Here is a 127138-nt window from a genome sequence, read left to right as displayed (position 1 = left end):
TACAAACCGACGTCATGTAGCTACAATACTGCGGAGTGCTGCGTTAAGCAACAAACAAACTTTAACTTCGGTTTCTATGGCCGTGAATGATGATAGGGATTTTACGATCGCTTCCTCTATTCCGCCGAATTCATGGGGTGTTCGCGAGCCGAGACTACACTAAGCCACGCAAAATCTACATAAATCCGGTGTATGAATTGTATTATTTAAAACCTTTTTTGAAATGGCTTTTAATAGGTTTCCTACATGTTATATCTCTGAATTTTTTAATGCGGTTTAATTTTTTTTATTTCTCACTCCACTAACAGAAAAGGCGAAAATATTTTATGCAGTGAATGAGTTACCTCCCTTTAAACGGCAACAGAATTCCAAAATTGCGAAAAGTGGATATAATAATTTTCTGATTAAGTATGACCCCATCAGCTGATATGAAACTTATTTTTCAACATACATACCGCTGGGTTTTTAAAAATATTTTTAACCAATATTACTGAAAATATTGTTTCAAGTATATTTGTTTGTTGTGCTGCATTCAGCAATATTCCAACTGCATTACGGCGGTCTGTAAAAAATCTACAATATCCACATACAATTATATATCAGCCCAAAGTAACGCAGATCTCAGACGTTTACCACTTCGGTGACCCCCCCCCCCCCCCTCTCAGTGGGGTGGATGGATGTCAGCGCAAGGATGTTCACGAAACATTGTATGCCGAATGCACCACTGAGCGTGTGGTAAATGAGAAATCTGTCAACACGCACTGAAGAATTATGGAGCACACTTGCGATTGTAATTTACACCTTCAGTCAGTCGTGTCATGTCCCCTGAGCAGTACCACAATTTCACTGAGAGAGGTTACTTTACCATTCCGGGGCACGGGTGGCCCAGTCGTCTAAGGCGCCGCGATTCGCTGTGCAGAGTTGCGTTCCTTGGGCACGCCAGAAACTTATGATTGTGGGTTCGAATAACAGTTCGCCCCGATTATGTTTCTAGGTTTGTCAGCACCATACCCGTGCTCGTTAGTTCCACCGAAGTGGTAAACGTCTAAGACCTGCATCACTTCGGGCTTTCCTCCCAAATTAAGCTGACACGCCGCGATGTAAATTGATTACTGTTAAAAGCGGCGTTAAACCCAACTCACTCACCCACTCACTCACTACTTTACCATTCGAAGAAAAGAGAAATTCTAGAGTGGAAACTTCAGTGATCAGGCAGTAGAACAAGATTTAATGCGATTGCTGAAGATCTCTGTAGGTATGGCCTATGGTCGCGGAATCACAGACAGCCCAATCGCCAAATAGGTGCAAGCATTCCAATCTGTGATTCCTTCGAAAAAGTTCAGTGGAGCACACTGTCATCGGACCAACATGTGGACTTAAAAGCAAGTAGAGCAACCAAGGATACCAAAGACTCTGAGGCATTCCTACCTTTTTTCCATGTGCACTTTTCTTTCTGATAAGGAGAGCATGACTCACTGGTATGTATAACAAGTGGCATTGTGCAGATAAATGTGTTAATGCGAATCAAGCGACATGGTAGGTGTGGAGTGAACTTTCCTATTGCAAAGGCTCTATCAGTTACAATTGTAAAAAGGCTTTTGGCATCGAGATACAAAATGATGTCATTGCTGAAACTTCCACTTCACTTCAATGACGTGCTGATTCTACTTAATAGTGTTTCCTGACTATTTCTGGGTATTCCGCCAAAAAACGTGTATAATAATTCTTCAATTCTTTATAAACCAAATCCTAACTATAGCTGAGTGAGTGAAGTATTGTTAAAAACTTATGAAAAGTGCTTCACTTGATATTTTGTATGATATCATGTATGCAAATCTACAAATTTTCATATCATTTCCAAAAATAATGGTGGCCATCTTCGAAATGCCACCAGAGGGAACCTTGGGAACTAAGTGCCAGGGGCATCAGTATGACTTTCTGAAGGTCCCCAGAAAATATATCAGCATTTTACTATTTATTTGCAGGCTACCTAATGTTCTTGGCCTAGCAACAATATTCCAGCTTTATGACGGCGGTCTGTAAATAATCGAGTCTGAACCAGACAATCCAGTGATTGACATCATGAGCATCGATCCACGCAATTCGGATATGATGACATGCATCAACCATGTCGGCGAGCCTTGCCACCCGATCCAGTTAGTCGCTTTTCACGTCAAGCATGGGTTGCTGAAAACCCATTCTACCCCGGATCTTCACGGGTCGCTAATATGAACGAGCATCGAAATTACCGCATAACTGGCGACTCGTGTTCTGGGTTAGAATAGGTCTTCAGAAACCCATAGAGGCGATCGATTAACAAGATCGGGTGGTCAGTCTCGCTGACTTTGACGCATCAGGGACAAAAAAGATGTCCAATGCAATTCCCGATTTTGACTTATAACGTATAACGTTGACCTGTGAAGATCCGGGGTAGAATAGGTCATCAGGAATCCATGCTGGTCCGGACTCGATTATTAACAGACCGCCGCCATATTGCTGGACTATTGCTGAGAATTCTTATAAATATGGAAAGAGTTTTGTCGCAGTTATTTACATCAAAGAATGCTTCAGACTTTGTCATGTTTATGAAGAACCCGTGTGCTATTGGAGAATGCATTTGAACCTCACTTCCATGGTGGTGAGTTTGTTTACGACCTGGAATAGTGTTTTCTGTGTTCTGTACGGCCATTTAGTTTGTACTTTACTATAAAGAAAATTGTAATCCCAAATATAGTCCAGAAATGTTCGTCAAAACAAATTACCTGCAGAGCAAACACAGGGACTCGGAAAGCCCTCTCATTTTATTTGTTTTGTTTGTTGTTAAACGCTGCACTCAGCAATATTCAAGCTATATGACGGCGGTCTGTTAATAATCAAGTCTTGATTTCAATCCAGTGATTGGCATTTGAACACGTTTATATTATTTGGTGAATTCAAAGGGCTTTAATTATTTAATTTTCATTTTAAGAAAAGGGACCAATGTTATATTTCTACGACTATCAGAGCCCCTCCTCCGTGACACTAATCAAACCCTCACACACACACACACACACGACTAAATACAGGCGACAAGAGCCTTTTCCATATTCATACAAATTCTCTTCTAAAACCAGTCGTTTGTACCACTCATGACTATATCATGAGCATGTGCCTATGAATCGCTATTGATTTGTTTGTCACATAGCTGGAATATTGCTGAGTGCGGCGTTGAACCAACCAACCAACAAACCATATTCAGGCCGCCAGATCTACAAAACAAATTTATGGAAATTCAAAATGTCACCGTGGGAGAATAACCTCCAATATCATTCTGTCGAAACAAATACCATGAAAACTGGATTATACGAAATTGAGTTCAAATTCAGCCTAACATGCATTAGCATGTGGCAAGTGATGCCCATTTCAGTTAATGAAAATGCACTTTCCCTTAACCCCTATGATTGTATATTAGTGCTGTGTCAGTTTGTAACATACGTGGCCGATACGTATTCACAGGCCTTCAGGGCGGATGACTGTCGTGATTAAGGGAATGACCTAGGATGTCCTGAAGACATCAAGTACTAAGTTAAATCGAAGCATAAACAAGATAAATATATTTTTTTAAAGTGTCTCTTATCTTCTAATTTCTCCCGAAGGGAAATATCGGCAGATAACGCCACGACTGTGAGGCCTCTATTTCAACGTTTTAACTCTTTGTCGTTCTATTAAGTGCTGAGAACAGATGCCATGGCACCATCTCTGATGCTCGTTCTGCTGGCCGTTGCGGTAGCAAGGGCTGAGCTTAATACTGATGATGATGTGGTTCAGTTTGTACAGTCGAACTGTGTGTCTATCGGGGCTGTGGCCCAAGAAACCTGCAATTACTGTGAACTTGCCTGTCGTCCATCTCTAGAACTTGGGGAATATTGTGAAGACTTCTGCGAAGGTGACAGAACTGACAAGTGTGATGTCCTTGGGAAGTTCCGACCTGGGGATGCTGCTCGCTACAATGACACTGCTGAAGTTTACTGCGGCTCGAACGAATTCACCGATATCTGCAGAATCCTCCGATCTCTCCGTGACGCAGCTCTGCTTTTGGAGAGTGGTATGTACCCATACAGTAGTTTCCTGCCCTTAAGACCATGAGGTGATATTGCGTAAATTAGTAACTTCGATGTATCTCAGCTTTGATCGGCTATTCAGTTAAATCACAGCTTGACAGCTTTAGGTGCTAGGAAAAGCCCTAGGTAAATGAAATCAGAGGTTTACAACTTTGGTGAAACTCACGGCATGGTTATGATGCTAACAAACCAAGAATCATAATCTTTGCGAATCCGGGAGTCGAACCGACATGATTCTGGCTCGCATAGGTGCTATCCCCTTAACTCGATTATTTTAAGGCCGCCGTAATATAGTTGAAATATTGCTCTTTGCGGGACTAAACAAATAACGAATCTATTATCACTCACATTGATACGTTTGTTTATCATAGGTCTACATAAGCAATAATAAACGGTTCAAGCCCATTTTTATCACTCTCATTGATACGTTTGTTTATCATAGGTCTGAATAAGCAATAATAAACGGTTCAAGCCCATTTTTATCACTCTCATTGATACGTTTGTGTATCAAAGGTCTGAATAAGCAATTATAAACGGTTCAAGCCCATTTTCAGTCCATGTTTTTATTAACCCGTATGGATTGAGATAATAATAAATCGTGAATCAAACCTTAATCATTTCGACCACAGTGCATGGCGGGAAACGGTAAGCTAAATGATTTTGAGCGCTGCTTGTTTGCAACGCTTAGCAGAACCAGGATCTAATTTTGGAGGATTCGAATCAAAATTTGACCCCGATTATGATCCTTGGTGTATCATCACATACCTTGATTTACTTAAGTGGTAAACGTTCAAACTGTGCAGGGGCGGTCGGGTAGCCTGGTGGTTAAAGCGTTCGCTCGTCACGCTGAAGACCCGGGTTCGATTCCCGACATGGGTACAATGTGTGAAGCCCATTTCTGGTGTCCTCCGCCGTGATATTGCTGGAATATTGCTAAAGGCGGCGTTAAATCAAACTCACTCACTCACATAAAGTATGCATCATTTGGGGGATACCCGCCACATTAAGGAACTGAAATTACCGATATAATATACGCGTCATTGAACCAAAATCACCCACTCAATTACAGACCATTACCACTGATTTGGATGCATGTACAGTATTGGTATTTATGTCTGTTAATGCAGTTTAAATGGAAATAAAACATGTTTCTTAGTCGTCTCCAATGTAAAATTAAGTGATATCTTAATGAATCTGCATACGAGATAAGGGTGATCACTTCTACGTATACTGCCACTGATCGAAAAGTTTAAGAAATAAATGAGGGAGTGGGGTGTTTTTCGTACAATAAAACGCTGCAGGGAAAATAAAACATGAGGGTGATGTCACGATAGAACATCACGCCTCTTCCATGTTCTGGGCGGTCGGGTAGCCTGGTGGTTAAAGCGTTCGCTCGTCACGCCGAAGACCCGGGTTCGATTCCCGACAAGAGTACAATGTGTGAAGCCCATTTCTGGTGTCCCTCGCCGTGATATTGCTGGCGTAAAACCAAACTCACTCACTCACTCACTCACTCACTCACTCACTGTTCCATGTTCTCGCTATCTCATATTATTGAATACAACCTTGACCCTAGCCTGTCCTGGGTTCCATCGCACTTCACAGACGATACATATAAGTGATTAGTACCGTTTTACGTTTTAGCAAATAACATATTCAATACAAAAAACATCTTAAAATAATTGCAATAATCACCCCAGCAGGCGTCTATCGACCGAGAGCACATTTACTTACAGTTTGATTTCATAACCGGTCATTGTATTGTTCCCTTTTTCTCAGTATTTCAGAGAACTGGTATGGTTTTATGAATCTAGTGAGATAGTATTTTAATACATTATCGTTTTGATTCATTAGGTATCAGTACAGTTTTTGCATTAACTATAACTACCCCTTGAATATATTATTCGCCATTAACAATAACGACATCTGTTGTTATCAAAGTGATATTTTGGAGAAAGAAAAAAAATTCAATGTATTTTCTTTTAGAAATGCTACGGCACTTTACACCTCAAAATGCTTTTTCATTTTGTACAGTTGCACCATAATGCACAGTAATAAAGGTGTTTTTTTGTAATTTTATACTATAACTCCATGTTGGTATGAGCCCTTTATGAATACCATTAATATACATGTATTGAAAAATAAGTTAACAATCATGCATATTTTGGGGTATGTTTTTATGAGAACGGGTACTCAGTATCCACTACAAAAATACACAAAAACTATTCATGATGCCTTACTTAATTTTTCAGTATGTACAAATGTACGTAAATACTGTTTAAAATATCAAATAGAACTATTGCGTGACAGTGACGATGTTTTAATGCTGGTTCTATCTTTGTTTCAGATAATCCCTGTAAGTATACATTCTGATTCACCATTAGTAACATATACATTTTCTGAATAGCCAGCTTGTGATGCTTTGGAGCACACAAGCAGAACTTCATGCAGGACAGGCCCGTAGATATCATCCATTGCATCTGTGTCTAAGTGCACATACACGACAGTTCCTGCACTTCATCGTTACCCTCTGTATCAACCGGATGTTTGTTTGTTTGTTGTTAAACGCCACATTCAGCAGATTTACATTACAGGGATAAGATGACATGTGTCAACATAGCCAGCGAGCGGCTAACGGGATCGGGTGGACAGTCTCGCTGACTTGGTTGATGCATGTCATCGGTTCCCAATTGCGTGGATCGATGCTAATGATATCAGTCACTGAATTGTCTGGTCTAGACTCGATAATTTACAGAACGCCGTCAGGTAGCTGGAATATTGCTGAGCGCGGCCTTAACCAAAAAAAAACAAACGAAACAAAATGTTTGTTCGTGATAGGCCGGTCAACATGGCCAAGAAATATTTGGGTGATTGAGAAATGTGCTCGATTTCGTCCTGTGTGGATTATATGGTTGACCTAGGAAACGCATTTCATAACCCCAGGCGTCAAAGAGCGCGATGCACATGCGAAAGTTACAGTGAACATGCATTTCCATGCATCACGCAGAGCTATGGGTTAGACCAACCATTTCAACGACTAAACGTTTGATCCTGTTTTAGCCTATTTACTTATAACACCTTGTGTTTCATGAAGATAAAATATGGTTACCCATTTGCCACAGACCATAGCATTCTGTGTCACACATGTAGGGTATATTTATAAAGCGTTCAATGTCAACCTATTCTGTAAACAGTAAAAAATTCGTTTTACCCATTTGGCACAGACCATAGCATTCTGTGTCACACATGTAGGATATATTTATAAAGCGTACAATGTCACTATTCTGTAAACAGTAAAATTTGTTTATTAACATGCTTAATAGCTGTTCTGAGATGTATTATTATAATGACAAGTGTTTGCATCTTATCACGTTGTACAAGTTTAGTGAATAAGAATAGTTTAGAGATCCAAAGGACGTCGTTGATCGTGGACCTTGCTAGAGAGAGATTAGGCGTAAGGGAAATGATTACGAAACTCGCGCAGAGCGATATATTAACTCCTATATGTATGACGTTGTGAAATAGATCGCTTTGCTCAAGTGCGTCAAATGCTTAGTCCCGATGACAAACAAGTCTTTACGTTGTGACTTAATGCCCGTTATCAAATTGCCCAAATTATAGTGTCCAACGTTATACCTAATATGATATATGTATGTTCATTCTCTTCTCTGTCCTAGGTGTATCCGCTGCTGCCCCCGCTGAGGAAGGTAACGTACCGTATATGTATTTGGTGATAATTGGAAGGAGTAGCTATATGTGTTTATTTGTTAAACTGTTCCATTTCGCAAAATACAGTTTTAGTGTGTGAACCAGTTATATAAATATTTGCGTCAAAGACAAACGTAGATAGATAGATTTTACGTCACGTCGGCAATATTTCAGCCATAGTGTGACTTGAACAAGTTATACAATATTTATACTTCGACAAAGGACAGTACAATAACTAGTAGTAGATGAAAGTTTACCTTAAAACTATTTGTAGAACATTATAAGATATAAAAATGGGGCTATTGGTCGCCAGCAACAAAGGTAAGGTGGACGGAGTTTATAAAAATATATTTGCGTTTGTTTGCAGATGACACCACGAAGGACAAGGATGTGTGTTCAGAATTACTGGAAGACAGTAAAAACCTTGTCCTTTGCAAACCGTCAGGTATGAACAAAGACACAAGGAATGAAACTTGTAATTTGGGTTATTTGTCATTTTGTGACGGGTGCCACTGGTTGGGTAGGATAGACGCACCTGGTATCTTCATTGTCAGATAGTGCTTCATTACCACATGCTTGTGATCCCTGCTAAAATCAGAGTCCATTGTACGAGTCCGACTCCATCATGAGCATGTATTTATGAATCACTGTCCAAAGTGATGAAACAGATGGTCGCAAGAAATGTGAACATGTCCAGCCACATCGGTGGAACCCGTCACATGCAACACAGTTGTTCGCCTGAAAATTGCGGCGATGGGGAATACTGGTGGTTTAGGCGTTCGCTCGTCACACCGAAGGCCCGGGTTCGATTCCATGTGGATACATTTTTTTTAAAGCTCATTTCTGATGTCCACCACCGTGACATTGCTTGAATATTGCTTATAGTGGCGTACATCATACTCACTCACCTGAAAAAAACACACGGGAACCTAGGCATATCAGTTTGAAGTAAAGAGTCCTGTAACCTTGACAGGATCTTCTCATAGTTGGTTCTAATCCAATGGTGGTCCTGGTTATGATCCGTGGTGCATACTTTCGGATTTAGTGCAAGCGGTAAACGCCGATGACCTCCGTCACTTTCGGCTTTCCAACCCGTGAAGATCCGGGGTTTTCAGCAACCCATGCTTGACGTAAAAAGCGATTATGCTTGTCGTAAGAGGCGACTAACTGGATCGGGTGACAAGGCTCGCTGACATGGTTGAAGCATGTCATTGATCCCAATTGCGTGGATCGATGCTCCTGATATCAATCACTGGATTGTCTGGTCCAGACTCGATTATTTAAAAGACCGCCGTCATATAGCTGGAATATTGCTGAGCGCGGCGTTAAACAACAAACAAAACTTTCGGCTTTCCACTTATATTGAACACGCAGTGATGTATGTACATGTAACTAAAATACTGTTCACAACAGCATTTAAACCTAGCCTGCACGTAAGTCCTACATCACTCTCGTCCTACATGAAGCTGACACGCCGTAATATACCATGAAAACTGTTTATAGGGGCGTTAAACAAAACCACTCCCCCACAATCTTCTGTTATATCCACATGTATGATTCATATTCAGACATAACAAATGAGAAGGAAGAAGCTCCCCGTGGTGCAGCGGCAGTCAATGGTATGTCATCTTGTGTCACGCTTTGTCAAAACAACCTAAAACTTGCAATATGCAAATCCAAACCGTGTTGCATAAATCTAACTTGACATGTCATTCCATACTCTCAAGATCCGTGAAAATCCGGTATAGAATATAGGTCTTCAGCAACCCATGCTTGTCGTAAAAGGCGACTATGCCTGTCGTAAAAGGCGACGAACGGGATCGGGTGGTCAGGCTCGCTGACTTGGTTGGTGTATGTCATCGATCCCAATTGCGTGGATCGATGCTCGTGATATTTATCACTGGATTGTCTGGTCCAGACTCGATTATTTACAGACCGCCGTCATAAAGCTGGGATATTGCTGAGCGCGGCGTTAAACAACAAACCAACCAACCATAGTCTCAAAGGAGCTGAAATCCAACCTATATCAAAATGCATATATATTCATTGTTGTAAGTAAACATACCGTAAGTTATATGCAAATGATGTCATTGATATTTTGCATCTAATTGGATGACGGATTCTATCGAGCCTCAAAATATGAAAAGTGAAGCAAACTTTGAAAAGCACAGATTGTTTTCCTCGCCGTGCTAACCAATGTGTTCTTGACAAAATGAATACGTCATGAATACACCCGACTAGCTTTACTATTAATGAACACGTGGCACGACAGTGAGATAACGTTTTCCCACCAATCACAAACAAATGTGTTAACTAGAAAAGGGCTGGCTTTGCAGAGTGTTAGTGTCTCCCAATCCAGATATATCCAGTGTGTGGCTAAATACTTTCACATACTTCGATCACTTTTGTTCCAGGTCACTTGCCGCTTTCGCGTGACGATCACAAAGGACCAGGTATGCAGCTACTATTACTAGTAATAATAATAATAATGATAATAATAATAATATGAATCTCTTTGTATTGCGCTTATTGCATGCCGAATATGCCCAAAACGCTCTATTATTAAGTCGATGAAAATTCTCAGCTCCCTGACTGTACAACCCAAATTGCCTGTGAGGCATAAAAAGGTTAACAGTCGCGTAACTATCTCATCTTACACTGCGATCTTGATCTATAACCATCAGCAATATTGTGGCTATCAGGGTTATTTTAACATCTAGTACTATCCACCATATCAGCTTGTATTTGGACGGCAAAAAAAGTTGTTAATGGAATATTCATCTATGATAGAGACAGGGTTAACATTATCGAGTAGTCGTAAAAAAACTTTTGTGTTTCGTTTATGTTCTTTTCTTAGAACTGTTCCATTGTTATGAATTAGTGGGGCTCTGTTTTGCCCTGTATGTATCATTTGCAATGAAGGCTTTGATAGGCATTTTAAAGTTGGAAGAACATGAATACATGACACTTTTTTAAATATGACAACTCCTAATAGTATTTGTGATGTGAGTGTTACTTCTTGCTCCTTCATTGGATTGTCTGGTCCAGACTCGATTATTTAAAAGACCGCCGTCATATAGCTGGAATATTGCTGAGCGTGGCGTTAAACAACAAACAAAACTTTCGGCTTTCCACTTATATTGAACACGCAGTGATGTATGTACATGTAACTAAAATACTGTTCACAACAGCATTTAAACCTAGCCTGCACGTAAGTCCTACATCACTCTCGTCCCACATGAAGCTGACACGCCGTAATATACCATGAAAACTGTTTATAGGGGCTTAAACAAAACCACTCCCCCACAATCTTCTGTTATATCCACATGTATGATTCATATTCAGACATAACAAATGAGAAGGAAGAAGCTCCCCGTGGTGCAGCGGCAGCCGATGGTATGTCATCTTGTGTCACGCTTTGTCAAAACAACCTAAAACTTGATATGCAAATCCAAACCGTGTTGCATAAATCTAACTTGACATGTCATTCCATACTCTCAAGATCCGTGAAGATCCGGGATAGAATATAGGTCTTCAGCAACCCATGCTTATCGTAAAAGGCGACTATGCTTGTCGTTAAAGGCGACTAACGGGATCGGGTGGTCAGGCTCGCTGACTTGGTTGGTGTATGTCATCGATCCCATTTGCGTTGATCGATGCTCGTGATATTAATCACTGGATTGTCTGGTCCAGACTCGATTATTTACAGACCGCCGTCATAAAGCTGGGATATTGCTGAGCGCGGCGTTAAACAACAAACCAACCAACCATAGTCTCAAAGGAGCTGAAATCCAACCTATATCAAATGCATATATATTCACTGTTGTAAGTAAACAGACCGTAAGTTATATGCAAATGATGTCATTGATATTTTGCATCTAATTGGATGACAGATTCTATCGAGCCTCAAAATATGAAAAGTGAAGCAAACTTTGAAAAGCACAGATTGTTTTCCTCGCCGTGCTAACCAATGTGTTCGTGACAAAATGAATACGTCATGAATACACCCGACTAGCTTTACTATTAATGAACACGTGGCACGACAGTGAGATAACGTTTTCACACCAATCACAAACAAATGCGTTAACTAGAAAAGGGCTGGCTTTGCAGAGTGTTAGTGTCTCCCAATCCAGATATATCCAGTGTGTGGCTAAATACTTTCACATACTTCGATCACTTTTGTTCCAGGTCACTTGCCGCTTTCGCGTGACGACCACAAAGGACCAGGTATGCAGCTACTATTACTAGTAATAATAATGATAATAATAATATGAATCTCTTTGTATTGCGCTCATAGCATGCCGAATATGCCCAAAACGCTCTATTATTAAGCCGATGAATAAAATTCTCAGCTCCTTGACTGTACAACCCAAATTGCCTGTGAGGCATAAGAAGGTTAACAGTCGCATAACTATCTCCTCATACACTGCGATCTTGATCTATAACCATCAGCAATATTGTGGCTATCAGGGTTATTTTAACATTTAGTACTATCCACCATATCAGCTTGTATTTGGACGGCAAAAAAAGTTGTTAATGGAATATTCATCTATGATAGAGACAGGGTTAACATTATCGAGTAGTCGTAAAAAAACTTTTGTGTTTCGTTTATGTTCTTTTCTTAGAACTGTTCCATTGTTATGAATTAGTGGGGCTCTGTTTTGCCCTGTATGTATCATTTGCAATGAAGGCTTTGATAGGCATTTTAAAGTTGGAAGAACATGAATACATGACACTTTTTTAAATATGACAACTCCTAATAGTATTTGTAATGTGAGTGTTACTTCTTGCTCCTTCATCAGGACGTGGTAGATGTTTATGATGTGTTATTTCTTTTTGTCTTGTTAGCAAATACAATATCACAATTTAGGTGTTGATGGGTGCTCTGACAGGCACCCCTCCTACTGCGTTGAGTCTGCATACATGATATGACTGTTGTGCATGTGCTTCAGGTGGACCCCTGCGCCCACGACGAGCGGCTACAAGAGGCACCGCTGTACAAGTGCTAGGTTCGATCAATTACTAGTGTCCTTCCATGTAATATTTTTTAGTAAACAAAAATGTCATTAACAAATGTCAAAGGTGACGAAATACAAATGTCTTCTCCTTCTACTATACTGATCAATCACCAAGTCAATCTAGAGATTGACAGCGTATAAAGAATAATGCAGAATGATAATTTGTCATTGTAAACGAGGACGTTGACATTCTCACAATATTAACAACGGGTTTGTCTGACAAAATGCGATTATTAATAGGCCGCCGTGATATATCTGAAATATTGATGACTGCTGTGTAAGGCAACAAGGCAAAGCATCTCCTGCTGACAAGTTTTGAGAATACAATATTTCTGACATGTCAAACCCCAAAGTTTATCTTTACAGCTCCCGCCGGCGCCTTCCCTAACACAGGTTTGTACCAAAGAATACGTAGATCCACATAGTACTAGAGGATGCCCAATTTTCTTATTTAAGTTAATCTTTAATTAACACTCTTTTAAAGGGAACGTATTCAAAACTACTTGTAAAATGTAATATATCGTCAGTTTTGATATACATACGGCGGAAAGCCAAAATGAAATAACTTGAACCCAATATATATTCAGTTATGTTGCCACGTTTAACCAACATATGGGACATGTTTGCTATGTTCGCGCTTTGTTTTCTGGCGTCTATACGAACATAGCATCCTCTGCAACCATGATAAATCTTAGGGCGAAGATCAGAGTATGAACCTTAAGTTTGCAAACTGCAATTTTTCAATTTATCAGATTCGAAATAGTATTGAAAATGTTTTGTAATCTAATCAGTTATATATAAATAAACAGCACGCACGCCTTGAACATTCTTAAACAAATTCAAGAAATGAGGGAAGCTTCATAAAGATAAACACACACATATATATATATATATATATATATATATATATATATATATATATATATATATATATATGAATGTATGGCTTTTCTTTTAACTGCTCCTTTATTGAAACCAGGTCTAAAACCGTGTTTCCGAGAGAACGAGATTAGGGATCACATTATTAAAAAGGAATGAATATATGCGTCAACTTCCTTATTATATCCTTAAAACACATCTTCGACCTATCCCGCTATGCTACATACATGTAAGTGTCATTTTACATGATGATGGAAAATGAACAGTGCCAACAACATATTGAAATGTGTTCTAAGTAAATATTCAAATGCAGATACAATTCTTCAACATGTGTCTCCTGAACATACCTAACCAAAAGATGAAACTTATCGCGTGGTCAGTACTTAGCAAAGAAGGAATAGTGTTTTACTCGTTCGCCAAAGCTTCATCTCTGAGACGAAAGCAATATGAAAGGGCTTGGAAGTGACTGATGCACAAGGATGTTACGTTGCGGAGTTTTGTAATACACGGGTTGTATTTACATTAAACATCCATGTAAGTATTCACACCCGGCTCCTTCATCTCTGTATATATATATATATATGCCCTGCGTGTGTATGTATGCGTGTGTACCAGTGTTACCATAACAATATCACTGTGCGTGAAAACTAACGCTTTAGTGTTCATATTGATATTATAACGATGCAGATCAGGAACTCTAACCTAAAATATAGCTTCCTCTATACACATTATCAAGTGGGAACGTCCTATATTTGTTAGTTTAAAAGAGACTCAGCAATATTGATTCTATTCATTCAACTGCCATTCCTTTGGTTTACCCGCCGTGGGGGGCACGGGTGGCCCAGTCGTCTAATGCGCCGCGATTCGCTGTGCACAGTTGCACACCAGAAACCTATTATTGTGGGTTCGAATCCCGGTTCGCCCCGATTATGTTTCTAGGTATGTCAGCACCATACCCGTGCTCGTGGGTTTCAACGAAGTAGTAAACGTCTGAGACCCGCATCACTTCGGGCTTTCCTCCCACATTAAGCTGACACGCCGTGATAAAATGTGGAATACTGTTAAAAGCGGCGTTAAACCCAACTCACTCACTCACTCAATTACCCGCCGTGATATTGCTGGAATATTGCTAAAACCGGCTAAAATGAAACAAACAGGAAATGGTTATTCGATGGTGATAGAATTGCTACGGGTATCATACTTGGGGTTGGCACCTTGCGTTAAGCTGTTTTAAGCCGAGTAATATTTTGAAAACGTTTGGAATTTTTCGGTCAAATCCAATTTTCAAGAGTATACTTTCTGTTGCCCGGCTGTTTATATCAACCAAGAAGTTAATATTGCCTAAATACACACATTACTCAGTCTGTTTCACACAGATATGGTCGGGCGAATGTTGGAAGTTTTCAGAAAACAAACTTCTTTCTTCTTTTTTAAATGTAACAGACAATAAAATGGACAGAGTAGCTATGTTCGTTTTTCCGACGCGCTAAGCAGTGCTTGTGTTAATAATGTTCAGTTTTATTGAGTCATAACATTTTGCAATGAAGCGTTTTATGACACGCTTAAACCCATTAGATATCAGTGGTTCAATTGACGCCAGCCTGATAGAGTAGCGGACAAACATCATTGAATAGCAAATGTTCCGCTTGCGCCTCTGATATCAACCGTAAAAGTATCGTCAAACATAGTCAAATTCGCTATGTTTTCGTAACACAATGCTATTTAGAAAGTGGTCAAATGTAACAAATATTATATTTGGGATAACACTTTCTTAGTATTGGCATGGGAGCCGTGCCAATTTACACTTGTCAAAGGGGTACTCAAAGTACGTGATCTAAACTACCAGTTGTCGGACTTTCATTTTTTGGAAGCCTCGGTGGCTGAATGGGTTAGATCGCTGACTTTGAGTGCTGGCGATTAGGTGCCTCACTCTGGCAAGTGTGGGTTCGAATCCCGGACGGGACTCAACCCCAAAAAGTACGAGAATCTGTACTTTACTAAGAAAGTATTATCCCAAATATAACATTTGTTACATTACCAGTAGCTTGGTAATATTGTAAATGTCTTCTTTCACCAGCTCAATGCTTGTCAAAGCGTCATTAAACTGACGCGAAGAGTGTTGTGGTGAATTGTCTTGTAAACCTTTGTTTAGATCGGAGCTGCGATGGACAGTGCAAAGAAAGCTGTGCTGATGATGAAAGGTCGACTTGGCACACTTGTGAGTCGGGATTGTCCTGCTGTTTTCCATGTGAGTATCTCACAGTCAGTATGTTTTTTAGCAGTGTCTATCTGTGGTTTCCTGTCTTGTCGTCTTGCACCTTTAGAAGATAGACCGCCTCTGTGGTGTATTGGAGAGCGTTATACGTCAAAGAGGTTAAATGTTTTTACCTTGCCTGACCGTCGGCATTAAAGCAGGCAAACAACGACTGTTGGCCTCGGTGTCAGTATAATTTGTCTCGAGTGGGCTATCTATTTTAAACTGCGGCATGGAATCTCAGTGAGCTAGCACTATAAAAACGGCATGGGTTCAGACTAGTTCAAACATACACACTCTCACACAAATGCCCATGCGCGTCGCTATGTGAGTGCAATAATCTTGAACGTGACGTTAAACCCCCAAAAGACCCAAGGAAAATAAACCCAACAAAATATCAGTATCCAAGGGCAAAAACCAAACACGTCGGAAATTAACATTCAAGGAACAGTTTGAACACTGCGCACTAACTAACTCTGTGGTTCTATTTCAGTCGAGGAACATCCGAGACTATTTGGTACGTATATAAGGATAGTGTACCTTTTACGTATATCATATAATCAATGACAAAATAAACTGCTGAACATTTTAAGAAAACCATTTTAGTACTGTACATAAATATATATTTTGGTGACATTACTCGCAAGTTCCTGGTCTCCTGAATTCTTTGGGGAAACAATGGTCATATGTATTGCGTTGGGGTTATCAATTTCTATTTCTTTGCTTATTGACCTCCGCGGATTTCAATGTTTTCCCATATGTTAAACATTTGATTTTTTCCGTAAAATGTTCAATATTTGTCTATTCTGACATTGTGACATCTGACTGCATTTCGTAACATTATAACAATGTGATGCAACTTCCCTCTTAACGAGAGCGATTGCTCTAGCGGGCTGGCCATTTTTTGACATTGTTGTGCTTAAAAACATCACCTTGAAAGACTATGTGTAGGTAATTGCCTTTTTGACTGTAGGTACAATCTGTTTGACTCCAACGATGAATTGCAAAATAACTCAAAATCGGGAATAATCTATTTCATGTCAATGGGGAACACGGCAATGAATACCAATAATATCTGCTGTTTGTTATGTTAATTCCCATCAGTGGAAAAGGTTGTTCAAGAAACTATCATGTTTTTATGTGTCCAACATTTTTTCACCTTGTTAGGAGACGTGCCAAGAGCTTCAGATGCTCGTTTCAAGTATTTATTGGTTTTCCTCTTTCTGCTTCACATTGAAAGACATCATACACCTTAACATCACTACGTGTACCATGTAGCACGTGCAATATGTGTTTGCGCTGTTCCTCCTACCGTTGTGTCCCCCTCCGTTCAAGATGTCAATTTGTACACATGACAACATGATGGTTTCTTATAAACCTCCGGTGACGTCATCCTATTGTTCTCCAGTCGGGTTAAATCTCATAAACAGGGACGTTGTAATGTCCCTGGCATTTTGAATAATATCCCCGGTATTTTATAGGATATTCAAGTCATATTTGCTGTATAATGTGTTATAATATCCCAGGGATTTTATATAATGTCCAGGGTATTTTATTGAGATAACTTCCGTTCAGATTGTAAAATGTAATGAAATGACAAACATTTTCTTTATATTGCCGAGGATCGAACTCGCAACCTTCATATATGTAGCCCAGTGAGTGTACCACAAGGCTACAGAGGTGTTGATACGCCGTACTGCTTTTTAGAATGTCCTTTTTCATGATCCGTACGCCAGCAACAGATATTTTACGCCCGTTTCCTAAGGTTCATGGAAAGTTCGAAACATAAAATGGTGATAAATGTTGCATTAAGGTTCAAAATCGCTTTATAAGTAGGACCCTCGGGTTGTTATGATATTTAAAACCCTTTCCCTCGGAAAATCCCTCGGGATGCGGGTTTTAAATATCATAACAACCCTCGGACGTGTTTTATCCTATACTTAAACAACCTTTTTTCCACTGGTGTAATAAACATAACAGCAAATATTGATGGGTATAGGGTAATCCTTGCAGTAATGGCAATAGAAGCTTTTCCCGATTTTGAGTTGTTTTGCATTCAAGAAGCATGAGACTCCTCGTCTCCACGCGGTGTGATGTAATGTGCAATATTGTATAGATGGGTATTTAACCACAGCTCACTGACTCTTTTTTAGAATCGACCGAAAATGGCACATCCGATGCAGTGGCAGATCCCTTGTCGCTCCTACAGTTTCGACCGGTTTTTAATACAAGTGGGTTTATCAAACAATATTCTCGACGTGTAGACCCGGTTAACCAGCTTTTTGGCTCTAGTCACAATACAAGCCTAGTGCCTTTTATAAACTGTAGTTTTTGTTTTGTTGTGACAATTCTGAGATGCCAGAATGCAGAATGGGCTGACGTAATAACGCTGCTTCTCGTGATTTAACTATTGTCCTACCTATGAAGATGACTCATCCCACATCGGTGAAAAATATTTTCTTTAACGAGGGACCATTGAACCTAAGTCCCTGGGAATATCTATGACAAACATATCCCATTCCGCGGGGTTATCCCAAACATACACAGCCACAAAGTTGGTGTCCCATGAGTAATGTCTGTCTCAAGCCACAGGAGTGGGCAATCCTTGAGAAGTTCATTGCCACATGTACATCTGTTCCTCAGCGTAGGACATTTAGCAACATACAGTAGTCTATATTAGCCCCACAATATACTTGTTGAACATTTCGAGTCGCTGAACTAAACAGAACCAGATGAATTTAGAAACATAAAATATAATCCTACCTATCGCTGCATGGAATTTGGGATAATCACACACTGAACAGTAAGTACAATGCGCCTTATTTAACCATAAATAACCTATATTAGGGGGAGTGTTTTTATGTTTAAAACACAGAATGTCTCTTGTCGTAAGGGTGCAGAGAACTAGGTGGAAATCCTATCCGTGGTGAATTTCTTCACAATGCAAGGAATAACATAAAACGTACGGCATAAAACACACATTTCACTGTTCATAAACGGATAAAGTCATAGTAAGTATATATTTAGCTGTCAACTTTACAATTTGCCGTGGCAAATTAGTACTTTCGTCAGACTTCCTCTGTGGACTTGGCGCGTTCACATCCCGCTGTTTCGTGAAAATTGTTCTATGATCAAGTTCCGTCCGGTTTTTCTCTGGCATACTAATTTACCCCCACACCCTCATCTTTGAGTGTAGGCACGGGGCATCTAAGGCGCTGCCATACGCTGTGCAGAGTTGCGTCTTTTTGGCACGCCTGAAACCTATGATTGTGGGCTCGAATCCCGGTTCGCCCCGATTATGTTTCTAGGTTTGTCAGCTCTATACCTGTACTCGTGGGTTTCACCGAGGTGGTAAACGTCTGAGACCTGCATCACTTCGGGCTTTCCTCCCACATTAAGCTGACACGCCGCGATATAACTGGAATACTGTTAAACCCACTCACTCACTCACTGACTCATCATTGAGTATTCGCAATAGAGTTAATACACCACGTTACAAAGCCAATACATACATAACACTCTTGATATTGAAATGGAAATAGTTTACCCCTTCTCTCCACGGCTACCGCGTACAATCTACCAGGCAGTTTACCCCTTCTCTCCACGGCTACCGCGTACAATCTACCAAGCAGTTTACCCCTTCTCTCCACGGCTACCGCGTACAATCTACCAGGCAGTTTACCCCTTCTCTCCACGGCTACCGCGTACAATCTACCAGGCAGTTTACCCCTTCTCTCCACGGCTACCGCGTACAATCTACCAAGCAGTTTACCCCTTCTCTCCACGGCTACCGCGTACAATCTACCAGGCAGTTTACCCCTTCTCTCCACGGCTACCGCGTACAATCTACCAGGCAGATTACCCCTTCTCTCCACGGCTACCGCGCACAATCTACCAAGCAGTTTACCCCTTCTCTCCACGGCTACCGCGTACAATCTACCAAGCAATGTAAATTCGTTGTTTACTAACGTTCTAGCCGCTATTACTAATTAAGTTAAAATACAGCAGACTTTTTTCTCGGTGTATGTTCACTCATCCTCTATCTACGAACATTTCAAAGAGCGTCAAACGACACTTGCCTTAACGTTGTTAGATCAAGATTACAACATTCAAGACCCTAGTTAGGCTTTCAAAACGTTGTATGGTGGACATGTGGAAGACAGTGATGTCCTAGCCATTTCCTTTTTTGCTCCCGTGTTTTTTTCAGGTGAACAATTGACTTAATTTTGCATGTGTTTGCGACAAGTGCCACACGTGGGGCAGGATAAGCTCGCCTTTTCGCGAACACTTGGCATCAACACTACTTGATAGTGATTGACGATCCGTGAAGAACCGGGGTAGAATAGGTCTTCAGCAACCCATGCTTGCCGTAAAAGGTGACTATGCTTGTCGTGAAAGGTGACTAACGGGATCGGGTGGTCAGGCTCGCTGACTTGGTTGATCTCAATTGCGTTGATCGATGCTCATGATGTCAATCACTGGATTGTCTGGTCCAGACTCGATTATTTACAGACCGCCGTCATATAGCTGGAATATTGCTGAGTGCGGCGTTAAACAACCAACCGACCAAACAACCATGATAGTGATTGACAAATACATGCTCATGACAAAGTCGGCATGATAACATCGACTCTTCACATAGCAGTCGCTGTATGGCTGAAATCATGCCGATGCGACGTTACATTTCAACTCACTCACACGTTAATAGCATTGTTGTGGCTATGGAAAGAGTTTTGTCACGTATATTTGCATACAGTTGCATGCCAGTTATGGTTAACGGCAGCATATGGCGACCAGCCGAACGTTCTGTTTATCTCACCAGTGACCCAACTGTTTCCAGATTTAATTATTGGATATCTCTGTTGCTAGATAAACGCAGGGATTGCGAGCCAATAGGCACCTGCATGGATGCCTGTGTCGAAGACGTATCAGTGGAGGTATCCTGGTATATTTGTGAAGATGGACAGACATGTTGCGTCGAGGGTTTGTATCTTTACCAAAAATATATAGAAGAGGGCATGCACTGAACAAATAGACCCGTGTAGATCCGGGGTAGAATAGTTCTTCAGCAACCCATGCTTGCCTTTAAATGCGACTTTGCTTGTCGTAAGAAGCGACCAAAGGGATCGGGTGGTCAGGCTCGCTGACTTGGTCGATGCATGTCATCGTTTCCCAATTGCGTGGATCGATGCTCATGATGTCAATCACTTGATTGTCTGGTCAAGACTCGATTATTTACTGACAGCCGTCATATAGCTGGGATATTGCTGAGTGCGGCATAAACAACAAACACACACTGAAATGAATAAATAAGTTATGATGACGTTGAAAGATGCCGGCTGCTAAAATGCCGTATAGCTGATACGTGTCACACTAATGGAATTTGTAGCTTAAGCGTTCGCTCGTCATCCCGGCGACCCGGGCGCGATTCCCCACATGGGTACGATGTATGAAGCCCAATTATGGTGGTGATATTGCTAAAAGTGGCGCTCACTCACTCACTCAAATAAGCACCGGGATCCTATTGATTGAAACCTCTAACACAAACCATACTATCAAATGATTTGCAACCATATTTGTCTTCACGCGAGCACAGGGAAACCTATACTCATTGGGAAAATGGCTAAGCCGGATTTGGGTATCACCGTTGGTAGGATTGAGTGAGTTTGGTTTTACGCCGCTCTTAGCAATTCCAGCAATATCACGGCGGGGGACGCTTTAACCACTAGGCTACCCGACCGCCTTCGTCACCACGGGCGGCCCAGTCTTCAAAGGCGCCAGAAGCCTATAAGAGTTTGCACCATATCCGTGCTCGTGGGTTTCACCTAAGTGGTAAAGCTGTCAGACCTGCATCACTTCCGGCGTTTCTCCCACATTAAGCTGACACTTCGTTAAATAACCGACTGTTCAAAGCAGCATAAATCCTATTCACTTTCTTTAATGGTCCCGAGGGCATAACACTCCTGCCCTTTCTCCAGTCACTGCTTTTGTCTAATCAATGCATATTGTTCTATTTTCTTTTGGTCAAGTTTGACGTGTTTCTTGCAGAACGTTCATCTTTTGGAGATACAGAGAGAACGAATCCCGTTGCTTGAGGGTGAGTAAGTAAAAGTTGTTTCATACCACCCCCAGGTGTGTTCTAACCATATTGGTTAAGCCTGTGAACAGTGAGTGTGGAACAGTAACTGAAAACACCAGCAGCGATCCACACCACTGGGGCACAATGACTCGAAATCAGCTCAATTTCCCAACCTGACGTTAGTTGCCTCTAACGACAAACATCTTGAGAGATTCATTATCGTGTCGAGTAAGTGAGTGAGTGAGCAAGCAGAGTTTGAGGTTTACAATACAATACTTAGGGTCAGATAAATAGCTTCAGCCGGTATCCCGTCCTACAATTAATATAAGAGCATTCGCAATTTCAGAATTGTATAAGTGTTAAATGTTTTGATACAGTACTGTCTGTGGTGTTAAAACTGGTTTGGTTTGTTTGTTGTTTACCGCCGCACTCAGCAATATTCCAGCTTTATGACGGCGGTCTGTAAATAATCGAGTCTGGACCAGACAATCCAGTGATTAAGACAAGCATTGTCACCTTTTACGGCAAGTATGGGTTGCTGAAGACCTATTCTACCCCGGAGTCTTCACGGGTGGTGTTTAAACTGGAAAATGTTGAAAGTTGCAGGACTTTGGGGTTTTCAGTAACCATGCCGCACTTGGTTTAAAATGGCCTCGAATCGCCCTTTTCTCAGCCTTCCAGAAACTTCTCGAGTGAGTGAGTGAGATTTTACGCCGCTTTTAGCAATATTCCAGCAATATCATACTGGGGACACCAGAAATGGGCTTCACACATAGAACCCATGTCGGGAATCGAACCCGGGTCTTCGACGTGACGAGCGACCGCTTTAACCACTAGGCTACCCGACCGCCCCAGAAACTTCTCGAACGATGAATCCTGTAATGTTCATGTTTACACAGAGGCACTCGCCGCTGACAGCCCCCGACGTTTTACAAGCGTGTTGATCAATCGGTGCCATCACTTGAATTACACCATTCTCTACTGCCACATAACAATCGGTTGGTTGGTTGGTTGGTTGTTTGACCGCCTCCGTGGTCTTGTGGTAGAGCGTCCGCCCGGAGAGCGGAAGGTCCAGGGTTCGATCCCCTGCCGCGTCATACAAAAAGACGTTAAAAGATTGTACTTGTTGTTACCCTGTCTGGCGCTCGGCATTAAGGGGCTAAAACAAGGACTGGTCGGCTCAGAGTCAGTATACTGTGTCTGAGTGGGGTATTCATGTTAAACTGTGGCATGGTATCTCAGTGTGCTAGCACTATAAATCGGCATCAGTCCGGACTAGTACAAGCAGCCACACACACACATACACGTGCATGCACGTCGCTATATAAGCGCAATAATCTTGGACGCGACGTTAAACCCAATTTCACCTCACCTCACCTGGTTTGTTGTTTAAAGCCGCGCTCAGCAATATTCCAGCATCAAGAATCTGGACCAGACAATCCAGTAATTTATATGAGCTCAATCTACGCAATTGGGATCGATGACATGCATCGACCAAGTCAGCGAGCAAGACCACCCGATCCCGTTAGTCGCCTTATACGACAAGCATAGTCGCCTTTTACGGCAAGCACGGGTTGCTGAAGACCTATTCTACCCCGGATTTTCACGGGTAGCCACATAACAATAACAAGATCATCAAAGCAAACGTTATATGCATACTGAATTAAAAACTTCAATGCAATGTGTTTGTCATGAAATACCGCGTGAAAAACATTTACAGATGTGCGATGTATGACAGAGGAAAAGATATATGTGCGTTTACATCTCCTTTGTGTACAAAAACACCAGTAGTTGCATCGAAACTATATTCAAATCATTGGATGTTATATAATTGTCTCTATGTGTTTTGAGAGTCAAATACCAAAAGATTGTAAGATTTCAGTGCAATTTACTGATGTGCTGCACAGATTTTAGGGACTTTCGTCAGCTTCCGTGTACATATGGGGCGGTCGGGCGGTCGGGTAGCCTAGTGGTTAAAGCATTCGCTCGTCTCGCCGAAGACCCGGGTTCGATTCCCGACGAGGGTACATTGAGTGAAGCCCATTTCTGGTGTCCCCCGCCGTGATATTGCTGGAATATTGCTAAAAGCGGCGTAAAAGCATACTCACTACCCACTGACCAATCCATGTACATATTGTTTACAGTTGATATCCTGAAAGCACTGTGGAAAAGCCGTACATCTTGATGAAGTATTTGGGTAATGAGTGCGGCATTAAATAACAAACATACAAACAAACTACTCATGACAGTTTGTGTTGAGTAAAAGCACAGTTCCTTGTGCATGTATTGCCTTCCCGATTTCAGTGTCTGTTTATTATTCTTTTCTCCTTTCAGTTGCTCGATAACTACGTGCACACTATACACGCAGGTGGACCTCCGTGTGAGGGGAAATGAGGGAAGATAAATATTCTGATGTATCCAACAACTGTTTCTCTCAATAAAAATGTTTGCAATCACGTATAAGTTCATTACTTTTGGCGACCATGGAGTAAGTAAGCGCATAGGTGTGCATACTCTTCGCCGCATTCAGCAACAGTATTTGTTTGCCTGCAGCCCAAACACCGATAGTAATTGGAACATGCAAGACGGGTATGAGTCCAGAAATAATATAACAGCTCTATGTTATGCCTTGGGGTTTACCCGTTACCCGTTTGTTTATGAAATCAATGTCCTCACAACAAGAGGTTCACATCTCGGTATACATCCTACCTTCACACTCGTTCTGCATCGGTTTTCTGTCGATAGAGGTGCCATAATGCCCAGAGATTCATAGAATCATATGTAGAAGAACTGCCTTGTAGAAAGGCTCGTTGCATATAGTTTTATTTCTGTTTTTCTCCTTCATATGTATGTATATTTTTGGTATATATATTTATGGATATTGATTAATAAAATGATCCTGATGACTGTTTGTCTGTCATATTGGACCTTATGTACATAACCTTGCTCAAAATGTAGTGATTTATTTGTTTCAATGTACGAATCATCATTAATAGGTACATTGTGCATAAACAAATGAACAACACGACAGTTTCTTTCGAAAAACACGACCCCATTTTATTAGATCAGATATGTGTAAATCAGCATGTGTTTTGACTTCATTCAAACGACACAAGACTAGGAGGCTGAAACTTTATGTGAATAACAAGCACTTATCTACAAAAAATGTTTGTTTGTTTTAAGGCATCGTAGCATTGACGACCTTTAATGTTGTAAAATTATAAAATGTTGTACCATTCACATGTTTAAGAATGAGAAAGCATATATGATTTGGGATTTTGTGTGATGGAAATTAAACAACTTTACACCTTGCTTCTCATCAAGTAATGAATTTTGCCATAAGTACTCACGAAAATATTTGGTGATCTAGTTCGTAGTCTAATTGTCAATTATTGTTAACTGTTTACCTTTTTTGACTACAGATTATCTATAAAACCAAGGTCTTTGCTTAGCAATGTATGTTTCCTTCCCTCAACGGCCAAGATCACATTCATCTTGTACCCTGTTCTGAGGACTATTTCAGAGCAAGACTGCAAGCTTCAACGAGGGGAATGTAAAGGTCAATGTGGACATGGCGAGATTGAAGTCTGGTACACTTGTGTCTCCGGGCAGGCCTGCTGCTTCCAGAGTGAGTTTACCAGTAACCCGAGAACTGTTGTCGGGCTTGGTTCATGGTGTCATCGTTCTCAGGCTTTGCTCATGCTATCAACCAACTGTTTACCCGGTCCAGACACTTATGAAGATTCCGGGTAGAATAGGTCTTCAGCAACCCATGCTTGCCGTGAAAGGTGACTATGCTTGTCGTAAAAGGCGACTAAGGGGATCGGGTGGTCAGGCTCGCTGACTGGGTTGATGCATGTCATCGATCCCAATTGCGTGGAGACCCGTGAAGCTTCTGGGTTAGAATAGGTCTTCAGCAACCCATGCTTGCCGTAAAAGGTGACTATGCTTGTAAAAGGCGACTAACGGGATCGGGTGGTCAGGCTCGCTGACTTGGTTGATGCATGTCATCGATCTCAATTGCGTGGATGGATACTCATGATATTAATCACTGGATTGTCTGGTCCAAACTCGATTATTTACAGACCGCCGTCATATAGCTGGAATATTGATGAGTGCAGCGTTGAACAATAATCCAACCAACCACTTATTGTGAATGAGAGAGTTGTATTTTATACCGTTTTTAGCGACATTATAACAATATCGCACCGAGGCTTTCGGCGTGACCAGTGAAACGCTTAATCTACTAGTCTACAACACACCCTGCATAGATTTACAGGATAACGTAATATATTTGGATAAATACTGACAATGGCATATTACAATATACACTCAATCAGGCAATTATAAAGTACGTGGCAATGTTATGTAAAAGAGGCGAAACGAATATCACAATATGTATCTTGTGTAAATCGAGTGTATCAGTTATGTATATGATAGACTGATCACTTGATATACGGGGCGGGTAGGGGTGGGTATTTTAAAAACGATAATTTACTCCAGAAAGTACTTGAAAAACATATTTCTGTCTCAGGTTTGACAACTTGAAACGCTTGCTAGACAAGCAGGATGTCAAGAAACAATGTGGTGTGAAACACCCACGCCCACCCATCGCAAGAATATTGACTAATCAGTCCTGAACCTAAACATTCCGAGAGTAAAGGATTGATGTATTGTTGTGATGATTGACACATGTTATAGCTAACAGTTGGCCCGATATGAACACATTAACCCTCTTTTACTGATGATAATTTCAGACAAGTGCGATATCGAGCACATGCAGTCAATTTGGTTGATATCTGGTGTCACAGGATCATAAAAAACAAAATAAATTTCAGCAACTAACTTTTTTTCGTTCTATTACAGTGATATCTACCATATTTACAGAACGTCAACCAGGTGTGTATATTTCTACTGATGAAGCCATGTCCAGCTGATACGAAGACATGTGTTTGACAGAAATAAAGCATATACATATAATCATGCGGACGTTTCATCAATTACTTTTTCAGTAGTTTCAGTTTTCACGATTAAATTGTTTTTGATTATTAAGTTTGTTTTATTATATATGATATTTTCATCTCTCATCCAAGCATAGATCAGTTGGACAAAAGGTTAAACATAAACATGATTTGTTAAACCAAATGGTGATTAAACAACTGGAACTATAATGATGTAGCATGTTACTGTTTATATAAAAAGCCCATGTATTTAGAAACCGACTGTAATGCTGGAATGAACCTGTTACGATGGGTGGCTGAATAGGTCTTCGGCAACCCCCGCTTGCCGTAAGAGGTGACTAACGGGATGGGGTGGTCAGGCTCGCTGACTGGGTTGATGCATGTCATCGATCCCAATTGCGTGAATCGATGCTCATGACATTAATCACTGGATTGTCTGGTCCAAACAGACCGCCGTCATATAGCTGGAATATTGCTGTGTGCGGCGTTAAACAACAAACCAACCAACCAACCAACATTTGACATGGAGGGCTGTTGGAGATGCTTGATAACACAGAATACCAATCACTTAGATGTCTGCAGAAATATGCTGCCTGGTGGTGTCAATGGTTCGAGGGCAGCCTGTTACGGGAAATATTGCACTTAATACATGCGACTTGTCATGGGCGTACGAATCATCCTTCTTTGGCTCAGAGGTTTTCAGAGTTTTCAGCTACCACACGTAGAATTTGACATACAGGTATTACATATTGATCTTTTTTTTTATTACCATAGTCATTGGTCAGAGTGGTGGTACGCTGACATCGGACGAAGCAGCCCCTTTCCAAGAAATACCCATGCTGGACGTTTTTGGCGCAGGTTATGTTTTTTCTGATATTTGTCTTTTTTTCATTGATAATGTAAACGTTAACGGTCATTAATGTTTATATGTGACTCAATTCAGTTCTCAAAATAGCTCATTTAAACGACTTCTAATCAAAGAAAGTATTCATCTCACATGTGTGTATCATATAAATATGTTGTTGGATATTACTGGCTGTTATTTACAGGGTATCAAACAATTCACTAGGCCATACTCTTACCCTGGCCTGCACGGGTTTTGTTATAGTAGCAGCTGATCTGGGGATCCCCACGATAAAGCAATATCGCTACTAAAGACACGTGAAGATTCCGGGATAGAACAGGTCTACAGCAAACCATGCTTGTCGTAAGAGGCGACTAACGGGATCGGGTGGTCAGGCTCTCTGACTTGGTTGATGCATGTTATCGATCTCAATTGCGTGGATCGATGCTCATGGTATTAATAACTGGATTGTCTGGTCCAGACTCGATTATTTACAGACCGCCGTCATAATATTGCTGAGTGCGGCTTTAAACAACAAACACAACTTAAACGAGAGGTCATTTAGAGATAAGTTCTAATGATGCACCGATATGAGAAGTAATAAACGAAACAAGTTGTGAGGATAACAATGAATATTTTTAAATGAAATAAATCCCAACAAACGTTTCAACAAGAATACTATTTGATTGTGATACACACTCAAATAGTTGCAACTCCGAGCAACACCCAACTCTGTGTACGCCAACTCTTCCACAATTACACATAAGCTGCTGTGAACATAAAAGTCACCGAGTATACGATACACATTGTACCTTGTCCTCATAAAGTTTTGGCCCGTGAAAATCCGGGGTAGAATAGGTCTTCAGCAACCCATGCTTGACGTAAAAGGCAACTAAGCTTGTCGTACGAGGCGACTATCGGGATCGGGTGGTAAGGCTCGCTGACTTGGTTGATGCATGTCATTCTATCCCAATTGTGTGGATCGATGCTCATGATGTTAGCCACTGGATTGTCTGGTCAAGACTCGATTATTTCCAGGCCGCCGTCGTACAGCTGGAATATTGCTGCCTGTGGCGTTAAACAACAAAGCAACCAACCATAAAGTTTTTCTTTACCATGATCATAAGGCTGTCTCGTGAAGATGGTGTTCCTGCTGTGGCATTGTGCACGAAGCAGGGGAACCCCATACGAACACCGGTCGTTTGATCGCGTAAATATCAGCGACAGAAAACATTCAATTATCATCAGAAATCCCATTGCCGAAGCCCGAAAATTGAAAAGTAATTACCAAACTATTTTATTTTGTGTACACAACAGTGTATTTCTTAGGTGTGTATTAAACTGTAGTTTGTTCTTCCGATGCGTCTCTAAATAGTACCTCACTCACTTGTGGCACCTGACACGTTTTTTCATCTCGTGAATGTTAAAATTTCCATATTTTGGCATATTTGTTGATAGATGACCGCAATATTTGCGAGCCAACGGGTACCTGCAAGGGAAAGTGTGAAGACGTAATGGAGGTGGAGTTATCTTGGTATCAGTGTGACGCAACTGACGAGACATGCTGCTTTGTTGGTTTGTATCTATTCAGACACCTACAAACCTAATTGGATCCAGCTAGTGTTATATTAATGGTGCTCGTATTACGAGACACCTGTCGGCGATAGCTGAACGTAAACATTGGTGCAGCTGGTTTGGATTTTGGTTTGTTGTTTAACACCGCACTCAGCAATATTCCAGCTATGTGACGGCAGTCTGTACATAATCGAGTCTGGATCAGACAATCCAGTGATTGATATCATGAACATCGAACCATGCAATTGGGATATGATGACACGTATCAACTACCAGCGAGCCTTGTGAAGCTGGTGGAAGACTGGATTCAAATGTTGGATATAATGAGAATCTCAAGTTCTCAAAACAAATGAAAAAAGGCGTTTCCACTATTATTACCCTTTAGTGTGTGGAGAAACACGGTGCTTACCAGAAGTGAGTGAGTTTCGTTTAACGCCGCACTTAGCAATGTTCCAGCAATATCATGACAGGGGACACCAGGAATGGGCTTTACGCATTGTACCCATGTCGGGTGCTTTCATAATTGATTTAATTCGTCTACGTGATTTGTAGAAGACATATAGAACCAAATATGGAAAAGGAAAATGTTCGGTGAAATATGTTTGTATAACAATAACATCTATCTTGTAACCGTCAAGTGAGTGCGAACAGGTTCAATTGTGACGTAACAAGCAACTGAGTGAGTGAGTATGGTTTTACGCAATATTCCAGTAATATCACGGCGGGGGACACCAGAAACGGGCTTCACACATTGTACCAACGTCGGGATTCGAACGTGGGTCCTCGACGTGAGCCAACGCTTTAACCACTAAGCTAGCCCACCGTCCCTACCAGTAGTGAAGTTATATCTATTGTTTCATTGAAAGAACCCCGGGACCCTTCCAAGAAACAACTCGCTAAAGGTTTTATTTATCACTCCTCTCATGCCTTTTTTTTGTTTCAGCGGGTTAGTAAAGACATCATGATGCTGTTTTAGCAAGACACATTAACTGGTATGTTTGGAGGTGACCAACCCATCGGACGACCATGTAACAGGTGTTCTGGCTCAATAAAAACTGCATCACCACTAACTGTCACACATTTATGAGTATTTTCAATGATTCTCCCTGTATCTGACAGTGATTTTTAAACACATCCCTCCGATATAGTCGACGACTATGCTTGTCGTAAGAGGCGACTAACGGGATCGGGTGGTCAGGCTCGCTGACTTGGTTGATGCATGTCATCGATCCTAATTGCGTGGATCGATGCTTTTAATATTAATCACTGGACTATCTGTCTAGAATCGATTATCTACAGACCGCCGTCATATAGCTGGAATATTGCTGAATGCCGTCTTAAACAACGAACAAACGAACGGTATCGAACGATGGAGAGTTTCTTACCAGAATCCTATGATCGCAGGCTCAAATGACGGATTCTTCATGGTTTTTTTGTGTTCCATCACCATAGCCGCGCTCATGGATTTCGCCAAAGTGGTAAAAATCTGATTAAAGCGATGATTAAAGCAGTCCACTGTACGACCCCGACTATATCACGAGCATGCGGTAATGAATCACTATCACCTACCAGGTGTTAGCGAAAAGGTGAATTGTGTCTTGCCCCACTCATTGCACCGGTCACAAACACATGCCAAGGCAGGTCACTTCTTCATCTGAAGCCTGCATCACTTCGGGATTCCCTGACATCCCTGACAGTAGCGATCAGAGTTAAACCCAACGAGTTGCAGCAAAGTGTGACATGTTTGTGTGGCATCGTAGATGACTTAATGGATCACAATACAGGTTAGGTGACACAGCAACACCAAGATATGTCAGTAACACCTAGATATGTCAGTAACACCTAGATACATGTCCATCGTTGTCATGCTAACATGACAAAAGAAGTAATGGAGAGAGTCCTTGTGTCAGTGTGTAAATACAGTTTTACGTAATTTTAAACAATATCACGGAGATATAAACCAAACAAAGAGTTTGGGGCATTTTTCAATAAACCTCGTGATATGTATGTACGTAAACTGACTCGTTCACAAACACTTAACCACGTTTCCCACATACTTACCCATTTCGCCATCACCTGGTGTCATCTCTTATTTTCAGTGATAGATTCATATAAACTTCACCGCTATTTTGCCTTTTTGTATATGAAAACGGAAGGACTAGGGGTTACATGACAATCATGTTCGTGGTGTATTTTAAGGATGCAAACAACCAAGATAGATGACAGGGGTGTGGTGTCAAAAGAAGGAACCTTTGAGATGTATGAATAAAAAATATTCATGCCCCCGCGATTGGTGAAACATTCGTTTACACATCGTTGGATGGTCCGAATGAATCTCCCAATGGCAATTTGAGGGAGTCCCCTTGCAGCGCTTGGCCTAGCTCAGTTCACGTTGCAGCTGGCCTTTGACGTCGGCGTACACTACCAATAATGCACAAGAAGTGCTCTGTGTGGGCAGTGCGTGAGTTAACATTTAACGTCGCATCGGAATTATTTCACCCATATAGCGACGAAACCAAGTTTATATCAATGCAAAGTTATATATAAAGACACATTTTATCAAACATACATAACAATATCATTAATAAAGTTTTAAAATACGGGCTAAAGGTCCCCAGCAACCAGAGCTAGGGGATCATGGGGACTTACAGTGCCTCTGCTTCCAGCATGACACCTCAGTAGGATTTACGTCATCACATTAGCCATTGGTAGTTGTGCACAATACTAGGCAATATAGAAAAATACTCAGCAATGAGTTGGCTTAAAAATGCTGGTTGATGTCAGTTGATGACATCGATTATGATAGGATTACCTATCAGACGGGGGGGGGGGGGGGGGGGGAGACAATTATTTTACAGTACTCTAACCCCCTGGACAGAGCCTTCAATAAAGTCAGTTGATGATCATCACAACAAATTGAAAAACAAGCATTGCATTATTCACATACATATTTAAAATTTATTTTACAGTTAATTTCTTCAAAATAGCTGATGATAAGATGCCCGCCGACACGGGAAAAGGGATCTTGCAGATTTACGCTGTGGTAATTTGAATCCCTTGAGATTGCAAAGTCCACAAAGTCAAGCAAAAAATTCCCTTTCATCATAAGGGATACACTTAGGAGGTTCGTCCTCATCTGTCTTAAGCAGATATTCGTGTGTAAACCGACTGTGGCCAATACTCGTCAATTGATCTCGTCATTTCTTGACTGACAACCCAAGGACATGTAGGTATGACCGATTGGTGTTTTTAATTCGTGAAGTTCATTGCTTTCTACTTGGGTGTCCCACCTCTTTTGAGATCCCGAGGATAACTTTTAACAGTTTGTTTAAAGTCGCTGTACAGGATAAGTAGTGGAGAAAACGGTTTGTCAAGAGCTGCTTTAGCTGCAGCATCGGCTTTTGAGTAACCTATAATGACTACATGACTTGGCAGCAAAAGACTATGTCCCATTGGCCAGTAGAAAGATCATTGAAACGTTATAAAATCTCTAGAATATTATGGTGATATGATGAGACATTTTTAAATGCCTAAAGGCTAGACAACGAATCAGAGAAGATGAGGAATTTGTTTTTTATTGGTTTTGACGTTTGATATAGGTGAAAACTGTTAGGATAGCTTTGGTTTCAGCAGTAAAGATAGAACTAGAATCAGGGATTCTTGAGGAGACAGTTCCGGATCCATTGACGATGGCACTAGCAACGTTGCCACCATCCTTGGACACGTCTGTGAAAATGGACCTGTGAAAATTATAATGAGTTCACAATTGGTAATACGCGTGTTGAAAAAACAAAGGATTTGTTTCGAATCTTTTGAGTTGGGTTAGAGTGAGGTCTACCTCTGGCTTCACCATCTGCCAGGGAGGAGAAGACAGAAGACGGAAATGTATTATATTTAGATCAATTTTAGCCGCTGTGATGTGACGCGGAATTCTGATTCCAAGTAGGTTGAAAACACAATTGTATGCTGGATTGGATATGTTTGAGTGCAATTTAGTGATATGTTGCAATGAAAGTTTAATGTGGCGCAGTTCGAGTGAAGGTTCATCAGCCACCACATACAAACTGTCCACGGGAGAGGTCCTGAAAGCTTGAGAGCCTTGGGCCCTGATGATGAATTGTGTCTGATTTCTCTAAATTGCCTTTGCAGGCTCCACCACAGACAATGGCACCATAGTCTAGTTTGGAGCACATTAAGGCGGGTGGTCTGATCACGCCACCCCACTCGGAATTTGACTTTTAACAAGTCGAGAGCCTTCAGGCACTTTCCCTTGAGATTTTGAATGTGTGGTAAGAATGTGAGATGACGGTCAAATATGAGGCACAGGAATTTGGCCTCCTCTACTACTTAGATAGGAGTACCATCTTAAAGTAAATATGGGTCCCAGCGGAAACATGACAGTGTATAATCAACCTGAAACACTGAATACAAAGACATCAAACGGTATGTCAACCACAACAAGTCCAATTTATGGAGGCGAAACCGGCACGTATGTGGCTAGTTGACTGAAAATATGATTCAATAATTGAATTTGATTATCTGTGTGATAGTTAAGTTGGACAAACTCAGGACCACGAACAAGGCTGTAGCTTGGTCACCTTTAGGTCTTCAAGGGACCGACGTTTCATGGACCATGATCTAATAATGGGGACTTTAAGCATCAACATGGGACTGTTCAGTAATAAGATGACTATATAAGACATGATTAGATAATGGTCCATGAAACTTCGGTCCCTGGACAAGTTCATAAGAAAGTGATCATGTTGTATTCATCAGGAATTAAGGCAAGATACTGAGCAGTGAATACATATCATTGTCTGATTGATTGCAGATTGATTTATTTTTAAAAAAAATTGTTTATTCATTCATATGAACATCTGAAACATGAACGGTATGCAAAAACTGAAAAGAAGTAGAAAACTGTGAAAATATAGAAGGCTTGATTTAAGCCCCACGGGAGTGACCCGAGCCTTTTGACCCGGTAGAGGGGAATGACCCGAGCCTAGACTGAAAGCACCCCAGAATGATTTGGACACGGTTGCAAACCTCCTAAGAGAGATTTTTAAGGGACTGATGTGATCCTTCTACACGGGGTCAGAAAAGTCTCCAGCACTTCAGGACTTGTCGTAAAAGGCAGCCGATTTGGAAGGCTCTGGTTTGCTCAGGAATCGCCATGCATGGACGTGGTGCATCACACTTATCCTAAACGTTTTGGTATGGTTTTGTCTGTGTCATGATGTCATCGCTATGAGATCGTCTCGTGTAATGTGCCGGGAAACTGAGTGTGGGTTTCCAGCTATTGCTGTTGGTCAAAAGCGTACAATATTTGAATCTGATGGTCAGGCTCCGTGACGCTGCATGTGCAAGGATGCGGTGTATAACGCTTATGCTTTCAGTCAATCCTTTTCCTGGATGCAGTGATATATCAAAAATATTTCTATGGGGACTAAACGCACTTAAATCACTAACATCGTAGTTTCACAAACATGTTGATAACACATTTGCTGGAATAGCAATGAAAACAATGAGCTCTATAACTGACCGAAAACTTTTGTGCATTTATTGGCCCCAAGTAACATAAAAGTATTTCCTTTGGTATCTTCAGCTGCTACGTGTCATGTGCGTATATTTTTGTTGTTGTTGTTGTTGTTGTCAACGCCGTTTACCCTAAACAAAAAGGATGACTATTACTCAACTGTTGCATTCATTCTCTTCAATGTTTCAAGTCATTTGCATAACTATAAGCTTGTTCATGAGAACAGTGTCGGTATTGAGGTGCGACCACATCAGAATTAAATTAGGTTTACTTTCTGAAGAATTTAGTATAAAGATTAATGAAAGCATCTAGATTAACAGATTTCTGGGTAATGAATCAATGGTACCATGTGGATGGTACCATGTGGATGTGATATAGGACGTTCATAACAGTAATTATCTGTCAACCTGGATTTCAGGACACGAGGAGGCGACTGCCGGGATCGGATAACCAGACTCACTATCTTGGTTTATGCATGTCATCGTATCCCAATTGTTTGGATCGATGCTCATAATGTCAATAACTGGATTGTCTGGTGCAGACTCGATTATTTACAGACCGCCGTCATTTGCGCGAATATTGCTGAGTGCGGCAATAAACCAAGAAACCAACACAACTTCAGGACACACACGATTTCACTGTGCAGAATAGCTATGGTACATACCCGAGGTCACGAAACAGCACACTTGACCAGTAGGACAACCAAGGTTCTGCAGCTCTAGCCCACAAGTGGTAGATTGACAAGTTCCGGGGTTCCCAAGCATACCACATGCTGTAACAAAAAAGAAGAAGTTGAATGTGATGTGTACATCTTTACCTGGAACGAAAAATTAGCAATGCCTTTAACTGTCGATGTTTGTTGGTGGGTATCCCTGCCTATCTATAAAGAAACCTTGTTAAGGCCCTTCTGTTTCCTACTTACGCAAATGTACATTCCACTAGTAGTAGTAGTAGTAGTAGTAGTAGTAGTAGTAGTAGTAGTAGTAGTAGTAGTAGTAGTTGTAGTAGTAGTAGTTGCTTACGGCCACACTATCATCCAGTATTCCCTTAAAATTGAGTTATTTCCCTTTGCAACATGATACTTTTGAAACAGTAACGAAATCAACACAGTGAAAAATGTGAATGTCCTTCGCGAAATATGTTTATCATGACATTTTGCTTTCTGATAAACCCTCCTCTTCAAGGGAACTGTTTGAGTGGCATTCTAGAAGTTGACAAACGTAAAAAGGTACGAATTTATGATGAGAGGTATATATGCATGAAATGTTGTGATAAGCAGCAGATTAATATTGACAACAACGGTAGTAGATAACAAGTAGCATTAGATAACAACACGCATACAGATAATTGGATGAAGCCAAATGTACAGTAAGAATAGCAAATAGCACACAAGCACACGGGTAGCATTGCCAGATATACATCAAGAAGACAGTTGTCAACCTCAGCAGTAAAAACATCACCAAAAATCAAATCAACGTCCTAGCCAAAGCACTTACATATCTATGCCCAGCCATAATTACGATGAATTCACCAGCAACATTGAGAAATTAAAGGCCTGAAGCTGAAGCAAACCGCCCTAATGGGAAAGATTGACTACCTGCGACACCAGATCAGCCACATTCTTCAGAAGGCCCACCACAAACACCTAGCTTCAACCAAGCGGAGACGAAATCCATCAAACGCTGATCATTACTTATCTAACTTAAGTACAGACTTCCATACAATCAGCGCTAATTACTGTAAAGTGTTGGCTTTCATTACCTATTGCTAATCACCTGCCGTCTGTTGGCTTCCCTTGTTAGTTTCTATCCTTTGTTATTTTCCACCTATTGTTATCTTATTAATTCTACCGTCCTTACATGCACATAAATTTATATTATACTGTCTGCCTCATGGCATTCATTCACCTGATGAAGGAGTAAGCACATCCTCTGAAACGTTGATTTCCTCATAATGAAGAATTTGACATCCATACATTCTCTTTCCTTATGTATATCACTTCTTATTGCCTTTCAAAGGCCCGAGACGAACAACACTTATCAGACAAAGTGAAGAACGGGGAATCAGGATTGTAGTTATAAACTTATATATTCATTAATTCATTCACATTATCACTATTACAGAGACTCCTTCAAATTGGAAATAACACAAACCCTAGTTACGGAAATATTTCTCTTTGGAGCTAATATAAAATAAATCACATAAATATCATCAACCCATTTTGGAAAGGTCTTGGCTGCGCAGATATTGATCAAGTACTGTCTGAATCTCTTTGGTTAAGTCATCAATTAAAAAAGTAGTAATTTTCTCATAAGACATTGACATCTTAATGGTATTCACTCCATCAGGGACCTGTGTAATGATAAAGATTTTGTGCCATTGAAAAACTTAATCAAACCTACAAATTAGAGTTACAATTCTTGATTATTATTGGGTTCTTTCAAATATATCTAAAGAAAGGAAAGATTCTATTAGAAATAATTCTTCAATAGTACATAATTATGTTCTCAACACATCATTGGTGTGTATGCTCTGAGCACCATTAAGATTTTTATGATAAGTGTAGTAAAAAAAACTCCAGTGTGAGAAAATTGGCAACACATGTTTCACTGCAAACACGAAAACGTGTTTTTTGCGTATTTGGCCATTCAACGGAAAATCGACTAAACATTCATTACAATTGATTAATTGGTGAGCGTCCAGAAAGTGTCCGGAAAAGCGTCGAGTTTTTCGATCGTAAATTGGACGGGAAAAGGATGCTTTTTTTCCGCCTTGTACTGTTAACAGCCAATGAGATGGCGCTGGGCCCCTGGCGCACGTGATACCCAAGGCCTCCTTTTGTGAGCAGTTGTTTCGTATCACTGGCATGCCTTGATCTGGTATCCGTCGCGCGCTGTGCAGCGAGATTTACTGATAAGTCAGTTTAAGGAGATGAAACCTGTTAATGGCATTCAGACACGCGACAAGAAGTCAAACTTAACCATGTTACCAAGTTTATTGGGATAACATATCCCTCTGCTATGTACAGTTACCTCTATCGGACAATGAGTTGTGTTTTATTTGGTTATAACAGACAATCTTGTTTTAATGTGAAAATACGTTTATGAACGACACATTTTGACGTTGATACGTTTTTCAAGAGACTGTATTCTTGAAATGACGTAAACACTGACGGACTACTTCCACATTCCATGGGATTTCCCCAAGCAAGCTATGACGTTCAAACAGTTTTCTCCTCGCTCTATGAAGGTTCATACTCAAATGAACTGACACGAAGTGGAAGTAAGCTACGACGTACCCGTACACTGTTTGGCCCTCACTCAATGATGGCTCATACTTTAATGTGGAAGTGGAAGTCAATATAACTTTTTTTTTATTTAACCATCGGTCGACAATGCAGCAATGCCACAATTATCAAGGTATCGTTGTTGCATTGTCGCCAATCATAAATGTGTGAAAAAAGGCGGTATGTTCAGTTAATGTTACAGTTAGGAAGCCGTTTACAAACATAGTAGTAGTTCTACCTGAAAACACAAGTCTGACCGCGGTTTCATATCATTTTATTGTGAGGTCTTCTCTTGAGGTGCTTAGTGCTCATGTTCCAAACTGCCCCGCTCGCGCTGGTTTACATGCATATATAGCTTCTAAATGTGTTGACAATATTTTTAAAAAGTAATAAAGCCAGACTACGTAGTACCTCATTCACAATTCACATGCCTCTAGTTCAGCGGTCGTCCAGAAGATCTTACACTAGACCTTATACGACAACGGATGAGTCCACGCCTGACCTGTGACCTCGTGGCCCCCATGATGTACGTTTTTGTTTGAAGGAGGGGGAAAAGAAATGTGCCCACCACCCAGCTCGCTACACACTGGATACTGCATGTGATAAAGAGTATATTAAACTTGATATACTGTATACTGCATGTGATAAGTATTTGAGGAAAAGGTACAACTTAAGGATTTAAGATTCTAATTGCATCTATTTCTTATACAACAGACAGCCGTCATGTCACTGGAATATTGCTGAGAAGGGCATGAAACGGCACACACAATTTATTTTCAAAATAAAGCGCTGCAGTCATTCCAAATAGAACAATAACTGCTAAGTTTCTTATGTACTAGAAAACCGTTGGCCATGTTAGATGATTTTACAAAACCCCAGTTGCCAGAACGGATGGGAGCCCCAGCGGGGAGCCAGACTGGACTTGTTATTGTGTGGTAGGAGCTCTGATTTTGGCTGTCTCCCAGTCCCAAGAGGATAAAGTAAAAATGAGTCTAACTCAAGTCTAGAATGATTGGGAAAGTCTAGTTTGCCTCAGCTCTAGCCTGGAATTAAGAACTATTCTGTGTTCATTAATTTGTTTGTTAGGCGTTTCGGTATAGGTAAGGTGTTGACAACAAGGGGATAATACTGTCACAACACGATTGTTGTTACTGTTAATCCTCTTCTGTTATTCCTCCACCTACTATATATATTCTGTACTAAGTCCCTCATTTAGCCTTGCTTGGCAACGATATATGGATCTATACTACACGTAGCTTTTTACAGTATTAAAGAAGTTGTTATCCATTAAATTGTGTCTACCTTGTTCTGTGTTCCTTTTTAATTTAAATATTTTTATTTTGTAAACATTGATAGACCAACCAACCACGAAAGATATTGATGGGAAATTGATATCACATGTTACAACTGATCCAGTTAAATTCACACATTGAAATATTAGTATTTGATATTACGCAGTGCATGATCATGTACATGTTCACTGTCGTAATTTGCATACTAGTCTTTGGTTTGGTTTGTTGTTTAACGCCGCACACAGCAATATTCCAGCCATATGACGGCGGTCTGTGAATAATCTAGTCTGGACCTGACAATCCAGTGATTGACAACATGTGCATCGATCCAAGCAGTTGGGACCGATGACATGCATCAACCAAGTCAGCCAGCTTGACCACCCGATCCCGTTAGTCGCCTTTTACGACAAACGTATTCGCATTTTACGGCAAGCATGGGTTGCTGAAGACCTATTCTAACCCTGATCTTCACGGGCCCATACCAGTCAATTTGGTTATACTTTATATTAAAGTGTCGCGCGGCATCACTGATAACTATATGATATCCTCACATGTCAATGATGTATTGACATCAGACAATTGACGACAATTCGACATTCTTATTCGAGCTATAAACAGCTTCATCAGCGGCAGTACCGGTGTCAGAAGACAAATACAATTTTTGTAGTTCAAAATATTTATCTACAAAATAAAATGCAAAGGACCCCAGAACAATGCTTAATTTCAGCACGAGAAGTAAGGTAATTTAGACTTGCCAAATCGTTCTAGACTTGAGTAGGATATCTTTTAAATTTATTCTCTATGGGCGAGAAGAAAACTAGGGCGTCAGTATCGCATGAAAAACTGACTTGCAGGGAGAATTCCGCTAGGGCCTGCCTGGGTCAGTGTAATCGGATATGTTGCTGAGTCTCCTGTTAACATCTACCTGGTACTACAGTACTACTGAAGCGCATATCTGATAAATGCGACTAATCAACTAATATTCCCATCTTCCCATTCCCGTTACAGGCATTCTAATTATTATATTATGCGATGTATAATAAGTTTAAACGTTGATAAAAATTGCATTTCAAATGACGGCAAATTAATGTCTAGTACAATGTTTCCTACATTTTGAATTCATTATAATTTCTGCAATAAAAGCGTAACATCAGATAGTGATATAAACGGATATGATCAATACTGTGATACGTAAATTATTAATTTCTTATTATGTGCATAGGTAGCCAACGATAGAGGCAACTCACTAACCAAACCGTTTGTGAAAAGTCAATTATTCAAAGTTAAGGGGTTTGGTCATGTGCATTGAATGACAGACATGAAATTAACACAAGTGATTAAATTATTAATAAATTTATCATAAATAAAACTTAATATGAACAAAATAAGACTTTACTTTAATTTCTCATTTTTGGAGGGTGTTTTGATAATAGTTTGTGTTTGATTGTTTGTTGTTTTACGCCGCACTCAGCAATATTCCAGCTATATGACGGCAGTCTGTAAATAGTTGAGTATGGAGCAGATAATCCAGTGATTGATATCATGAGCATCGATCCAATTTGGATCGATGACATGCATCAACAAAGTCAGCGAGCCTGACCCCTCGATCCCGTTACGTCAAGCATAGTCCCCTTTTACTACAAGCATGGGTTGCTGAAGAGCTAGTAAATCTACAAACCTCAACAGCTAATGGCAACATTCCACATCTACATTTAGCTCATATACCACGTTGGGATCTAACCATGATAGTGCGAACGTGGAGCTCTACACAGAGATAGATTGTAGTTTTAAACTGCATGTATGTCCTAGGCTAATTACCGTAAACTGAGCCTCTGTCATCCCTAAAACCCATTTCATTATCAATCTTAATTATGTTTTTTTAAATCAGAAAATTATCAATAATGCATAATATCATGTAGTATTTGTAGAATGTTAAGCAATTTGAAAACACCGTTCTCCCAAGATATACCGTATCTTTATAATAAGGACCAAGTTTTAATATAACTAATGATATGATAGAACGGAACACAATGTACTCTCCTCCAAAAGACGATTTTAGTCTTGACATTTTTGCTTAAACGCCTGTCTTTGCACCAGTTCTCTGCACAATTAAGCATACGCAGCCACCAATGCGATGTCATCATCACATATCAGCATACTCAGCATAGATCCATCAATAATGATACCACAGTTAAGGTCATTAATATCATTAACCAAGTCATTAATAAAAACTGAGAATATCGTCGGCGACAACACGCAACCTTGCTTTCGAAGCATAAGTAATTCATCGGTTAAATGACCCTTTAATACCAGTTTTGTAATGTAGTAACGATGTAATGACGTAGTCGACCACGTGAATTTTTGTGAACCAATGCGGCCGTTTAATATACACAGGGTGCGGTTCACCAAAAAGTCAATGAAAACATGACCATATGTATTTTCGTTACGGGGGCACGGGTGGCCCAGTCGTCTAAGGCGCCGCGCTTCGCTGTGCAGAGTTGCGTCCCTTGGGCACGCCAGAAACCTATGATTGTGGGTTCGAATCCCGGTTCGCCCCGATTATGTTTCTAGGTTTGTCAGCACCATACCCGTGCTCGTGGGTTTCACCGAAGTGGTAAACGTCTGAGACCTGCATCACTTCGGGCTTTCCTCCCACATTAAGCTGACACGCCGCGATATAACTGGAATACTGTTAAAAGCGGCGTTAATCCCAACTCACTCACTCACTCACTATTTTCGTTACAGAAGCTCACTTCTCTCTGTGTTACTCTGTCTACACTCCTGTGTAATTCTTTTCAGAACCGATTCGAGAATTAAAATCATCACAGATACGAACAGAACCTAAGTTTTGGTAGAAGTAGACCTGTTCTAGAATCACTTAAAAAAACTTCTCGTCTTCGTCCTACTGGAACAAGCAGGCGGAAGATAGCAAACACAGATAACAAGTACAAAATCTGAATCTACGCACGATGCTACCTTGAACCAAATAATGTCATCTGTGTCATTGTCTAAAATGTGAACATTAAAATTCGTTAAAAAAGGATAAAAAAACAACACCCACCATACCCCACCCGAGTGAGTCAGTGGTATTCCTATTATTGCCCATCCAAGTAAAACCGTCAACATTAAAGGCGTCGTTCTTTCATAGAAGCGTTTCACACACACCGAATATGTCGCATCCAAGACCTTTCAAAACATATTCTATAATTGTTTTGTTAGAGTATTCCCGATGTGACTATCCACCCGCATTCCAGTATCCAAGAAGCACTAACCCTTATTCCTTGGTTTCTATGTGACGTTTTTCGCGGATAGGCAATTTTTCACTATGTCCAAGTTCGTTGATTATTGTTTGCATATTCAATCTTCCTCTCTTGAGAGTGTGTGATCCAGATACACCCTTGAAAAGCCTTTCTGACGTAGAGATTCATATTCTACATCATCGTTCTCTTGTGTTCGATTGACTCCAGTGTCACCAGTGTTATCCTTATGTATCATCCGTTTTACACTTGCCGTCCGCACATCGGCAAAAATCAAGGCGTCCCGAAATAGTTTGTTGACAACTGTAGATTGATGTTCATGATGTCAATCACAGGATTGTATGGTCCAGACTTGTTGATGTACATATTGGTTATGACTGCGTACCAGACAATCAAATGATTGATATCATGAGCAACGATCAACGCAATTGGGATCGATGACATGCTTCAACCAAGTCAGCGAGCCTGGTCAACCGATCCCGTTAGTCGCCTCTTACGGCAAGCATGGGTTGCTGGAGACCTTATCTACCCGGATCTTCACGGGGTTGAAACAAGACATAGGTGTGTCCTGTTTAAACCTTTCCGGAGACAAAATGATACCCTGAAGACACCAACTGACATAATATTGACATAATATTGATTAATAGACTCGTATGTCCTGATTCTTGATTTAACTTACGTGCCAAAGTCGTTGTCATTGGTAATATAGTAAAGGCACCTGAAAGGAAAGAATGAGAGTTATGAACATAAAAATAATTTTTTAAACTGGTGCGGCATAATAAAGACGATGGCGTGTATCTTTTAAAATATTTGTCAATAATAGACTGAGATAATAGGACGAACAATGTGACAATGCAGGAAACAGGACTGCTTTATTTTTATAAATTTGTTAAATACTACTATGGTATTTGAATGTGTTTCTATGGCCTTCTTCCACATGTCTCTCTTTGGAAATGTCCTGACACTTGCCATAAGAAAGTCAAAACTCACCCAAAAAAAGTGTGTAATTAGCGTTCACATCAAAATTTAACACATAGTTATCACTGTGGGGTGATCTCAGAGGTCGTATAATTACTTACTTGAACAGCACACCTGACCACTAGGACATTGTCGAGCCTGAACGATTCCAGCAGGATCACAGGAACTCGAGGCAATACATGAAAGGACTCCGGGTAAATTGCATGCTGAAATTTGAGATTTGTCAACCGAATTTAATCATGTCTAATGCATGCACTACAGGTTCTATTTTCAAACACGAAATTCCAACCCATTGCAATGCATGCTAACCATAATGTTAATCGCCTGTTGTGGCCAAATTTGGAGACACCATGATCGCATTAACTGGATCCGGATTGAGGAGGTCAATGCATTTCTATTCAAAATCGGAAATCATGTCTTTCCCCCTACATAGACATAAATGAATTAATCACTATGGATTTTGCATTTAACAATGGACTATTTTATTTACCAAGATCGTCTGTAGCTGAGAGTTGAATACCTAACAGTGTCATTGCGGATCGACAAAATGTAAAGGTGCCAACCTAATGTATTGCTTTATAACCCTAAATGTACATATTCTTGTAACTTACGTTGCAACGTTGTCGTGAAACGATAAAAAATACATCCTTTTTCTTTGGTTGGTTGGCTTATTTTTTAACGCCGCACTTGGCAATATTCAAGCCATATGACGGCGGTCTGTAAATAATTGAGTCTGGACCAGACAATCCAGTGATTCATTCATGAGCATCGATCCACGCAGTTGGGATCGATGCCTGACCGCCATCCCGTTAGTCCCATTAGTCGCCTCTTACGACAAGCATAGTCGCTTTTAACGGCAGGCATGGGTTGCTGGAGACCTATTGTACCCCGGGTCTTTTACTGGTCTTTTTTTAGTAGCGCATACAGCTAGCCATGCTTCTGGTAAAAGGGGACTATGCTCGGCGCAAGAGGCTATCAGTGTCGTCAGGCTCGCTGAACCGGTTGATCCATGTCAATGTATCCCATTTGCGTGGATCGATGCTCATGATATCAATCCTCGGATAGTAATGGTCCAGACTCTATTATTTACAGGACGCCGTCCTATGTGAACTGGTAATAAGGGTGTCATCTATAAAATCAATATATAATCAACAATTAAGCCTTGGAGCCATCATGGGCTTTCGCCGAATACCTGATAGTGTCTTTAGTATTGATAGCTTGCTGACAGGGTTAAGCTCGACCTTGAAAATAACCGTGGACTTGATTTATGATATTTAAGAAGATTGTGATCCCTCTGAATCTTGTATATGATTCAGAAGAAGCAACATATATGCTCCTGCAAAAGAACTTTTGGAACGACTTAAGAGGTCACATCGGTTAACGTGTACATTTAGTTGGTTAAAACGTATAATTACGATATAACTGGAAAATATACAAATGTTTAATATGACCAACGCAAGATATTTGGTATTGCAATTCCATGGGTACATATTTTAAGCAATATAGAACATTACAAAAGATACTAAGTTTATTGATTTCAAATTTCAATTCATCCATAAAATGTGCCCTGTGGTACACCTGCCAAGACAGCTTTTGGGTCAGAGCTATAGCCATTTATAACTACCTTTGCATATCGATTTTCCAAGTAACTAGTCCGGCCATTCTCACGCGGGTATTAAGTGAACACGAAAGGTTCGACACTTGTTATAGTTAATATATTGTAAGTAACAATTAGTAAAGAGCTCAGTACGACAAGTGTTATCCTGAACACGCCACTAAAATCTGCCGATTAAAATGTTAAAGTATTCGACGAAACTTGTTTGATCCAACCATGGAGTTATACCAAAACATTAAAGCAGTCATTTTACTCTCTAGAAAGTATATAAGTATATAAGAAGATACCATGCTCACTGATGTGATAATAGCCTGCTGAAGCCTCTGTGGTACAATATAAATATAGCAATATGTACAAACATTAAAGCTAAAAAAAATTAAATGCTAAAATATTACTAGACAATGTCGTCGCTATAAACTGAAAGATTGCGGATGCGATGTCAAACTTGGACACATTCACTGTACACTCCCAAGGTGTCGGAATGATTGACACTTAGCATCATCTATCTACGTTGTACAAGTAACTCTCCAGCGAAATCTAAGTTCAAAAGGAATTACAGGCTTTTAACCTGAATATTTAAGTCTCAGTTGATAAATGTTTAAACTTCGTATGATTCGAAAACGAGGATGTCTGGATGATGTCATTGTATGGAGGATAGAATGATTGAGGTAACTCAGTAGTTTATACCTTGAATAAAATATATATAGCGTCAACACCAGAGAAAACTCAATCTCTGTAAACTGCTGAAACCGATTACATTGGTTTTGTGATACCTGACGAGGCAATAACAATGATATCCTTAGTAGGGGCTTCGTGTAAAATTCTGTTGACTCAAAAGCAAAAGCACAAGTTTCAAACTAAATGTTAACGTACAGTGCCTGCCAAAGCAAATATGTCTTCATCTACTCAAAACAGATATTACGCTTCATTTTGTCAGGAATCCTTATGTAACAGCTTTATGTCGTCATTATATCACAGTATAACCCTATCACCTGTGGTCGTCTAATTCCCCTGGTCATCAGTGTGGCACTTCAGTGTGGTACCACCCCTCTGCCACTGCCTTCAATGTGTGTGTTCGGGCGATGGCGTCTGGTATATATATAGCAATCAGTAGTTCACATGCAGCGTTTTCTCGTCTGGGTGTAATTATTTAATCAACGGTTGGGTTATTGATTTAAATGCGATCATTGATGTGTAGAATGTCTTACTGCAGTCGGGTAAGATTGAATAGATTAGAGGTGCAGTACAATACCAATGGACATTAAGTTAAGAAACCTAGAGATTACTTATTTTACATCATCAACAGTGTGTGTCAGGCTTCTTTATGCTTAATTATATTTTTCTGGAGAATGTGTTTCTTTTAGAAGTGCTATACAATAATTCAACATTAATCTATATGAATATTTATAGATAAAGCCCTACATGTAAACAGAAATGTAAATATCTTTCACTATGTAATGGCATTTAGAAAATGATTTACTCGTAACAGATTAATATTTGTCGATTTTTATTAATATTCAAGACCCCTATTTCCATTCAGTTGCTTCACCACTACACAGTCACTGTATTGTTCGAACCGTGTATAATTTCCCACGAACAATTTTGTCCAAATACATGTAGCTGACATCTTTGACATAGACAGACAAACATTTTTTTTTATATGCACAGATGTTTATCCTCACTTTGCCACCAGACAGCAGAGGATTAACAGTGAGCCGAAAACGCTCACAGTAGTCAGTGAGTGAACTCAACTGAGGAATTTACGAGTAACCGTTCAAAACCTATGAAAGCTTACTCACTTCGTTGACATTTAAATAATAAAGGCACTGGCAGTTAACAAGTAATCAACGAAATAGTTCCGGCAACTTCATTGTAAAATGGCAAATGCACCTGTCATTGTCTAGTTCATTCCCAACTATCGTGGTGGCCATAGTCCTTTATATCAAGGCTTTAGGTATGGAGTGAAACGAAGACGAGGTGCCCACATACACTGGAAAAGCTGTATGCTGCATGTCCAGGCACCGCCAACACTTCTAATGATCTCACGACCAAGAACCTTGCGCATAACCATTGTCATGATATTTCCATTATATATGATAGTTCTATGTAAATGTAAAGTCAATAAGACAAATGAGACGACAACTTCTGTCTGTCTCCTGAATCAGCAGGAGAAGCGACTCCGTCAAAGAATGCGTGAACCTGTTCAGTGACGCCCTTCCATCAGCGTGACAGGAGTACCCAGAGAAAAAGAAAGAATTACAAACTCTAAATGTACATGGTATAAGTATTCACAAGCAATTTCCTCTAATAGTAAACTCTTTCCTTTGTTATCCCCAAGTCGCAATGCACAGAAATGGCACTTGACTATTGTAAAATCTCACCGGGTGATGGTTAAGATCACAAATTCTACAAACGCCCAGATAACAAAGGAGTTTATACTCATTTCCAACAGCCTCTTATAATTGATGATAAATGGTAGAGTCCCCCACAACACATTCTCTTATTAATTCTTACAGAAACAAGTTAATTGAGCGCGTGTCTCAATTCAGTACTGTTCTACGGTCATCTAGTCACAATGGCTCGACTGGACCCTAGTGGAAAGATTATAAGTCCAGCTGAAACCCGAGCCGTGTGACGCGCTTGGCACACTCGTGTTCAACGGGTGCTCAACCCATGTACAACCCGTCACGTGCGTGTTACAAGCGTTCTCAACGTGTGTAACGGGAATGAACTTCTAGGTAGTAGTGTACAATAAAAATGGATACATTACATTTGTAACTTTGGCATCACATCAATGAAACCTCATGGGTTGTGATAAATTTTCAATCCTTATAGTTATTGGCCATTTATTCTTAAATTGAAGTATTTTATTGAATCAGAAAAAAATAATATATGTACTTTTTCAACCCTTAATGTACACATAAACATTAATTACAGTCATTCAGGAAATGTAAGTGTATTCATTCTTAAATTGGCCTTTATGAAGACAATCTTGTAACTTACGTGGCAAGGTCGTTGTCGCCGGCGCTGAAGGTGTAAAATTCCTTAACATAATAATAAGAACTTTTTTTATTCCTATCATATCATAATCATTTGTTCTTGAATCAGTAGAGAATAGTGATGATACCATGTGTTTGCTAGAAGGTGAGCGTTTCAGAACCCACCGATGGTACACATCATAAATACAAGCAACGAAAAGTCAGATGTTTACCTGAACAAATACGAGAGTGAATGAGTTAAGTTTGACGACACTTTTAACAGTATTACAGTTATATCGCGGCGGGTCAGCTTACTGTGGGACGAGTTTACCACTTTGGGGAAACCAACGAGCACAGGTATGGTGCTGACAAATCTAGAAACATAATCGGGCCTAACCGGGATTCGAACCCACAAATCCACACATTTCCACCATAAAATGGTCTTCAAACCTGTCAGCTATCGGTATGACGCTCTTTGAAATCTTCCTAGAAAGGGCAAGTGTGATTCCCCTCAAAGATGTGAAATGTAGACGCCAAAGTTTGGGGCTGCAGGGATATTGATATAAGTAATTCTTTAATTAAATCAAATTCTAGTCCTCACAAACCTGGTTAATGTGCAAATATTATAAAACTACTAACAGCAAAATATATTTCTATTCTGAAAGATATTCTGTCAAAACGAAATCGCCGTTATGATTACCTATTAATTATAAAGATTATGAGCCAAATGAATGTGAGATGAGGGGCCAGTGATTCCTTTAAAAAACTTTTGTTATGTAAATTGGTCAACTATGTATCTTAGAAGTACTTACCGACGCAGCACGTCATACCAGCTGGACACTGGAGAGCGGGAATTGGGAAAGTACAGCTAGCAGGGGCACTACATGCGATGCCAGTACCAGTGCAGGCTGAAAGTGAGGAAACGTTTTATATTTGGAATATGGCTATATTGAATTAATATGGACACTATATGATTGACATTTTCTCTCTTTCATTCGTTCAGCAACCAATACAGCGATGGCCATAAATTTTACCTTTAATTTTAAATATAGTTAGTTCCACTCTTTCGTCAACAATATGCTGTAACTATCACCTACCAAAAGCCCAAAAATGACCCAACCAGCAGACTAAAACGCCAACACATTTCCACCCTGAAACCCCTTATAGGCCCCTTTGAACTCAGCAGTAGTAAAAAACATTCCGCCACACACCCACAACCTCCACGTGCCCGTGTCATCATCAAGATTCATAACGGCCATGGAAACCCGAGGCACGTTAGTTCCGTGCAAATTGAAATGCACATACGTTCCCCCATTTCTTGCCCTATGAAAGTCCACCCAGATCGGATAACAATCATTCGATATTGAATTGCTACCACATGCCAAGATTGACAAGAAATCATCAAAACCAAGCCCTTGGACGATTGCAAGCTGGACAAACCGCCCGGCAAGTAGCCAATGTATTTCAAGTCCACGTAAGGACCATATACAGGCTCCAGCAACGGTACCAGACAACCAACACTACAGATGACCAATCATGTATTGGAAGACCAGGGGTCACCACTTGACGTCAGATTGTGCGACAGCATCTTCAAGATCGCTTTATTACCGCTGCGGATACTGTTCAGCAGACCATGGAAACACACCAACGATACATTAATGCGGACCCGTGCGTCGACGATTGACGAGCAGACACATCCAGAGTCACAGGCCACACCGAGGACCCATTCTGACACCACGTCATCGCCGGGACCGTCTTCAGTGGGCAACACAGCACCAGTATTGGTGTCACCAGCAGTGGAGAAGAGTCGCGTGGGGTGGTCCGAGCATCATGGTCCGGGGGGGAATTGGTCTTGCACAGAGGGTCGGCCCTGTGGTCTTCTAGAACATCGGTTCAGGGAAAGGCAATGGTGTCACAGCAGCTCGGTACATTGATCAAGTCTTGAGACAACACGTCATACCTAATTTGGCACGTCGCCGCAACCACGAATTTCAGCATTATAACGCCTGTGCCCACAATGCAAGAGCTACAGACTTCCTCCAGCAGAAAGGCATCAGAACCATGCAGTGGCCTGTCCTCAGTCCCGATTTAAATCCCATGCACATGTTGGAAGAGGCTCAAAGACGGCTGAATGACGTCCGACCAAGGCTGACAACTGCCGTTGAACTGCGTCAGGCGTTCCTCAGGGTGTGGGCTCAAGTGCCTCTGGCCTTCATCAATCGCCTCATCAATTCCATGTGTCGCGGTTGCATGACAGTGATCAATGCACACGGAAGACACACGAGATACTGACTTGTGATGCCATTTTCTCAGGGATTAGTGTATTGTGTTTCACTTTAAGAACATTTGACACTTTAATTTCAACCTTGATAATCAGTTTTGCCAAGATTCATCTTTTAAATATGTCTCAAAGTATGTTTGCAGTGTTTGGACAAATAAGGTTTCTCATATATGTATCTATGGTGACGTTTCTTTTGCGGTTCAGTATAGGTTTTGCCTGTACACCAATCCCATTACTTTTGGGGGCAAATAAATGTTGCTAAAATCAAATCCTATATAGCAGACTCCACAGACTTTTATTACAAGGACCAGACCATCATTTAACCTGACGAGATCATCAACTTTGATGTTGTTGATCTCTTCACAAAGGTCCCTACTAATGAGGTCCTTCAAATCCTCTGTCAACGCATCTCCAACCTAGATGAAGCACTTGATACCCACCTAAATAGGCTTTATTCAGCCTCACCGAATCCTGCATCACCTCAACCTACTTTACCTGAGGAGGCGACACCTACGTGCAGATCCACGGCATTCACATTGGATCCCCTCTTTCCCCACTATCCTAACAGAAATCAACATGACCCATTTTGAAGAAACAGCCCTATCCACATCCCCAATAAAACCGGTCTGCTGGTACAGGAAGGCAGACGACACCTTTGTCATCCTCAGAAAAAGCAGGGCCCCACCTTCAACACCCAACATCCCCGAGTTAAGTTCATCATGGAGACAGAGAACAACCAATAACCCCCTTCCTTGACGGCCTTGTATCCAGAAACCCCAAACCACCGTCTTCAAGACACTGCCAATTCTGACCAGTATATTTACTTCACCTCTAACCACCCAACAAAATCTAAGCTTGGCATCATCTCCACACTGACCAAGAGATCCAAGAACATCCGCTCCAGCAAGCTTGACCTTGATCAGAAACTGAAAACATTTTCAGCACGTCTTCACGAATCTCAACCAGTACCCCACCAAGCTAGTTAAAAGGCCGATCTCCACCACATTCCATCCCAAACATAAACCAACCAGACCAGAATCCACCCCCATCACAATCACCCTACCGTTCATTGGCAAAGCCTCTCATCAAGCAGCAGAGTACGAAAGCACCATGTTGGCATCGACACCATCTTCACTGGCTCCCAAACCCTTAGAACCATCCTCCAAGTTAAAAGCCTCCTCCAACAAGCAGCCCCACCCCACCCCACCTCACCCCCCCCCCCCCCCCCCCCCCCCCACCCCCTGAAGAAGTAAGCTATAGGATTAACTGTGACTGTAGTGACTCATACATTGGTGATACCTCCAGTTCAGTAGATACCCGAATAAAAAAACACAAGACTTTAACAGCCAAAACAGACAACACATGACCACTCCCAGACCACCAGCTAAAAAGCCCTTGCCAAATTCAAGTCAAATTCCTCTCAACAAAAGCTAAAGAAATCCGCCGTCACAGAAGGGGGAACCTGAATGGTAGTTATAACCATATTCATTAACTCCTTAAAATTATCACCTTCAAAATGGAAATAACACAAACCCTAGTTACAGAAATATTTCTGTTTGGAGCTGATACAGAATATCACATAAACATTATCAACTCATTTTGTAAGGATGTTTTGGCTACACAGGGAATATTTCACAGAAAACATAAATGGAAGAATGGAAAGATATATTAGACATATTTCTTCAATAGTACATATTTTTTATGATGAACTTATTAGTGTAGTAAAACATTACTACATACTGGAGTATGAGAAAAGTGGCAAAAGATATTTGGTATTACAATTCTTTGGAACATATTTTTTTAACAATATAGAAAATGTACGAAAGATACTTTGTTGATTGATTTCCAACCTAAATTCATTCATACTATTATTTGTACACAAAAAGGAATTGTTAAGAAAAAGAGAATTATTAAGAATGAAATGAATGGATGATCAAGTTTGCGCATTTTGAAATAGAATGTCAGAAAACTTGACTCATGTTTATTGGGAATATCATTGTGTTAAAACATTCGGAATGAAATTAGGATAGAAGATATTATATTGACGACATGTACAGTTTTTAAAGGCGGAAATAATACCGACCTTATGAACCCCATTATTTTCTTGCTGGTAAAAAACATATTTCATGTATCCAGTACTAATTAAACGTCGATAAAGCACAGACATTCGTAATATATTTTGACAACAGCTGCAACTTACATGAACTAAACACTGATCTGTTCATTGTCATGTCCTGAAGTATATGTTCTGTGATTCAATGATAGAACAGTAGGAATGACCACAGATGCTTATATTGTAATGGTAAACTACTCGATAGTCCGAAGAGAGGCAGTAGAATCAGCTGATCGTTCATACCAGGCTGCTCTTTTGACGTTTTGCAATTGCGAAATGTGAAGGTATTATGCAACGTCAGGTTCGTGAATAAATGGTGTGAATTTAGACAGCAACATTTGTATACATCTGGTATATACCTGAGAAATATGAGAACTGTTTTCCAAGAAAATGCAAAAGAAACATGCACTGACAAATTTTCTTGTCAACTACATATCATAATACCATGTTCAAAATATAGAGATGGAAATCACCGAAATCCATTTAGATATTTCTTTTAAAGGGATAATTGGTGCATGGAGTATACAGAGATTTTATAGATGAATGGTGGCAGTTTGTAGCCATTTACTACTATGATTACATTTCAGTCATGCTAAATAAAGTATAGATATTATTATGACATTAAAACTAGTTGAAATTTTAGAAGTTATATGTTTTGCAGACACAATAAGGCTTTTATCATTGGAATAAATACATATTCAAAGGTACTGATACCAAATACATCTAATTATAAATTAAACACTGTATTCATACTAACTTTCAATCTCTACAATGATGATTGTATTAACATTGCAGTGTCTGCATCAGATGATTGTAATAGATAAAGTTCATTCTTAATTTCATTAGACCTCACGTTTTATGTTTCTTTATTCTAAACTGATGTTTCAAATTCCCGTCCCAACAAGCTTTTAATGTTATTCATTTTTTTCTTTAAGGAGCTCTGCATTGCACAATTATATAATGTTATTTGATACCATTGTATACTTGTGCATGGGAACAAATAACAAAAATAAATGCATTCAGGCATATCACCATGGAATGATTGTTGGGTTATAGTTGCATGTTTGTCATGGTATAACAATGTGATTATAAACTATTCAAAATCATATTCGCTATATCATAACATTTATGTAATAAATAGACTTGAAGTACTGTTCAATGAAAATCAGGTTAAAACACTATAGCTGGGTAGTCCATGGGTTTTCAGGGAAATATTTTGTCAACAAATGTTACCAAAACAAGAAGGTACAAATATCATTACATCTACTATGCAACACACACATCTTGTAGGGGAGTCAGTATGATTGCTTTCTTGTTGGGACAAATTTCTCTAATTTGCTATTTTAAGAGCACCAGTATCAGAATTATGTAAGAAAAGGTTAAATAAATAAACACATGTGATGACTCAACGCACTAAGTGATGGGACACATCTACTAAGCTGAAGAATAACATGGGTAAATCTCTATTTCTAACTATGATGAAAGGTAGATTTTCTTTTGGTATATTTCTAAACAATATTGTTAGAATAAAAATATGAACTCCGATACAAGAGGAAATGTTCATATAAAAGTAACATTTAAAACCAGTTGTATTATACTGAACGTTATTTCTTCCTCAATTATTAGTAAAGGCACGGGTGTTTAATACTAACATATACGTGGAAAAGGTTTGTCAAAGATGTACGTGTGCTAATAATGTAAGCGTATCTCGTATCTATTACATTGGCAATATGAAAACTATTTGTTACGATTCTGATGCTACGATGGTAAAGAAATTGTCTTATATAAACCATACTCACTCACTCTTGGGAAATAACACTAAAGCTGATAAATAACATTTGTTTGCATTTTTAAAAATTGATTTCATCGCTGTGATTTGTTATCCTGACAGAATGCATCGCTGTTATTTGACGTAGAAAATGACATTTTCATCTATATGACGGCCGTCTGTCTAGTAATCTAGTCTGAACCAGATAATCCAGTGATTGACATAATGAGCATCGGTCTACACAATAGGGACACGATGACATGCATCAATCATGTCAGCAAGTATGATTGGTAGAGTCGCCTCTTATGACAAGCATGGGTTGCTTGAGACCAATTCAAACCTGGGGGTAACTGTCCATGGCGACTACGTTTTGTTACAAATGGTCTCTGGAACTAGAAGTGACGCTTTGTGGTGACGAATATTGTTGAACAAAGTGGAAAAGTCAAATGTTGATTCATAATTGAACTTGGTTCTTTTCAGAGGTTGCAAAACTTCAAAAAAGTTTTTTAACTTTCGATTCAATTCATTTGTATCAATCTTAATAGGTCATGTCAAATATCCCAAGCATGTTAATATATCAATTGTTTTGCATCAATACCTAGGTATGAAAGCTTACTCGGTTCATTGACATTTAAATAATTAAGGCACTTGCAGTGACCAGTTAACAAGTAATCAATGAGATAGTATATACATCCTTGCAACTTCATTGTAAAATGGCAAATGCACCTGTCATTGTCTAGTTCATTCCCAACTATCGTGGTGGCCGTAGTCCTTTATATCAAGGCTTTAAGGCTGCATGTCCAGCCACCGCCAACACTTCTAATGATCTCATGACCAAGAACCTTCCGCATAACCATTTCCATGACATTTCCAATATACATGATAGTTCTATGTAAATGTAAAGTCATAAGACAAATGAGACGACCACTTATATCTGTATCCTAAATCAGCAGGAGAGGTGACCCTAACATGGAAAGCATGAACCTGTTCAAGGACGCCCTTCCATTAGCTTGACAGGAATAATCAGAGAAAAAGAATTCAAACCCTGAAGGTATCCTATCTACATGGTATAAGTATTCACAAGCAATTTCCTCTCATAATAAACTCTTTCCTTTGGTATCCCCAAGTCGCAATGCACAGAAATGGCACTGGACAATTGTAAAATCTCACCGGTCGATGGTTAAGATCACAAACCTATCTACGCCGAGATAACGTAGGAGTTAATATTCATTTCCAATAGCCTCTCATAAATGATGGTAAATGGCAGAGTTGTTCAAAATTGTTCCATCTGAAATGTGTTATTGACCATTTATTATTAAATTCACATATTTTATTGCATTAGAAAACAATTAATATATTTCCCTTTTCACCCCTAAATGTACACATAAATACATAATTACAGTCATTCAGGAAATGTAAGTGTATTAGTTATGAAATTGGTCTTCATGATACAATCTTGTAACTTACGTGGCATGGTCGTTGTCGGTGTCATTGTCGTTGTCGCCGGCGCTGAAGGTGTAAAATTCCTTAACATAATAATAAGAATTTTCTGATTCCTATCATATCATAATCATTTGTTCTTGAATCAGTAGAAAATAGTTATGATACCATATGTTTGCTAGAAGGTGAGCGTTTCAGAACCCACCGATGGTACACATCATAAATACAAGCAACGAAAAGTCAGATGTTTACCTGAACAAATACGAGAGTGAATGAGTTCAGTTTGACGCCGCTTTTAACAGTATTACAGTTATATCGCGGCGGGTCATCTTACTGTGGGAGAAGTTTGCCACTTTGGTGAAACCAACGAGCACAGGTATGGAGCTGACAAATCTAGAAACATAATCGGGCCTAACCGGTATTCGAACCCACAAACCCACACATGTCCACCATAAAATGGTCTTCAAACCTGTCAGCTATCGGTATGACGCTCTTTGAAATCTTCCTAGAAAGGGCAAGTGTGATTCCCCTCAAAGGTGTGAAATGTAGACGCCAAAGGTTGGGGCTGCAGGGATATTGATATAAGTAATTCTTTAATTAAATCAAATTCTAGTCCTCACAAACCTGTATAATATGCAAATATTATAAAACTACTAACAGCAAAATATATTTTTATTCTCAAAGATATTCTGTCAAAACGAAATCGCCGTTATGATGACCTATTAATTATAAAGATTATGAGCCAAATGAGGGGCCAGTGATTCCTGTAAATTGGTCAAACTATGTATCTAAGAAGTACTTACCGACGCAGCACGTCATACCAGCTGGACACTGGAGAGCGGGAATTGGGAAAGTACAGCTAGCAGGGGCACTACATGCTATGCCAGTACCAGTGCAGGCTGAAAGTGAGAAAACGTTTTATATTTGGAATATGGCTATATTGAATTGAATGACACTATATGATTGACAATTTCTCTCTTTCATTCGTTCAGCAAACAATACAGCGATGGCCATATATTTCCCTTTCATTTTATATATAGTTAGTTCCACTCTTTCTTCAATAATATGCTGTAACTATCACCTACAAAAAGCCCAAGAATGACCCAACCGGCAGACAAAAACGCCAACACATTTCCACCCTGAAACCCCTTATAGGCACCTTTGAACTCAGCAGTATTACAAACTTTCCGCCACACACCCACAACCTCCACATGCCCGTGCCATCATCAAGATCCATAAAAACAAGAAAGCTAGATTACTTGTATGTTTCAGAGAATCTGTACAGTTTACTCTTATTAACTGTTAAATGTCCTTTGTAAGGAGAGGTGTTTAAATATACTGAACCGCAAAAGAAACATTGTTGTAATTTCAATATCTGGATAATATTTGTCAAATTTTCTAAAATTTAACATTACTTTGTTCAGAAAAAATAAATTTGATAATCAAAGCAGATAACAATAAAACCGATCGCTCAAAAGTATCACGGCAACGGCCATTGAAACCCGATGCACGTGAGTTCCGTGCAAATTGAAATGCACATACGTTCCCCCATTTCTGGCCCTATAAAAATCCATCCAGATCGGACAACATTAATTCGTTATTGAATTCCTACCACATGCCAAGACTGACAAGAAATCAGCGACACCAAGCCCTTGGACGATTGCAAGCTGGACAAACCGCCCGGCGAGTAGCCAATGTATTTCAAGTCCACGTAAGGACAATATACAGGCTCCAGCAACGGGGCCAGACAACCAACACTACAGATGATCGATCATGTATTGGAAGACCAAGCGTCACCACCTGACGTCAGGATCGTCAGATTGTGCGACAGCATCTTCAAGATCGCTTTATTACCACTGCGGATACTGTTCAACAGACCATGGGGACACACCAACGACACATTAGTGCGAACCCCGTGCGTCGACGATTGACGAGCAGACACATTCAATGTCACAGGCCACACCGAGGACCCATTCTGACACCACGTCATCGCCAGGACCGTCTTCAGTGGGCAACACAGCACCAGTATTGGTGCCACCAGCAGTGGAGAGGAGTCGCGTGGGGTGGTCCGAGCATCATGGTCTGGGGGGGGAATTGGCCTTGCACAGGGGGTCGGCCCTGTGGTCTTCCAGAACATCGGTTCAGGGAGAGGCAATGGTGTCACAGCAGCTTGGTAATATTGATCAAGACTTGAGACTACACGTCATACCTCATTTGGCACGTCGCCGCAACCACGAGTTTCAGCATTATAACGCCTGTGCCCTCACTGCGAGAGCAACAAGAGACTTCCTCCAGCAGAAAGGCATCAGAACCATGCAGTGGCCTGTCCTCAGTCCCGATTTAAATCCCATGCACATGTTGGAAGAGGCTCAAAGACGGCTGAATGACGTCCGACCAAGGCTGACAACTGCCGCTGAACTGCGTCAGGCGTTCCTCAGGGTGTGGGCTCAAGTGCCTCTGGCCTTCATCAATCGCCTCATCAATTCCATGTGTCGCGGTTGCATGACAGTGATCAATGCACACGGAAGACACACGAGATACTGACTTGTGATGCCATTTTCTCAGAGATTAGTTTTGTGTTTCACTTTAAGAACTTTTGACACTTTAATTTCAACCTTGATAATCAGTTTTGCCAAGATTCATCTTTTAAATATGTCTCAAAGTATGTTTGAAGTGTTTGGACAAATAAGGTTTCTCATATATGTAATTATGGTGACGTTTCTTTTGCGGTTCAGTATAGGTTTTGCCTGTACACCAATCCCATTACTTTTGGGGGGAAATAAATGTTGTTAAAATCAAATCCTATATAGCAGACTCCACAGACTTTTCTCACAAGGACCAGACCATCATTCAATCTGACGAGATCATCAACTAATGAAGTCCTTCAAATCCTCCGTCAACACATCTCCAACTTATATCAAGCACTTGATACCCACCTTAATAGACTCCATCATCAGCCTCATCAAATCCTACTCTTACTAACCTGGATACACCATGTCCATGACACTTTGATACGTACCTGCACATTGTTTCATTGAACACAGATCTTGTTTGTGCGGCCCAACAAAAATTTCTAATGCGTTTATGCAATAGACAAAGCTGTTACATGGCACATAATACACCACGAAAACCCTCTATCAATTCGTGAGATAGCACAACTTCATTTTTACTGTTGACACAGAGAGATATACCTTCAACGGACGTATATACATGTAGCGCTTGATGGAGATCAGAGTGCACATATTTTGTGTACAGGACCCGGTTTTGCGGCCCATTTCTATTCCCCATGATTACGTGACACACAATAATGAAAATTATGGCCTTGAATTTCTTAAAAATGTGTAGGATGTGATTTTCCTCTCTTATCATGCTGAGACACCAGTGTAACTGGATTACCATTCAAATCGACGCAAAACGCATTGTTTAAAGAACTTGTAAGTCGAAAGAGGTTTTCTAAAACATATTCTGTTCTCAACTCACGTGGTCCAGTTGTGGTTGATGTCATGGTAGGCGACATCGTTGTTGTGGTCGAAGTTGTTGCTGGAAACATGACAATAAACGTTCGAGTTCAGCTCAATGATCAAATGAGTTTTCTTCGATTTCTACCCTTTCAGCATATCCGTGTAATACTAGTCATCGCCAGTTGTACAGAAACGCCATAACTGTTCCTTAGTATTATGGGTCCATTTTCTCCCTAGTTTCATAAAACACCAGGGGATAACCTGTATGGAAAATCTGCCAAACAGATTCCATTGGATATCAAGTCAAACTAGTGAAGTTTGATATACTCAGTTATATGAATGGATCTCTGGAAATCAGTGATGCCACCAGTTTTTAGTCATGGAGGGTAAAAATGTCCTGTTCTACCAGTAACACCCGCCACTCACATAATTTCTCTACGAAGGTCACAAGAACCGACTGGATCGGTGACTATTATGTATGAATTGGCTTAAATTTCACTTGTGTGAACTGGCTTAAAATATCACTTTTATTTACAAATGCCAAAAATGTTTGTTCTTTACACATTATGTTGAAGTTAAGATGAGAGTAATGGTATTAACAAAACAATCCTGCCCATGATAAATTGACACAGTTTTTCTTCACACGTATCTCAAATAATAAACTCTCCAGTGTCTCATTACATATCGATTAATTTCTCGAGACAACAAAGTAAGAGAAAATAAAAATGCCTGTGTTAAAAGTGTAACTAAAGAAATGTCTGACCTAAACATATATGACACACGTAATAAAACAGATACACTGTTAGGCGACTAAATGGCCATGGATCGTGAATTCAACATTAAACAACGGCATTCGCTTAACGTCTAGGGAACTCACTACTAATACATTCGGCAGCACCAAAAAGGAACTTGAGAATATCGCAGGTCAAGCCCATGGGATCCCTGGCGCAGTACCTGCAGAACAAAAGCAACACTTTGGATTTGTTCGACACTGGATTCACATTGTATACACTGACATGACACATATAAGTAATACATACATCCTTGTTCCTGTTAGGATGCGACGGGAAGTCTGAGTATTTCAGTATTATCATGACTTATCAGTGTAAATGTGGGGCAAGCACAAACTGAGACCAACCGAGACAGTCACCAACGTTTACCACTCTGATGAATACCACGATCACAAGTATGATGAACCGAGGATCATAATCAGAGCGGGTCCCGGAATTCTTTCATAGCAAATTAAGGGGACTTAGTCTCCATGATCACAGGAAATTAGCGATCGATGTCCCTCTTCTTGGTATCACATGAAAAAAGTATTCTAAAATCAATTCTATTTTGTATCAATGACTGATACGATTTATGAAATATATATATTTTCTTTTACAATATTTGGAATATTGCTGAGTGTGGCGTAAAACAACAAACAAACGCAAAAGAAAGGTTTTAATTCCAATATCCATTGTGACATTGCATGGGATACATGTCATGGCTTTACTCTTACTAACTTGGATACGCTATGTTTATGCCACTTTGATACGTACCTGCACATTGTTTTATTCAATCTTGGAATATTTTCTGGCACGATAGCGCTGTAGAGAAGGCTTTTATCCATGACGTGTGCCCCACAGAATCTTTCGCAGTATTCAACCAATTCAAACACTGGGAGACATGCAGCCTCTGTATTAGGACAGATGTCCTGAGCGATCCTTCCTAAAGACAAGCAGTTGCTCTCCACGAAGCGTTTATACATGTGAAAATCAATTGTTCCATGGATGGCACAGGGCATTAGGAAGAGGACAGACACCCCGACCAGGAAGGCGTGTAGTGAAGACATCTTCCCTGAAGTCTCACGACTGACGAGGGAAACGGAAGCAGCGGTGGGTCTTATAGGTATCGTTATGATGGCAGGTAGCCTATGGCACAATTTTTATTTGCGTGACTTATTGACGTTGTAGTTATTAAGACATTATTTGTGTTATTAATATCTTTATCTTATACACCTGACTCGTTCAGCAATTGTTAACCTCCAGGTTATGAGGCTATCTTTTAAAGATTTGAGTTGAAAAGAAATGCCTGGGATATATCTCAGTTTGAGTTTGGAACACTTTCTCTCATTATTTTAATTTTGTAGAATGCCTGGAATTCTTGACGCTAATATATATTTTAATCCAATATAACACGAAACAGAACATATGAGATCCATACCACAGAAGAAGGATGTTTATTTTACACTCAGCAATAAATAAAATATTTTGAATTTTGTTTTTCAAATTATGCAAACTCATCCTGAAATCCACCGTTCATTATCAGTAATAATACATAAAAGAATTCATTCTTGTGCACAAATGAAAATGTACTAATGACTTGATAGATGAGAAATGACATTACTGTCCATATAAATATGAAACGTCAACGCCAGACAATAAACCAGTCAAGCTTCAATTTGGCGTAAAGGATTAAATAGCATTGAAAAGTATAACAGGATAGGCAAGTCCTGCTCTATCCATAGCACCCGCCAGTCGAACACATTTTCAGAAGAAAATATCAATTTGTTGCCTGATGCCACACAAAATTATCGTATGTGTTTCGGATTGTACTTATGTCAACGCACTTTGGAAAGGTATTTAACACTGGATCAATGAACAAAGATGAGATCCCTTTTTCATACCTCTAAAGAAGAGTAATATATGTATTTATAGTTATCAACGATGTATTTTTATTTTCAACTGAAACAAGACCGCCTTCGTTGACAAGTGGTGGAGTTTCCGCCTGGAGAGTGGAAGGTCGGGGGCTGTATCCCCGGACGCGTCACACGGAAAGACGTTAAAAGATGGGACTTGTTGTTACCTTGTCTGGCGCTCGGAATTAAGGGGCTCAAACAATCCCTGGTCGGGACAGTTTTCTCTGTCTGAGCGGGGTATTCATGTTGAAACTGCAGCATGGGCTAGCTATCCCTGCTTTCCGTGAAGATCCGGGGTAGAATAGGTCTTCAGCAACCTTCAGCAACATGCAAAGGCGACTATGCTTGTCGTGAGAGGCGACTTACGGGATCGGGTGGTCAGGCTAGATGGCTTGGTTGATGCATGTCATCGATCCGGATTACATGGATCGATGCTCATGATGTCAATCACTGGATTGTCTGGTCCAGACTCGATTATTTACAGACCAACGTCGTATAGCTGGAATATTGCTGAGTGCGGTGTAAAATAACAAACAAACAAAACAAATCACCGAGGTTTCGCGCAAGTTGGCGTGGAGTCGTGTGATGGGGGTGGAGTCGTGTGATGGCTCTCTGATATTATGTAAACACTGTTCGAGTGTCAGTCATGTAACTATTTCATCCAATGGCTGACGAGCATGCCCCCTGAGAGGGAGGGTAATTCTGCATGGAATATTTCTGGAGCTGAGTCTAAAGAGCTGAGTCTAAATCTAGTTCAGTCTTCAAATTTCTGACATCAAGGGGCTCCAATTTGACCTCCTGACAGGACACCTGTTTCATCAGATCACACATGTTGAGTCATTCATTGAGGCAACATGTTCTACATTGTATTACTACAATGGATGCAATTAAAATTATGGTATTTCTCCCGACTTCGTTTGATGTTGTTATGTTGTCTTATATGAAGGAGACACTGTTATTGGCCAACTCCGGCTTCATTTCGTGAGTAACCAATCAGGGATACCCACAAAGTGTGGTGACACTTGAGATACAACACGTGTGACAGCGGAAATATCAGGGCTTGTTTTCGAGTATTGCCTGTATTGCAATGAAAGCATACAAGGACATTATGTCGTCTATTGGATGAAAAAGTGTGCTTCACAAAGATTCAGATTGTGCTGTATGATATTACAAAGGCAATATCTGATTTCGAATGTGCCAAGAAGAGGTTTGTAAACTTTCGGTCCAGTTGCTATTCATTTGTGCTTCAAATCGCTACCAGTAATTCGCACACATAACTTTGACACAAAATCGATATAGCATCTGTCTACGAACTTTTAATTAAGCGCCTTATTCATTGTTGGATCGTGACAGTATACTTTCGGGAGATACAAAACGCATAAAAAAGTACAAATCCTACAGGAAATGATACTGTCTTTCTATTCCAATATTTAGAGGCCAAATTCGTAAAGGATCACAAATGACTACCCCACTATCCTTCCCGTCACATTTAACGCTTTTAACCCGTGTTGAAAAGACTGATAACAGTTATTGCTATTCCAAACCGATTATCCTTCTGGTGTGAGCGGTGGTGTAGCCTTGTGGTTTAAGCTTTTACGCGCCACGCCAAAGACCCGGATTCGATTCCCTACATTGGTACAATGCGCTAAACCAATTTCTGGTGACTCCGCTGTGATATTGCTGGAATGCTAAAATCGTTGCAAAAACATACTCACTCCCTCACTCATTCCTTCTGATTAAGGTGATAAAAAACGTCTGGTCAATTCGGAGTCTGAGTGGCGTATCCATGTTATATTGGGGCATTGCACTTCAGTGGGCTAGTAAATTCAAGTGACAAAACCTTCATCATTATACGATTCTGCCTCCATGGATATCTTTAGCATGTGTGTATGTATCACTAACAAACCATGAATAAATAAATGAATGAATGTCTTTATTTCCTCCAGATAAATCCGAAGATTCTCAAAACATCACGATTATGTAATCAAATATATATATATCAATGTCCCGCATATTAACAGTGAGAAATATTAAGAAGAATGCCACACGTTGTTTAGGGTATGTTTAATTTGATATAAATACTTTGAGAATTCAATAATAGTGAAATGTCACGTTATTTCATCAATGTCATTGTTATCTGCACTTAGAAAGAATGCAAACATATAATGGTCTTCCATCATCTCTATCTTAACAATAATTTCAACATCAAGATTATCAACTGGAGCGGGAAAGAATATATATCTCTCTCTCTGAAAGCATACATTCGCAGTTTAAGATCATGTGGTGATAATAATCATGAGCAAAAGTATTACATTTTGAACATTCTTTTGATATTTAGCTTCTGGATCCAATTCTTATTACATACTGTATTTCTTCTCTCAATTCTGGATATACCATTACAATGCTGTATAACACATGAGAAGTAAGTGTTGTGTGAATTTAAGAATATCGAGATAGATCAGCTCTAAATGAGAGTTAATATTTCCATACTTCTTCCTCGTGGAAATGTAATTATTATAACTGTTTCGTCGCGATATGGCTGAAATACTGCCGATGTGACGATAATTTTCACTCACTCTTCCTCGTGGGTAGTTATTTCATTTAACACATTCTTTCTCCACTTATTCTTTGCGGGGAATTCCCCTGTGCTAACGTAGTGAAATACATGATGACGTAGCATATATTTCTTAGCTGTTGAAAGCAACATTCAACATAAACTGTGTAAATTATTGTTATGAAAGTAATAGAGTGAAGTTGATGCGCAGAATTTATTTTTTTACAAATTGATTCACATGAGTTGTTGCAGAGACGCCCTGGCAGCTGTAGTCTACATGTATCGATATAGCCAACCATGCTCCAATGTCCTAGATTAGCAATAGTGGCATCAGTGGGAGAACGTTTGTCAAAACCTTGTACAAGCCTTGCATTTGGATGCGTAATTAACAACTGTCACTAAAGCTGTGTCACTGACACTTTCTCAATTGTTCTCTATTCCTTTATTTTTTGTTTGAAACAATCATGCAATTTGTGTTGTTTGATTAGGAAATGTTCTGTTATGTTAGGCATATAATATGTGTATTTCGCAATGTCCAACCGCATGGCTCGTCATGGTTTTACAAGAATGGTAGTACTAATGGTGGGGATTTACGACCAAACTGTTTACTCAGTGTGTTGGATAAATACCCGGATGTTTCTTCTCTTGTGTTCGGTGATTTGGATAGTAGAACAGGTAGACATCGATATTACGTAAAAGATGACATTATCTGTTACATTGAAGGTGATGACACACCATTTAGCGTTCTATCGAAATTTAATAACCCAATGCTTTTGTGCGACTTTAAAAACAACTCTTTTGTTAAATCACGAGAGACGAGAGACTCAGTTTGAAGTTGAGAAAAGTGATATTTTCATTGCAGTGAACATAACACTTGATATTTCACTGCAGTGAACATAACACTTTGACGGAACTATTGTCATACAAAAGCTATCTCACCTCAAATTATCTCCCTTTGTTTTAAGTATCTAGCCCGTACACATACTGATGTCTTCCTTTTCACGTAAGTTCCATCGCTTCTAGCCGTTTGCTAATTCTCTTGAAAAAGTTTCGTTATAAACCTATAGAAAGAAGAAATTATTTCCCAGTAGACTTCTACACAAAATGTATAGAATATATAGGACATTCCATGTGTCTGGTAAAATATCATGCTTCTCTCTTCTCGTGACAGGGGAAAGGAGATATCTTCAGTCTTATCTACGCCGCAGCTACCAGAAACTTTAGTTTGTGATCAAAATGCAGACCAGAACTAACTTTCCATTGTATGACAAAGCGTGTCTCGTTAACAGATTTGAACGTTGTCATGCACTCAATACAATTGAGTGGTTGGTTGGTTTGTTGTGTAACGCCGCACTCAGCAATATTCCAGCAATATGACGGCGGTCTGTAAATAGTCGAGTCTGGACCAGGCAATCCAGTGATTGATATTATGAGCATCGATCCACGCAATTGGGATCGAAGACATGCATCAACCAAGTCAGCGAGCCTGACCACCCGATCCCGTTTGTCGCCTTTTACGACAAGCATAGTCACCTTTTACGGCAAGCATGGATTGCTGGAGACCTATTCTATCCCGGGTCCCCACAGTAAACGGTACAAGACATCCCTAGATGTTATGTCAGACTACACACATGTCAACCTACACACATCTGCATACTGTGACATTACAATAATTAAGAAAAGACTGAGGAATGGAGAAATGGGCCAAAGTGACAGTTCACATGAGGCTGGCATCGGGAGTTTAAAATCAGATGATAGTTGCAGAGGTACGTTTTAGAAACGAGTATTCGTCACTAATTCTAAGCTTCAGCACAAATGTCTCAAAAGGGTATGCTGTGAAAAATGTAAATGTTTACCAGGGATTTATAGTTTAGACTGTTACCATTGTCATTGCACTCATGGCTTAATTACACATATAGCATGATTGAAAATGAAGGAAAATTACTTGTTTACGTGATTTGCAAGACCGCCTCCGTGGTCTTGTGGTTGAGCGTGCGCACGGAAAGCAGAAGTCAGTCGCTTAATTATATGGGGAATTGAATGTTGTTCTTATTTGTGATTGATGAACAAATAATATATATTTCAGGATATATAACAGTGACATAATAGATGTAGCTATCTTGGAATGATACGGAAATATATTTTTCTATATAATCATACTTATTGTTGCTGATAAGCGGTTAAAGCCCCACACTGACAATAAATAGCCCGCAAGGTGGGGTGTTTCAGTTTCGATTTGGTTGGTTGGTTTGTTGTTTAACGCCGCACTCAGCAATATTCCAGCAATATGACGGCGGTCTGTAAAATAATCGAGTCTGGACCAGACAATCCAGTGATTTACATCATGAGCATCGATCCATGCAATTGGGATCGATGACATGTATCAACCAAGTAAGCGAGCTTGACCACCCGATCCCGTTAGTCGCCTTTTACGACAAGCATAGTCGCCTTTTTCGGGAAGTATGGGTTGCTGGAGACCTATTCTACCCCGGGAATTTCAGTTTCGAACAGTGACTGACAATGTAAACAACACTGAATGCCGAGGGCAGCTTTTTGAAAACCGTACGCAAACAAGAGCACCATTGATCGTTCAATTACGTATCAACTTGAATGACGAACCTTGGATATACAGAAATGGCTCCATATTTAGATATAAGTCAATAACATTTCTGTAGTTTTATAATAAAAAATCGAACCGGTCGTGTTTGGTGTTTCCGAAACAAGAAAACTCGATCTACATTATAAATTAATTCATAGATGAGATTCTAGTACCAAGTGTTTAAAACTTTTTTTTAAATGTCATAAAATAACTTACACAATTATTGAAAGACATTTTATAATTACATATTATATTTTATTTCGTCCGACGCTCTCTAGTAAGTTGAGGTTTGCGGTGAGAAACGCATACCAAAAATATGGATGGTCTTATGCAAATGACATTTGGCATGTCAATCAACAGGGAATCTGCGTCACTAAGACCCGCAAAGTTTCACGGATCGAGTGACTTCGGCGTAGAACTTTCGGACAAGTGTGACTTTGCCAAACACATTGCTACTGGGCTGTGAAAACATGTGATGGAAATGACAAAAAAATGTCTTCATTGAAGTTTGACATATGTACAAAATCAATTGAATCTGCACAGTAGTATCACTCTTAGTGTTGGGTGATCTAAATGATGACTTCGGCATGAACAACACAGAGTCCGTCTGAGGGTCCACAACTGTTTATTTAGTCTACGACGGATGTGTTATAGTCGCAGGCCAGGTCTAAACTGTCAAGACCTTCTGTCTGGTCACTTATATTCGCAGGGTCGTCAGCTAAAATCCTTTGTTTCATCATTCCCTGCATCTGGTCAGCATCTGGTCAGTATCTGGTCAGCATCTGGTCAGGATCTGGACAGGATCTGGTCAGCCTCTGGTCAGTGGCTTTGCCATTCAATGATAATTCTCAGTTATCGGCAACTCGTGTCCCTCCGACTCATGACCGCCGGTCAACACTTATGATAAGGATTATTGTAATTAGTGCCTTGGCGTGGCGACGACAACGCTGTCGGTCCATCTGTGGCTGTGACTAGGGGATAAAGGGGACTAAGGTTTTCCACTGACCACTGTATTACCAGGGGCAGCTGTTTACTTAATTAGTGAGAGGCCATCTGACCTCTCTTTACCCTTGATAGTAGCGTGTTCCTCACTATTTAAAATATAGTACATATACAATAAATCTTACGAACAGCTTCTGACACAACTCGGTGTACTGTTTATAACGCCACAATCTTTAGGTACATACAGGTTGTGAGCTTGACTAACGCTTAGTCTCTGAAAATATATAATTTTGATAGAAACACAAAATTACAGTTTAACTGAAAAGGTGCCTCAGCGACAAGGGAGTCTCAGACCTACGGAAAAGCTAGACTTGATTGATTGAGAACTATAGCATAAAAGTAAGGCCTGCGCGGAAGGGAAAATATTACGGTTCAGGGAGTGTGAGACATACAAGTTGCGATCATGTATATTCAGCACTCGTGTTACCCTGTCTTCGTTCTGGCTAACCGTTTCAACAAATATAGCTGTATGTACATCGTTTTCGCATCCGTCTCGGCTTAACCCCTTTGCGAAAACACATGTATATATTTTGTAGGCTAAAAGTGTGGTTACTGATATCGGTGAAACAAATATATGTGCTGTTTATTTCCAATGATTATGATAATGTCATTCGAAAAAACGGTATTATTTTCGTTACTATATATCTTGCTTGAGAATTTTTTTAATTTTATATTTGTTTCATAAATATTGATTATTTCTATGTAATGCCTCTCATGTAAAATCTATATTGTACGTTGTATCAAATTGTAATCGACAATATCAAGAGCAGCTCATAATTTGCCAGTATCTCACAAACTGACCAAGAGTTCATAGAGGATTTGCAAATATTCCATCACGATTGTTTCTGTTTTGAAGTTATGAATAACATACTCTTCAAAAAAAAGAAACTTAACACTGACTTTCAAATTGTAATATAATGCGATTGTTTCAAAATATCACACAAAAACCATAATTGAAACACTGTTTCAAGATCAATGTACACAATGTTAAAAACATAAATCGTGTCAGCTTGACAGACACACGTACACGATACAGTTAATGTCACAGGGGTACAGAAAATAGGTTGTGCCCACCACGTGCATCAATCACCGCTTGACACCGACGACCAATAGATGCAATCAAGTTGTCAATAACACGCTGTTGGATGTGCTGCCATTCATGCTGAAGTGCATCAAGAAGCGCCGGAAGTGTTTGGGGCGGTGGATTCCTTCCGCGTCGATCCAACTCGTCCCACAGATGCTCAATCGGGGACTAATCTGGTGACCGGGCTGGCCAAGGTAATGTCTGGATATTGTTGTGCTGTAAGAAGTCCTGACAAACACGTGCAATATGCGGTCGAGCGTTGGACTGCTGGAACTGTCTGCCATGAACGTTGACGTGAGGAAGAACGTAAGGCTGTTGGATCAAGTCTCTGTAACGCACACCTGCCACATGCACGAGAGGCGTCCTACCACCGCGATGAATTCCGGCCCATACCATGACACTCCCACCGCCAAATGTGACAACCTGCTGCACACAGTTGGGGGCGTAACGTTCACCCCTACGTCTGTAGACACATGCGCTCCCATCGGCACGTGTGAGTAGGAAACGGGACTCGTCAGTAAACAGTACATTTCTCCACCTTGCACGTGCCCATCTAACCCTCTGTTGGCACCAAAGCAGACGGTCTGATTGATCTGATATTCTGCGTACCCCAGGAATCTGTGTGGTTGTAGACGTAGCTGTGGTAGTGCGGTCTCGGAGGTGTCGCAGCCGGATGTATCGATCTTGTGCTTGGGTTGTCACCCTTGGGCTTCCTGACCTTAATCTGTCGTCAACTGTGTTGGGTGTTGTTGTATCGGGTCAACAGTGCCGAGATTGCCTGTCTGGATACGCCAAAGTGCCTGGTCACTTCTTGCTGAGTTGCTCCAGCTTGTAATCTCCCAATGGCGTTGTTCCGTTGAGCTGCAATCAGTCTTGGCATTCTGTCACCGCCTCTACTGCCGTTATAAGGACTGTATGAACAGCCGTTGATGTGGAGTTTTATACCCATTCAGCAGGGGGGCCTAAATGCAGGATCCTGTGCTGCACGTTTTTTACTGGCGGTTGCGTTTGGATGAAGCTGTAAAATTGATCCCCAAAGGCTATGTTTATGTGCTGTGCATGTGTTTTCGCGAATTATAGACACATCATCTATCTGTTTGACTTATTTGGTTCTCATTTAATGTAACCTTTTTAGCTATTTGGCAAAAAGTGGTTTTACATCTATGTCAAGTTTCTTTTTTTGAAGAGTATATATTGAAGTCAATTCTTTAGTACACTCACTACAAGTATCTTGTCCTTCGAACTCTGGAACAAAAAGAAATATGTTTCGCGAACACCTGTCATCATCACTATTTGATAGTGATTCGCATGATATATTCGGCATCGTACAATCGACTCTTTTTGAAAGAGATTTCTTATAAGGATGGAAAAGGTATTGTCACTTATATTTATTCCAAGCTTGGAACTGTTTTTGAACGACCATAGTTTCTTCATGTTTCGAAGCTTGGAAACTGCCATACTTTTGCTAAAGCTTCTAGTTTGGAAGGTCTTGTAAATTGTAACAGTTTCCAAACGATCCAAATTTGTTAACTCTATTAGTTTACTATTTATCACTTATGATGGATGACAAGAGTTTACAATAATGAATTCATTAAGTTTATTAAGGATCGCATATTATTGTTTATTTGCATTATGCAAGAATGAACCAAATACGAGTTCTACATTAATATCTAAAATGCATACCCCAGGACTAAACGTTTACATTAAGATAAATATTAAATACTGACACATTTCCAGAACAAAAAGAAATCTTAAGTAAAGGTATAGTCCACCAGTCGATTCCGACTATATCATAACCACGTGTTTATTTTGGCTTTTGATGCCCAAATGGAATCTGTTTCGTCAGATAATCAAGACTGGTTATTCTCTAGCATATTTATTAATCACTATCAAATAGTGATGATACGGATATTAGCGAAAAGATGAGTATCCTGCCAGACTGGTGGCACCAGCACATGCAAATGCAAGTCAATTGTTCACCTGAAAATAAAAAAGAACACGGGAAAATGTGGTACATGTGAAAACACGCCATAACATGGGACATGTCATTGATGCGTCACGTTTATGATGTCCTTCAGATGTCCGCAATAAAATGTTTTGAAAGCCTTGAATGTTGCAAAACTGATCAAATAAGATGATGCAAGAGCCGTATGACGTTGTTTGACATCTTCATTGTACCTAAAAAGTTGTGAAATGTAGAAGAAAGGATTTATGTTGCTTTGGCTTAATTTGATATGTCCCCCAGCTGTGATTGTCAGTCAGTAGTATAGCAAATAGCTCGCTCGGTTCTACCTGAATGGACGCATCAGCCTTTAATTTCTACATTAAGATCAAGCACTGATAGCATTTCGCCAATATTCATAAGAAACGTGAATGGCCGGCCTGCAAGGCAATGCAGGCTTAATTACACACATGTCATGAGTGCATTCTGCCCTGAACGACTTTTCAGCAAGAGACGTATGACGCTCGTCAAAATCTTAAATAAAACAATTCCACGTGTACTAAGTGTACGTCAGATTAAAGGGTGCCAGATTTCTCCTGGGCCAATGTGACCAATATCATTCACGTCGTTCATGTCGAGTATCTCTACCTTTTCTCACAATACCGAAAGTCATATCGCTCCCACATGGAAGTGACCGTCCGGCCATTGCATGTATCTATGTTAACCAGCTACAGCTATGGCGGACAACTCACTAGACGCTTCCCTCTAGTCATGACGTCATGATAGAACAATGTGTTATCGTGAAATAAACAACGCTTCGTGTTTCATTAATAATTGCCATTTATCACATAGCTATCTTTTATTATAAAGTATAATATATACATAGATAAATCGTTAAGATCAGAGTTAGAATAGGTATTCAGCAACCCATGCTCGTCGTAAAAGGCGATTAGCGGGATCAGGTTGTCAGGCTCTCTGACTTAGTTGAAATCACTGGATTATCTGGTCCAGACTCGATTATTTTACAGACCACCTTCATATAGCTGGAATATTGCTGAATGCGCGTTAAACAATAGACAAAGAAAACGAAAACATATTGTAATGAAATGGCGTATTAACCTTTTAGCTTCCTTCAGTTCAACTGCTATTTGCCGTGCGGTATGGTAGGTAGCTGATGTCACAGCAGTACGTGGGTCCTTTGGTTTCACTCAGCTTACACGTGATTGGCCTTGTTTACTTGTTTGCACTAACTTAACAATCATTAAGCATTTAACCAGCACACCAGTCACTAGAAGTCTGACATCAGAAGTCTGTGACATAAATTAACCCAAAATAGTTGAAGATATTTCGGAAGTTGATGTCATATGTTTCCCTGAACACATTTGATCTACGGATCCACTGCAAACACGAAAATGTCGTTTTTTTCCCATATATGGTCATTAGACTGAAAAGCGACTAAAAGTTCTTTAAAATTGATTAATTGGTGAGCGTCATGAAAGTGTCCGGAAAAGTGTGGTGTTTTTCAAGCGTAAAATGGACGGTACAACTATGCTTTTTGCTCCGCCTTGTACAACTGTTAACAGCAAATCAGATGGCGCGTCCGCTGACGCACGTGATGCCCAAGGCTTCCTTTAGGGAGCATTAGGTTTCGCATCTCTGGCATGCCTTGCTGTAGTATCTGTTGCGCTCAGTGCAGCGAGATTTGCTGATAAGTCAGACTGAGGATATGAAACCTGTTAATGGAATTCAGATACGCGCCAAGAGGTCAAACCAATCCATGTTACCAAGTTTATTGAGATAACATATCCCTCCGCTATTCACAGTTATCTCTATCGGACAATGGGTTGTGTTTTATTTGGTTATAACAGTAAATATTTATTTATGTGAAGTTTACATGATATACGGCTTTTCCTTTTGAGAGGTGGGTCACATAACAGCGAAACTGAAGTTCATAAGTGTATGAACGACACATTTTTACGTTCATACGTTTTTCCTAGAAATGAGGTAAACACTGACGGACTACTTGCATATTCCTTAGGGAAATTCCTGTGAATTCCATAGCAGGAAATACAGATAGAAGCGTCGTTTCTCATCATTTAGAACTTTGCATTTTAGCATAAACTGAGATACGTCGGAGAGTTTGATTGCATGCCCGTTCAACGATATCCTCGGTACAACCCATCCTAGAGAAGAAAACGAAGAAAAGCACATACACTTGAAACTTTTTACAAAATCTCAGGATTAAAAATGAACTTTGAAAAAACCAAAGCAATATGGATAGGTAGTATGCCTGGTAGTAAAGTCCGATTTTGTCCTAACTTAAAGCTAGATTGGCATGATGGCAACTTTGAAGTTTTGGGCATATGTTTTAATGTTGACTTAAAAGACCTTTGGGTAATCAACACCAAAAAACGCCTGGATATTATCGCGTAATTTGACTTTGGTGGGTAAATTAACAGTTGTTAAGAATCTAATTCTCTCTACGCTTGTACATATTTTTTCTGCTCTCCCAAATCCATCAAAAGCTTTTATTGATCAGTTCAATAGAATTTTTTTAACTTTATTTGGAGTGGCAAAAGAGATAAGATTAAGAGGGATTATTTGAAAAGGAATTAAATTCAAAAGGATTGAAAATGACTGATATACCCAAATTCATAGCATCTTTGCAAATTTCATGTTTAAAAAGAAATTGTGAAAAAAACATTAATTATGACCTTGCTAGTTTTCAGCTAGCACATATCTACACTTTAGGTGCCAGTTTGGACAAGAATCGGGAAATTGTAAATCCTTTCTGGAACGATACCCTTATAGCCTGGAGTGACTTTATGCATTCATATGACATTGATGACTTAGAAAAAGCAGAAATTGCTTCCCAACCCATATGGTTAAACCATTATTTTAGAGATCCAGGATTAATTTTTAATGACTGGTTTAAAAAAGGTATAATTACGATAAAAGACTTGTATGATGAAAACGGATGGATCCCATTCCCACGTTTACAACAACTTTATGATCTTAAAGGAACTTTTCTCGACTATAACCGTATGTTTTTTAATATTCCAAGAAATTGGAGACAAAACATTGATACAAATCTACATTCCTCCTCTAACCTCACAGCATCTCCTTGGATTTATGATCTTACACGTTCTATTAAAGGAACAACAGTTTTTTATAATAAACTGACAGGGAATTCCCTCCCTCTCCCTAAATCTTGTTTGAAATGGGAAAATCAGCCAGGATGTTCTTTTCAATGGAAACAAATATTCAGTGTATATTGCCATGGGTTAAGGGACACAAAACTCAGGGACTGCCTGTTTAGATTTATTCATAAAGTAATATTTAATAAACGTGAGTTATTAAGAATGAAACTCATTGATAACGATGAGTGTTCTATGTGTCATACTCTCAAAGAAAATGTTTTTCATGTTTATATCGAATATCATGTTGTTAAGAATTTTTGGTCAGATTTCTGTATTTACTTGACTCATATTTTGCATAGAAAAATTCATATAACTGACAACGAGCTCCTTTTTGGTACCTCTGATGTATTAGTTAACCATTTGATTGTAGATTTATCTTTGTCCAGTGTATCAAGAATGAAAATGTTGACTTTGTTGCTTTTAAGAACACAATAAGAAGTATCTATGACGTTGAATATCATATTGCACGTAGAAATAATTACTTCTCTGCCTTTAACAGAAAATGGTCTTTGTTTACTCAAACTGTAAAATAACTTATTCACTTGATGCTTGCAACATAATTTGATGTACCATAAAACACACCTTCTTAATTGTATACATAACTATGCCTTCATCTGTACCATGCTGTGGATTATGCCTTATGCCTCCTCTGTACCACATCCTTTTGCGAATTACCTTTATACATGAATTTGTACTGATTTTCGACTGCATCTGTATCCTGTGTATATAACTGAAGAAACAAAACAAAAATTAGAAAAAGAAAAAAAAGAAAAGCACATCCAAACTATCGCTGTGACAGTCAACAGCAATCTATGAATGTACCTTAGTATCTTATTGACACATCGTTACAATCACCTTTCAGTGATCGGCCAATTGATCATCACTTACACTTGAAATAGCCGCAGGTTCATAAACAACTTTGGAAATGTTTATCGTGTCGGGCATTTCGACGTGTTGTTTTTTATGTAAATGTATTATGACGGTCTGTCGTTGTGACTGATTTACTCGGGTAGTTCTTAAGATACCTTTCTCATCTAATGGGGATATAATTGGAATACATTTCTTGAAAACGCGATTCGCTGTGCAGAGTTGCGTCCCTTGGGGGTTCGAATCCCGGTTAGCTCCAATTATGTTTTTAGGTTTGTCAGCACCAAACCCGTGCTCGTGGGTTTCATCGAAGTGGTAAACGTCTGAGACCTGCATCACTTCAGGCTTTCCTCCCACATTAAGCTGACACGCCGCGATATAACTGGAATACTGTTAAAAGCATGTTAAACCCAACTCACTCACTCTCTTTTTGGGGAAGTCACATAAATAATAAATTAATTATATTTCAATTTGTGAACGCTCTGAAGTTCAAACAGTTTTGCCCTCACTTTATGTGGGTTTAGATTCCAATAAACTCACACAAAGTGGAACTCAATTTCTAATTCTACTATGACATTGCTTGATACTGATTGGTTAAAAAAAGGTTTCCTTTTTGCTACGAAAACCCCTTTCAAATATATTAAGCCTTTTCAATAAAAACGTGCATATGACTATATAGATAGCCCATATATCAATTCATAAAAAATGGATGCCGATTGATCATCCCCATAATATGAACTGTAAGACGTATCTATATTTCCTCTAATACACGCTGGGTCTCTAATACCAGCCAGGTCTCTAATACAGGTCTCCGAGTCAAGTAATTAATCAAGTCCGAAATTAATAGAAAGCATAGCGTCAAATAGAGGAAATACGGTAGTTTGATGTCGGGCGTTCTAGGCCGCAACCGTGAATGCTTCGTTGATGACATTAAAAGATTTGTCAAAGGCATATCTTTTGCAAACAGATGAAACTGTTAGGGAAACGTTATATCGTGACCAGAATCGGAACAATTCAAGCTATTTCTCCATTTACCTGTGGCCACTTTTCGGAATGTTCTACGATTGTGACCTGTGTACTTGTGTTGTTACACTTTGCAAGAGAACACCGTTTTCAAAGTGTTGTTGGCGTCATGGTAGAATGGAGATAAACCTACTGTGCTTTGAAATTTGATGTAAAATAAAGAGGAATCAACCCTACAGTGGGACTACATCAAATTTCAAAACACAGTAGCTTTATCTATGTTTACTTTATGAAAGTAAATCGTAAAAAATGATGTTGCTTGTAGCGCTTAGGATGGACTGTTATTAATTGAGTCTTTTACCTACTTTCACTCAAAATCGACTTTGTTTTTGTTTGTAAATGTAATTACCTGTCCTCAAGATCAAATATCCCAACCACTCCAACGCCAAATGCTGCATTGATCAACCGTTCTGACCTAAAGTGTGTTATTAAAGCTTCATTTCCCTCCTGTGAAACCATACAGAGGGCGTTGTCTACTTTCGTTAACAGTGAAGTTCGCCTTCAGTGTTATCAAAACAACCTAATGAACCAGAGATTTTTGTTATAATAGTTTACCGCCTTCAGTTTCACTGTGGACGAAAATGTTAGTAAAAAATAATTCTGGAAGTGAATACACATTAAAAAGTCTTAATTCTTGCTAAAATGTTTTCCGGTGTTCCAACAAGCTCCAATGAAGTTCACAGTGCACATAAAACCATCCAAATCCAGTCGATACATTGTGGTACATTTACCTGTACAACCTGTGTTTACACATTGACTTAACGCCTATTTTCCTCTTTCGTTATCTTGAATTATGAACGTCTGTTAAATAATTAACTTTATTGTTGCGTTTGGCAATCCTAGTGTTCGGTATGATCAGTGGTTTAGTATTGTTACTGGACAACAATTCGAGTCCACTCAGGGGGCTGTGTAGTTTCTTTTATGAATCGCTTATGACTATTTGTTGTTTCAGATCAGTTGCATTTTTAATATCTTGATATTGATAACTGTAGCTAACCTATCCTCTACTCAATGTTATTACCACATATTTCATTCTTAATATTCTATTACACCACACACCACATCACTATTTATCAAAGGTGTCTGCAGACCGAATCACATTGAGCTGCAAGACATGCTTTTGTTTTGTAATAAATACATTGTAGATATAATCGAAGCAAGGAAGGTAAATGTTCAAATGCAATCAAATTTCAGAAAATTGAATAGGCTCCATTGCAGTTTGGTACCTTGAAGCTCTTATAATTACAAGATGAATCGACTTATTTGTGCTAATGTCCTTATTTCTCTCTTTTTGTGTAATCATATATGCGTCGACAGCTAGTTATCTTATGGATATTGATCATCTGCTGTCATGTGGTAAGCGTAAGGGCAGGGCATGTAAATTGAACGAACTGTTGCATGGGTAGTTCAAGATGAAAAATGAAAAGCTGCGGTTGGTGTTGTGACATTTATTCCATGATTTATAAATCACTTCCTCAATCAATCACCCTGTAATAAAATATAACATAATACACTATACATACTATAACATTCAAAGATACGGCTGCATATTAGTTATATCATAGTTTGAGCAATCACATTAATCCATAATCCACTGGAGCCAGGAACCGATGTTCCTTTTACCCAACACACCCAATAACTTTACTTAGACGGGTGGTAGGATGGGCCGGATCCTATCAATCGGCTGGTCATGCCAAGCCCTGTGCACGATATTGTGAAAACACATGTGTGATTTCTGCAAATGTATTTTTTGCTCTATGTATAATTTCAAATTATTGATGTTATAAATTACCAAGAGTCTTATGCCCAGAAGGCTGTGGCTCATGGGCCAATCTGGTGATGTTGACCTCCGAATAATGTATGTTTCCAATTTCTTGTCATGGGCTAAAATAGTCTGGCATTAAGCTGGTAGACAAATACAGCTGTTCGTGTCATATTCCCCGGAGTATAACATCCCTGTATCCCTGGTGTCAGCATCCTGGATATCCAGAGCAATTTGACACCATCCTTGTTGTCACTCGGTGGTGGGCGGGGAGCAGGGGTGCGGAATAAATTTCTTTCATCATGTCACTACAACCATCTGGTTCATTTCGGAATGAAAAGTAAGAGACGTATTGAGGATATAGATCACTCAAGTGGAAATAATTCACCAAACTTTTATTCTTGGGCTTGATTCCTGGTTATTGAAGCTAGTGATCAACTACCTATCAAACTGAACCCGTGTGCCATCTCCAAAACAGTTTCTGGAATTTGTGGAGAGGTGAAAAATGCCACCCGTCTTCGTTGTGGCTCACTTCTGCTTGAGTGTTTACAGAGACAGCAATCTCTCAATCTTTTGTCTATCACAACATTTGCCAATATTGAGGTTGCTGTGTCTGTGCACAGAACATTAAATTCTTGTAGAGGCATCGTTTGCGACTGGGCTCGTTGCTTGTCCGACATGCCAGAGGGGACATTGCTGTAGAGTTGGAGGAGCAAGCTGTCACCGCACTAAAACGTTTCACTATCAAGAGTGAGTGAGTGAGTGAGTATGGTTTTACGCCGCTTTTAGCATTATTCCAGCAATATCACGGCGGGGGACACCAGAAATGGGCTTCACAGCTTTAAGCACTAGGCTACCCGACCGCTCCTTCACCATCAAGAAAGATAGTGTTATCACAAATACAAACAATAACTTTACGGCTGTGCGTACATCTTTTCCACAATCAATTAAAGCAGGTTATTTCAATATCGGAGTGGAGGTGTATTTCCCAATCCATACCTATGTTACAAATGCCAACAGTTCGGACATGGATCAAAGTCTTGTAGCAACTCTGTGGTGTGCCATCATTGTTGTGGCACCCACGAAAAGCCCGACTGTAAAAATTAGTTCAATCAAGTGCTTTAACTGTCATGGCCCTCATCCTGCCTCATCAAGATCTGTGTGGCAAAGAGAATCACAAATCACGAAAATTAAAAGTGAAAAAAACATATAATTCCTAGATGCCAAGAAACTGTTCTCAGATCAGACCTCAACTCCTTCCAACATTACATACTCCGCTGCAGTCACTCGTTCTGTAACAACGTCCTCTTTTTCATGTCAGACTGACTTGACATGGGTCAAATCTGAACAACCTGTTGACACAGCTTCAATCAATAAGCCTTCTTCACTAATCACTAAGTCTAGTGCTGAATCTATGACAGAGAATCAGCCTACAAATCAATCTCCAACGTCAAATACACAACCAGCCAGTGTTAATTTAACAAGAAAATAAAAAATAAATAAATAGAAAACAAACACATACTGTCCCTACACCTTCAGAGGTTCCTCTATAGAACTTCTTTCGACCTCTGGATATGGAGGTCACTCTGTCCTCACCGGACAGGCGGAGGAGTAACTCCTCCTCACATTCACGTAAAAGATCTCTAATTGAGCCACCATGACTCAATTGCCCAATATAATACAATCGAACTGCAGAGGACTTAAACATAATTTCAGTAAGATCAAGTTATTGATACAGGATTTACAGCCGTCAGCACTGTGTCTCCAAGAAACCTATCTTAAAAGTACAGATAAGTTTACTTTAAAACAGTACAATGATGATCATTCTTTTTCTCCTCCGGGAGATAAAGCAACTATCTTGGTACGGCAGGGCATCATACATAGCCCTGTCCCTCTTAAAACAAATCTTCAAACTGTTGCTGTTCATCTGACTCTGCACATTGCTTTTACGTTGTGCTCCTTACCTATCCCTCCCTCCTCTGATCTTTGACAGTCTGATCTTCAAAATCTATACGATCAACTTCCAAAGCCCTGCATTATCATTGGTGGAACGGACACAGCATGCTGTGGGGAAGTACAAATGCTATTAATAAAGGAAAAATCATTGAGGATTTTCTTTCTGACAATAACGTATGTATCTTTAATGATGATTCATCCAGGTGGAATTTAAACATGACATTTTCCAGATTTACTGAATGACATTGCTGACTAAACCATTCCTAAGTTCTCTGCGAATCCCCATATTCGTAAACCATGGTTTACTAATGACTGCAAACAGGCCAGAAAGTGTAGGAAGAAAGCAGAAAAACATTTTCGCCGACATCCTACTGTCCATAATTTGGATAAGGTTAAAATTACAAATGGCACGACATGCTTATAAACAAAATAAGCAACAATCTTTGAGGAAATATATCTCCGAAATAAATTCCTGTACACCCATGTCCAAGGTGTGGAACGTGGTTCAGAAAATAAAAGGCAAAGGTTCAAAATCTTCTGTTCATCATCTTAACTAATAAAACTGAAATTGCAAATAAACTTGAAGAAACGTGAGCCAAACATTCTTCATCATCAAATTATGTCCCGGATTTGAGAAAATAAGAGGAACAACAGAAACACAGGAAAAGAAAAAAAGTACATTTAATTCGGACAATGGTGAAGACTGTAATGAAGAATTTTCCCGTGTTGGCTCAACCCTGTCTGACCATAATAATCAGGATCAGGGTGTCCCACAAGGCAGTATTTAGTCTGTCACACTATGCAGTATCAAGAAAAATAAAAGCTCTAAACAATTCAGTATGGATCCTTGTTTGTGCATTAATATCAATATTTCTTGTCGGAGTAAAAATATGCATGTTGTTGAGAGACAACTGCAATTGTGTCTGAAAAAAATACATGAATGGTAGCTTGCCAGTGGCTTTAACTTTTAAAAAAAAACCTATATGTATACATTTCTGTAGAAAATATAGACCGCATAAGGACCAAGAATTGTTCCTATCTGGCACTCCATCAAAGAAGTTGAGGAGGCAAGTTTCTTGGACTTATTTTTGATCGTCATCTAACATTCCTGCCACATATTACATATCTGAAAGCAAAATGCTTCAAAGCTCTTCGCTTACTGAAAGTCGTATCAAACACCACGTGTCCATTTGTACAGACCTCTTATTCGCTCAAAATTTGATTATGGTTCCATCATTTATGGTGGAGCCTGTAAAAGTATTTTACAGAAATTAGATTCAATACATCATCAGGGATTTAGGCTCTGCTTGTAGATCTAAATAATATCGCGCCATATCAGCTGCTTACCACACCCTCTTGGCAACTAGTCAAACCAGAGGTAGATCTAACACTTGCTGATTTAAAAAAATAAAAAAACCAACCCATTGCTATGATGTATATCTTAGTCAGTATAAGTATGCCTCATTCAACTACATCAGCAATTATAGAGACAGTTAAGTTGACAATGTACCCTCTAATGTTGTTTAATCGTCATCCCACATGTTCCAACTATGAGGCGATTCATTTATGACAAAACGGGATTCCATATGCATTGTTTAGCATCGTGCTGACATCCACCACTCAGAAAAACAACAAAATTACGCAATTATTCAACACTACGAATTGCCACGCCTGTCCGAAAATGAGCGTCTGCGAGCCATTGGTATGCTTGAAGCAGGATCGAGTCAACGTGATGCTGCAAGACAATTTAACATCCACAGAAACATAATTTGGTGTTTATGGCAACGTTAGCAACAGACGACTGCAGTCAGAGACCATCCTCGGGGTGGCAGGCGACGCGTAACCAATAATCGACAAGACAACTGGATTAGAACAACACACCTACGAAATTGATTCCAGCCAGCAACAGTGACTGCAAGAAGCATCCCTGGCCTTCGCGGAATATCTTCACACACCGTACGTCGTCGCCTCAGATGTGCAGGGATTGTCACCAGAAGACCCACCAGACGTTCCAATTTGACAGGAAACCACCGTCAAGCACGTCTACAGTGGTGCAGACCGCGTCTACGCTGGACGGCCATGCAGTGGGGACAAGTTCTATTCACTGACGAGTCTCGTTTTCACCTCAGCCACAGCAATGGACGGATTCGAGTGTACCGACGTAGCGGTGAACGTTACGTCGATCATTGTGTCATGGAAGAAGATAGGTTCGGGGGCGGCAGCGTTATGGTATGGGGTGGGATTACAGCAAGTCAGAGGACCCGTTTGATAGTAGTAGAGGGAAATCTCATTGGACATGATTCTCTTAAAAAAAACAACGAGAATGTCATCCCCTGGCCGGCTTGCTCCCCTGATTTCTCGCCAATCGAGCACATGTGGGATGAGATAGATCGGCGCCTTCGACGCCAACCACGTGTTCCACAGACACTCCAGGAACATCGAAACATGCTCCAGCAGATATGGGCAGATATCCCACAGGACTTTGTGCCTCGCCTGGAACATTCCATGAGACGAAGATATGTTGCTTGCATCGCAACCAGAGGTGGAAACACACGCTATTGATTTGTAAATTAACATTTTGGCATGTTCATGGTTTTTTTTATGAAATCACGCATCTTCTGAAGTCAGTATGGAAAATTAAAACATTTGAACACATACAGGAGTCTTGTATCTGTTGCAAACCGAAATTGTTTCAGATTTGGTAAAAAAACATAACTATGAATTAAATCTTATTCAATGTCACAGGAACTATTGTTGTTCAGTATATTACAAAGCATCAAATACGACGGACCTTTTTAATGGCGTGAGTTCTGTTTGAATCAGAAATATCGTTGTTGCAACATTTTTGAAGCACATGTTTTGTAATTAATTATTAAATTAATTATAAAATTGGTATGACTTAATTTGATATCTGCAATTGTCAGAAGCTATACTCTGAAGGGGGTTGACGTAGCGTAAAAGTATTGCCCCCCTACGAGAGTATGTAAGACCATATCATTCAAAGTATGTTTATTTCTACCATGCTTTTAATCGTAATATACTTGTAATGTTTATTTATTGGCTTAACTTTCTAACAATCGCCAGCAGCTATTGGGATGTTGTAAATCCTGCTGGAGTACAATGTAGGTAGCAGTAGTACCGTAAGTCCAAAGGGTACCTAGTATGGTGACCTACCTTTGGTTTTTGGTGATCTTTTGCCCATTTTTATTTTGCATTGTTAGGAATAGTTCAATTTTTATAATGAGATGCTAGTTTTGAATATACGACTGTATATAGTATCTAGTTATTTTACTGTCCTTTGTCAACAGGTTTTATGGTTCAGTTTTGTGTTTCATTAATATATAACTTGATTTAGTCACGATATGGCTGAAATATTCCGATGTGACTGTAACCATAACACACTCACTTTCATAAACTTGTGAAGTTTGACTATTTCCTCTTTGTCTCCCATTTCCCCGATTTCTGTCCTTTTCATAGACTCCATGCGAATATTCCTGAGCCACGTGACCACCAGCAACTTTCAACTCACAATCCTTTTCTGCCATCTCCATCGATGCAATTTCAGATACACGTTTAAATGTCAAAGCAGATACTCATAAAAGTTTCTTCTGAGTATTCACATTACGCAATCCACAGACAAACCTACTTCATTCAAAAACGCGCACAAATATCCGACAAACGTCTTAGCTCTGCACTATACACACTCACAGTTTCCCCTTCCCGTTATTCACGACTGTGAAAATTGAATCTCTCACCAAGAGATTTTGTAAGGTTTTGTATAATCTCATCGAAGGTTTTGTCAGCTGGCTTTTCCGAAGTTAGCAAATTCTTCAACACTCCGTACGTAGCTGCCCCAACCAGGCTGACAAATATGGCCACCCTTTTCTTCGTCGTCGATACATTATCGATGAAAAACTGACTGACGTGCTCGGCGTAGGCCTCAAAATGTTCTTTCGAACTGTCAAATTCATCAATCTTACCGACCAATGCCATTGTGAAGGTATAACGAACCACCTCGCTGCAAGTGTCGTATATTGGAGTAGGAATGAAAGGTACACCGTCTAGAAACAAAACCCATTTTAGAATTTACCAACACTCTCATCTTTGTCCTTCCTTATTCAGGCCGCAGCCGTCCCAACCCGTATAATGTGGTTATACGCAACTCACTAGGACAATAATTATTAGTTTAAAGCCTAATGTCTAGATTATATAAATGGCAAGAGCAACTTGTCCCTATAAAATAATGGCGTCCTTAGTTTGTCGGCTCGTCAGGAAGTTTTTTAACAATATATTTCTTACACATCCATGTACTTATCTTTTAGTACAGACTTGGAGCAAGGCTATGTGGCGAATGTAATTACTTCTTTTTAACGTTAGTTTCACATTGACAACGTAAAATAATGTGATATGAGCATGCAAAATGTAAAAAGGTCATATCATGCGCACCTACCTGTTGTACACAAATGACATGCATGTAGTCAATTGCACAATCAGCTACTACCTTTTCAGGTAAGATGGTAACATGAACATCTGAAACCCGAATGGTATGCCAAAACTGAATAAAAGTAGAATAGTTTGAAAATAGAGGGCCTTCATTTAAGCCCAACGGGAGTGATCCGAGCCTAGTAGAGGGGAATGACTTGAGCCTGAGGGATTCATGTCAGCCTTCTACACAGGGGCAGAAAGGTCTGCCGCACTTCATGACTTGTTGTAAAAGGAAGCTAATTTCGAAGGCTCTGGTTTGCTCAGGAGTCACTATGCTTGGACGTGGTGCATCACACTTATTCTAAACGAATTGCTACGATGTCGTCTGTGTCATGATGCCATCGCTCTAAGATCGTCTCGTGGAACGTGCCGGGAAATCGAGTATTGGGTTCCAGCTGTTGCTGCTGGTCAAAAGGGTAGAATATTCGAATCTGGTGATCAGGCTCCGTGACGCTGCATGTGCACGGATGCGGTGGATAATTATAACGCTTATGCTTTCAGTCAATCCTTTTCCTGGATGCAATGATATATCTAAAATATTTCTGACGGTATTAAACGCACTTCAATCACTAACATCGTAGGTTTACAAACTCGTTCAAAATATGTTTGCTGGAATAGCAATGAACACAGTGAGCTCTATAACTGACCGAAAACCTTTGATATGTGCATTTATTGGCCCCAAGTAACATACAAGTATTTCCTTTGGTATCTTCAGCTGCTACGCGTCATGTGTGTATATTGTTGTTGTTGTCAACGCCGGTTACCCTAAATGAAAAGGATGACAATTACTCAACTGTTGCATTTCTCCTCTACAATGTTTCATGTTATTTGCATAATTATAAGCTCGTTCATGAGAACAGGATCAGTATTGAGGTGCGACCACGTCAGAATTGAAATGACAAGTTAAGGTTTACTTTCAGAAGAAATTAGTATAAAGATTAATGAAAGTATCTAGATTAACAGATTTCTGGGTATTGAATCAGTGTTACCATGTGGAGGTCGTGTAGGATTTTCATAACAGTAATTAACTGTCAACTGGGACTTCAGGACACAAAGAGGCGACTGACGGGATCGGGTAATCAGGCTCACTGACTTGGTTAATGCATGCCATCTTATTCCCATTGCGTGAATCGATGCTGATGATGCCAATCACTGGTCTGGACTATGCACAGGCCGCCGTCATATAGCTGGAATAATGCGTTTAACAACACACAAACAAACAAACACAATCTTAGAAGTACTTACCACCGACGCAGCACACCATACTGGCTGGACACTGGAAAGCAGCCAGTTCGACAACACAGGTGCCAGTATTAACACATCCGATGCCAGTAACAGTGCAGGCTGAAAATGAGGAATCGTCGTATATATGGAATTAAGTTACCTTGGATTAACATTTTCTCCCTTTCATTCGTTTAGCAGCCAAAACAGTGATAGCCATTTAATTTTTCTTTATTTCAAATGGAGTTTGTCAGTTACCTACACGACTGCATAGAAGTTATGAATACACAATGCCATTTAGAAAGTGGTCAAATGTAACTAATGTTATATTTGGGATAACACTTTCTTAGTAAACTACAGATTCTAGTTCTTTTTTGGGTTGAGTCCCGTCCGGGATTCGAACCCACACCTGCCAGGGTGAGGCACCTAATCGCCATCACATAAAGTCAGCGATCTAACCCACTCAGCCACCGAGGCTTCCACAAAAATGAAAGTCCGACAACTGGTAGTCTAGATCACGTACTTTGAGTACCCCCCTGACAAGTGTAAATTGGCACGGCTCCCATGGCCGAAAGCTATGAATACACAATGCCATTTAGAAGTGTTATCCCAAATATAACATTAGTTACATTTGAAGTGTTATCCCAAATACAACATTAGTTACATTTGATCACTTTCTAAATGGCATTGTGTATTCATAGCTTTCGGCCATGGGAGCCGTGCAAATTTACACTTGTCAGGGGGGTACTCAAAGTACGTGATCTAGACTACCAGTTGTCGGACTTTCATTTTTGTGGAAGCCTCGGTGGCTGAGTGGGTTAGATCGCTAACTTTGTGTGCTGGCGATTAGGCGCTTCATCCTGGCAGGTGTGGGTTCGAATCCCGGTCGGGACTGAAACCAAAAAAGTACTAGAATCTGTACTTTACTAAGAAAGTGTTATCCCAAATATAACATTAGTTGCATAGAAGTTCATTCCCCTTACACGAATGCGCAACGCGTGACACACTCATTACTGAGGGAACAAAGTGTTTTTGTTCTGTTTTGTTTGTTGTTTAACGCCACACTCAGCATCTGTTCCATCTGTATTTAAAACAATCGAGTCTGGACCAGACAATCCAGTGATATCATGAGCATCGATCCACGCAATTGGGATCGATGACATGTATCTACCAAATCAGCGAGCCTAACCACCTTTTACGGCAAGTATGGGTTGCTGAATACCTGTTCTTCCCCGTAATCTTCACGGGTCGAAAACAAAGTAAAGGACTAAATGAGGACCCATGTTAAGCTGAAATTGGAAGCGGTAACAAGGAGAGCAATTTTTGATACACTAGAGAAACATTTTAAAACATAAAACTGTAAAGCAGGTAGTAAGATTGCAAATAATAATATTCAAATCGCATTTAAAAAAACAATGCAAAATCTTCAATCCTAAGGCTTATGTTCCACGTACCCAGGATGAAATAAGAGGAGAAATGTACCATTACATACATGCAAAGACATCAGCTGACTGTGATTCAATCTGTAAATGTTACGATACTCAACCTGTCTGCGCGAACTATTAAAAAATGGGCCTAAGGTCACGAGACAGAGGCTGAAGATAAAATACCAGCATGAACAATTCATGTAGTCATTATTGCTTCCTTTTACCAAGAAGGATACCCCGAAAAACATCAAACGTTGAGTAACAAACATTCACCCAGTAGAGTAGAGATATGCAAAAAATACATATCTACCGATATGCTGCAACCCATTGACAAAACACTCAAGCGAATGTAATTCTCATATTTGTGATATCAAAAACTACATTTGATTTTTTCAAATATTACAAATTCGTTTGTTTATATGCTAAAATACATGATTTGAAATGCTAAGGTTTTTTACCGATATCTAAAAATCGACTTTATGATATCAGAAAATCAAATTTGGGATATAGATTCAATCTTTGGAATCAATAAATGAATTACTGATATCATAAAATAAGGAATATATAGTTAAGCTCTGCGCCTTTTATAGTGTTCCTCTTGCGTGGTATTGAGTAGCGCGATTACATCACGGTTGTAGCTTTCACTGCTAGACCTTTTCTACACAAGTACTTCTTTCATCATATAAAGAAATGTTGAAAAATGTCAACTTCAAATAAACTATTAACTGTAACCCAGGAAGTACTACCTACCGGACCTGCGTTTATTTATCATCTCGATCGTTATCACAGTTAACATCTGTCTATTTTTAAGTGTATATGCTTAAACTAGAACATCGTACTGATTGACACATCACCTTAAAGCATTTACGCGTAGGTGCTGTCTATACAACAATACTTTGATTCTATAGCACAGAAAAAATACCCAGATAATTACTGTATAACGGTTCATTCTTTGTTTTCAGACGTGACATTCAAACAAATAATTCAGGCGTAACAGTTATCACATTGTTGCCGTTTATGGAAGAGCCTAGCCATAGTTGAGAGTTATAAGCAGAGATATAAAGCAATTGTTTTCATATAGACGCAAACGCTTTCATAATTCATAATCTAGGTATTGTGTTAGTACTATTGTATTGACAAATAAGTTTTGATAACAGACAGAAACGGCCAGTGTATGTGTGTTGGCATACAAGATGCTCGAACAGGTGTAACGTTAGATTGGTCTCCCTTCGCCAATCGGTGCCCTGTGAGACTTTAATGTCTCATATTTGACAGGCACTGTACATATCTATCCGAACAACGTCGCAACTTCTATGCTTTACTATTCGTGAGACTAAAATTAAAATCTTCCTCTTCGTATTCGTCCGGCTATTTGATTAAAACATATTTATTTTCACACAAAAAAATGTGAAAATGGATTGTAAACAAGCGAAGCGCTTATGTTAATACTGCTCCACTACACAGAAGACATGATACAATAAATACACCAATGAAGGTTAGATTAACAAATGAATTGTACATGCCAAGCTATATATGCATATTTAATAAATATATTTTCAGTTTATATTAAACAATTCATTTAATTGAAAATCTGCCAGTTTATAATTTGAAATTTTGAATAGAATGTTTGAATGTGCTTTTCCCTACTCAAATACGAATTTCCGCATTGCACTGTTTGTAAAAAATAATTATAACCGTGTTGGTAATACATTTCATTTCGAAGAACATAGTAAATTGTACACACAAAAGAAGTGTAAAGCATCTTCGATATGATATTCACAGAAACAAGTTTTTGTATCCAAACAATATCTATCATACTGATCTGCGTTAAGATCACTGCAGACAAGCCTTAAGCGACTGTGAATAATATCATATAATCTGTTGCCATAATTTAAATCGCAGTGTATACCATTATCTACCATTACGTGAAGCAAATTCTCAAAATGTGTAACAGTCTTTGCCCCAATTAGGTTTTCTATACAGACACTGTATTGTTCGAACCGTGTATAATTTCCCACGAACAATTTTGTCCAAATACATGTAGCTGACATCTTTGACACAGGCAGACAAACAGAAATTTTGTATGCACAGATGTTTACCCTGACTTTGCCACCAAACAGCAGGGGATTAACAGTGAGCCAAAAATGCTCACAGTACTTAGTGAGTGAACTCAACTGAGGATTTTACGAGTATTAATCAAAACCTTAGAGAGCTTACTCAGTTCAATAATTATTGCAATTTAAATAATTAAGGCACTTACAGTGACCAGTTAACATGTACTCAATGAGATAGTAGATACATTCTGGGAACTTCATTGTAAAATGGCAAATGCATCTGTGATTGTCTAATTCATTCCCAATAGTCGTGGTGGCCGTAGTCAACTGGAAATGCTGTATGCTGTATGCAAATGAGACAACCACCTCTGTCTGTCTCCTAAATCAGCCCGAGAGGCGACTCCAACATAGAATGCATGAACCTGTTCAGTGACACCCTTCTATCAGCGTGACAGGAATACCCAGAGAAAAAGAAAGGATTACAAACACTGAAGGTATCCTATCTTCATGGTATAAGTATTCAAAAGCAATTTCCTCTAATAATAAACTATTTCCTTTGGTAACACCAAGTCGCAATGCACAGAACTGGCACTGGACAACTGGTGATGGTTAAAATCACAAAACTAAATACGCCAAGATAACATGGTAGTTTATATTCATTTCCATTAGCCTCTTATAATTCATGGTAAATGGTAGTCCCCCAAAACACATTCTCTTATTATTTCTTACAAAATCAAAACAAAAAGGTGGGTTGGGGGAAATGGAGCATATTCATACGTGAGATAATAAAACATTCGTGGTGGTGACTGCCCTATCAAAATTGTTCCATCCGAAGCAAAAATTGGCGAACGAACATCATTATATTTGCAATCTCCTGGAATGACTTAATCAGGCAAAAATTAAACGAAAGTTTTTGCAATCCACAAACACGTGCACTTGATTCATTTACCTATATACCCGCGACAATCGTGTAAACTCAGGGCCTCCCGAAGTAAATTGCGCGCATGTCTCAATTCACTACTGTTCTACGGTCATCTTGTCACAAAGGCTAGACTGGACCCTATTGGTAAGATTCACGTCTATAAGTCCAACTGAAACCCGACTCATGTTACACGCATGGCACACGCATGTTCAACGAGTTGCACACGCGTTGCACATCCGTTACATACTCGTGTTCAACGGGTGCTCAACCCATGAACATCCCGCCACATGCGTGTTACAAGCGTTCTCAATGTGCGTAACGGGAATGAACTTCTTGGTAGTAGTGTACAATAAAAATGGATACATTACATTTGAAATCGTAACTTTGGCATCACATCAATGAAACCTCATGGATTCTGATGAATTATCAATCCTTACAGTTATTGGCCATTTATTCTGCAATTGACATATTTTATTGAATCGGATAATAACAATATTTCCCTTTTCACTCCTTGATGTACACATAAATACATTCATAACAGTCATTCGGGAAATGTAAGTGTATTAATTCTTAAATTGGCCTTTATGAAGACAATCTTGTAACTTACGTGGCAAGGTCGTTGTCGCCGGCGCTGAAGGTGTAAAATTCATTTTCATAATAATAAGAATTTTCTGATTCCCATCATATCATAATCATTTGTTCTTGAATCAGTAGAGAATAGTGATGATACCATGTGTTTGCTAGAAGCTGAGCGTTTCAGAACCCACCGGTGGTACACATCATAAATACAAGCAAAGGTAAATCAAGTTTTCACCTGAACAAATACGAGAGTGAGTGAGTTTGGTTTGACGCCGCTTTTAACAGTATTACAGTTATGTGGTGGCGTGTCAGCTTATTGTGGGAGGAAAGCCTGACGTGATGCAGGTCTCAGAAGTTTATCACTTTGGTGAAACCCACGAGCACAGGTATGGTGCTGACAAACCTAGAAACATAATCGGGGCTAACCGGGATTCGAACCCACAATTATAGGTTTCTGGCGTGCCCAAGGGACGCAACTCTGCACAGCGAATCGCAGCGCCTTAGACGACTGGGCCACCAGTGCCCCCACAAATACGGGAACATGTGGTATTGTCAAAATGGCATCGAAACAATTCACAATTTCGGCAGACATCAAATTTGTCACAAAAGCATCAATTGAGGAAATGTCCTACACATGTCCATTATAAAATGGTCTTCTAATCTGTCAGCTATCGGTATGACGCTCTTTGAAATCTTCGTAGAAAGGGCAAGTGCGATTCACCTCAAAGGTGTGAAATGTAGACGCCAAAGGTTGGGGCTGCAGGGATATTGATTTAAGTAATTCTTTAATTAAATCAAATTCTAGTCCACACCAACCTGTCTAATATGCAAATATTATGAAACTACTAACAGCAAAATATATTTTTATTCTGAAAGATATTCTGTCAAAAGGAAATCACCGTGATGATGACCTATTCATTATAAAGATTATGAGCCAAATGGATGAGAGATGATTCCTTTAAAAACTTATGTTATTTAAATTAGGTAAACTACGTATCTTAGAAGTACTTACCGACGCAGCACGTCATATCAGTTGGACACTGGAGACCGGGAATTGGGATCATGCAGGAAGCAGAGCCAACACATTCAATGCCAGAGGCGGTGCATGCTGAAAATGAGGAAACGTGTTATATTTGGAATAAGGTTATATTGGATTAATATGGACACTGTTTGATTGACATTTTCTCTTTTTTCATTCGTTTAGCAACCAATACAGTAATGGCCATATATTTTCCCTTCATTTTAAATAGAGTTTGTCAGTTAGTTACACTCCTTCGTCAACAATATGCTGACACTATCGCCTACCAAAAGCCCAAGAATGACCCAATCCGCAGACTAAACGCCAACACAAGTCCATCCTGAAACGTCTTATAGGCACCTTTGAACTCAGAAGTACTACAAACTTTCCGCCGCACACCCACAACCTCCCTATGCCCGTGCCATCATCAAGATCCATATAAAATCCAACAAAGTTGGATTATTTGTATGTTTCTGTACAGTTTGCTCTTAATAATTGTTAAATGTCCTTTGTAAGGAGAGGTGTTTAAATATACTGAACCGCAAAAGAAACGTCACCTCGAGCAACATTGCATGAAAAGTTGTCATTTAAATATCTGGGTATTTTTTGTTAAAGTTTCTAAAATTTAACATTACCTAGTTCCGGAAAAATAAAATCTAATAATAAAAACATAAAGCAGATGACAATAATCCCGATCGCCCAAACGCATCATGGCAACAGCCATGGTAACCCGATGCACGTGATTTCCGTGCAAATTAAAATGCACATACGTTCCCCCATTTCTTGCCCTATAAAAGTCCATTCAGATCGGATAACATTCATTCGTTATTGAATTGCTACCACATGCCAAGATTGACAAGAAATCAGCAAAACCAAGCCTTTGGACGATTGCAAGCTGGACAAACCGCCTGGCAAGTAGTCAATGCATTTCAAGTCCTCGTAAGGACCATATACAGGCTCCAGCAACGGTACCAGACCACCAACACTACAGATGACCGATCATGTAGTGGCAGACCAAGGGTCAGCATCTTCAAGATTGCTTTGTGACTGCTGCGGAAACTGCTCGACAGAGTATTGGGACATACCAACGACACATTAGTGCAGGAATCTCCACTGTCACAGGCCACACCGAGGACCCATTCTGACAACACGTCATATCCGGGACCGACTTCAGTGGGCAACACGCCACCAGCATTGGTGCCACCAGGAATGGAGAAGAGTCCTCTTCTTAGACTAGAGCCGTTACTGTATCTCAAAAGCAGATGACAGAGAGAGTGTCTGACAACGCCGTGGGGAACGTTATTCGGATGCTTGCGTTGTTAAGAGAGACTCGTGGGGTAGTCCGAGCATCATGGTGTGGGGTGGAATTGGTCTTGCACATGGGGTCGGCCCTGTGGTCTTCCAGAACATCGGTTCAGGGAGAGACAATAGTGTCACAGCAGCTCGGTACATTGATCAGGTCTTGAGACCAAACGTCATACCGCATTTGGCACATTGCCGCAACCACGAGTTTCAGCATGATAATGCCTGTGCCCACACTGCGAGAACGATTTTCTCCAGCAGAATGGCATCAGAACCATGCAGTGGCCTGTCCTCAGTCCCGATTTAAATCCAATTGAACACCTGTTAGACGAGATTCAAAGACGGCTGAATGACGTCCGACAAGGCAAACAACTGCAGCTGAACTGCGTCAGGCGTTGCCCAGAGCAGTGTGGGCTCAAGTACCTTTGGCCTTCATCAACTGCCACATCCATACCATGTATCGATGTTGCATGGCAGTCATAAATGCACTAAGCAGACAAATCGCATTGGAAAAAACAATGCAAAATCTGTAATCCTAAGCCTTATGTTCCACATACCAGGATAGTAAAAAATACACATCTATCGATATGCTGAAACCCATTGACAAAACACTCTAGCGAATGTAATTCTCATAATTTGTGATATCAAAAACTACATTTGATTTTTCAAATATTACAAATTCGTTTGTTTGTATGCTAAATTACATGATTTGAAATACTAAATTCTTTTAACCGATATCTAAAATTGATACCTCAAATCAAATTTGGGATATAAATTCATTCTTTGGAATCAATAAATGAATTACTGATGTCATAAAATAAGAAATATATAGTTAAACTCTGCGCCTTTTATAGTGTTCCTCTTGCGTTGTATTGAGTAATGCGATTGCATCACGGTTGTAGCGTTCACTGCTAGACTTTTTCGACACAAGTATTTCTTTAATCATATAAAGAACTGTTGAAAAATGTCAACTTCAAATAAACTATTAACTGTAACCAAGGAAATACTACCTACCGGACTTGCATTTATTTATCGTCTCGATCGTTATCACAGTTAACATCTGTCTATTTTTAAGTGTATATGCTTATACTAGAACATCGTACTGATTGACACATCACCTTAAAGCATTTGCACGTAGGTGCTGTATATACAACAAATCTTTGATTCTATAGCACAGAAAAAATACCCAGATAATTACTGTATAACGGTTCATTCTTTGTTTTCAGACGTGACATTCATACAAATAATTCAGGCGTAACAGTTATCACATTCTTGCCGTTTATGGCGGAGCCTGGCCAGAGTTGAGAGTTATAAGCAGATATATAAAGCACTTGTTTTCGTATTGACGCAAACGCTTTCATAATCCATAATCTAGGTGTTGTGTTAGTACTATTGTATTGACAAATAAGTTTGATAACAGACAGAAACGGCCAGTGTATGTATGTCGGCGTACAAGATGCTCGAACAGGTGTAACGTTAGATTGGTCTCCCTTCGCCAATCGGGCCCCTGTGAGACTTTAATGTGTCATACTTGACAGGCATTGTACATATCTATCCGAACAACGTCGCAACTTCTATGCTTTACTATCCGTGAGACAAAAATTAAAATCTTCCTCTTCGTATTCGTCCGGCTATTTGATTTAAACATATTTATTTTCACAAAAAATGTGAAGCGCTTATGTTAATACTGCTCCACTACACAGAAGACATGATACAATAAATACACCAATGAAGGTTAGATTAACAAATGAATTCTACACGCCAAGCTAGATATGCATATTTAATAAATATATTTTCAGTTAATATTAAACAATTAATTTAATTGAAAATCCACCAGTTTATAATTTGAAATTTTGAATAGAATGTTTGGATTTGCTCTTCCTTACTCAAATACGAATTTCCGCATTGCACTGTTTGTAAAGAATAATTATAACCGTGTTGGTAATACATTTCATTTCGAAGAACATAGTAATTTGTACACACAAAAGAAGTGTAAAGCATCTTCGATATGATATTCACAGAAACAAGTTTTTGTATCCAAACAATATCTATCATACTGATCTGCGTTAAGATCACTGCAGACAAGCCTTAAGCGACTGTGAATAATATAATATAATCTGTTGCCATAATTCAAATCGCAGTGTATACCATTACCTACCATTACGTGTAATCTGTAACAATCTCTGCACCAATTAGGTTTTCTATACAGTCACTGTATTGATCGAACCGTGTATAATTTCCCACGAACAATTTTGTCCAAATACATGTAGCTGACATCTTTGACACAGACAGACAAACAGAATATTTGTATGTACAGATGTTTATCCCCACTTTGCCACCAAACAGCAGGGGATTAACAGTGAGCCATAAATGCTCACAGTACTTAGTGAGTGAACTCAACTGAGGATTTAACGAGTATCAATCAAAACCTATTAAAGCTTACTCAGTTCAATGACATTTAAAAAAATAAAGCACTTGCAGTGACCAGTTAACATGTACTTAATGAGATAGTATATACATTCTGGGAACTTCATTGTAAAATGGCAAATGCATCTGTAATTGTCTAATTCATTCCCAATAGTCGTGGTGGCCGTAGTCAACTGGAAATGCTGTATACTGTATCCTAAATCAGCCCGAGAGGCGACTCCAACATAGAATGCATGAACCTGTTCAGTGACACCCTTCCATCAGCGTGACAGGAATACCCAGAGAAAAAGAAAGGATTACAAACACTGAAGGTATCCTATCTTCATGCCATAAGTATTCAAAAGCAATTCCCTCTAATAATAAACTATTTCCTTTGGTATCACCAAGTCGCAATGCACAGAACTGGCACTGGACAATTGTAAAATCTCACCGGGTGATGGTTAGAATCACAAAACTAAATACGCCAAGATAACATGGTAGTTTATATTCATTTCCATTAGCCTCTTATAATTCATGGTAAATGGTAGAGTCCCCCCACAACACATTATCTTATTATTCTTACAAAATCATAACAAAAAGGTGGGTTGGGGGAAATGGAGCATATTCATACGTGAGATAATAGGAAATTCGTGGTGGTGACTGCCCTATCAAAAGTGTACCATCCGAAGCAAAAATTGGCGAACGAACATCATTATATTTGCAATCTCCTGGAATGACTCAATCAGGCAAAAATTAAACGAAAATTTCCGCAATCCACAAACACGTGCACTTGATTCATTTACCTATATACCCGCGACAATCGTGTAAACTCAGGGCCTCCCGAAGTAAATTGCGCGCATGTCTCAATTCACTACTGTTCTACGGTCATCTTGTCACAAAGGCTAGACTGGACCCTAACCCGAGTTGCACACGCGTTGCACATCCGTTGCATACTCGTGTTGAACGGGTGCTCAACCCATGAACAACCCGTCACATGCGTGTTACAAGCGTTCTCAATGTGCGTAACGGGAATGAACTTCTTGGTAGTAGTGTACAATAAAAATGGATACATTACATTTGAAATCGTAACTTCGGCATCACATCAATGAGTGAGTGAGTGACTTAATATTTATAGTCACATTGGCAATATTTCAGCTATATCGTGACTAAAATCACATCAATGAAACCTCATGGATTCTGATGAATTATCAATCCTTACAGTTATTGGCCATTTATTCTTAAATTGACATATTTTATTGAATCGGATAATAAATATATTTCCCTTTTCACTCCTTGATGTACACATAAATACATTCATAACAGTCATTCAGGAAATGTAAGTGTATTAATTCTTAAATTGGCCTTTATGAAGACAATCTTGTAACTTACGTGGCAAGGTCGTTGTCGCCGGCGCTGAAGGTGTAAAATTCATTTTCATAATAATAAGAATTTTCTGATTCCTATCATATCATAATCATTTGTTCTTGAATCAGTAGAGAATAGTGATGATACCAAGTGTTTGCTAGAAGCTGAGCGTTTCAGAACCCACCGGTGGTACACATCATAAATACAAGCAAAGGTAAATCAAGTGTTCACCTGAACAAATACGAGAGTGAGTGAATTTGGTTTGACGCCGCTTTTAACAGTATTACAGTTATATGGTGGCGTGTCAGCTTATTGTGGGAGGAAAGCCTGACGTGATGCAGGTCTCAGAAGTTTATCACTTTGGTGAAACCAACGAGCACAGGTATGGTGCTGACAAACCTAGAAACATAATCGGGGCTAACCGGGATTCGAACCCACAATTATAGGTTTCTGGCGTGCCCAAGGGACGCAACTCTGCACAGCGAATCGCAGTGCCTTAGACGACTGGGCCACCAGTGCCCCCACAAATATGAGAACATATGGTATTGTCAAAATTGCATCAAAACAATTCAAAATTTCGGCAGACATTAAATTTGTCACAAAAGCGTCACTTGAGGAAATGTTCTACACATGTCCATCATAAAATTGTCTTGAAATCTGTCAGCTATCGATATGACGCTCTTTGAAATCTTCGTAGAAAGGGCAAGTGCGATTCACCTCAAAGGTGTGAAATGTAGACGCCAAAGGTTGGGGCTGCAGGGATATTGATTTAAATAATTCTTTAATTAAATCAAATTTTAGTCCTCACAAACCTGTATAATATTCAAATATTATGAAACTACTAACAGCAAAATATATTTCTATTCTGAAAGATATTCTGTCAAAAGGAAATCACCGTGATGATGACCTATTCATTATAAAGATTATGAGCCAAATGGATGAGAGATGAGGGGCCAATGATTCCTTGCAAAAATTATGGTATGTAAATTGGGTAAACTACGTATCTTAGAAGTACTTACCGACGCAGCACGTCATACCGGTTGGACACTGGAGACCGGGAATTGGGACTATGCAGGAGGCAGAGCCAACACATGCGATGCCAGAGGCAGTGCAGGCTGAAAATGAGGAAACGTGTTATATTTGGAATAAGGTTATATTGGATAAATATGGACACTGTATGATTGACATTTTCTCTTTTTCATTCGTTCAGCAACCAATACAGTGATGACCATATATTTTCCCTTCATTTTAAATAGAGTTTGTCAGTTAGTTACACTCCTTCGTCAACAGTATGCTGACACTATCACCTACCAAAAGCCCAAGATTGATCCAACCGGCAGACTAAAATGCCAACACAAGTCCATCCTGAAACGTCTTTTAGGCACTTATGAACTCTGAAGTACTACAAACTTTCCGCCACACACCCACAACCTCCCTATGCCCGTGCCATCATCAAGATTCACAAAAAACAAAAAAACAAAGCTAGATTACTTGTATGTTTCAGAGAATCTGTACAATTTACCCTTAATAATCGTTAAATGTCTTTTGTATGGAGAGGTGCTTAAATATACTGATCAGCAAAAGAAACGTCACTCCAAGCAACATTGCATGAAAAGTTGTCATTTAAATATTTGGATAATTTTTGTCAAAGTTTCTAAAATTTAACATTACCTTGTCCGAGGTAAATGAAATGAAATTTGATAATAAAAAAAACAAAGCAGATGACAATAAAAACGATCGCCCAAACGCATCACGGCAACGGCCATGGTAACCTAATGCACGTGAATTCCATGCAAATTAAAATGCTCATACGTTCCCCCATTTCTTGCCCTATAAAAGACCATTCAGATCGGATAACATTCATTCGTTATTGAACTCCTACCACATGCAAAGATTGACAAGAAATCAGCAACACCAAGCCCTTGGACGATTGCAAGCTGGACAAACCGCCCGGCAAATAGCCAATACATTTCAAGTCCACGTAAGAGCCATATACAGGCTCCAGCAACGGTACCAGACTACCAACGCTACAGATAACCGACGACGTAGTGGAAGACCAAGCGTCACCGCCCGACGTCAGGATCGTCAGATTGTGCGCCAGGATCTTCAGGATCGCTTGTTTCTGCTGTGGAAACTGCTCGACGGACCATGGTGACGCGTCGAAAATTGACAGGCAGACACCTCCACTGTCACAGGCCACACCGAGGACCCATTGTGACACCAAGTCATCGCCGGGACCGTCTTCAGTGAGCAGCACAGCACCAGCCTCCCCCCACCATAATGGCATCAGAACCATGCAGTGGCCTGTCCTCAGTCCCGATTTTAATCCCATTGAGCACCTGTGGGACGAGATTCAAAGACGACTGGATGACGTCCGACCAAGGCCGACAACTGCAGCTGCAGTGCCTCTGGTCTTCATCAATCGCCTCATCCATTCCATGTATCGGCGTTGCAAGGCAGTCATCAATGCACATGGCAGACATACGAGATACTGACTTGTGATGGCATTTTCTCAGAGATTAGTGTTGTGTTTCACTTTAAGAACATTTGACATTTTAATTTCAACCTTGATAATAAGTTTTGCAAAGTTTCATCTTTTAAATATGTCTGTAAGTATGTTTACAGTGTTTGGACAAATAAGGTTCCTCATATATCTACCCACGGTGACGTTTCTTTTGCGCTTCAGTATAGGTTTTGCCTGTTCTCCAATCACATTCATTTTGGGGGGAAATAAATATCGTTAAAATCAAACAGTACAACAGCTAGACGATGCTGTACGCGAAATGTGAAGGTGCTATGCAACGTTAGGTTCGTGAATAAATGTTGTGAATTTCGCAACACTTGTATATATCAGGTATATACCTGAGAAAGATGAGAGCTGTTTTCCATGAAATTGCAAAAGAATCATGCACTGAGAAATTTTCTTATCAACTACATATCATAATACAGTGTTCAAAATATAGAGATGGGAATCACCGAAATCCATTTAGATATTTCTTTTAAAGGGTTAATTGGAGCATGGTGTATACAAAGATTTCATGTACGAATGGTGGCGGTTTGTAGCCATTTACTACAACGATTACATTTCAATCATAATAAATAAACTATAGATATTATAATGATATTAAAAAAGTTGAAATATTGGAAATTATATATTTTTTAGAAACAAAACAAAGAGGACGATATCATTGGTTTAAATACATATTCAAAGGTACTAATACCGAATACAATTTTTCATCTTATGAATTAAGCACTGTATTCATACTAACTTTTAATCTCTACAATGATGATTGTATTAACATTGCAGTGTCTACATCCAGTTTGCTTTGACAGTAATCAGATGAATAAAGCTCGTTCTTAAGAACCTCACCGTTTATGTTTCTTTATTCGAAACTGATGTTTCAAATTCCCGTCCAAACAAATTAATAATGTTACAGTAAACTACGGTTATAACGAACTGAAAGGGACCACAAACTTTAGTTCGTTATAACCATAGTTCGTTATAACCATATATATATAGCATTTATACAGTATATATACAGCAAATGGACGGGACCAAAAAACAGTTCGTTACACCCGCCAGTTCGTTATAAGCGTGTTCGATATAAACGTAGTTTTCTGTATTTATTTTTTTCTTTACATCAAAAGAGCTCTGCAATGCACAATTATATGATGTTATTTGATACCATTGTATACTTGTGCATGTGTACTGGTATTAGATTATACATGCATGATTATACATAACAGCCATTATATGTACGTATCAATTGTTGTATGTAGGAACAAATAACAAAAATAAATGCATTCAGGCATATCTCCATGTAATGATTGTGGAATAAAATTTGCATGTTTCTCACGGTATAACACTATGATTACAAACTATTTAAGATCACATTCGCCATATCATAACATCATTTAATAAATAGACTTAATGCCATATGTGTCTTGAAGTATTGTTGAATGAAAATCAGGATATTTCGCCATAGCAGGGTAGTGCATGGGTTGTGAGGGAAATAATTTGTCAACATATGTTACCAAAACAAAAAGGTACAAATCATTAATATCTATTGTGCATCATGCACATCTTGTAGGGTAGTCAGTATGATTGGTTTCTTGTTGGAAATGTTCATCTAAGAGTAACATTTAAAACCAGTTATTTTCTTCTGAACGTTATTTCTTCTTCAATTATTATTAAAGGCACGGATGTATAATACTAATTAATGGATACGTGGAAAAGGCTTGTCAAAGATGTACGTGTGCTAATAATGTAAGCGTATTTCGCATTGATTATACTGGCAATATGAACACTATTTGTTCAGATTCTAACGCTACGATGGTTAAGAAATTGTCTTTGGAAATAACACAAAAGCTGATTGTTGAATTTATTTCATCGATGTGATATGTTATCGTGACAAAATGCATCACTGTTATCAGACGTAGAACAAAACATTTTAGCTGCATATCGGCTGTCTACTGATAATCGAGTCTGTACCAGACAATCCATTGATTGATATAACGAGTATCGATCTACACTTTTGGGACACGATGACATGCATCAAACTTGTCAGCAAGCGTGATCGTTATGGCAAGCATGGGGGTAACTATCTATGGAGACTACGTTATGTGACCAATGCTCTCTGGAACTAGAAGTGACACTTTCCCAACAGTTTTTGGCGTGGAATACTGTTGAACAAAGTGGGAAAGTGAAATATGTAATTATAATTGAACTTGGTTCTTTTCAGAGATTGCAAAAATTCATAAAATTATTTGAACTTTCTATTCGGTTAAATTGTATCAATCTTAATATGTCATGTCAAATATCACTTGCGTGTAAAAATGTCACTTGTTTTGCCCCAAATCCCTATATATATATTATAATTTGAATAAATAAGGTTCAATTAAATGACTGAATTATCTCAATCACATTAAAAGCAGATGAACTGGAACTGGAACTCTGCGTTAGCCAATAAGAAGGCAGCTGTCTTGAGCTTTGCAGCGCTAGACTTAAAGTGGCGACTACCATTACAGAATACACTCTCAAAGGCAATTACACTTAGTCATACAGCCCGTAACTGAAGGTCAGAATAGCCTGTGTTAAAACTTTCTAATGATTTTATGCAACATGTAAAGCTGTTGCATGGCACATAATACACCACGAGAACCCTTCATCCATTCGTGAGATAGCACTACTTCATTTTCACTGCGGACAGAGAGAGATACGTTCGACGGACGTATATATATGTAGCGCTTGATAGAGATCAGAGTACACATTATTTTGTTTACATGTACCGGCTTGGCGGCCCATTTCTTTCAGCCAAGAACACATGACACACAGTAATGAAAAATATGGCCCTGAATTTCTTAAAAATGTGTAGGATGTGAGTTTCCTTCCTTATCATGCTGAGACACCGGTGTACCTGGAATACTGTTCAAATCAACGTAAAATTCATCACATAAAGAATCATTCTTTTTTTGTTTTCTAAAACATATTCTGTGCTCAACTCACATGGTGCAGTTGTAGGCGGCGGCGTTGTTGTGGACGAAGTTGTTGCTGTAAATAGGACAAGAAGCGTTCGAGTTCAGGTTTCTACCATTTCAGCATATCCGTGTAATAATAGTCAATACCAGAAATTATTACTGAAAATTGGCTGAAACTTTTACTTGTGTGAACTGACTTAACAAATCACTTGTTTTGAAAAAAATCACTTTCATTTACATATACCCAAAACTGTATGTTATTCTGTAACGGTATTAACAGAACAATCCCGCCTATGAAATGTCGACACATTTTTCTTTTCGCCTATCTCAAATAATAAACTCTCCAGTGTCTCATTACATATCGATTAATTTCTCGAAACAACAAAGTAAGAGTAAATAAAGATGCCTGTATTAAAGGTGTAACTGAAAAAACTATCTGATCTAAACATATATGACCCCCGGGAGTTCTCCCCACATTACGATGACACACGTAATAAAACTGATACGCTTTTTGACGACTGAATGGATCGCGAATTCAACATAAAACGGTAGTAAAAACGGCATTCGCCTAACGTCTAGGGAACTCACTACTAATACATTCGGCAGCACCAACAAGGAACTTGAGAATATCGCAGGTCAAGCCCATGGGATCCCTGGCGCAGTACCTGCAGAACAAAAGCAACACTTTGGATTTGTTCGACACTGGATTCACATTGTATACACTGACATGACACATATAAGTAATACGTACACCCTTTTTCCTATAAGGATGAGATGGGAATTCTGTGTATTTCAGTGTCATTATGGCTTATCAGTGTAAATGCGGGGTAAGCACAAACTGGGACGCAGTCACCAACGTTTACCACTTTGATGACTACCACGATCAGTCCCGGAATTCACGATCAGGACAGAACTTTCATAGCAAATTAAGTGGACTTAGTCTCCATGATCACAGGAAATTAGAGATGTCCCTCTTTTGGTGCCATATGAATAATACATTCTCAAATCAATTATATTTTGTATCAATGGCTTATACGGTTCATGAATACTCATTGAAATATTTTGATATGATCATGGTAATTTAATTCCAATATCCTTTGTAACATTGCATGGGATACATGTCATTGCTTTACTCTTACTAACTTGGATACGCCATGTTTAAGTCACTTTGATACATACCTGCACATTGTTTCATTCAATCTTGGAATATTTCCTGGCATGATAGCGCTGTAGAGAAGGCTTTTATCCATGACGTGTGCCCCACAGAATCTTTCGCAGTATTCAACCAATTCAAACACTGGGAGACATGCAGCCTCTGTATTGGGACAGATGTCCTGAGCGATCCTTCCTAAAGACAAGCAGTTGCTCTCCACGAAGCGTTTATACATGTCAAAATCGACTGTTCCATGGATGACACAGGGCATGAAGAGGAGGAGAGACACCCCGACCAGGAAGGCGTGTAGTGAAGACATCTTCCTTGAAGTCTCACGACCGATGAGGGAAACGGAAGCAGCGGTGGGTCTTATAGGTATCGTTATGATGGAACCCAAGATAGCAGGTAGCCTATGGCACACTTTTTATTTATTTGACTTAATGACGTAGACAATATCTGTATTGGAGGTATCTTTATCTTATACACCTGACTCGTTCAGTAATTTCTAACCCCTAGGTTATGAAGTTATCTTTTAAAGATTTGAGTTGACAAAGAAATGCCCGAGATATATCTAAGTTAGAATTTGGAACACTTGTTTCATTATTTTGAGTTTGTAGAATGCCTGGAATTCTTGACACTAATGTACATTTTTCTCGAATAGCAAGAAACAGAACATATGACATCCATACCACAGAAGAAGGATTTTTTGTTTTACACTTTCCTCAGCAATAAATAAAATAATTTGATTTTTTTTTCAAATGACACAAATTAATCCTGAATACTGAAGATAGTCATCTATACACTTGTCGAATGTGACACTCAAATCTACTGTTTATTATCAGTAATAATGCATAAAAAAATCATTCTTGTGCGCAAATGAATATGTACTAATGGCTTGATAAATGAAGAAAGACATTACTGTCCATATAAATATGAAACGTCAACGCCAGACAAGCTTCAAGTTGGCGCAAAGGATAGAATAGCAGTGAAAAGTTTAACACGGTAGGCAAGTCCCGCCCTACCCATAGCACCCGCCAGTCAAAAACAATTTCAGAAGGAAATATAAATCTGTTGCCTGATGCCGCACACAACTATGTAAAGCATTAATGTCATTAATGTAAAAACTGATGTATCCATATTAAGGATTATAAACATAAAAAAGAAATTGACAAGTTATCCGCACGCTAATGACCATTTTTGTTAATATAGTCTACTTCGTATGTGTTTCGGATTGTACTTGGGAAAGGTGTTCAACACTGGATCAATGAAAAAAGATGATATTCATACCTCTAAAAACGAGTTTTATATGTTGTTATAGTTATCAACGATGTAAACAAAACCGCCCTCGTTGACAAGTGCTGCAGTTTCCGCCTGGAGAGTGGATGGTCGGCGCCTGGATCCCCACACAAAAAGACGTTAACAGATGGGACTTGTTGATACCGTGTCTGGCGCTCGGCATTATGAGGCTCAAACAATCCCTCGTCCCTTCGGAGACAGTATATTTACCCTGAGTGGGGTATTCATTTTGAAACTGCTGTATGCGTTAGCTATCTCAGTGGGCTGGCACTATATTATCGGCATTAGTCCGGACTAGGACAAGCAGCCACACACACGCGCATGCTAAATTAGTGCAACAATCTTGAAAGGACTTTAAACCCTCACCTCAATTAAGAAACATGTTGTATACTCAACAACAAAAGTTCCTGTGACACCAATATTTCAGTGTATTTTTCAAACAAGTAAAGTTTCGTTTTCAAAATTGTAGTACATGTATGGAATCAAGTTAAAAAACGCAACTGCCACAGATAAGCATGCATTCCATGCAAAAGATGACTTTTAGGAGAGCCCCATGCATTTCACTGCCCAAGAATGGGTATAAAAACATGTGCGTCAACGGGATTCCATATGCATTATTTAGCAATGTGCTGACAACAACCACTCAGAAAAACAACAAAATTACGCAATTATTCAACACTACGAAATGCCACGCCTGTCCGAAAATGAGCGTCTGCGAGCCATTGGTATGCTTGAAGCAGGATCGAGTCAACATGATGTTGCAAGACAATTTAAATTCCACAGAAACATCATTTGGTGTTTATGGCAACGTTGGCAACGGACGAATGCAGTCAGAGACCATCCCCAGAGTGGCAGGCCACGCGTAACCAATAATCGACAAGACAGCTGGATTCGAACAACACACCTACGAAATCGATTCCAGCCAACAACAGTGGTGCAGGCCGCGTCTTCGCTGGACGGCCATGACGAGTTTCGTTTTCACCTCAGCCACAGCGATGGACGGATTCGCGTGTACCGACGTCGAGGTGAACGTTACGTCAATCATTGTGTTATAGAAGAAGATTGGTTCGGGGGCGGCAGCGTTATGGTATTGGCTGGGATTACAGCAAGACAGAGGACCCGTTTGATAGTGGTAGAGGGAAATCACAATGGATAGCGCTACCGCGACGAGATCATCGGCCCTGTTGTTCTACCGTTTTTGTCTCGTCATGGCCCAGGCATTACGGTTCAACATGACAACGCCCGGCCTAATATTGCTCGACTTGTTCAGGATTCTTTTCAACAAAACGACGTGAATGTCATCCCCTAGCCTGCTCGCTCCCCTGATTTCTCACCAATCGAGCACATGTGGGATGAGATAGATCGGCGCCTTCGACGTCAACCACGTGTTCCACAGACACTTCAGGGACTTCGAAACATGCTCCAGCAGATATGGACAGATATACCACAGGACTTTGTGCGACGCCTGGAACATACCATGAGAAGGAAATATGTTGCTTGCATCGCAACCAGAGGTGGACACCACGCCATTGATTTGTAAATTGACACTTTAGCATGTTGATGTTTTTAATGAAATCACGCATTTTCTGAAGTCAGTATGGCAAATTAAACCATTTGAACACTTACAGGAGTTTTTTATTTGTTGCAAACCGAAATTGTTTCAGATTTGGTAAAAAACATAACTTTGCATTAAATCTTATTCAATGTCACAGGAACCTTTGTTGTTCAGTATAGTTACATGATGACACGAGAATGTGTATGCAAATATCACCGAGGTTTCGCGCAAGTTGGGATGGAGTCGTGCTCCCTGATATTTTGTATGCACTATTCGAGTGTCAATCATGTAACTATTTCATCCAATGGCTGACGAGCATGTCCCTGAGTGGTTAAAGTGTTCACTCTTCACTCACCGGTTCGATTCCCTACATTGGTACAATGCGTGAAACCAATTTCTGGTGACTCCTCCGCTGTGATAATTCTGGAACATCGCTAAAAGCGCTGCAAAAACATATTCACTCCCTCACTCACTCCTTCTGATTAAGGGGATAACACAAGGTCTGGTCGATTCGGAGTCAGTATAATGTACCTGAGTGGCGTAGCCATGTTATACTGGGGCATTGCACTTCAGTAGGCTAGGACCATGACGCGAGTGTAGATACAATAGAGAGACGTCCAACCTTTGGGCTCATGCGATTATAAGGACGACCAAATGAATGAACTTGTACAGTAAAAACGTCGTATTTCAAAATTAAGACATGTTTTTTAACCAAATCTTTTTCGCGAACACCTGGTAACATCCTTTGATTTTCCCTCCTATTTTGCCTTTTATGCCAACTGAAATCTTATTGTTTTGCTTAGATATATCTAATGATCCTTGATCTAAACCTTTGATACGCATTTAGAAATTAGACACTTTCCTTTAACAATTCCTTTATTGTTTGTAACAATCATGCAATTTATGTGTTGTTTGACAAGGAAATGTTCTGTTATGTTAGACATATAATATGTGTATTTCGCAATGTCCAATCGGAGGTCTCGTCATGGTTTTACGAGAATGGTAGTGCTAATGGTGGGGATTTACGACCAAACTGTTTACTCAGTGTTTGATAAATACCCTGATGTTTCTTCTCTTGTGTTCGGTGTTTTGAATAGGAGAACGGGTAGACATCGAGATTACGTCAAAGATGACATTATCTGTTACATTGAAGGTGATGACACACCATTTGACATTCTATCGAAATTCAATAACCCAATGTTTTCGTGCAACTTTATAGATTACTCTTTTGGTAAATCACGAGAGACGAGAGACTCGCGATATTACGTGTATTTTCACTGTTGAATGCAGTCTTATTGACAATGATATTCTGTAATGTAGGAGAATTAACTGTTCTCTCCCGCACCGACTGTGATCATCTGCCAATACATCTGTTCTTAAATCATGAAATATGTGGTAACCATGTCTCCGAGCATAGTTTGAGTGAGCAAATATGTAGGGTAGGGAGTAAGAGGCAAAAAACGACATTCATCTCTTGCATGTCGTCTCCAGATGAAGTGAGTGAGTATGGTTATACACTGCTTTTAGCAATATTGCAGAAATATCACAGCGGGGTCACTAGACATAGACTTCACGGTCACCATATAGAGAAATTTTCACTCTTATCTGTGCCACGAAATATCTCCTTTCCCTGGTCACTCCATGGAATATCCTCTATCAGATTTTCTGAAGCCGCAAGTTTGCTTACAGACGCTTTACATCCTTCTGCCAGTAACTTTAGACGAGTGATCAAAATGCAGACCAGAACTAACTTTCCATTGTGTGACAAAGCGTGTTTTGTTAAAAAATATGAACCTTGTCATGCACTCAATACAAAGACACCTGCATCTTTAGCGTTGTACCAGTTTGCAATAAATACAGATTTATGTGTGGACAGAAATCGGTGCTACATGATCTATTATACTACTTCAACAAAATCTTAATGCAATATATACAGTAAAAATAGTGAAACAATACAGTGTGTATGAAAGGAATCAAATACATGCGTGCGGTAGAAAAACCATGTACAGCCTGAACACAACTAGAGTCATGACATGTAAAATTGAACAACTTTTCATGACCTGACCCTGTGGCTCGGTACAGAAAGAGGTGGTTAAAAGCTTAACATGATATGTGAGGCTGCCGGTTCGATTCACGTTCTGGAATTTTCATGTAAAAACATTTGTAACCAATCAAAAATAAAAGTTTTAAAATGTCAAAATATAAAACGTTTATTCTAAACCCGAGGTCTTACAATTCAAACGTAAAACCTCAAAGCAGGTTTAGAAGTGACCCATTAGAAGAGACCTATTTCCAAACCTTGGTTTGGAAGATGAGCTGATAACTGATTTACTTCCCATCTAGGTTTAGCCGTGGTTGTCGGGAACCTAATGCAATATAGGTAAATGTGGAACTCGTTGACCATTCAGTCCTTCAAGAAATAATTCCTTGTGGACAATACCCAAAGATTTCTCAAACTCAAAGGCGACTTTGCTTGCCGTAAGAGGCGACTGACGGGATCGGGTGGTCAGGCTCGCTAACTTGGTTGAAGTCATGTCATCGTAGATCGATGCTCATGATGTCATTCACTAGATTGTCTTGTCCAGACTCGATTATTTACAGACCGCCGTCATACAGCGGGAATATCGCTTAGTGCGGCGTTAAACAACAAATAAAAACAACAAATCAACAACCAAACCTCATATCAATCTTCATGTTACAAGATGGTATAATATAATTATATCAAGAAAAGTTCTGACCCCAAATTAAACGTATTCGCCGTTAAATACTGGACCGACCACAGCTAGCAATCTTCAGGTCATTAACTCATGCATGCTGGGTGATCAGAAAGCTCTGTTTTTAGATATTGCGTTCCCTAACAAGTATAAATGTGCCATGAGGCCGTATATAGTTTGGGTGGTTAAGGCCAGACTTTATCAAAATTATGCACTTTGGGTTAAAAGCACCAAAATAGGGACAGATATACACTGTACCATTCCAAACGAGTCTGGATATGGATCCATCTCAGCAGCGCCCACTGGTTGCAGAAACATCCCAACATGGCTGAAATCTCTAATGATATCAGTCTGTACTCAATATATCATAAGTTTCTGATCACTTATAACAGATATCCATAGTAATGTATTCAGACTTAACTCCAATAATGCTGTATATGGTTCAAATATAGTTTGCAGCGCCCCCTGGAGGTAGAAAATCCAAGATGGCATTGCATACGGTTGAAATCTCTTACTCAATATATATAATTATCTCAATCTTAGTAAGCTTCAGCTTCTTGAGCGATAGTCTTTCTCATTTATGACAGCCCCCAGAGGGGTCCCAGGGTAGACAAGAATGTGTCCTCAGCAACCCATTGCTGGTCGTTAGAGGCGACCGAATTGAGCAACCCGTTTGTCGTGAGCTGCGGTCCCCGTGTCGGCGTTCCTTTTCCCAATACACCAATTCGACCTTTACTAACCCCTGTGCCTAGACGGGTGGTAGGATGGGCCCGGTCCTATCAACCGGGTGGTCATGTCGAGCCCTGTGCGTTATCCTCTTTAGCACAGATTTGACCTGATTTCTCCAATATATACTCTTCCAAAAAAGAAACGCAATACCGATATTTTTGGAGATAAAAGCAAAATTAGCGGACCAAAATGTGCAAAATGAAGAGGTTTAATGTGTTTTAGTGTCAGTAACAAATTTCCTGGATCAAAATTATCACAACAAGGGCATGCAAACCATAAGTCTGGAAACAGGTACGATTCGGAAAAAACGCACCCAGTGCATTAACAAAAGGGCCATGGAGCTGCACGCACTGCACGTTCAGCAGCACTATGAACCGTTTTACGGTAAAATGCTGAGTTTTTGATTGCCTGGCATCTGTGTCAATCACAAGATTAACAGAAGTGCAAAGAAACAACGTCATTTGCCGCTTGCAGGCAGGGGAATCCCGATCAGCTTTAGCCAGGGTTTCAATGTAGCGCCATCACACGGCAATGGGATCAGTTTCAACAGCAAGGGTTAACACGTGATCGGCCAAGGTCAGGACGACCAAGAGTAACCACCCCAGCCCAAGATCGCTACATCCGACTGCGCCACCTACGAGAAAGGACAACCACGGCCACCTCAACCGCATCCAAAATACCCAGACTGCGCAGAAACTCCGACCAGACTGTCGTCAACACAGAGTATGGCCTCAACTGCGATGGAGAGACGTCTGGTTCCTCCGTTGAGCGGAAGAAAGAGCACGGGTCTCCAGACGTCGGGTAGAACGTTACGCCGGAAACTGCGTACAGGAAGTGGACAGGTTTGATTGGGGGTACCGTCATGATGTGGGCGACTATCTCTCATCATGCCAGGACAGGTTTGTTCAATATCCAGGGCAATCTTACGGCCTAACGATACATCAACGAAATTCTCCTGCCAAACGTCCTCCCAATTGCAGCCATCAGTAACAGTGTATTCCAGCAGGACAATGCTCGACTGCATAGAGCACGGATCACAAGAGCATATCCACACAACAACGTTGATGTTCTACCCTGGCCCTCCAGATCCCCGGATTTGAACCCGATAGCAGTTGAATTTTGTGTTGCAGGCTGAGTGGGCTACCATTCCGCAGGATCTGATTCGCATACTCGTCTCTTCCATGGACAGATGTCAGGCCGCTATCGATACGAACCGGGGACATACACGTTATTGATGGTAGCTGACCTTCACCTTGGACTTTTCCCTATGTACCGATAACTGAGTTGACAACAATCACCAAGCGTTCTCTCCAAAACATTTTGGATCAATACCTTGTACGGTTCCTCGTATAAATGTAGTTTCCTACCTCACACAAATCTGGCTTTGCGTTTCTTTTTTGAAGAGTATTAATTCTGTTTAAACTATGTTCAACCCATATCAACATTTGTATATGTTTGCTTGTTAAATATTTGCATTATTTTTCTAGGTTCTTAAAGCCCATAAGGCGGAGGCTCATGGGGCAATCTGGTGGTACATTTTTTCTAATGTTCCTGCTTGAGTATACTCTCTTGGTATCCTTGGAGCCGCCACAGGCATTTGGCGTGGTCCTTGTTGATACTCCATGATGGGTGGGGAGCAAGGAGGGTGAAACGCAAACTATACCACAATAGTGCTCAAAATTTAAAAAAATAAAAACGTTATCATACCATCATACCGATGATACTGATGATGAGGAAGATATGATAACAAGATTGTGTTATTCCTTTGTTGCAGAGTTTGACATTGTCAATCAAGCAACAGCCTCTACAGGTATTTCTAGTGCTTAAATTTCTTTGGTCACTACTGGCGTGTTAGATTTACAGGCCGAAGTTTGACGCTGTACTCGTAAAGCTTAACGGAAGTGCTCAATTCAATCGTTTTGCCGGATTCAATCAGATTGTTTAATGCCTTGTCCAAATTTTCCGTTTCGTGCATGCACGATTTTGCGGATTGTTTCCAAATTATATTTCACCACTATTTGACAGTGATTCATAAACACATTTTCATGAATAAGGTCGGAATCGTACAATGTCGCTTAAGTTGATGGCACGTACTTGATCGTCACGCATTTCTCATTAACTGACACAATGCTAACGCAAGTTGTATAATCGTCAAATACAGACAGACAGACTGGTTTATGTGCATTAAAGGTCACGTGACCTAAAGTACAAAACTGTTTACATCATAATTTTAGTTACTACATGAAGATATACAGAATCAAAGTAACACAAATACGTATTAAGAAGAGCAGTTCTTAAAAAGATGTGTTAAGAACTTGGTAAATGACAATAATACATTAACATCTAGGGAAGTACATAGGATTTTAAGTGAATAACACTGCTTATTTGACAATTTAGGTAATAACAGTTTACGCTCATGTTCATAATGTATACAGACAAATACTGCATGAATTTCATCTTCAATATTATGCATTGTTCACACAGAACATTATCATCAGTCTACTTCGTAGATGCTGCACACCCAAAGAATTACAGCCAATTCTTAACTTTCATAATAGACGTTTGTATTCCCAGGGCATTTGAAGAGATAAATATTTTTTCACAAATTAGCAATGATTTCTGAGTCTTACAAAAAAGTTAATATATTTGAGTCTGAAGAGACTTGCCATTCTTGCAAAGATCAGTTGTACACTCTTTCTTTAAACTGTGTAATAAATAGCTTTGGATCACCAACATCCTGTGAAATTCAAGCGATACCAAAGACGTAGGAAAATAATACATTTGTTACATGTGAGGCCCAGTTGGGGCGTTTCCTATCAGCAGTGGCTAATAATAAGAGATAGCAATTATATGGGTTTCTATTAAAGTTCATATGGAGCAATCTTCACCAATATGTAACACATCTTACAAAAAAGGTAGTATACAAAGGAACCAGAGACAGCAGATATAGATGATCTATATCCAATGTGAAACAAAAATTTACAAAACTTTCGGTGGGCAATTTCTATGCTTTTCCTTCTTTCTTAGCCCCAGATTTCGCAACCATATAACAAAATAGGTACAATTGTCTGATCAAATTGGTAAAACGAATCTTTAGGAGTAAATTCAAGTCTCCTGATCAGGGATGTTACTGGCCATAGTGCTTTAGAAGGCTGTTCAGAAAGTGTTTGTAAACATGTTCTGGACCAAATGAGTTTTGGCATTATAATTAAGCCTAAATATTTAAACATATTTACAGTATCCATTTGTTTATCATTAAAATACCATTTTTCATAATTTGATAAATGGCCACCCATTGTAAAAACATCTAGCATCTAGACGCCTCTGGAACTTGATAACACTATCAGCAGCAAGAACTAAGTCATTAGCAAATAGAACTGCAATTATATCAAATATGTGTTCAGATATCAAATTTACCATATAAATATGCTAAAAGGTCATTAATAAAAAAGAGAAAATAACACGGGGCCTAAGGTACACCCTAGTTTCACACCACAAGAACTAAAAAAAATACTCTTAATCTCTTACCGTAGTTATATATTACAGTAGCTTTTAAATTTTCATACATACTTTTGACTACTCTTACATATTTACCATGAATACCATTTTGAAGCATAATATTCAAAAGCTTTGTTCCGTTTACCATATGAAATGCCTCACGAAAGTCAATGAATGCACAATATACTTTACCATTTTTACGTGAAATATACTTTTGCACTACAGAGTTAAGGATAAAAATGCTCTCAATAGTCAAGTGATCTTTCCTTAATCCTCCTTGACATTCACCATCATTTAATGTACATGAAGAAAAAAATTACACGTTTGTTATACAACGAAAGTTATACGGATTGTTTACATAACCTTTCTTATGTAATGAAAATATTATTGCGGTGCTCCACGATTCTGGCTAGTGACTAGACTGTATTGTTACAGGAATCCCTCAGCAGCTTTATAGAATTCCGAAGATATCCCATCCTCCCCAGGGGATTTATTGTTCTTAAAATTTCTTATGGCATTTGTAACATCTTGTTCTGTAAAGTCACTTCATAAAATTTAGTTTTCGCGTTTACATGATGAGCAAGAAAGTCTTGAATATTACTGGATAATTCCTCATCTTCTGTTACTACAGGATTTAATAATTCCTCAAAATAGTCTGGGGGCGTACGGGTAGCCTAGTAGTTAAAGCGTTCGCTCGCCACGCCGAAGACCCGGGTTCGATTCCCGACATGGGTACAATGTGTGAAGCCAATTTCTGGTGTCCCCCGCCGTGATATTGCTGGAATATTGCTAAAAGCGGCGTAAAACCATACTCACTTACTGAAAATAGTCTGACCAAGAGGAAGGACTAGGTTCCTGCGACCGAGAAGATAAAAACTCTCAACACGACGCCAAAATGCTATACAGTCGCTGTTAGTTGCTGCCTCATGGAGTTCATCGAGGACTACCTACCCTCTTATATTGCAGTTGATTTTCTTTACAAAAATTATAGAATTCCGCCTTGGCTTTGTTACAACATCCATAATTTTCTAAGGATGAATATTTTCTAAATACATTTAAAGTTTGTACTTATTTTTCGTCATCATTCTTCATCAAACCAAACCGGTTGCTGTTATCTAAACACGTCCTATCACTATAATTCAACTTCATATATTCACCACATAAATACAAGATAGGTTGTAAAGTATCAACAGCCCTGTCAATATGAGCAATATCTCCGTGTGTAAAACGAGTAAACAGTTACTGCGTGGAATGGTCTCTTAACTTCTCGATATATAAACTGGCTTTACTGTTAATCCATTTGAATCTACATCTCTCCGTTCCTGTTGACAAATCCTGTATTTCTGGCTTGTCACATTTAAATAATTGCCTAAAGACTGCACATAGTGATAAATGGTCAGATTCTGTCGGGTAATAACACGGAAACCCTCTACAAAACTGAAAATGCATGAATATACTATGACATAGTCTTGGGTACGATAACCCTCTTGACCCACATAAGTGAAAACGCCATCATCAGAAAATCTTCCATTCAGCAAATACTACAAGGAAAGCGTTTTAACGCCAGAAGACCAATAAAACGTTCTCAACTGAGGCATATGCGGAATCGTCTGATATGGTGTCGTGCCCGTAGTCGATGCAACTTGGCCAACTGGAGAAGGAACCATTGGTCTGACGAGTGTCGAATGCTGCTACGAACTGTTGATGGTCGAATACGTGTTTGGAGGCAACGTAACACTCGTTTTGCAGCAAGGAACATCCAGAAGACCTTGGCATGTAGCGGGGTGTCTGTCATAATATGGGGTTGTGTTTCCTTCGGCTGCAAACTTCCGCTGGTGACAATTCGTGGAAACCTGTATAGTCAACAATATCAAGATGCCGTTCTTCGTCCAGTGGTAGTCCCTCATTTTGACAACCATCCTCTTCAGACAAGACATGTTTACATGGGCGACAATGCTAGACCACACATATATCGGGCAGTTTTGTCTTATTTGCGTCAAGAAGCTATTGCCACTCTTCCTTGGCCGACCTGTAGTCCGGATCTTAATCCGATTGAGCATCTCTGTGACATTCTTGGCCGGAAAATCAGACATCGTGATCCCCCAGTTCAAAATCTCGCACTTCATGAAGTATGGATCCGTTTGCCTCAGAGAAGCATTCAACGACTTGTAATGAGCATGAGGCGTAGGGTTGAAGCTGTAGTCAATGTCCGTGAATCATACACACGTTACTAACGTTTCTGTCTTGCAATAGACTCTGCACTCCCGAGGGGGGTCTATGTGACACTTGATATGGTCTGCTGATATCATGACAGTTTCATGACAAAAACGTTTTTCAATGTTTTCTAATCCTTCAATTTCTGGTCTTTGGTAAAATTCCATTCTGCTCATATTCTTTTGGAACACAAGATAAACTTGCTTTGGGACAACTTTTGCAGCACATAAGGTTTACATATACGGCAACAATCGTACATCTCGTTATAATAGTCATCATTAAGTGCCAAAAGTAACAGCTCACAAATATGGTGGGTGACGCTTAACTTTTGTGCATGTGTATATTTCGTCAAAAAGTCACGAAAGTCCAAATTAGGTAGCTTATCATATGAACAGTTCACATTCAAACACAGAAGGTTTGTCAACAGCTGCGTAGGCGAGATGTACATACTCCCCGGAGGTTGGTCAATATCAGAGGTCACGGAACAGTTGCTACAAGCTGCCTGTGCGTATGTCAGATTGGGTCCGTTTATTGGGATTTTGATTGTTCAGTCTTTTGTCATTGGTACGCGAGACTTTCATCAGGTTTATTGTTTCTTCGTCGAAATAGTATTTAGTATTGTCAATAAACAAATGTTCACCTTTCAAATAAGTTATATAAGCAATATATTCGTCAAATACGCAAACAAATATTAACTTAAATAACTTGACGGTTTTCAAAATATATTTTTTGTAGAAATTGACCTTGATGTATATTGCCAGATCATTTATGCATTCATATTTGTCCGATAGTGCTTGGAATTGAGGAAATTATGCACGTATTAATGATTTTAAGGTTCGTCCACTTTCTCATTTGCACATGACACTTAAGCAGTGATCTGCTTAATATTATAACATAGTCGATAGTGTTCAGTTATTGTAAGCGGATTACTGTCAAATTTCAAACTGGTGATAGCTAAACTAAGCGGCAAAAGAAAGTAAAGGTTGGCAATTTGTAATTTTCCTAAAAACAGCGATAACTAGTGGAAAGTGAGTATTTGGAATATGACTGCCCAGGAACAGGTACCAAAAAAATCTCACCCGAACGCGCCTCCTTTGACGGCGCTCGTGCGGTGACAAAAAAATGGTGAAACAGGTTTCCCGCCTATGGCATAAACTGCACGTGAATATTAGCTGTATATAAATGCGTTTGTCTGCAGGGTATAACCACACGTGATGAAAGCACACAAAAGAAATGCCACGACTGTCACAGAAGCAGAGAGAGAGAGCCATCGGTATGGCCGAAATGGGAGCAACACAGGTCCAAATTGACAGAAGGTTTGTTTGTACACCATTGACACTAGCAAGGTACAGGCAGACAGGGAGGACACGGGACAGGCCTAGACCCAGACCACCCCGAGTGACAACACCACTGGAAGACTGTCAGATACGGCTCATTCACCTGCGAAACAGATTCGTAACGGCGACGGCGACGGCAGAAACAGCGTTGGGACATCCCATTAGCCAACGTACAGTAAGTACTACGACGACTTCGTGCTGCTGGAATCCGAGCGTATCGTCCTTTCCGAGGAATGGTACTCACTGCTCAACATCGACGCCTGAGACTTCGATGAGCGAGGCAGGTTCGACGCTGGCAAGTGAGAAATTGGCGTCGAGTGCTGTTTACTGATGAAAGTCGCTTTAACTTTCGGTCGGCAGAGACCGCGTTTATCGACGCAGTGGGGAGCGTTTGGCTCCGGCGTGTATTCGAGAGATCCATCCATTCTGCGGGGGAGGTGTCATAGTGTGGGGCGGTATTTGTGGAGATCAGAAGACTGATTTGGTTATTATACAGGGAACGCTGTGCAGTACAGAGACCAAGTGTTGCAGCCAGTTGTGCTTTCGTTCTTACATAACCAACAGCAGGGAACATTGTTTCAACACGACAATACAGCAAGGCTGACTCGGAACTTTCTAAACCAGCAGAACGTTGACGTTTTGCCATGGGCTGCCCACTCACCCGATATGAATCCTATTGAACATCTGTGGGACCATCTTGACAGACAGATTAGAGCACGCCATCACCCTCCCGTCAACAGACAAGAATTGCAGCAGGCCCAGAGAGCCGAGTTGCAACGGATTCCAGTCTACGTCATCAGAAGACTGACAGTTTATTTAGACTAATGCTTAGTCTCTAAAAATATATAATTTTACTAGAAACAAATAAAAATCCATTTAAATTGAAAAGGTGCCCCAGTGAGATGGGAGATTCAGAGATGAACCCAAGAAAAATCTAGACTTGCTTCATATATAGAGCTTTTGCATTATAGAAAGGGCTGAGCGAAAGAAATACATGATATGGTTCAGGGACTTTGAGACAGTGTCTATTCTATGGATATCTCCTATCAGGGATTGAGTGTGTATCGCCGTCATGATCTTTAGAGTTATGCAATTTGAGCCATCTGAGACAGCGACTCGACACCTGCTTGCACCCATCAGATACCAGTCACTACTGTCACTACTTCTCTCTCCCAAAGAAAAAAAATCCGAAAAATATCGGAAGTGTATATTTTTAAACCTGCTAATTTTCCCTTTAGATATATTTTTCAACATTCAAGTAATTATATGTATCTCGTATTCAAAATTGTATTGTTGGTATATGTGATGCTTGTACTGTTTTTGTCACCATTTAGTAGTTCTTGTGGAGTTCAGGGGCGGTCGGGTAGCCAAGTGATTAAAATGTTCGCTCGTCACGTCGAAGACCCGGGTTCGATTCCCGACATGGGTACAATGTGTTTAGCCCATTTCTGGTGTTCCCCGTAGTGATATTGCTAGAATATTGCTCAATCTTGTGGAGTTCTCACGATCACAAATACATGTCTTGAAATATGGACTTGTAAAAGAGCTCATCATAGAACCATATGCAGTCGAACCCATTTAATTGTCGTGTACCGATTAAGTACCCATCTACATATACACACGTATTCTGAACATACACAGAATTTCATTGTTCATTATTCAAAACGTACACGTTGTAAGAGCCGACTAACAGGAACGGGTGGGCAGGCTCACTGACTTGGCATGTCATCGTGTCCCAATTGCAAAGGTCGATGCTCTTGAAGTCAGTAACTTGATTGTCTTGTCCAAACTCGATATTTACAAACCATAATAATAATAACAAACAATCTTTCAAAAACTATTATTGAACACATCCCAACACTGAGAAATTGAACGTCTTTGTTTTTCTATATATTTAGTTCTATTTATAAAATAATTGGCTTAATAATTTGATTTCTTGTCTGTCACACAGTTCACATGTTCACCCCTAATAAATACAGTCCTGAGCCAAATGCAAGAAAAGTGCCTATCTTGTAGGATCTCACAGAAGCTGTAAAAGTGTTATCCAGTAATGTGTATTACACCTCCCACCCTCCGGAAATTCCTCTCGCTATAGAAACTAGCCTGAGAGTGTATCAGGTTACCACTATAAACAAAGAAGGTTTTCCCTTTTGCCTGACCCACACAGCCTATTGGTTGAACATGTAGAGCACAGTCTTTGATGTAGTGAAGTGGGTGTTTTTTTTATGTCTTCCAAGTTATGTAATTAATTAATGGTTCTTAATCTTAGTTTGGAAAAGTACACTCGATATTTCCTTATTTTACAGAGACTGAGATAAAGGTCTAGTTTTATTTCATTCTTACAACCCTGTATGTCTAAAGGTTGTTTCCTGTGCCTTTGGTTGCATTAGCATCTGAAGAGTTCCCTTGAAGAGAGTCTAATTTAGACTTTATTGTCTCTTTGCATGATGGTGATAGGAAATTATTTTACGTTTTACCGAGGCAATGGCGTTAACTGACTATAAAACTATTTATGGCCCAAACACCGACACACCGGATTTCTATAAGATGATATTGACAAAATTTAAGGAATATGGAAATAGCAGTTACATATTAGGTGGAGACTTTAATCTGGTGCTTGACCCTGTTAAAGATTCAAAAAATTAGAAAAATATTAATAACCCTAATGCCAGAGAACTGCTTGTAGAACTGGTCAGAGAACTTAACCTAATTGACATTTGGCGAGTAAATACCCCAGACTCAAATCAATATACATGGAGACGTTCAAATCCTATAAAACAGGCCAGGTTAGATTTTTTCCTTGTTTCTGAAAACCTGTGTAGTAATGTTACCAATGTTAAGATAAATCCAGGGTATAGAACAGACCATTCATTTATAAATTTTATCATGAATATTGAAAAAAAACACCAAAAGGAAAACTTATTGGACATTTAACAACTCCTTGCTACGAGATAACAGGTATGTTGAACAAATAAAACAGGTTATATCTGATGTGAAGAAAGAATATGCTATACCAGTCTATAATCAGGATGCCATTAACCAAGTTCCTAATGATAACCTGCAATTCCAGATTGATGATCACCTTTTTATGGAAACTCTCCTCATGAAAATTAGGGGCAAATCAATAGCTTCATCTTCATTTATAAAAAAAAACAAATGACCAAAAAAGAAAATGACAACAGCAGAAATTGAAGTACTAGAAAACAATTATGATGAAAATACTGCTGATGATCTAGAAACTAAAAAGATTGAATTGCAACAATTGCGAAAAAAAGATTAGATGGCATACTAGTGAGATCAAAGGCAAGATGGATAGATGAAGGTGAAACTATAAGTAAATATTTATGTAATCTGGAAAGTAGAAACTATATCAGCAAAAATATGAAAGAAATAGAAACAAAAGATGGAACTGTTCTAATTGACACCAAGGACATTATACATGAAGCAACCAATTTCTACCAATACCTGTATACTTCTAGAGATCACACTATTGATGATATTAATGACCTTGATGAATTACTTTTAGAATATGATGTTCCTAAACTTAAAACACCTGAATCTGATCTTATCGAAGGATGTATTACTAAGAATGAGTTGTTAGCAGCTCTTAAAAGATCTAAGAACAACAAAAGTCCAGGGTCAGATGGATTTTCATATGAATTTTTCAAAATGTTTTGGCTTGATTTGGGTGACTTCATACTTAAAACAATTAATTATAGCTATGAAACTGGAAACTTGTCAATCACCCAGAAGCAAGGAATTATCACCTGTATCCCAAAAAAAGATAAACCGAGACAACACATAAAACATTGGCGCCCGATTACCCTGTTAAACACCATATATAAATTTGTATCTTCCGTGATTGCAGATAGATTTAAAAAAGTATTGTCTCAGATAATCAGTGAAGACCAAACCGGTTTCATGTCTGGAAGATATATCAGAGACAACATCCACTTGATATATGATCTACTCTTATACACAGAATCTAAACAAATGCCAGGTATGCCACTTCTAGTTGATTTGAGAAAGCATTGACTCTGTCTCCTGTTCTTTTACCTTAAAAAAAACCCATATTTTTTTTGATTTGGCGAAAGTATTTCTAAATGGATATTTATACTCTATAAAGATATCAGGTCTAGCCTAATCATAAATGGAAATATGTCACCTTTGATACCAGTCGGCCGTGGCTGTAGGCAGGGGGATCCATTATCTCCTTATATCTTTCTGCTTTGTGCAGAAATTCTTGGAATTCTTGTGAAAAAAAATATAGCCATCAGGGCTTAACTATAAACGGTAAAGATTATTTAATTATGCAATATGCAGATGATATAGAACTTCTTTTGGACGGTTCTAAGAGATCCTTCGAGGCTACTATAGACACTCTTGATATCTTTGCAAATATTTCTGGATTAAGAATAAATTTTGATAAAACTCAAATAATCTGGATAGGCTCCAAGAAGAATAGTAATATCAAATTTAGACCAGACTTAAACCTTAAATGGAACCCTGAAACCTTAAGAATTCTAGGCGTAATTTTTTCTACCAATCGAGATAAAATGATTTAACTTAATTTTGAAAGCAAAATCTTTGAAATTGAACAAGCCATTAAGAGATGGATGAAAAGAATTATAACCCCATTAGGCAAAATTGCAGTTATCAAATCAATGCTCATTTCAATACTTAATTTCTAAAAGTTTACTAAATGTTGATTTGGAAAAGAAATGGAAATTTTTCATGACTAATACTACTCCTGAATTTCCTGATTTACTATTTATGGGAAGTGATATACAATAAAAATAATATAAAATAAAATAAAATAGTATAAATGGCAAATCATTAGATAACAAAACCTTTCATCTCAATAACATACAGAGCATACATTGCTTGCTAAACAATTATGGAAAGTTTATGACATTGCAACAATTCTGTAATAAATACTTCAATATAAATACCCTTGAATGTTATGGTATTACAAGATCAGTAAATAAATACATGATACAATTAGGCATTAATAAAGACCTGCACCTTGAAACAACAAACAATACAAATATATCTATTGCCAATCTCTTTTCATGTAAAAAAGGCTCATTGAAATATTACTATGTAATAAGACAAGAGGGAAGAGGAACTTTTAATGGATATGAACTGGCCTAGCTTATTTATCAGAGCACACAAAACTACTCCAGAGCCTAAACTTAGATGGTTTCAGCTTAGATTGCTCCACATAGTTCTACCTGTTAATACTTATTTACTCAAGATGCATATTGTTGACAACTGTCTATGTACTTTCTGTAATGCCGAGCCAGCATCTATACAGCATCTGTTTTGGGACTGTAGGGTAAGCAAAAACTTCTGGAAAAGTTTTCACAATGGATTGCATCCAAGTGTCCACATACTGGCAAGATAAATCTTACTTCAGACCTAATCCTTTTTGGCTTTTCCACACCGATGATATTTTTTTATCTGGTACTCTTATTGGCCAAATTTCACATTTACAGATGCAAAATGAAAAATAACCAACCAACCATTACACATTTCCAAAATGAGGTTAAATATTATTATCAAATAGAAAAATATAGACACTTTAATAAAGCCAAACAGACTGAATTCTATATGAAATGGGCTTCTTATGAAAACCTTTTGAAAATATAAATATTTGCTATTCCAAAACTTTACTAAATATATATCCTGCATTCTGTCTTCATAAATACTTTAGGCTTCTAGTGAGTGTGAATGTGTGTATGGATGTGTGCGAATGACATGTACTTGCTTAAAAACCCTGGTCATGTACAATGAGTTCTACCAAAACATGATGTACTTTTACCAGGAACAGCATTAATCTCTGCATTGTGCCCTTGTTCTATTCAGAGAACAGCCCAAACCGGAGACACCACACCATATCCGATAACACTGACCCAGGCTGATCCACGCGGGATTATCCCTACACGTCAGTTGCGATACTGACCCCCTTGTATGTCTTCCATACCATTGAGAGATTAATCGCCCAAGAACCGTTTGACAAGTCTAGATTGTCTCAATTTAGTTCTAGCGCTGCAAGTAAGCACTATTCTGGGCTCCTTTACATTGTATTTTGTCAATATATATTTTTAACTACGAAAGGTTTTTTCTTAGTTTACTGACATCGGTACTGCCACTGATGAAGCTATTTATAGCTCGAATAACAATTTTGAAGTGTCGTCCATTGATGTCAATGCATTGATGACACGTGAGGATATCATATAGTTATCGTTGATGCCGCGCTACACTATAATAAAATTCGTCATCAAGTTGACTACTATGTTCATTACTACAATGAACATGTACATGATCATGCACTTCGTAATATCAAATGCTAATATTTAATTGTGTGATGAATTTTAATTGGATCAGTGATAACATGTGATATAAATGTTCCATCAATATCTTTCCTGGTTGGTTGGTTGGTTTATTGTTTAACGCCGCACTCAGCAATATTCCAGCTATATGACGGCGGTCTGTAAATAAACGAGTCTGGACCAGACAGTCCAGTAAATCAGATCATGATCATCGATCCACGCAATTGGGATCGATGACATGCATCAACCAAGTCAGCGAGCCTGACCACCCGATCCCGTTAGTCGCCTTTTACGACAAGCATAGTCGCCTTTTACGGCAAGCATGGGTTGCTGAAGACCTATTGTACCCCGGATCCTCACGGGTCTCCTGGTTGGTATATCCATGTCTACAAAATAAAAATATTAAACTTAAAAAGGAGCACATAACCATTCTTTATTTCATGCAAGTGCTTTCCCTTCACTCTAGACTTGAGTTTGGACTCCTTTTTTAATTTATTCTCTTAGGTCTGGGGGTCAGTCTACGTCACAGCTCATACCACACAATAACAAGTCCAGATTGGTCCCCGCCGGAGCTCCTGTCCGTTATAGTAGCTGGGGTTTGGTTATATAATCTAACATGGCCAACTATGCTCTAAAGTAAACAAGAACCTAATCAGTGAGGGGTCCTTTATATCCTTATTCGACTGCTTGTAAAAATCTGATATTTCACATCACAGCTGGTTAATATGTATTTTGTGCTGAATATTTGAAACAGAGTGAATGAGTTGCTACTAAATATGTATATGGTTCTATTTTAAATGACTGCAGCGCTCCAATCTTGAAACAAATTGAAAAACTCCAGTGATATTGCGGCGGTCTGTTGTATAAGAAATAAATGCAACTTGAATCTTGAATCTTCCGCAAGTACGTATCACATGAAGTATACATTAGAGCAAGTGCAATATACTCTATACCACATGCAGTATACAAAGAGTGTCGCAAGCTCAGCGTTGGGCAGGAGCACACATTTCCTTTCCACTGTCCTTTCGCTGACCACTTGGTGAAAGCAAATGATTAATGTCCACAATATCACTTGCTGACGACGCATATATGATTTTACAGAAAGAGAGAAATAAGAACATTAGCAGAAATACATGTAAGTCGACTCATGTTGTAATTATAAGAGTTTCAAGATACCAAACTGCAATCGAGCCTATTTACATTTATCTTTCTTGCTTCGATGATATCTACAATGTATTTATTACAAAACAAAAGAATGTCTTTGCAGCGCAGTATGATTAGGTATGCAGTCATTTTTGAGAGATAGTGATGTGGTGTATAATGTGATAGAAAGTTAAGACTGAACATTGAGTAGGAGATAGGTTAGACACAGTTATTAATATCAAGATATTAACAATGCAACTGATCTAAAACAACAAACAGTCATAAGGGATTTATAAAAGAAACAACACGGCTCCCTGAGTGTATTTGAATTGTTGTTCAGCAACAGTACAAGACCACTGATCATACCAAACACGAGGATTGCCAAATGCAACAATCAAGTTAATTATTTAACAGACTTTCTGAATTCAAGATAATATAAGAGGAAAATATGCGTTAATTAATGTGTAAACGCAGGTTGTACTGGTAAATGTACCACAATGTGTTGCCTGGATTTTGATGTTTATTTGTGTAATGTGAACTGAAATATGTCAGTAGCAATGTATTTCCGTACTCGGGCGCTGTGCATAAGGATAAGTGTTTTGATAACACCGAAGACCGAATACATGGTAGGCGAATGTAGACGACACTGGTGCATAAAGTCATGCATAAAGGTGTTTTGTCAACACTGTAGGCGAATTGTACTGTTCACGAAAGTAGACGACTCCCTCTGTATGGTTTCTCAGGAGGGAAATGAAGATTTGTTTTATCAACACACTTCAAGTTCTGGAACCATTGATCAATGCCGCATTTGGCGTTGGAGGGTAGAGAGCGGTTAGGATATTTGATCTTGAGGGAAGGTTATTAAACGTACAAACAAATGCAAAGTCAATTGTGAGTGAAAGTAGGTAAAAGACTGAATTAATAACAGTCCATCCTAAGCGCTACAAGCAACATCTAATATTTTTTTACGATTTACTTTCATTTAAGATATGGCTTAAACTTTGTGTGCATTCATTGGAATATGAAACCTTATAGAGTGAGGGCCAAGCTGTTTGAACTACAGAGCGTTTACAAAGTGAAAGTCATTTCTCATAAATTTTTTATCACTATTTTATACCTCGCGGGATGTAGCACTAGGTCTATAGTGTGACTTCTTGTTAACACCCACAGCTGTATCGCGGAATACATATTTCCCCAAAAAGAGATGTTACATGAGCATATGTATGCTCAACTTGCTTTACAGGACCATCTGTTTTAGTTTGTTTTCAAGAGTAAGTGAGTGAGTTTATGCTTTACGTGACATCGGCAACATTTCAGCCACATCCTGACGAGAAATTATTCATTTTTAATACATATATCTTAACTAAATAAAAACCTGTCATCGATTGACAGTAAAATTACTAGAATATCAAAGATTAATATTTACAACTATAAAAAGGATATCACTATAAGCAACGGTACAATATAAAAACGAGCTATAGATCGCCAGCAGCTGAAGGTAGATCACCCTGCTAGGGTCCATGGGGACTTACAGTACTTTGGCTACCTGCATGGACCCCCAGCCTGATTTACATCATCCCTTCAGCTGTTGGCGATTATTGACAAATTTAGCAAACATTAAAATAACACATATGCTACGACTAAAACCGTGTTAGAAATAAATATACCCTCTCAGTGGGACAATAATTTTACACTACTTCAAACCCCTTCTCACCACATCAGAGCACCCGCTCCAGGAGCTATTCTTCTGAGAAAAAAAGTGCTCTCCAAAAGTACACCCTAAATGACTAATACGCTAATACAGTGGAATTGTGGAGGTATTGGAGCTAAGTTTGAAGAAATTAAACTTTTAGCTAAAGTTCCTCAAGGAAACGTTTTTAAGAGATGATCATCTATTTAATGGACGCCAATATGATACCTACAGTTCGCTAGCAAGGATTACTAATGGTAAGGTCTCTATTTGCGCAAGTATACTAGTGAAACAGGGTACACTACATAGCCCTATTGCCCTAAATACTAACCTACAAGCTTTAGCAGTTTGTAAAATTTCACATATTGCAATAACTCTGTGTTCCTTAAATATACCTCCATCATACGCTCTTCAATTCAAGGATCTGGTTAATCTCATTGACTAGCTTCCCACGTCATTCATAATTGTGGGAGACCTAGCTGGTCACAATCCCTTATGGGGTCCATCTGCACATAATGATAAGGGAAACGTACTTGAAGACATTCTTGATAAGCATAGGCTATGTCTGCTTAATAATGGAAGTAACACCCACCTCCACTGGGCAACAGGCACATACTCAGCGTTGGATTTGTCCATTTCTGACCCATCAATTTTTCGTGAATTTTCTTGGTCACTTTATGGCCATTTGTGCTGGAGGGATCACTTTCGTGCCATCCTTAAAGCCATATCTCCCTTTGTGGATAGGTCCATTTCCAAATGGCAATTTTCCAAGGCTAATTGTCTGTCTTTTAGTTCTTTGTGCTATACTAAATTGAAAGTTGATCATTGTATCAATGATCATGACCAAATTAAACTGTTTTCTGATACATTACACTGAAACAATCTCTACAACCTCGACAACCCCACGTGTTGGTACACAATGGTACAATGAAGATTGCAAAAAGCTAGAAAAAGTCAGGAAGAACTCTGAAAGAGTTGTCAATAAATATCCGACTCAAGGTAACTTAAAACACTTAAAAATTAAACCATTAAGCAAAATAAACGTAGCAAAAGACAGCTCATAAGATAGCAGGGACAATTACTAAAAATTCATCGTCTGCCAACTATGATCCTAAATTTCAA

General features: G+C 39.4%; 2 protein-coding genes across 2 annotated transcripts; one reads left to right on the top strand and one right to left on the bottom strand.

Annotated features, from left to right (window-relative positions):
• Positions 1 to 3726: 3726 nt before the first annotated feature.
• Positions 3727 to 30369, top strand: LOC139448806 (uncharacterized). Its single transcript, XM_071230337.1, has 18 exons — positions 3727 to 4084; positions 6448 to 6456; positions 7778 to 7807; positions 8176 to 8253; positions 11154 to 11204; positions 11997 to 12035; positions 12761 to 12817; positions 13193 to 13219; positions 15858 to 15967; positions 16453 to 16476; positions 18546 to 18603; positions 20829 to 20896; positions 22008 to 22056; positions 25562 to 25666; positions 26905 to 26937; positions 27774 to 27857; positions 29302 to 29418; positions 30362 to 30369. The coding sequence occupies exons 1-18, from the start codon at positions 3727 to 3729 to the stop codon at positions 30367 to 30369; spliced, it is 1305 nt and encodes a 434-aa protein (XP_071086438.1).
• Positions 30370 to 32992: 2623 nt separating this feature from the next.
• LOC139448805 (uncharacterized protein K04H4.2-like) lies at positions 32993 to 103824 on the bottom strand. Its single transcript, XM_071230336.1, has 15 exons — positions 103532 to 103824; positions 102941 to 103017; positions 102381 to 102425; positions 97894 to 97989; positions 96899 to 96922; positions 91796 to 91891; positions 90812 to 90835; positions 56766 to 56861; positions 55990 to 56031; positions 49173 to 49268; positions 48386 to 48409; positions 43869 to 43973; positions 43469 to 43507; positions 35619 to 35726; positions 32993 to 33144 (listed from the first exon to the last, which is right to left on the bottom strand). The coding sequence occupies exons 1-15, from the start codon at positions 103822 to 103824 to the stop codon at positions 32993 to 32995; spliced, it is 1317 nt and encodes a 438-aa protein (XP_071086437.1).
• Positions 103825 to 127138: the final 23314 nt, after the last annotated feature.

Source organism: Haliotis cracherodii, unplaced genomic scaffold (assembly GCF_022045235.1).
Source record: "Haliotis cracherodii isolate W230 unplaced genomic scaffold, xgHalCrac1.p SCAF_7, whole genome shotgun sequence".
NCBI classification, from domain to species: domain Eukaryota; kingdom Metazoa; phylum Mollusca; class Gastropoda; order Lepetellida; family Haliotidae; genus Haliotis; species Haliotis cracherodii.
The sequence above is the reverse complement of the archived record's forward strand: the minus strand, read 5'-3'. Positions and strand labels throughout refer to the sequence as shown.

Bases quoted from the DNA above. Each gene is read 5' to 3' on its own strand.
- LOC139448806 (XM_071230337.1), top strand. From the start codon at position 3,727: ATGGCACCATCTCTGATGCTCGTTCTGCTGGCCGTTGCGGTAGCAAGG. The intron at 15,968-16,452 runs GTCAGTATGTTT...GTTCTATTTCAG, and splicing joins TTCCATGTGAGTATCTCACA to TCGAGGAACATCCGAGACTA. The intron at 26,938-27,773 runs GTGTGTATATTT...TTATTACCATAG, and splicing joins ATTTACAGAACGTCAACCAG to TCATTGGTCAGAGTGGTGGT.
- LOC139448805 (XM_071230336.1), bottom strand. From the start codon at position 103,824: ATGTCTTCACTACACGCCTTCCTGGTCGGGGTGTCTCTCCTCCTCTTC. The intron at 43,974-48,385 runs GTAAGTTACAAG...CTCAAATTTCAG, and splicing joins GGCGACAACGACCTTGCCAC to CATGCAATTTACCCGGAGTC. The intron at 35,727-43,468 runs GTAAGTTAAATC...TTTTTGTTACAG, and splicing joins AATGACAACGACTTTGGCAC to CATGTGGTATGCTTGGGAAC.